Source organism: Engystomops pustulosus, chromosome 4 (genome assembly GCF_040894005.1).
Source record: "Engystomops pustulosus chromosome 4, aEngPut4.maternal, whole genome shotgun sequence".
Taxonomy (NCBI): Eukaryota; Metazoa; Chordata; class Amphibia; order Anura; family Leptodactylidae; genus Engystomops; species Engystomops pustulosus.
The window spans coordinates 39231372-39341213 of NC_092414.1; the positions used below are offsets into that span (position 1 = coordinate 39231372).

Here is a 109842-nt window from a genome sequence, read left to right on the forward strand (position 1 = left end):
CTAAAAGGTTTGCCATCACTGATCTACAGTATCCTATAGTTGATGAAGTATGTACCTCTCAACTTTCGTAACGGAGAAAGAGGTAGAAATTGTGTTTGCTCCAAGCCACGCAGCAGCTCCCCCTCTCTTATTTTGTCTCCCCCTTTTATTGTACCTGCAACACCCCTGCAAATGTATAGGCAAGGGAGTAGTTGCGAATAAGGCCCTCTCCCCGTCCGGATCCATCTAGTGAGTCTGATCAACTCACAGAAGGGATAATGCAGGGAGATCTCAGGTAAAAAAAAAAACGTACCTGCGCTGACTACGGGAAAATATTGCATTAGATCTTAGGTGCAAGGAACCCTGTACTATCCAGTCTATACACTGGTCTGTGTGTTGGCGTACACGGTGCTGTACTAACCTGTATGGGTAGCACCTTCTATTTACGAGGAGGATGTCCAAGCGATCTCCTATAGGTCACCAAACGTATGAAGACAAATGGAAACGGCGATGCAACTCCTGTTGTGGGTAAAAATTTGCGTTGTATAACGCTCTTGCTCCTTGTAGGTCCACATGCTGACAGAGCAGTTCAGAAGCTGTAGATCTTGCCTGAACAGGCAATGGTTCAGTGGGTGTAAGTTATCCAATTATGTGGCTCTATTGTAAACTGGAGTGTGATTGGAGAGGTGCTACCACCTGACCGGGGGGAATATAAAACCTCTGGCAGGGAGGAACACAAGGTCTTTACCACCAGCTCTCTTAAAGAGCACATCCTCTAGACCACAAGGTCTGTGTACAGAGACAGGGTGAACAGAGATAGACAGTGTCAGTACACCTTCAGTACTGACACTTAATCCCAGGACCAGAGTCAGGAGACTCCAATCCAGAGCTGCAGCTTTCACAGTTTGGACAACTCCATCCCAGCCTGCATCTACTATCAGGCTGGTGCACTATTCCTGAGGACCCTCTCCATGACCGCTCCAGTACCAGAATCTGCTGTTAACCGTTTAGGCCTGTTGCCTCCTACCTGTTCAATAAAGAACTATGTGTTGATTTGCACAACGTTGCCTCCGTCTGATCCCTGGATACGGCTGTCTACCACCACTGGCTCCCCATCCATTACCCAGGGACTTATCTTACACACAATTAGGGGTTGCACCAGGAAGAACCAGTACTTCAGACTCTCCCTCCATATTTCTTGCACACACCACCTGCTGGAGACCTGCCAGGCTGTAGGAAAGCCCTCCAGTCCCCATACCAAGCACCACGACATCAGCGTGCCTAAGCCGCAACCGCCAGCCACTCTGGTACTCTGAGCCCCGGCTGCCTGCTGGCCCGAAGAAAAGGCAGGTGGGGAATGTTGCATACCCCCTTTTAGGGTGCTCCCCCAGCGGCTCTACTATTCGTTCCACTGCTTCTGGTGTATATTGCTTTAAAACCAACATAAGACACACACAGAGCTGATGTAGTTCATGTATCGGCACGTACCTCCCACCAGGTGGAAGAGCAAGATAGAGCCCGGATGTTTGGGAGATATGTATGATGGGATAGTGGTGTTATATATATAGAAGTCATCGTTTAATGAAAGGGAGGAGATAAATGGTGACATAATCTATTGTCAGTTCACTACCTTGCTACCGTCCCGCATCCAGTGGGATGGTCCCAGATTTCCAGCTCTGACCCGCTGGCTATGCCGGTAGGAGGTATGTCCCGGGACAGACCCTGACAGAATTGAAGACATTAAATGGGTATTCCCATCTGGGCATTTACATTTAAATTAATTCATTTGCCATATGTAAACATTTCTTCAATTGTATGTTATTAAAAAAAAGTTCCTGTGTGAAGATAATTACTCATAAATGTAGCCATGCTGTCCCTTAGAAACGAGATGGCTTCCTCGGATACGACCACCTCACATTTTGGCAGTAATGGCCAGACCTGCGCTATTGAGTCTTGCCTGAGCACTTGGATTCAGCGATCATTACTACAGGACGGCTGTTCGACATGCAGTAACTCCCGGACATTTCATATACAAACACCCTTTGTGTCTTTGTGCACTCAATCCATCAGAGGTGGTCATATCCGAGGAAGCTATCTCTTTTCTAAGGGACCATATCACTACATTTATGAGAAATTATCTTCACACAGGTAAATTTTTTTTCATAACATCTAATTGAAGAAATGTTTATATATGGCAAATTAATGAAACTGAATGTGAATGCCCAGACAAGAATACCCCTTTAATAACGCAGAGAGCCGCTCAGCATTATCACCATCCCCTATGTGCAGGTTACTTGCAGACACAATGAAATGACATCATCCTGCCTTCTGGCTTTATTGCTACTGGCTTTATTGCTACAGCAGGAGAGGAGAGTTGCTGCAAGAGAATGGGTAGAGGTAAGTGCAACATCCCCCACCGGGGCCTAGCCCTTGAGGTGAGGCCTGGAGACAGCCGGGGCCAGCGGTACCGGAGTGGCTGGCGGTTGCGGCCTAAGCACGCTATGGTCACGGTGCTTGGTACGGGGGAACCGGAGGGCTGTCCTACAGCCTGGCAGGTCTCCAGCAGGGAGGTGTTGGCAAGAAATGATGAGGGAGAGGCGGCTATAGCGGATCTCCCTGGGGCAACCCCTTAATGTCCCGAGTGTGAGTCTCTGGGTGATGGACAGGGTGCCGGTGAAGAAGGCAGCCGTATTAGCAGGACCAGACGGAGACAGAAGTTGAAGAAAACAACTTACAGTTCTTTATTTAAACCGGCAGGAACCGCAGCAACGTGGTAGATGGAGTGCTGAGATGCAAGTTGGAGGGAGCCTCAGGAGATAGTTCACCAGCCTGGATATAGAGGGCAGGCTGGGAGGCAGCTGTGTCCTGGTAGGAAGCTTCAGCTTGTCCTGTAGTGCTTCAGGTATCACCTTTAAAGGTAAGATGATACCCCTTTTCCTCACTATACTAACTCTAGTCTTAGACTCCACTCTTCAGAGGCAGGGGCTAGGCTCTTCCTGCTCTGGTATGGGCTAGACAGAGATACTCACTCACTCCCTAGATAGACATACTAGAATAAACATCTCCAGAACATTCCTGGCCAGGGGGTTTTATTACCTCCCTTTGGTCAGGTGGTGGCTGCTCCTCCAATCACATCTCAGCTTACAAAGTACAGGATGTAACACAGATCATTGGATGATAGAATCTTACATCATACAAAATTAACTTCTGCCTTGCCAGGCAGGATTCACCACTGCAATACCCCTATGTCCTATCAGGACCATGTAGTGTGATGTGATTACATGCAGGTGGGACGTATTCGCAAACACTCCCTCGCCATTGCATCGGCGAGGGTGTTGCATAAGTACCTGGTGTCACTTCAAACAAAACCACCAACGATACCGTGTACTGGCGTTAGGAATCCTTCATGAGGTGTTTCTCTATAGCATTTCAAAGCTGCAACATGCCTCAAAAATGTACTTTAATTCCTCAATAAGAGGCAGTCAAGGAGGTGGTGGCAGCTTATCAAAAACAAGTCTTGAAGACATCCAAATACCAGGAAAAGGTAGTGTTGGTTTTATGAGAGTTAATGAAGTGACAGGTTCCCTTCCAGCAGCAACCAGGAGTGCACAGTATGAGGGGGCCACAATATGTGATGGACTGGAGCACAGTATGAGGGGGCTACAATGTAAGGGGGAGCTGGGAGCACAGTATGAGGGAGTCTTTGGGCCCTGGGAGGAGGAGGCACAATGTGAGCTGTAGAGAGCATCAAACGGTAATTAGCCCCTCCCCTCCTCCACATCACAGTCAGAGGGCTGGAAAAGTGAGACTGCATGGGGGGAATTAGGGAAGCTAATTAACACGTTTTTTTTTGTTTAATTACCTGTAGCAGGGGACAGGAGGCCACAATAAGAGGAGGCTAAAGAACAGGAGGCCACAGGTAAAGGAGGTTACACTGGAGGACAGAAGGCTACAAGGAGGAGGCTGGAGGAAAGGAGGCTACAAGTAGGAGGTTGGAGGATAAGAGGCTGCAGGAGGAGGCCGGTGTACAGAATGCTGCAGGAGGAGGCTGGAGGACAGAAGACCACAGGAGGAGGCTGGAAGACAGGACGCCGCAGGAGCATCCAGGAGGACAGGAGGCCGTAGGAGGAGGCTGGAGGACAGGAGCACTCAGGAGGAGTCTGCAGGACAGGAGGCACAATAAGAGTAAGCTGCAGGAGGAGGCTGAAGGACAGGAGGCTAGAGGACAGTAGGCCACAATAAGGGGAGGCTGGAGGACAGAAGGCTGCAGGAGGAGGCTGGAGGATAGGGGGCTGTAGGAGGAGGCTAAAGGACAAGGGGGTCACAGGAGGATGCTGGAGGACAGGGGGCCACAGGTATAGGAGGCCACACTGGAGGACAGGAGGCTACAAGGAGGAGGATGGAAGACAGGAGGCCACAGGAGGATGCTGAAGGACAGGGGGCCACAGGAGGAGGGTGGAGGATAGGAGGAAACAGGAGGAGGCTGGAGGACATGAGGCTACAGTAGGATTATGGTTGTCCACAGTAAGGGGGCCTAATACTATGTGGGGGACATTAAGGTTGATATTATAGTATGCTTGCGGGTGGGACAAGAGGGGTGGTTTCGAAAAAAAGGGGAAGAGAGCGCAAGCAAGGTCACCACTAGGAAGTTTGGAAACCCTGGCAAATTTTGTGGGCCCCCCCACATGGCAAGAATGATGATCCCTCCCTGTGTGCACAGTGAGTTCCCTGCACCTGGGAAGGGAGGAAGGTTTTCTGTGACTTGGGGCCACTTCCCTTCCTCAGGGCCCCCTGAACACAGTCACACTAAACTCCCCTGATGGCTACCCTGGGTGCGAGTGACGATGTGCAGAGCTCCGGAAACCGTCAGATTCAACTTTGCTGTAAGCAAGTAGGCAGGGACAGCAGAATGGCGTGTAATAGCCTCTGCTTCTGCTCCCTGGAGAGGCTACTCTACGCCCCAGTAGCCTCTCTAGAAAATTAACCTATTAGATAGATAAACTGTTGATTGGGTTAGAAATCGTTATAGGGAAAAATAGTATAGGATTTAGGATATTAATGTGAACCTACCATGAGATCTACCTTAAGGATGGAAGGTTTCCTTTAAGCTCACTGCAGGAAGCCAGCACCATAGTGCTGTGGGTCAGAGGTGGGAGGATCGAGGATGACGAACTTTGGGCCAACAGTGACCCAATAGCCCTCCTAAACCTGGAAGTTCTTTTCTTCCTATCAGAGTTTTTTTGAGTAACAGCATCGTAACAATGATTTAGAACAGTGGGAGGGCACTAACATGACAGCGATACATTGCATATTGGGGCAGGATGACACCAATAGCACTAGAAAATGAGACAACATTCTGTAGAACGAGATACCAAATTGTGTTTTTATGACATCAGATAGGTAAAGAATAGAAAGTGGAGAGAAAGGGTTTGCTAGAGAGTAAGCACAAAGGAGGACATAAGAAGGGGGACATAAGAAGGGGGAGATAAGAAGGGGGACATAAGAAGGGGGAACATAAGAAGGGGGACATAAGAAGGGGGGACATAAGAAGGGGGAACATAAGAAGGGGGACATAAGAAGGGGGAACATAAGAAGGAGTAACATAAAAAGGGGGAACATAAGAAGGGGGTTGGAAGTTATTTTCTAATCATCCTTACACTCTCAATATTTATGCTCTTCAATGTGACACCAAGACCAGTTTGCCTTCTTTAGTGTATAGCTATCATCAGCTTATACATTTCTCACTGACTGGTATTGCTCAGTAAGAGGAGTGAACCTTATAAAAACACAGCGGCTCATGACTTTCATGGTGCATTTTAGAAATACTATTACGCAATATGAGAGTCTCAAAAGGAAGTCTGTTCTCCTTTGCCAGAGGTTTTTGGTGTGTCTGTTCAACGTACTAGAAGGCGGAGAGACAAAATGCAGCGCCTCACTCCCAGCACAGGAAAGGAGAACATAATCTGAGTCTCTGACAACGAGGACTGAAAGTAAGTACATTCCATAGATTTATGAGACGCTTCATGTTGTACTGAGTAGCCGGTCCACCTCCTTGTGTTACAGAACTGACAGGGCAAATATCTTCTCCAGAGGATGTGGAGGAATCTTATTCTTACTTATAAGATGACAATTAGAAGAATTACAGAACATTTCCCTTCTGGTAACCTATAACTGAGAAATGGTTGGGGACTAAAAATGTGCAACAGAATTAATCAAAACAAGAACTTTTAACCCCTTATCCTCTGTACCATTTTCCATGTTAAAGCCCAGGCGATTTTTCATTTTTTTTTTCTTTAATGTCTTCCACAAACTACAACTTTTTCTTAGTTTCCTGTCACTGTAATTTTATGTTTTACATTTGGAGGTAATTAAGATTTTCAATCACATTTCATATAATTTTTTGTGTGTTGGTTAATTAAAAAATGTCAATATGGGCATTGTTTTTTACTTCTTCTCTTTAAAGTTTTTTGCCGTACCGGATAAATACTTATATGGATTTTTAGCCTGGGTTGGTACGGGTGCGGAAGTATAAAATAGTGATTTCACATTTTTCGTTTTAAAGGGGAGGGCAATGTTTGTGCATTGGTGGTCCTTTTACATAAATTAAAAAAAAATAAAATAAAGTTTATTAAAAACAGAAAAGTACTTTGCGCCTCAAGGGGGCACTAACAGGAGGTCACTTTATCTCTGCACTGCAATACCTACAGTCGGTACGGAAAGTATTCAGACCCCTTTACATTTTTCACCCTGTTTAATTGTAGCCAATTGGTTAGATCAAAAAAAGATCTTTTTTTGCTCATTAATGTACACCTAGATGTATTTTTGCTAATTTATGTATTAAACAAGAAAAACTGAAATATCACATGGTCATAAGCATGCAGACCCTTCGCTCAATATTGAGTAGAAGCCATGAGTCTTCTTGAGAACGATGCAACAAGTTTTTCACACCTGGATTTCCGGATCCTCTGCCATTCTTCCTTGCAAAAGTCTCTTCAAAAATGCTCAATTGGGTTGACGTCAGGGCTTTGGCTGGACCAGTCAAGAATAGTCACAGAGTTGTTCTGAATCCTCGGCTTTGTTATATTAGCTGTGTACTGAGGGTCATTGGGGGGGATTTATAAAGGCGCCACAAATCTGGTGGTTTTTGCACAAAAAACACTGTCTAAAATGCCTTGCACCATAGTTATCAAGGCTTTTAGACTTTTTTTTGGCACTTTCCCGACTTGTCTGATTAAGGGATCGTGGCCTTGCGGAAAAGGGTGTGGCTTGGTAAAATCATCCGTGCGCCGCAGGTAGGAACTGACAGTCTAATACTGCACCAGAATTCATTATGACAGTGATAAATCTGGCGCAGCAAAAAACTTGTGTTTTTCAGATAGAGACTGGTGGAACCTGAGACACATTGTTAAATCCCCCCCCCCCCCATTGTCTTGTTGAAAGGTGAACCATCAGCCCAGTCTGAGGTCCAGAGCACCCTGGAAGAGGTTTTCATCCAGGATATCTCTGTACTTGTCCGCATTCATCTTTACTTCAATTACAAGCAGTTGTCCTGTCCCTGCTCCTGACCCCCCCCCCCAATAGCATAATGCTGCCACCAACATGAGTCACTGTTGAAGTTCTATCTTCATCTCATCGGAGAATCTTATTTCTTATAGTCTGGGAGTCCTTTATGTGTTTTTTTGCACAATGTGCGCCAGTTTTCTGGTGGACTTTGTACATTCTTTGCACATGTATTTAAGAAGGGTCCAGCCACATGTGTGTCGCACGGGACCCTTTTGTGTTGTGGTTGCACTATTCTACATGCAACACAAATTTCGTCACTGAAGTAGGCGTTCATCACCGAAGGAGGATTAATATAGTTAAATCTCAGCCGGTTTTTCAACCTGATTCTTCTTTGCAACTAAACAAACACCTCAAGACCAGGAACTTGAGCAATAGTGTAAACTCCAAATCTTGGTCCAGATAAAAATGGAAAAGCGGGCTGGCGGAAGAATCTTGTGATTATGCACGCTTAAATGTTGTCAGTGATGATAAGTATTACAGAGGTTATTGCTATTTAGCTAATATGGCTGGAAAAACTGGATTGTTCAAATTATTTCCTTTTGAAAATATATCCATAATTTTATTTCTATGGAGCCCTAAATTTAAAACTTAAAATATAAAAAGGCTTTATAATATAAAAGGCTGTAATATTGTTTATAGTACGGTCTTGTACTTTAGACAGGTTGCAGAAGCCCATCACACCAGCAGTGCAAATATGTCTTTCTGCTTTCCCTGACCATTTGCATTACAATATATTTGTGTGTATACTTACCTTACCTTGCACCCTAACAGAATTCTCTGCTTAGCCCCAGGGTTTGGCTTTGGTTTGGATGCAGTTCAAAAAACAACACGTGAATGATCTGTGATGCAAACTCCTCAGCTCTCAGCCCCCACCTTTGTGCTCCTGTACAGCAACCCCTCCAGTTATCTCCTACCAGCTTTTCAGCTCTGCTTAACTTGCTGCTGTTGATGTTAGAGCTCAAATAAAGAACGTGAGTTGATTTGCACAATGTGCCTCTGTGTGATCCCTGGATCAGGCTGCTTCACCATCACGGGTTCTCTATCCTCCATCACCCAGGGATTCCCATATATACCTCAGGGGTTGCCCCAGATAGAAACCTCCTTCATCAGCCTTTTTCCCTCTACTTTTTTTGCACACACCACCTGTGCCTGTCTACTGGGGGCAAGCCCTGTGATTACTGGGACTTCTGTCTACAAGGGGCAGGTGTGGTGACTAATGGTGGCAGGTTCTGTGTTTGCTGGCTACTGGGGGTAGGCTCAGTGTTCACTAGCTACTTGGGGCAAGAACTGAGAATACTGGGGGCAGGCACTGTGCCTACTGGATAGAGGGGACAGGCTCTGTGACTAATGGGACTTCTGGCTACAGGGGGTCAGTGCTGTTACTTCTGGTGGCAGGCTCTGTGTTTGCTGGCTACTGGGGGCAGGTTCAGTGTTCACTAGCTATTGGGGCAAGTATTGTGACTACTGATTACTAGGGGCAGGTGCTATGACTACTGGGAGCATGCGCTGTGACTACTGGCTATTTAGGGCATCACTGTGACCACTGGCGCACTGTAAATGCTAGGGACGTGCAATGTGATGACAGCTGGTAAGAATTCAGACTGCTGGGTTCAGGCAATGGGGATACTAGGGCAAGCACTGTTTACTGGTGGCAGGCACTGTGTTTACTGGCTACTGGGGACAAGCTCTGTTTTTACTGGCTATAGGAGACATCACTGTGACTGCTGGTTATTGGGCTCAGACACAATGACTACTGGGTGTTAGCACTGGGAATACTGGCTACTAGGGGCACTGGGACTTTTGGCTAGTGTGGGGCTGTTGCATTGAATACTGGCTCCTGTTGATAGCTGTGATTGATTATTGGTTACTGTCTAGGGGCAATGTGAATAATGGATTCTGTGAGGGGGCACTGTGACTGTTGGGTACCATTTTCAAGCACTGTGACTATATTGGCTACTGTGTGAGGATACTGTTACTATAATGGCAACTATGAGGCGAATGTTACCATATTGGTTCCTGTGGGGACAAATTAATGATTTCTAGGTAAACAATATTATGTGTGTTGCTACATTTGCCACAAATTTGTGTATCATAGTATCATAGTATATAAGGCCGGAAAAAGACGCAAGTCCATCAAGTCCAACCTTCAAGAATTAAATAAATGTTTTATCCCCATAACCCGTGATATTTTTTCTCTCCAGAAAGTCATCCAGGCCTCTCTTGAACATGTACATAGAGTCGGCCATAACAACCTCCTGCGGCAGAGAGTTCCATAGTCTCACAGCTCGTACAGTAAAGAACCTTTGTCTATGGTGATGGTAGAATCGCCTCTCCTCTAGGCGTAGAGGATGCCCCCTTGTCCTGGTCACAGGCCTAGGTATAAAAAGATCTTTGGAGAGACCATTTAGGTATTTGTACATTGCAATCTAAACTAAATAATCCCAAATTTTGTTTATTTTACTGACCAGGGATATGTATAAGGGCAAAACTATGTCTTTATCATGAGAATCTATTCCTCTCTTGATACATCCCATAATTTTATTTGCTTTCGCAGCAGCCGCCTGGCTCTGGTCACTATAATTAAGTTTACCATCCACCAATACCCCCAAGTCCTTTTCAGCTCCAGTTTTACCAAGTAATTGACCGTTTAGAACATAATTATACTTTTTGTTTCCTTGGCCCAAGTGCATAACTTTACATTTATCTACATGAAACCTCATCAACCATCAAACTATGTTAATGAAATAATTTTAGATACAAAAAGGTTGATTTAAATAGTATATTAATACAAAAGTGTATTTTAAATATTGTAATTGTTGATTAGAGTAGGTATCATAATTTTTTCTCACAACGCAGGGAGACAAGGGACAAGCTTCTCGTTCCCAAAGTAGAGAGCCTGTTTAAAATTGGAATCCCAATTATCATATTTTTATCATATTTTTTCATTGTTTTTATAATATTTTTTCATTAATTATGTTAATATTTGTGTTAATATTTCTCCTACAGATGAAGACAAAGATCTACTCTACAATTATATTCATTCTTCTGTTTGCTCAGAAGGTTCGCAAGACAGAGGGAGGCTGTTCATATGATAGAAACCTCAGACAATGCTTCTGTGTACTCGATGACTTTGTCCAGATTTCAACCATCATTTCATGTGTCCAAGCCTCAAGCATTGAATTTAATGGAGGCACATTTATTGACTCTCAAGTATTTGATCACCTGGACATCAATTTTGTACTGAACATGATAACTGTTCCTTTGACTAAAATCAGTTTTGTCAATGTGGTACTGTCTGAGGAGTTTTTGGCTGCTTTTATCAATTTAATATCCCAGGTCCCTGTTAACCTTCTGTCATTTGAAAACACAACTTTTGTTGGACAATCTGTTGAAATGACAATGACATCACCTCCTCGTATATTATCTCTTCAGTTCATCAATACTTCTTCAAACCCATTAATCCAGACAGATTCTACCTTTTATAGGTTTGGAAACTGGATGTCCATTCTGATAAGCCTGACTGTGAAGAAGTCACAATTAAAGGGTGTTCCTTGTGATGTCGGTTCACTCTTTAAGTCCTTGTCAACTTTAGAGTTATCAGAAAACCTTCTGACAGATAACAATATCTCCTCCATGTTTTGTAAAGACGCTTTCCCTAATCTCCAAACCTTAAATCTAAGCAGCAATAATTTTAGTCATTATGACACTATATGCCAAGCAGTAAGCAGGTACAACCAACTGAGACACTTAGATTTGAGTCTTAATGACTTTTCTGAAAAATCATATTCTTCATGTGAGTGGCAGCCATCTTTAAGTCACCTAAATCTATCTTTTACAGGTTTGGAACAATTGGCCATCAAGCTGCCACCACTTTGTGAAGTATTAGATCTAAGTCACAACAAGATTGAATTTCTAAATATTTCTCTGCCCAAACTTATAGAGTTGTATATGTCCTACAATAGACTTTCTACTCTTTCATTCATGGACCAGATCCCTCTATTAGAAACTTTAGCTATAGATGGGAATCCATTGAGGCTTTCACAAGTCAGTCAAATAAAAACATTTCAGCATCTAAGGAGTTTTAAAGGCGATGGAATCCTATACACATGTTCTTGCTCTTTGACAAAAGAAATGAAGGAATTGTCAAATTCTGGTCTGGAAATTCAGGGGTGGCCAGATGGGTACACATGTAACTCTCCTGAATCTTTCAAAGGTAAACTGATCGATAATGTCAACCTCTCATTGTTTGAATGCCACACACAACTCTTCACTACTATCATATGTATCATAACTATATTATTGTGTATGTCTATAATATTCTGCTTTGTCAAAATTTGCCAAAGTAATAAAACAAGATCTCAATGCATGGAGGCAGGAAACTCAAATTGCGTATAAATGGAAATAAAACGGTAGAATCTAGAAACTATTTTATAATGTAAAAAAAAAAAACATATTTACCAGTAGACTATTTTATTAATTATATATTGCTTCTAATGTGTTTCAGTATGCTGGGTTAGTCACATAATAACTTTCACTATTTTATCATGTTACTTTAAAGGAAACCTACCATGAGGTTTCCCCCACCAGGGGTGTAACTTGAGGGGGGTTCAGAGGTTGCGGTCGCACCCGGGCCCAAGAGGTTTAGGGAGCCCTTATGGAGTCACTTTCCCATATGAGAAGACTATTACTATAAACCATACATATAGTATCGGGGGCCCGGCACAGACTTTGCACTGGGGCCCATCAGCTTCTAGTTACGCCACTGAGGAGCAATCTACCATCAGAAGTAGATCTGATGGCAGATTCCTCATGTCCGTCTCTGCTCTAATCTGTAATTAAATAATCCTAGAACCTAATCTAACTTGTTAAAAACTTTATTTTAGAGATATGTAAATTATCTGCAGTTGATTTACCTATTACTAAAATAAAGTTTTTTTTAAATAAATTAGGATATGTTCTAGGATTATTCAATTACAGATTAGAGCAGAGGCAGACAGGAGGAATCTACCATCAGATCTACTTCTGATATTAGATTCCTCATTGTAGTTGTCCTTTAATGCTGGGTCCTAGTGCCATGGGGAATGACAATTTCTTGCACTATTATTTGCAGTTTTTTTCATATTTAATATTTGCATTGACTGAATGTATGTTTACTGCACAAATGTAATTATTTATTAAAATAGATTTTATAAGTACCGTTAATAAATATCTGCTTATTCCACTAAATCTTTTCCACATATTCTGCCATTTTTGTTAAGTTCAGATCCCTAATGTAGAAGGTAAAGTTGGTTAGGGACACATAGGGGCTCATTTACTAAGGGTCCGCAAACCGCATTTTCGCCAGGTTTCCCGACGAATTCTGTTTTGCAACGCATTTAACAGGGGTTTTTGGCGCATCATAGATTGGAAAGGTTGCAAAAAGATACAAGTCCATCAAATCTAACCCATAAGATTCAAAAAAATGTCGTTTTTTTCCCATAACATGTGATATTTTTTCAGATGAAAGGCATCCAGGCCTCTCATGCACCAGCCAGTCAAATATCAGCCATCACCAGGGCCACATCTGCCATGAAAGGGGATGAACGCGGACCCTTTTAGGGGCGGCGGATCGCCGGCGGTAGTATGGACTTGCCAAACACTGACTAGTCTGTACTGCCTAAAAAATCTATTATATTGTAAAGTGCCAAAGTAATTGATAGGCAGAGCGGTGCAGTACAGTATACAGGACACAGGCCAGCGTGCATGATGACGTCATCACGCATGCTGGTCTGTGTCACTAGTCACAATGCGGCTGCAGGTGGGAGAAGAGGACTAGGAACTGTATGGAAGCGCTGTTGCTGGAGGTAAGTATAAGCTTTATTATTTTTATGGGTGTATATATTACTATTGGAGGCTGTGTATACTGGGAAGGCAGGGTGTGTATACTGGGGGGGGAGGCTGTGTACACTGGGGAGCAGGCAGTGTATACAGGGGGACAGGCTGTTTATACTGTGGAGCAGGTTGTGTATACTGGGGGGTGCAGGCTGTGTATACAGGGGGACAGACTGTGTATACTGAGAGGGCAGGCTGTGTATACAGGGGGTACAGGCTGTGTATACTGGGAGGGCAGGCTGTATATACAGGGGGTACAGGCTGTGTATACTGGGAGGGCAGGCTGTTTATACTGGAGGGCAGGCTTAGCTCTATATATGGTCTATGTGGGATCTTTATATTATTTAATTAAACTGCGTGGCCTTTTATGGAGTACTGTATATGATTTAATTTGCCAGTATGTTGTAAATAAATTGAGGAAACTGTATATTAATCAGGGTTGTATATAAATTAGCAGGGGGCTGTAATTCAGGGGGTGTGGAATACGGGCAGTCCCATACTTAAGAAGACTTGACTTACATACGACCCCTAGTTACAAACGGACCTCTTGATTTGGTAATTTACTGTACTTTAGCCCTAGGCTACAATAAACAGCTATAACAGTTATTATAGGTGTCTGCAAAACAGCTTTATTGTTAATCCTGGTTCTTATAACAATCCAACATTTTTAAAACCCGGTTGTCACAGAGACCAAAAATATTTGTCTGGAGCTACAATTATAAAATATACAGTTCTGACTTACATACAAATTCAACTTAAGAACAAACCTATATATAATAAATTGTGGGTGCTGTAGATAGTATAATTTATTAGGGGGAAAATATAAAGGATGTTTTATCTGGGGAAAAATGTGTTCAGTCGTGTTGTGTATTTAGGAACATACTTCATTATAAATATGCTGCATGGAGCTATAGACTTTTGACTGTAAATTCGGCAGAAATAAACCATGGCTGGGAGAACTCGTAAAGAAGTCCTCTTCCTGATGGAGCAGATTGGCACCTGTAATGTACTAGATACTAGATGTCATTAATGTGTCTAATGACAGACTTGTGTGTGAGGTAGCATCATCAGGCGCCAAGGGCAGCATTTTCAATTTTCGCCTCGGGCAGCAGAAATGCTAAAATCAGCCCTGGCCATCACCATATCATAGGGCAGAGAGTTCCATAGTTTTACTGCTCTCACAGTAAAGAACCTTTGTCTATGGCGACGGTAGAATCGTCTCACCTCTAGGAGCAGAGGATTCCCCTTTGTCCTGGTCACAGGCCTAGGTATAAAAGGATCTTTGGAAAACCCCCTGCACTGCCCATTTAAACTTTGTAATAAGTTCTCCCCTTTTTTCTAAGATGAATAACCCCAAAATTTAGAAATCTAATCCCTAATAATGTTGGCTGCTCTCCTCTGCACCCATTCCAGCTCTACTATGTCCTTATTATACACTGGTGCCCAAAACTGTACATAATATTCTATGAGTGGTCTACTCCTCTTTTGATACATGTCATAATTTAGCAGCTGCCTGACTCTGAGTACCACAATTAAGTTTACCATCCACCATTGAAATATTTAATTTTTAACATAACTATGGTTCACACCCTATTAGTTTGGATGGCACCTTGGACCAGTTGACGCAATGGGCCACATGCTCACATCATAAAATTCCTAGGGACTTGAGTGTGATATTGTTCTTCATTGCTTTTATTGTTATTCCACATGTATGCTCAATGTGCTTCATCCTTTACACAGACATAATACAAGTGGATCAGATCCACCATCGAACTGTGCATTCTCTGTACTGTATGTGTGTGTATGATGTGATTTGTGCATCCTCTGTACTGTATGTGCAGTGTATGATGTGATGTGTGTATCCTCTGTACAGTATGTGTGGTGTGTGCATCCTCTGTAGTGTATGTGTATGTATAATGTGATTTATGCATCCCCTGTACAGTACAGAGGATGCACACATCACACACACACACACACACACACACACATACAGTACAGAGGATGCACACATCACATCATACACACATACAGTACAGATGATGCACATATCACATCATACACACACATACAGAGGATGCACACATCACATCATACACACACATACAGAGGATGCACACATCACATCATACACACACATACAGTACAGAGGATTCACACATCACATCATACACACACATACAGTACAGATGATGCACATATCACATCATACACACACATGCAGTACAGAGGATGCACACATCACATCATACACACACATGCAGTACAGAGGATGCACACATCACATCATACACACACATACAGTACAGAGGATACACACATCACATCATACACACACATGCAGTACAGAGGATGCACACATCACATCATACACACACACATACAGTACAGATGATGCACATATCACATCATACACACACATACAGTACAGAGGATGCACACATCACATCATACACACACATACAGTACAGAGGATGCACATATCACATCATACACACACATACAGTACAGAGGATGCACACATCACATCATACACACACATACAGTACAGATGATGAATACATCACATCATACACACACATACAGTACAGAGGGTGCACACATCACATCATACACACACATACAGTACAGAGGATGCACACATCACATCATACACACACATACAGTACAGATGATGCACATATCACATCATACACACATACAGTACAGATGATGCACACATCACATCATACACGCTCACACAATGCAGATGATTTGCCAGTCTCGTTATAGAAACACAGTACGTAGGATAAACACATGGCAATGTTATCACTCACACCTACCGTACAACACTACTCTGAATAACTATTGTATTTCTGCAGTTTAGTCCCTCCCACTTTTTCCATTGAGAGGTCATGTGACACCCTGACATCCCCGCCCTCCCAAAGCTCCTTGCAGAGCATGTGAGCGCTGTCTGTCCCCTGTCTTGAACTTCTTAAACATGGCGGCGCCCATGGAGGTAAGCACGAGAACGGGTTCCACACGGTGTCGGGGGTTGCTGGGCTGGTGAAGCGAGCTCTTCTGTCCCTGTGTGAGCTTGGCCTTATGTGCACAAGTGTGCACGGAGCTTTACGGAAAAAACGCACTCTGCGGCCAGTTTATTCTTTTACATTATTAATGTTCCGTGTGCTCAACTCTCTAAAGCATTTAACGTGCTGCTCAGTTTTTGCTTTTCTTCCTCATCACTAAATTAATGGTAATGTTGACCATTTGTAAGCACCCCTTACATGGGGATCGGCCGTATGTTTACTAGAAATTAGTAGACCCGATATGTCATGTCATATCACATCACAAACCACTAACAGTATCTTATAGACTAATAACCCTTGTGCTTTAGGATTTTTATAGTATACATGTGCTGAAGCATTTCTCCAAAAATGGCTCTTATTCTCTTATTGATGCCCGGTCTTTCCTGAGATCCAGTCAAGGAGGCGGGGAGCTCAAGCATGCAGTCAAGCTGCCCCGCCTGCTCCCAGTCATTTACACTCTTAACCCTGCCCCTTTCTTGTACTTGTCTGTCCTCCTTGGCTTGATCCTTCTGCAGGCAGTGTGCCTGTTAGTTTGGCGCGTACCTGGCCAAAGGATGGTGCATTCATGGTGCGCCCTGGATGCTGGCCGGTGCTAACTGGGTATGTGGAGGGTCAGCGCCAAAATTACAGACACAGAGTGCCTGCGCGAGGATCAAGCTGAGAAGGACAGTAATAGAGAGCAGTGTTAGGCGTCTAAATGGTTGGGAGCAGCCAGGGTATTTTGAATGCATGGTTGAGCTCCCCCGCCTACTTGACTAGATCTCAGGAAAGACATTAATAAAAGTAATTTTGGAGCAATGCATTAGCCAATCGGGCAGATTTACACCCTAGTCACTAGGCATGGAGGTGATTGGCCAATTACAGCTGTGCCTAGTTGCAGTGGCGTAACTAGGAAAGGCTGGGCTCCATAGCAGTCTTCTGAACCACAATATATGTCATCTACCTAACTGTTAAAAATGTACCTGCTTAGAAACTAATCTTCTGCCCCGCCCCCTTATACCTGACATGGTGCTGGAAAACCTTAAAAGTTACATTTTCCATTTTGTAGGATTTTCTTTTAAATATGTGATGTGAGAAACTGTCACACAGCCAATCGGCTTTGCTACGCACAGGCCAGAGGCAGAAGCAAACCATGGTGGAAGTAATAAAAAAAAAAGTGTAAAAAAAAAATCTTATTCAATAAAAAATAAATTAATGAAAATGCTCATAAGTCCCATAACATATAAAGAGACATAAAATGCGCAAAAATTACGAACCCCAGAATAAAAGTAACTAATGATTGAACCGCGCGACGAACGTCGTAAAAAGTGACTATTGTCCGGCAGCTGCTAATAAAATTATGGGGTGTATCAAGAGAGGAAACATAGTTTTGAATAAATTTGGGATTATTCAGTTTAGAAAAAAGACGACTGAGGGGAGACCTCATTACAATGTACAAATACCTGAACGGACAGTACAAAGATCTTTTTATACCTCGGCCTGTGACCAGGGGGCATCCTCTACGCCTAGAGGAGAGGCGATTCTACCATCACCATAGACAAAGGTTCTTTACTGTACGAGCAGTGAGACTGTGGAACTCTCTGCCGCAGGAGGTTGTTATGGCGGACTCTATGTACATGTTCAAGAGAGGCCTGGATGACTTTCTGGAGAGCAAGAATATCACGCGTTATAGGGAAAAACATTTGTTGAATCTTATGGGTTGGACTTGATGGACATCTGCCTCTTTCCCAATGTTCTCTATTATGATACTGTATTAATGTCATATCTGTCCTATTTGTGATCTACATGAGGAGACTTCACATACTTAACATATTTTTTAAATCTTAATCAAAATTCCATAAAAAAATATGTTTAAAGGGGTATTCCCACAAAGACAAGTTTATTATATGTACTGAGGATAACAAGATAACACATTCTCTAATTTAATGTTATAAACAAAAATAAAGCATTTCACAGATATAATTCCAACCGGTCTCTATCGGTCCTGGTGTATGCGATTTCATTTTCTCCAGTTCCGACCATGAATCTTCTGACTTTAGGGTCGGCAGCCATCCTGCCTGATTCTGTGGAGCTAAGCCGTTCTCACCTCTCTGCTCCCTGCTGCGGCCCATCCCCCACTACATTCCAGGACGAGCTCACACTGATACACAGACACTCACTTTCTGCCGGCAAACAGCAGCAACGAGAGGAAAGCTACTTGCAGATAAATTCTTTATCTGGGGGAGGAAGGCAGAGTAGATGTGATAGTGTGTAGTGGCAGATCAGAGATGTAGCAGCGCTGACAGTAGCATTGTGTTTAATATGCATCTCATGAATCTCATATCTTATCTGTCTTATCTCTCTTTCTATTTGTCAGATACTAGTACAATGTTCAGAAGGTAAATGAAAGTGTATATAAACCTGGATCCTGATAATCTAACCACATCTGACAGCACACAGCATCTCATAGCACTACAGGGTTCATAAAGTGTCTGCTTAGAGAGTCCCCAGCCACACCCTGGAATCTTACACTGACCATCACTTAGTGATAGGAGCTAAATTCGCAATAAAACTGAGTAAAATTGTAAAGTAAGGCGTTAAAATGATCTTTATTGCGTAAACTTCACTACGGGATAGAAATATGAGAATTTTCTTTCGTTGGCAAACCTCTTTAAAACCTGATTAAAGCATAGGTATTTCTCTGGTAATGCCTTCCCTTTTAGGAAATCTATACAATAACCCTTTATCTCTTAATCACTGTATTCATAGTATCTTTTTTCTTCCCCCATTTTTTTTGTAGACTGCTCCACTGAGTAAAGACCTGGATACAAACCATGAAGAAGGCGAGCAGGTCAGAATCATAAACAAAAAAACGGTTGATTTGATGGAAACATTTAATGTATTGTTTCCCATCTGTTCATAAGGGTGAAAAGTAATATTGCCTTTCCCCTGCAGTAAAATCTACTAGATATAATGCATCTGGAGGTTAGTCTATGTTGCTCGTGTACACCATCACATTTTGATAAGGCGGCATGACTGGCCCATATGCATTTCATTATCACTATGGTTGGGATCAGTTTGATCTTAAATTCATTCTTATACTTGAGCTCTTACCTTTGTTTTGTTTTGGTTGATTTCCCGCTATAGCTGGGGCTCTTGCAGATGCCCCAGTTACAGGTGAAAACCAGAATTTAAAAAAGAAAAAAGAAAAGATGTGAAAATGTCCCCCAGGAGTCTTTTATGACCTCATGGGGCACATGTAGAGCACACACTCATATATATTACATATAAATACATTTTATAAATATGTTTCTGATCCTGTAATATAAATATCAGTAAGCTATAAAGAATGATCATTTTAGGTGCAGTGACTTTTGCTTTTGATGCACTTTCTTTTTAACCAAATGTCTGTGTGCTATGTACTTTTCCAGCTGGAGTCTGAAGAGCTTGATGATACCCCAGGCCCTGCAGAACCCCGGGTGAGGGACACTCCGATGGACATGTCATTTGAGGCTGGTGTGAACACCATTGCATTTCACCCCAGTCGGGACATCCTGGCTGCTGGAGATGTGGATGGAGACGTGTTTGTGTAAGTTATTATTCTCTCCATTGCAGAGTGATTCGGCATTTCTTCTCATTGGGTATAATTATAACATATTTTGCCACTGATCATTACCCCTAAATCTAACATGTGTCTCTTAAAGGGGTATTCCCATCTGGGCATTTACATTTAATTGGATCCATTTGCCATATGTAAACATTTCTTCAATTAGATGTTATTAAAAATTTTTTTCCTGTGTGAAGATAATTTCTCATAAATGTAGTGATATGGTCCCTTAGAAACGAGATGGCTTTCTCGGATACGACCACCTCTCCTGGAGGGATTGCACAAAGAAACAAAAGGTTTTTGTATGTGAAATGTCTGGGAGTTACTACAGATCCGGCAGCCGTCCTGTGTTAATGAATTCTGAATCCAGGAGGTCAGGCAGAACTCAATAGCGCATGTCTGACCACTGCTGCCAGAGTTTAGGGTGGTCATATCCGAGGAAGCTATCTTGTTTCTAAGTGACAGAATGGCTACATTTATGAGAAATTATCTTCACACAGGAACATTTTTTTTAATAACATCCAATGAAATGTTTACATATGGAAGATGAATTCAATTAAATGTAAATGCCCAGATGGGAATACCCCTTTAAAGAACCTCAAAAGGAATTACTAGATTAAAGGGGTTTTCCCACTAACTAAATTTAGGCCCTATCCTGTGATCAGTTGGGCTCTCTGGGCTGAGATCCCCACAGATCGTGAGAACGAGGGGTCCATCAGTGCTCTGTCAGATTAATGGAGCAGACGGCCGGGCATGACCGTTCTGCTCCATTAATCTCTATGAAGCTGACGGAAATTGCTGCAGTCCTAGATTTCTGTCCGCTCCATAGAGATTAACGGCGCAGAACGGTCAAGCGCGTCCATCTGCTCCATTAATCTGATGGACCTCTCTTTCTCGTGATCTGTGGGGGTCTCTGCACTGAGACCCCCACTGATCAGCAAGTGAGGCCCTATCCTGTGGATAGGGCCTAACTTTAGTTCATGGGAAAACCCCTTTAAAAAACCCAGTCATCCAGATATGGGAATATTAAACCACAGGCCCTCGCTGACCGATGGTTTAGTGTCCCAAATTTCTCTACTTGTCCGCTTAACTAATATAGTGCCTTAATCTTTAACTTAGTTTAATATTCACATCCCCAATATCATAATGTCCAAGGACACCATCATTGCTGAAATTGTGTGATTGTGTTTTTTTTTTTTTTTTGTTACAGGTATTCATATTCTTGTGTAGAGTATGAGAACAAAGAACTTTGGTCTTCTGGACATCACCTGAAGTCGTGTCGAGATGTTGCTTTTTCCAGTGATGGCCAGCGTAAGAAACTGCATTTGTTGAGGGAAATTCTAAATGCCATTATATAAGATCATGCAAAGTTATTAAAAAGCCTCAACGGTCACTGTCTGCCTTATCCATACATGCTCTGCTCCGACAACCTCCAGTCACCGGCTACAGTATTGAATCTAATGCTGTGCCCGACATGTCAGTGCCCTGCCTTTGTAAATAAACAGACGCGTGGCACTAGAGATGGCACAGGACGGGAGCCCCGGTGTAGGTAGGTGTAAGAAGATTTATGGATGTATCCAGGGACAACCAAAATTGTAAACACCAGGATCGATAAACGGGTTGGAATTATATCTGTGAAATGCTATATTTTTGTTAACACATTCTCTAATTGACTGTTATTATTTTGTTATGCTGAGAATATTTAACAAATCAACAACCAGGTAATTTTTGTTTTTTTGCATTTTCATTTTTCACTCCCCACCTTCAAAAATCTAACTTTTATTTTTCCATGTAAAAAGCTGTATGAGGCTTGTTTTCTATGTAACAAAGTGCACTTCATAGTGATAGTATTTAATATCACATGCTGTGTACTGGGAAGTGATAAAAAAAAATTCCAAATGCAGTGAAATTTGTGAAAATGGGCATTTGCGCCATTTTCTTGTGGGGTTGGATTTTAGCTTTCACTGTGGGCCCCAAATAAGAGGTCTTCTTTATTCTTTGTGTCGGTACGGTCACGGGGATAACAAATTTGTATAGGTTTTAAAATGTTTTCATACATTTACAAAAATTTAAATCTACAAAAAAATAAATTCTTCATTTTGCCATGTTCTGGCGCTAATAACTTTTTAATACTTCAGCCTTCGGAGCTGTGGGTGGTGTAATATTGTTCAAGATGAGATTACCAATGCTACAATTTTGAGGACTGCACGGCCTTATGAGTTCTAGGGAATGTGGGGATATGAATTTTTATGTTTTCACCCTAGGGTACTTTAACCCTAGTTTATCTCACGGATCCTACCAGATGCTGCCATACTACAGTGTGGTAGTATATAGGGATTTTACTGATCATGCATTACAATGTGCCACTGGAACATTGTAACAAATGATCGGATGCTATACAGCCTCGGTTCTTACATAGCAACAGATTGTTGTTCCCAATGAAGTCATGCCGGAGGGTTGGTTGGTATTGAAGCCAAGATAGCGGCACCTGCGATTGGTGCTACCGATGGGTCTTTGATGCGAAACACTCAGCGTTTATGGATAGGGCTCATCTCGTGAGCCCTCTCTGAACACCCGCAGATGTTAAGGGGTTCAGAATCTTGTCCTCGTGGGAATACCCCTCTAAAAGCTCTGTTGATGTGGCTGGACTACAAGAGAGCGGGAACAGAGCTACAGCAGCTAGATCTCCGCTCATCAGCCCTGACAACAGATCAGATGTAGAATGAAGACTGCAAGTCACATAATGAGAAAGTCACATTTTTTTCTGTATTCATTTATTCCGGGGCCATTTCATGTGATATTTCACTATTGCTTCTATATTTTATCATATTGCTTCTATATTTTATCTTTCAGAGCTTTTTACAGTATCCAAAGACAAGTCTATTCACATCCTTAATGTGGAGGAGGGAAAACTAGTGAAACGAATCACCAAAGCCCATGAGTAAGGATAAAAGTGTCTAAAATAAAAGGTTTTGTCTGCATAAAACTGTTTAATTCTGTAAAGGTAACTTATACCTATACTGTTCCAGTAACTAAGGGGGTTATTTATCAAACACCGGCACACATGCCCCGCCGCTGCTCCAACGCAGTTGGATACATCAATGGCTCTGGCCCCTTGATGTATCCGGCGGGGTCCTGTGCAGCGTCTATATCTATGCCAGGCCCTGCCAGGTATACAAATAAACACAGCTGTGAAAATTTGTCAGCTGCAGCCAGTGCACATTTGCGGGGTGTATATAACCCATGCATGCCTGTCTGTTAGCGATAAAGAACTACAGTGTATGCATTGTTATAGTACCAAGTCACTAGTGTGCATGAGTTATGAGCTGGCAGATCATTGTTGGCTATTGATGACCTATTCTTGGGGTACGTCGTCATTATCAAAATGGTGTGAGGTCTGACATCCCCCACACCCACAGCTTCTCACAGCAGCTGTAGTTATTCGATCTAAACGTGAAGTTCCAGGTCTGCTCTTTGTGCTGGATATACAACAAAGAAGACTTTTTTTTTTATTTTAATAAATGTTCCTTCTATTTTCAGATCTGCCCTGAATAGACTGCTCTTGATAGATGAGAACCTCTTTGCCACTGGTGATGACAGTGGGATGTTGAAAGTGTGGGACCTTCGAAGAGGCACAGCTTTCATGGAGATGAAGAATCACGAAGAATACATAAGTGACATGGTCATTGACCAAAACAAAAAGATGCTCCTTACAGCCAGGTACTTGCTGTTTCCTACTCGGGAGCACTGACGTGGGTTATTAATGGGACATTTTCTGACATTTTCTATTTTCTTTAGTGGAGATGGAACCATGGGTGTTTTCAACATAAAGAGACGGAAGTTTGAGTTGCTTTCAGAATACCAAAACGGAGATCTGACATCTATATCTATAATGAAGGTGGGCCATGCACAGTTTTTTTTTCCAGACACCTCGAAGGAAATCGGTCATCAGGATTTTACACTTTCATCTAATGACAGAGCCTTTTTTTTTTTTTAAGTTTTTTACAAAGCTTTTTTTGTATTAATTGGCTCCCTGCCAGCAAACTGCTTTGAGCTTATGTTGGAAGGTTGCAAGTCCCGAGTGTTTATTATCTTATCACAGCTTTTCTTCCTCCCTTATTCCCATGTGAGCTGACCATGATTTGCTTGCAGCACGGGGCTGGTTCACATCGGCAAAGTTTTTTCTTTATCCCATGATGCAATACATATATTTATTGTATCTTGTTCCAAATGCTACATGGCAATAGTGCACCTCATGCTGTGAAAATGGGGAGAAACTAGTAATAACATCATTTATTTTACTTTTCCAGCAAGTGTACGGTAATATATATAGTATATATTAAATGGTTGCAATTGTATAATAAAATATGTAAGGCTTAAAAGAAATTTTAAAGTCACCTGACCTCTTGTGACATAGACCAGTGATGGCGAACCTATGGCACTAGTGCCAGAGGTGGCACTCAGAGCCCTTTCTGTGGGCACTCAGGCCATCAGCCCAGGACTGAGTTCACCAAACAGGAACAAATCCAGTAAATCTTCCTGCAGTCCTAGGCAATTTATGAGATGCTGTGCTCAGCAATATTTTACAGCAACACTTCATTTGGAACTGCTTGAAAATTGAGAAGGTGTTGAAAGAACTGCATTATCTTTGGAGGTCCTCCTGCTGGACCAACCATTCTTCCTAAACAAAGAGACCCTGGAGAGAAGCTACAATGAGAGTCTGAATTTGCCCACCTTCTTTCAACTGTATTGGTGGCCTCAGGCAGCCGATACAATTAAAGAAGTGGAAGAACAGGTAGCAATAAGTTACTGCTTAAAATGGCACATCAGGGTAAATAAGTGGGTTTTGGTTGTAGTTTGGGCACTTGGTCTATAAAAGGTTCGCCATCACTGACATAGACCCTAGTGCAGTGTTGGCGAACCTTTTAGGCACTGAGTGCCAAAACTACAAGCAAAAGCCACATATTTTTCACAGAGTGCCAAATGCCAATTTAAAGTAATTCACAGGTTTCAAATGTATTGGCGCCCTGATGACACTAATACAAGAGATAGAAGGAGAAATTTGGATTGTTATTATAGTTTCCCTCTAAAGTCCCCTTAACAGGATGAATCATGGGTCCGGAGAAGAGGCTACCTTTTGCTGGGCAATGGCCTGGGTGCCCAAAGAGAGGGCTCTGAGTGCCACCTCTGGCACCCGTGCCAAAGGTTCGCCACCACTGCCCTAGTGTATGGAATCCAGGATATTAGATTGAGGCACAATGATGACAGAAAATGATGTAAGTGATTAGAACTGGTGTATGTTGCTTAATCATCATCATCCAATGTGTACGCAAGTGGTGAGGTGAAGAAACATAGATGTTATTTTACATCTAATTAATCTTTCACTTTCTTTAGAGGGGCAGAAAGGTGGCGTGTGGCTCAAGTGAGGGGACAATATATCTGTTCAACTGGAATGGATTTGGGGCAACAAGTGATCGTTTTGCCATCAAGGCTGAGTCCATTGACTGTATGCTACCAATCACTGATAGCATAGTGTGCACAGGGTCCATGGACGGCATTATCAGGTCAGTGGTTAAGGTTTTAATATTCCGTTTACCTATTCTCTGTTTCACACTGGTGGTTAAGTGATAGTATCCTATTATGTTAAAGACTCACATGTCATAAAAAAATTAAGTAAAAATTGTGGTGAAAGACATCAGAACTGCAAAAAATTTAACTGGCACCAATTTCGGGTACCAATGACCCTGTTCATGAAAGGGTTAAAGGGGTTCTCCTGAGGTTGGAAACAATGACAGTTTTATTCCAAAAAAAGCTCCACACCTGACCATGGGTAGTGTGTAGTGGTGTAAGCTCCATTAATTTCTATGCATTCTATATGAGCTGCAATACCTGCACAAACCATGGTCAGGTGTGGCACAGTTTTTAGAAGAAAGCAGCCATGTTTTTCAACCTAATGAAATTGAACAAAAAATGGATAGTAACCTTCAATGGAGAGCTTTGTTCTACTTCAGGTTTCTGTGTAAGACTGTGAATGCAATTTGTTTCTGTTCTGAAGAATTAAAAAAACATGATGCTTAATAACCTTTCATTTTATAGGGCCGTAAGCATTTTGCCCAATAGAGTCATTGGTACAGTGGGTCAGCATCCTGGAGAACCCATAGAACAATTGGCAAAGTCCAGAGATGGCAGATTCTTGGCCAGCTGTGCCCATGACCAAAAAGTCAAGTTCTGGGATGCGTCAAACATTGGCTCTATTGTAGTGGATGTCTACCGGAAGCGGAAGAAGAACCGGCAGCTTACAGCGTTGAGTAAGAAAGCATTTGGAGGAGCTGATGACTTTTTTGCGGATTTAAAGGAAGACCGAGAAGAAAGTAAGGAAAAAGAGGTGGAGCAAGAAGATGAAGAGGACAGTGACAGTGATGACTCTGACAGCGATTAAATGGAATCAAAACAAAATTTGTTTTATAAACCCAGCTTGAGGACAAATGGTTGGAACTTATCATGACTGGCGCATGTCGCCTCAGTCTTAATCTATTGCCCAGCTGAATTGTTGAGAGGCTCAGACATCTTACTATATCTTGGGCATTTTTAGAGGCACCAATATGGCCCCCGGTACAACTTGGTCAAATCTGTCAGGCCGTCCCTGCGTTGCCTTGTGTTCATGGTGGTCCTATAGTGGGGTATATATTGTATCCTGCATGTTAAACATGTAAACAATTAAATCTACTCCACTATTGTTTTATTACTTGTCTTTTATCTTGTTTTCTTCTGGACTCTCTTGCTCTGCTTCGCAGTTATTTCATATGCTTTGAGTAAAAGAAAGGTTGTACCTGTAATACAGGACCAACCAATGAAAGGGAATTTGTAAAAATTCCCATAGAAGTAATCTTTATTGAATACAAAAAGTAAAAGAATTCATATATCATTAACCCCTTTCCACCACAGCCCTTTTTCGAAAAGTCCAACACTTTTTAATGGACTGGCCGTGTACTGAGGAGCTGGAAAAAAAAATGTAAAAATAAAGTGAAGTGAAATGTGCGTCCCAAATAACCTTTCCCTTTAGGGTTAGTCACGGGGATACCAAATTTTTATAGGCTTTATTTATATTTTAATGCATTTTTAAAAATTGAAACCTGTGAAGAACACATTGCAGATGTATTTAAACATCTGCAATTTGTTCTTCACACACATATATATTGTTCTTCACATGCTATTTTGGGCGCACCGTTCCGCGCGTATCTCCCGACAAGTAAGCAGATGTGCCGAACATCTGTAATCTATTCTGCACTGTGTTCTGCACTGTGTTTTTCTCTTAAATGATCCTGTGTTCACTGTGTTCACTGTTTTTATTCTATTCTTCACTGTTCTTCACATCTGCTAACTTGTCGGGAGATAATATACACGGGGAACAGTGAAGAATAGATCGCAGATGTTTGCAACTTATCAGAAGACATTATTTTTCAATTAAATAACCCATTTTAATCCAAAACCATGGTCCCTTTGAAAAATGCTCGATTCTCCCATTGACTCGTGCGTGAAAAATGCGCCGAAAACGCAAAAAAACCGCTAACAACACCGCGTGAAAAACGCAAAAACGCTAATTACTCCAAGGAAAAATGGAACAAAAACGCAGCCAAAAACGTCAGTTTTTCACGCATTGCACCCTGACGTGAAACGCAACGCTAGTGTGGAAGAGGCCTTACAATAGTAGTTGCATCATTCAGACGCAAGTACCATTGTTGACAGCGCCGTGCAGGACGTCCTGTGCGGCGCTGCTTTGACATAGGAAGCGCTTACTAGCGCTTTCTGTGTCACTAGTGCAGAGGCAGCCCGGAGGAGCCAGGGGAAGGAGGAGGAGCGGGAGAGCCACATTCAAACTTGTGGCTGCTCTCCCTGGAGGTGCAGGCCCGGGCAGAGCTGACAGGAGAAGCCCCGCCCACCAGCCCAGCCCGGCCAGCTGCACAGAGGAGACAGCTCCATCCACTGCCATGATGTATCCCCTGCCTGACCTGGACCTGCTGCTGGATATCAGGTAAGTGTAATGTGTATATGTGTGTGTCTTCCCTGTGTGTATATATGTGTGTGTGTCTTGTCATGTGTATATATGTGTGTGTGCCCCCTGTTTATATGTGTTTTGTCATGTGTATATGTGTGTAAAACATGTCATGTGTGTGTATATAGAGGTGTCATGTGTGTGTATATAGAGGTGTCATGTGTGTGTATATAGAGGTATGACATGTAATAGCTTTATATATAGGTGTCATGTGTATGTATATAGAGGTATGACATGTAATAGCTGTATATATAGGTGTCATGTGTGTGTGTATATAGAGGTATGACATGTAATAGCTGTATATATATAGGTGTCATGTGTGTGTATATAGAGGTATGACATGTAATAGCTGTATATATAGGTGTCATGTGTGTGTATATAGAGGTGTGACATGTAATAGCTGTATATATAGGTGTAATGTGTGTGTATATAGAGGTATGACTTGTAATACCTGTATATATAGGTGTAATGTGTATGACTTGTAATAGCTGTATATATAGGTGTAATGTATTATATATGTGTGTATATAGTGGTATAACATGTAATAGGTGTGTATATATAGGTGCCATGTATGTGTATATGCAGGTATACCATGTAAAGGGTGTAGATATAGGTGTAATGCGTGTATACTGTATATACAGGTATAACATGAAATAGGTTTGTGTATATATATATATATATATATATATATATATATATATATAATGTGTGTGTGAAATTTGTGATGTGTGTGTGATATATATGTATACAGTGATTGCTTGCTTTGGGGGAGCTGTATACAGTCATTGCTGGCTTGGGGGGGGGGTATACTACTGTTCCCTGTCTGGACTACATTCAATGGGGGCCCTGGCTGTATATGTTTTCTGCTAAATGACAGTATTCTATGAATTTTATACTACATGGCTGTACACTGTATCTATCTTGTATTACATGGTGGTACGCTGTATGCATTTTATACTACATGGCGGTACTCTGTATGTATTTTGCATTGATTTATTTTCACACCAAACCAATATAATGGATCTGGTCTGACACTCCCTTATATATTACATAAATGGCGGGGGGCGTCTCTCTATGGCTCGCCTCAGGCAGCAGACAGGCTTGGTACACCCCTGCCTGTGGGTGTTCTCTACAGCTAAGAGTAGCAAAAGTGACCCCTCCCTTTATGGACCCCTGCACCGACATAAGTTATCTGTGTGGAAAACCAACTTGTTTTATTCATCTCCTGGTATGCAGTATGTGTAATATGGATTCAGTGATAACTAAATCTGGAATAACTGTGCAACACCCTCGCCGATGCAATGGCGAGGTAGTGCTTGCGAATACGTCCCACCTGTAGGTAACACCAAATTACACTACATGGTCCTTATAGGATCAAGGGGAAATTGCAGTGGTTAATCCTGCCTGGCAAGGCAGAGGTTAAGTATTTTGTATAATGCAAGATGCTATTGACCAATGTCTGTGTTACATCCTGTGATTGTGCACTGAGAGGTAATTGGAGGAGCAGCCACCACCTGACCTAAGGGAGGTAATAAAACCCGCTAGCCAAGAATGTTCTAGAGGAGAAAGGGAGAAGTCTCTCCCCAGAGGAGAAAGAGAGAAATCTCTCTCAGGAGAGAGACCGGTCCTAGTCAGGCCCTCTGGGTCTGTAGGACACAAGCAGAGAGTAGTTAGCTGAGCAGCAGCTCAGAGTCTCTAGCATACCAGACCAGTGCAGGAAGAGCCTAGCCCCTGCCTGAAGTGGAGTATAAGACTAGAGTTAGTGTAGTGAGGAAAAGGGGTATCATTCCTACCTTCAAGGGTGATGCCTGAAGAGATCCAGGACCGAGCTGAAGCATCCTCTAAGGACACAGCTGCCTCCCAGCCTGCCCTATACATCCAGGCTGGTGAAATATCTCCTGTGGCTCCCTCCAAATACCTCTCCAGTACTCCACCTGTTAAAGGCACGTTTTCTGCAGTTCCTGCCGGTTGCAATAAACGAACTGTAAGTTGTTTTCTTCAACTTCTGCCTCTGTCTGGTCCCTGCTACTACCCCTGCCTACCTCACCGGCACCCTGTCCATCACCCAGAGACTCACACTCGGGACATTAAGGGGTTGCCCCAGGGAGATCCGCTACAGCAGCCTCTCCCTCATCATTTCTTGCCAACACCACCCTGCTGGAGACCTGCCAGGCTGTAGGACAGCCCTCCGGTTCCCCCGTACCAAGCACCGTGACAATAGCGTGCTTAGGCCGCAACCGCCAGCCACTCCGGTACCGCGGGCCCCGGCTGTCTCCAGGCCTCACCTCAAAGGGCTAGGCCCCGGTGGGGGATGTTGCAACTGCTTGCTGGAATGTCTATATTTTTATTTTGAGCTTCTACATGCGTTTTTTTTAAGCCAAAACCAGGTGTGAATCAGAAGGCATTCCTCTATTTTTATCCACTCCTAGTTTTAAGTTTCAAAAACTGCAGCAAAACCATTTAAATTGAAACCTACTCTCCAGCTTCTTTTTCTCTGATCAAGTTTAAAGTAACCTGAACTCAACATCCGACATCGGTAGAAATGAGAAACGTTAAATTATTCAGGGTAATTATAAACAGGTCCTCTGGCAGCTCACTCTCACTGCAAGATGGACATCGGACAGGTAGGAGCTCTCACCAGTGTGTATTGTTAGGGAGTGTATAGAAAATGATCAAACACACACACATATATATATATATATATATATATATATATATATATTATTTATTTATCAATAGGTTAATGAATATAATTTATTTCTGCTATAAGGGTCTTCCCACAAAACAAGTTAGGCCCTAGGATTTGGCCACATGATAGGGCCTAACTTGCTGATCGGTGGGACCCCCTCACATCAAGAGAACGGGGGTCTATTGGAGTCTGAGGTACCTCCTTCTAACCCTTCATAGCTCTGCAATCTCCGTCAGCTCCATAGAGATGAATGCCATCTGCTCCACTCAACTGGGAGAGTGACGAGGGGTCTGACGGAGGTACCTCAGACCCCATCGGACACCCCCCCCCCCCCGTTCTCATGGGCTGTGGGGGTCTCATCGCCACCAATCAATAAGTTAAGTTCTATCCTGTGAATAGGTGTTTCCTGGCAAGAACCCTTTAAGGACAGAAAGTGGAACTAACAAAACTGGTTGTGCATTTCAGGAGCAGTTATCTTTTGGCACACTCCATAAATATTTTTAACCAGCCCTTAAAAAGACCATAATGGTCTTATACTTACCTGGTCCCTGCGTGATCCCTGATCCGGAATGTCCAACGAGGATGAATTGTTGCAGGATGAATTGTGCAACACAATTTTAAATGTTAAATCCTGCACGTAGTCCGAATCCATCGGATCGTCCAACGGCCTGCCTCCCGATTTGTGTTGCGTGAAAATCGTCATGATTGCGACACAAAACGATCACATGCGACGCAATCCCCAACGCTATCCCCGAAAACTTGGGACCTTAGTAAATAAGCCCCGTTGTCTTTTATTGACCTCCATGACAAGACGGTTTGGTCAAACGTTCAGAAGACCTGCTCCCATTGTTTGCTGCAAGTTCTGTTCCGGATTATTCGTCATTTTTTGTGTATCTGCACTGGAATAACTCTTAAGGCTTAAAACCCACAAGTGAGTCTGATGCGACTAACTGGGATCAATTTTGCTTGCTGGAATGTCTGGCTCAATTGTTGACCAATTTCGTTTGGAAGTGACTTTTAGAGGTTTATTATTCACAAAAATGTCCAATGATCTACCTTACTGAAACGCTTAGTCTAAAACGTAACCTTTATTATATTATATATAAAAAATGTGTAACGCCTAACTATCGATCCGATTTAAAAATGTAAAGTTCTAATGACAGTATCTATTTCATATTTTGCTTAATTCATCGCACCTTTATTGTAAATATCCACCAGAGGTCGCTTGTGCTCTACTAAAGGAAAAGTAGCACTTGTGAAGCAAAGTAATACTTTTCTGTAAACAGTAAAAGTTATGTGCCAGTAGCTGCATTCACATGTACGTGTGATTTCTCCAGTCCAGTATAAGCCTGTATATGTGTAATTTTTCATCCCTTTACAGCACGTATGCAGCCTAAGGCTATATTCACACGAACGTATGGGGGGACGTATATACAGCGTATAGACGGCAATGGGAGCACGGCGCCGTAGGGGAGCTGTACAGTACCGTTCGGTAGGCAGGAGAAATATAGGACATGTCCTATCTTTCCCCGGAATACGGCGCCGTGCACCATACAGTGCTATGGAGAGGTGCAGTGCTCACCCCCTCTTCCCGGCACCGACGTGTGCCCACCGTACCACCTTACGCGGGCACACATCGTGTGAATGTAGTCTTAGACGGTACTGCTTCTGTCACACAATGTGAAGTACTAGTAATAATCTCTATGAGCAATCAGAATTCGTTCTCCTCTCTATGGTGGTTTTCATTGCACAATTCTCCCTAACAGCACTGCATATAATCAGCTATAACAATTGACCAATATAGTAAATGAGCTGCTAAATAAAAAAAAATAAAAATAAACAAACTAAAACAAACTTTGTGCAAGTCCATACACAAAGGCCGACAGTAGTTATTGATGGATATTTATCATTAAAGGAAACCTACCATTTCAAATGGTAGGTGTAAGCTGTAAACACCGAGCACCAGCTCAGGGTGAGCTGGTGCCGGTGCTTAGTTTCGTTGTTGTTAAAACCGCGGTATCACGGTTTTAACACTTTTTAAACTTTATAGCAGAAACTGCTTCGGCGCTGCGCGCGCACGATCGTGCGAGCGCCTACATAGGAAATGCCGCAGGCGTTGCGTGCGCACGGTCGCGCGCAGCGATGAAGCAGCTTCTGCTATAAAGTTTAAAAAGTGTTAAAACCGTGATACTGCGGTTTTAACACTAACGAAACTAAGCACCGGCACCAGCTCACCCTGAGCTGGTGCTCGGTGTTTACAGCTTACCCCTACCATTTGAAATGGTAGGTTTCCTTTAATCAGAGTAACTCGCTGGATAGTGATTATATAACAGAAACCATAGGAAACCGCAGAAAATGATATACACAATCATTGTATTGCAACTCATGATCCTAGTGGAAACTTTCATATGGAAAGAAGACTTCTTTATGTTTTATTACCTCAAAACAAATAATATGGAAAGTCTTATTAGCGTATAATCATTTCATAGCTGCCAATGTGAAGCCTGCATTTAGTCCATTAGAACTCAAGCAGTCCAGACGATCAATCCAATTGAAACAAACATCCTTTGTGAGGGCCTGATTTTATTTTATCAATTGCCCAAAACTTTAGATGTTTCATGTGGCCCCTGTGTACCAGCACCACATGCTTGGCCAGTGAGGTCAGTTCATCCCAACTGTACTAAGATGTGTAGCATTTCTCCTTCTTAGTTCTTGGATCCTCTTGCCCAAGATAATTTTAGAGCAGGCACATAGGCGACATAAATCACAATAAAGGTGCTATTATCAAGGTGTTATATAACACATCCACACACTGCATTAAGGCATAACTGTAAAGCTATAGTGATTTTACTAAATTATTATATGTAATTGCCCCTTTGAAAACAAGCAGAATGATTCCTACTTTGTGCTGCTCTGCCTTTTCTTTCCAAAGTTATGGAATTTCTGTTCTGAAAATGTTTGACAAAAATCTTTCTCACTTGAGGTGAAGTGGGCGGATATTAATGTCCGTCAGTACTGATGGGAATTTCAGCTATTCAGCTGGGTCATTAGGCTCCACTCACTAAGAAGAGCCGGCTCTTCTGGCTCCTGAATGGCTCCCTATTAAATATATAATATGGAGCTGCAGGCCAGCTAGTCCCCCCACACCACTCCACTTTTAACCCGATTTTTACCTGCGTCCCTCCGTGTTCCTGAGTTACCAGAGTCCCTTCGTGTTCCTGTGTTACCAGAATTCCTCCATGTTGCTGTGTCCCGTGTGCCTGTGCTCCCGTTCTCATCTGCCTGGACTTGCTGACCCCGGATTTGGACTTGACCTTGCATCTCTGCTGCCTGGACCTGACCGTGAGACTGTACCCTGCTAGGGTACCTCGACCTCGGCTGCCACCGCGAGCTAGTTGCACTTGTGGAACAATCTGGTGGTACCCTGCAGCAGCAAGTCCATCCTGCTTTGCGGCGGGCATCCAGAATTCTCACAGTAAGACCATGGATTCCGCCGAGGAATATGACGGGGATCCCAAACTGTGCAGGGGCTTCATCACTCAGTACTCCCTGCATATTGAACTTATGCCTTCACAGTTTGTCTCTGAGCAGTCGTCTAAGGTGGCATTTATTATCAGTCTTCTGTCCTGGAAGGCCCTGGCATGGGCGACACCCCTCTGGGACAAGAAGAATCCTATTACGGCTATCATCACTTCCTTCTTCACAGAGTTCCAGTCAGTCTATGAGGAACCTGCCCGTGCATCATCAGTGGAGACGGCACTGTTGAATATGACGCAAGGAGACACATCTGTGGATGACTATGCTGTCCGTTTTCACACCCTGGCCTCTGAGTTATCCTGGAACAGAGGCTTTGATGGCGTCCTTTTAAAAAGGACTTTCTGGTCACATTAAGGACGCTCTGTCTGCTCGGGGCTAGCCGTCTACTCTGAGTGGTCTCATCTCACTGGCCACTTGGCTAGATATCCATTTTTCAGAGCGTTCTGAGGAACTACGCTTGGAACAGGCCCAACCTCGGGTCCAATGCTTATATCGCTTGGCCCTGTTTTTGAAAGACCTGCTCAGTTTCCGGTCTTCCCTGCTGCTAAGGAACCCAGGCAAGTGGATAGATCCCGGCTTTCTCTGCAAGAATGTTCCCGGGGGCAGCTAAAGAACCTCTGCCTATATCGTGCCTCTCCTGGACATCTTCTCAAAACGTGTCCCGTTCGTCCCCAGCATCCGGGAGGACGTTTTCACCTAGGCTTAATGGGAGATGCGTCCCTAGGTGAGAGAGAGGCTTCTCCAAGATTGAACATTCCCATGCTGCTCGGCTCTGGTTCTGGTGACCGGGTTTCCAGGTTTCTGCTTTCCTGGATTCGGGCTCTACAGCAAACTTTGTGGATGCTGCCTTGGTCTCCCAGCATCACTTCCCGGCGGTTCGTCTCGAGAAACCATTTTCCTTTGCCTCGGTCAGCGTACCCATCTGGTTCCGCACAGAACCCCTACTCCTGCAAGTTTGTGCTCTACACTTCGTTTGTGCTACCCCAATGCACTTCCGCTCTCCTGCTGGGTCTCCCCTGGTTGCAGCATCATGCCCCTGTGCTGGGCTGGTCCTCTGGGGAGATTCTCTGTTGGGGTCCGGATTGTTCCTCACACTGTGTGGAGAATCCTCGTCCGCTACCTGTCAGGACTTCTCTGAAGGGGCTTCCCGCTCCATACTTGGACTTTGTGGATGTGTTCTCCTAGAAACAGGCTGAGACTCTTCCTCCACATCATCCCTACGATTGCCCCATCGACCTGCTCCCCGGCTCCTATCCTCCACGGGGTCGGGTGTACCCGCTCTCGGTTCCTGAGACTGCCGCTATGTCTGAGTACGTCAAAGAGAATCTGCAAAGGGGCTTCATAGGCAGACCCTCGTCTCCAGCTGGCGCAGGGTTCTTTTTTTGTCACCAAGAAGGATGGTTCTCTACGCCCCTGTATTGACTATCGCGGTCTTAACAAGGTCACCATTAAGAATCGCTATCCTCTGCCGCTGATCACAGTTGTGTCGTGGTATACCTGGATGACATTGTTTTGTATTCTGCAGATCTCGAGTACCATCAGTCCCACGTACGGCAAGTGCTCAGTTTTCATCCATTCCTCGGCTTCATAATCTCTGATAAAGGCTTGCAGATTGATCCTGCCAAGTTATCTTTGGTTCCTCAGTGGCCATGTCCAGTGGGACTGCGTGCCATTCAAAGATTTCTGGGCTTCGCAAACTATTATAGACAGTTTATCCCAAATTTCTTGTCTCTGGTAGCCCCGATGGTGGCACTTACAAAGAAAGGTGTCAATTCTCGTTTCTGGCCTCCAGCGGCTTAGGAGGTCTTCACAAGATTAAAGACTGCCTTTTCCTCTGTATCAGTTGTTACCCGACCTGATACCAAAAAGCCTTTCCTTGTGGAAATTGATGCTTCCTCCATGGGAGCTGGGGTGGTCCTTACCCAGAAAGGGCCTAAGGGACGAACTCTCACCTGAGGCTTCTTCTCAAAAACTTTCTCTTCTGCACAGAGAAACGATTCTATTGGAGATCGTCAGCTTCTGGCTATCTCCTGGAGGGGGCCCGATTTCCATTTAGTATTTACACAGACCACAAGAACCTTCAATATCTTAAGACGGCTCAGCGACTGAATCCGCGTCAAGCCTGGTGGTCTCTCTACTTTTCCTGCTTTGACTTCCCGATCCATTTTCGTCCAGCTGAGAAAAACCTCAAAGCTGTTGCTTTGTCCTGTGCTTCCGATGTTATGGGGGAGGACTCTGCTCTGAGACATATCATTCCTCCAGAGAAACTTGTGCTGGCAGCACCGGTGGAACTCCGGCAACTACCTCCCGGCAAGCTTATGTGCGACCTGGTCTCTGAAAGCGGATCCTGAACTGGGGACATTCTTCTCATGTGGCTGGGCACCCTGGAGTGCAGCGTTCTGTGGTCCTCATTTTGCAATTCTTGGTCAAGGACGTGGCCTGACTTGGTCAAGGACGTTCAGGATTTTGTGGGTTCCTATGCCTCTTGTGCCCGCAATAAGCCCTCACGATAAAAACCTGCTGGTCTTCTGTTACCGTTACCACTGCCTACCTGCCCATGGTCTCGTGTAGCTATGGAATTTATTACGGATCTGCCGCCATCATCTGGCAACAACGTCATCTGGGTGGTGACTGACCGCTTTTCCAAAATGTCCCATTTTATCCCTTTGCCAGGTTTGCCTTCTGCTCAACGTCTTGCCAGTCTCTTTTTCCAGCACATCTTCTGGTTTCATGGCCTTCCCCGGCACATCATTTCGGACCAAGGTGTTCAGTTCGTCTCCAAGTTCTGGAGGTCTCTGTGTAACCAGCTGCAGGGGAAATTGGACTTTTCCTCCGCCTATCATCCTCAGTCTAACGACCAAGTGGAGAGAGTGAATCAGACGTTGGGTTGCTACCTCCGTCACTTTGTGTCCGCCCGTCATAACGACTGGGCTTCTCTTCTTTCATGGGCGGAATTCTCCTATAATTCCCTGGATTCCACTTCTGCCGGTTCTGCTCCCTTCTTTATTAATTATGGACTTCATCCACGGCCCCCTATTCCGTTACCCGTGTCTGCTGATGTTCCTGCTGTGGAGGACTTGGTACGGGATCTAAAAGCTATTTGAGAACAAGTCCGTACCTCATTGGTCCAAGCTTCTATTCAGACCAAGCATCAAGCGGACAAAAGACGCAGACCCACTCTTGTCTTCGCTCCCGGTGACAAGGTATGGTTATTCTACAGATACGACTGGCTGAAGATCCCTGGCTACAAATTGGGATCCCGATTCTTGGGTCCATTTGAGGTCCTCAGTCCCATCAACCCAGTAGCCTACAAATTATGACTGCCTCCTATCATGCGCATACCCAACTCCTTCCACATTTCTCTCCTCAAGCCAGTCATCTTGAACCACTTCGCCTGGCAAGTTCCTGCTCCTCCAGCACCTCAGGCTGATTCCACCGATGTCTTTGAGGTGAAGGAGATCGGTGAGAGGTAGGCCATTCTTTCTTGTAGACTGGAAGGGATTTGGTCCTGAGGAGACATTGTGGGATCCAGAAGATAATGTCCAGGACAAGAGCCTGCTCCAGCGATCTCTAAAGCTCAAGAAGAGGGTAAGGCCGAAGGGGGGGTACTGTCAGATTGCGGACGCACCCGTGTCCCTCTGTGTGCCCCAGCTCCTGCTCCCCAGCGGAATGCCAAGCGCGCACAAGCACGTACCCACCTCCTAGGGCACGCACAAGATGGCTGTAGGAAATTTAAAGGGGCAGCGCACCCCTTATAATTCGGCACCTCCCTTCCTGCCTCGCCGGATCTCTGTGTGCCTATGCCATTGTGAAAGCTGCCTGCGATATTCCTGCGTTCCTGTGTATTCCTGCATTCCTGTGTTAACAGAGTCCCCCCGTGTTCCTGTGTTAACAGAGTCCCCCCGTGTTCCTGTGTTAACAGAGTCCCCCCGTGTTCCTGTGTTAACAGAGTCCCCCCGTGTTCCTGTGTTAACAGAGTCCCCCCGTGTTCCTGTGTTAACAGAGTCCCCCCGTGTTCCTGTGTTAACAGAGTCCCCCCGTGTTCCTGTGTTAACAGAGTCCCCCCGTGTTCCTGTGTTAACAGAGTCCCCCCGTGTTCCTGTGTTAACAGAGTCCCCCCGTGTTCCTGTGTTCCTGCGTTGCTGTGTCCATGTGTCCAGCGTGCCTGTTCTCCCGTTCCCATCTGCCTGGACTTCCTGTTGCTGACCCTGAATTTGGACTTGACCCTGCATCTCTGCCACCTGCCCTGACCTGCTGCCTGGACCTGACCACGAGACTGTCTCCTGCTAAGGTACCTCGACGTTGGCTGCCACCGCGGGATAGCTAGCTTCCAGAAGTACTGGAACTTCCAAGGGAACAGCAAATGTTTTATTTCCATCTCTTGAAACTCCAGGAAAGTTCCCCTCTGGCCTGCCTGCATCGATGTAGCACTAAAGCATTATACAGTGCCATCTGCATGATATATCCAAAATACATGTGGTCATAATTGTTAGGCAGCATGACAATTCAATATGTGTAGAATAGCATAAACTTATAAGGCATATATATGTTTTGTGGACATTTTGGTCCAACCGACATTTTGCAGCACTGGAGTGTGGATGGAAGGAATGCCGAAAACAAGCAAAAAAAAAAAAAAACGCTGAGTTGACAATCGCATAACACACTGGGTAGTGCCACTATTTCTTTGTATGATTGTGCTACTGTAGTCCAAAATTTACTGAGCAGTGCAGTTTTACAGTTGAAATATTGCTTTTTCAGTCTCTAAACAGCATGAATTTTCTTACAGATTGGACAAGAAGTATGTGTGAAGGCTGTTGTAGGACTCTGGCAGACAGAAGGTAATCCACATCCCTAAACTTTAACACAAATGACACTGGGATAATCAAAAGGGACAAATGTCCACTATCAACTTTTCTTTACCATCCACATTCAGAGCAACAGGTCTTTTCATGTCATATGAAACTATATATACAGTCTTTAAGACACACATGCCATTGACACACAGTGCGACAGGGCTGGGAGACTTCCCCTGTGTGTTTTGCAGTTTGACCCAAGAGATGATATTGCGCTGCCGCATTTCCTTCCACATACATACTTACTGCATCTGCAGCAGTGAGAAGACAAGTAGATGACGTGGGTGCCAGCTTAGGTGAGTTTTTTTTTTTTTTTTTAAAAGACCACTAGAGTTCAGAGGCAAATATAGGGAAAAGGTGCCCTGTTTCTACATACTAAAGGCTACATGGGGCCCTATGGCTATTGGCTAAATAGGAGCCTGTGGCAATTCAGGGACAAATATAGGGGGGGTCCTGTGACTATTGGGTACAGAGGGGCCATACGACTTCTGGATACAGAGAGGCCCTTCAAATTCTGGCTAAAGACGGGCTCTGGGACTACTGGCAAAAGAGGGGCCCGGTGACTACTGGCTACAGAGGGGTACCGTGACTATATTGGCTACTGTGGGGGCCCTGTTACTATATTGGATACCGTGGGGGCATAAAAGTGATCTCTAGCAGAGCAAGAGAACAATATTGAGTTTGTAATTAGAAGGTGAAGGAGATGTTGATGGAGTGAGGAACCTAAAATTTGTTTGTTGTTAAATTTATAAAGAGTCATGGCTGGAAGAAGCAGACATGACGGTGAGGTAAAAGAGGGAAATAAAAGAGATTACTCGGATCAAAGATATTATCTATCAGTCACAATATTAACAGTAAGTCTGCTATTACCCATGAGCTCCCAATTCTGCAGCATCGCCTATATGCCGTAACAGTCTGTTATCTTCATCTTTGAAGGCGTCCTACATGGAGACAATCATATACTACCTCGGATTTATAATCCAGACACTGTGAAAAATCTGCTGTAGTATCAGGCTGTCTGTCTAACTCTTCTTCAGTTCAAGCCCTGCATCTAGTAATCTTGGCTGTACTCCTCTATCTATGTAGTAAGCTGCTTGATTCTGCTCTCTATGCAGTTATCTTGGTTCTGGTAACATTTCTATGTAGTAATATTGGTTCCAGTGCTGTATCAATGTATTAAGGTTGGTTCTGATAAAGTAACTATGTAGTGAATCTGAAATAAGCTTGGTTCTGCTGCTTTATGAAGTATATGTATATTACCTGCAGTCCCCGGGTTATGTACAAGATAGGGACTGGAGGCTTGTACTTAAGTTGAATTTGTATGTAAGTCGGAACTAGTATATTTTGTAGATGTACAGTAACTCCAGACATTTTTTTTTGTTTTGTATGGCAGAGGATACTGTGCCCAATGAGAAGGCAACATTAAATATTGCTGTACAGTACTTAAAACAAGCCACAGTGATGCCGGGGATCGCATAAGGGTTGCCAATCTATGCAGTAAGTACGGGAAGTAGTTACCTGCAAGCTCCGGCTGTGGACTGCCTAGAAGCCCTCCGCCCACTGACTTGTAACTAAGGAAGCGTGAGATCGCATCCTTAGTTACCTGATCCGCCGAGAGTCCCATTCATATAAACGGGTTGTACGTATCTCGGAACATCGTAAGTCGGGGACTGCCTGTAGTTACGTTGGATTAAAACCCACAAGCTAGTCTGATGTGACTAACTTGTATGAAACTCATATTGTGTACTTGCCGGAATGTCTGGCCTGAACGCGAAGAGACCGGAACTGAACAATGTCTGTTTACCTCTGGTCCCTTATAGTTCGCGCTGGATATTCTGGCAAGTACATAATGCCAGTTTGATGTGAGTTAGTTGCTTCAGTCTCGTTCGTGGGTTTTAGGCCTTGTAGTTTCTTTGTTGTTTTAGGCCTTCTAGTTTCTTTGCAGCAAGTCTAGTTATATATTTACACACTAAACAACATATCACCTAAAAACTTATGTATGTGATGTGGAGTAGCAGTGTAAGATGAGAAACAGGGATACAATCTAAAGGGAGGGGAGGTATTACTTTATTTTTTTATTTTATTGCCTGCAAATGCCTGAAAATTCCTATATCCCAGGTTTCACTGTGCATCGACTTCTGAACTTGTTTGTTTCAGTTGCAGAACAAGAAAAAACTATATGTGTTAATGAAGACCACAAGAGCTTAATTTTCAGAGATAAAACTGACAGTGAAACTAAGGTAAAACCTTCCTGAACAGAATTTATTGAATTATTTTTGTCAAAAAAAATTTCTATCAGTAGAAATATTGCATATTTCAAGGAAATTTAAATTAAAAAATACCTCCTGACTCCTGAATAAGTCTGACCACAAGGTTGTTTTCCGATTCTTTTCTATAGCATACACAGAGAATGAATCAACGTAGTATAATAGATGAAAGAAAGCGGCACTCACCAGGTAAATCTTCTTTTATTAAACAACCATGGGCAGGGAGGTATGACAAGGCATCACTCACGGCGACGGGCCCTTTCGCGCAGTCCTGCGCTACCTCTAGCCGTGTGAGAGACGCCGGCAGCTGTAACAAGTTAAATACCCAGCCGCCGACGTCATACGTTACACAGTGACTAGGGTGTGTGTGTGTATGTGATGTCGCGGGTCCGAGTCAATCTTGGATGGAGAGACCCGCCTCCCCAAAGGCTCGGATTTCATGCGATCGCCGCATACACACAAAGTAAGTAATACAATCTAAAAAATACAGACACATTATACATACACTGTAATGAACAGTGTATGTTTAATGTGTCTGCGCAAAATGGCCCGTCGCTGTGAGTGATGCCTTGTCATACCTCCCTACCCATGGTTGTTTAATAAAAGAAGATTTACCTGGTGAGTGCTGCTTTCTTTCATCTATTATACTACGTTGATGCATGACTCTTGCAGCCAGCTGAGCACCGCCGCGGTATCTCAATCACACCCAGTCTTGGGTTATATGTGCCCTTGCCTTACTACCTTTCAGATACGGGACTGGTAGTGCCGGCGTCTTCCTGGGAAGGTAATAATACCATCCCAATTTTTCTGTTGAGACAGAGAATTAATCCACCTTTCCTCTGTGTTCAGACAAAAAAAATGTTAGGAAGCACCTAAAAGGTTTTTATCAGTGAGTTTTGAATTGTTCTAGAATTTGCATTTGCATAAACTACAATTAATGGCATATATCACATTACAATATTTGCATGTCATACAATTTTTAATGTCACGTTGCTCAGTTGCATAAAAAACAGTTGTCTTATAGCGGATAGATTCACACCTATAGAACCCATTGGGATCAATCTATTAAATCCCATGAAGACAAGATTCTTAAATATACTCAGGATAACAGAATAACACATTCTCACTGTTATTAACTTAACAAAAATACAGCATTTCACAGTTATAACTGTTACAACCTGTCTCTATCAATCCTGGTGTATACAATTTTGGCTTTTCCTGGATCCAACCGTAAATCTTCTGAATATAGCAAGATTCTTATCATGAATAGCTTCTCTTGTCTGTACACTGCAGTGGTCTCTGTCTACTGCCCCTCCCTCCAGGCAGCATTTGTAGAGTTTACTTTACAAGCTACCAACAAGAAAAGGTATGGGGAGGGGGAGGCATAGCACAACTGATTGTGTTATAGGTAAGATAGCAGACCTTTGAGTGTCATTGTGTCTTATATCCATGACTCCTATCTATGTTATCTCTCTTTTTCTATGTGTCAGATACTAATAGACTGTTCAGAAGCTAAATAAAAATTTAGATAAACCCTGTGCCTTAATAATCTAAGCACATTGTCAGCACACAGCTTCTCATAGCATAGAGGAATCAAGAAGTGTCTGCTTAGAGAGTCCCCGCCCACACTTTTTAGACTTACCCTGGTATGGTAAGTTATAGAAGCTAAGACAGCAATAAAATTGTTAATTAAGGGGTCAAAATGATCTTTATTGTTTAAAAATCATTTCATGGGCAAACCCCTTTAATTTTGCACTAGATTAAAAATTGTGTTTCATGTGGGGTGATTAATCTGGTGCAGTATAAGACTGAAGGTACAATTTATACAGCCATATACCTGCAGTGTGCTGGAGAGGAGGTGACCCCTCCACAGAGAGCAGTGGCACACGGCTGCAAACACTGGGAAAGATAAAGCATGCTCTATCTTTTCCCCGTGTATGGCGAGGGACAGTGCTACACGTCTGGCACACATCCCCCCCCTAGACGGCCGTGTGAATGTACCATGGGTTTTAATTTTTGTAAATGTATCAAAACATTATAAAACCTATACAAATTTGGTATCCCCTGTCATTTGGGGCGTACAGTAAAATCTGTAAAATCCAAGTCCACAAGAAAACGTCGCAAATGCTTTTTTTATCCAATTTTATTGCATTTGGAATTTTTTTCCGGCTTCCCAGTACACAGCATGGAATATTAAATATCACCATTTTGAAGTGCAATTTGTTACACAGAAAACAAGCCGCCACACAGCTCTGTGCATGGAAAAATAAAAAAGTTATAGATTTTTGAAGGTGGAAAGTGAAAAATGAAAATGCAAATACGAAAAAGTGTTGCGGTCGGAAGGGGTTAATGCAACATGACATATTATTATGTCACACGTCAGTTGTGGGCCAAGTTGCCTTCGATCGTTGCTCCCCGTTGTTTTATTCTATCTTTTACAATGTGCGATTTACACTGTAATAGATGATGTGAAAAATCTCCATATAATGCATGCAGTAGTATGGTAGAATCAATAAGACAAACTAGAGTTAAAGTACCCTGGGGGGTCTGAAAAATAGTAAAAAAAATGAATGTTAAAAATTCAGAGCACTGCAGTGTGCAGACAAGAGAAGCTATTCATGAAAAGAATCCAGCCATAGTCAGAAGATTTACGGTCGGTTCCAGGAACAACCAAAATTGTGTACAGCAGGACCGATCTATTAAAATATAATAACGGTTATTCCCGGCGTTGGACTCCATGATGGAAAATAGTGCCCAAAGTCGAAAATGCCATTTTTGCTATTTTGCTAAATATTAAAAAATTAATCACACGGCTCTGTACACAGAACATGGAAAAATGAAGAATTATATTTTTGTACAGGAGGTTTTTATTCTTGTAAATGGATGAAAACATTGTAAAACCTATATAAATTTGGTAACCCAGGATTGCACCAACTCAAAGAATAAATGGGGCCCTGTCACTCCTAGTTACGCCATTGCCACCGACATAGCCAAACCACTTCCCTAAACTGTACTGGTGATGAGATCCAAAAAAAACCAACCTGTCTACGGTCAAGGATGTATTCCTTTTGGGAAAAGACATATTGGTCTGATTCATATCCCAAGTCATGTTACAAGGCTTCTTCAAAGTTTCATATTGATATAGATGGAACACTGAGGAGCTTAGAATAGCTCTGAAGCAGAAATCTCCTTTTTCCATCTAGGAAAACCTATTTGCATATTCCTTTACGAATAATGAATGCTTCATTACATTCTAATCCATGTATGAGAAAACACTTATAACACTTTTATTTCCAATGTTTTCAGGAATATCACTTTACTTTTGATGGCGTCTTCAGTTTTAAGAGTGGGCAGGTAATAACAAGATGAACGTTGATTGACAATAGATTTGCTGTGTTCTTTTATAATAGCACATACTAAGCTGAAAACATTTGCTATTTAGTCTCATTTAAAATTGCAGTGGTTTTATTACTTTATCCAGATGCAAGTAAATTACTAATGTCTTACAAGGTAGCTATAGAAGCAAAGTTTACCTTATCCTACCCTGAAAAACGTATTTACATATTTGCTTATTTTTCTGATATAACACTCATTTTGACTCTTTTACAGTCGGAATGAAGTTATGGAGACTTATTATACTCACATCTATTTTGGGCTCACTGTCAATTACACTGCAGCAGATAGCCATGTGATCACAATGAGAAGCCATTACTGTGGTCACCATAAGCCCATTACTGTGGTACCATAAGCCCTGTAGAAAATAAGTGAGAGAGGATAATAGACTACATTAAAACAATAACATTTAGTTAGGCTGTGCTCACATTTAGTTTTTTGGACACGTTTATTGTGTACACCAGGAATGTGCCTAGCATTCTCGTTGAGCATATCCATAGAAATATACTGTCAGACAGAGGCCTCCTTTTGGCCCTTGTCTCCTCAAAAAACATCGCATTCAGCAGGAAACAAAGGATGAAAAAGCATAGTAGACTATACTTTTATAGCCTGCCTCATGCTGTAAGAAAGCATACATTCACCAGAGGCCATTATAGCTTATGTAGGATGGATTCCACTGTACGGCATCCATCCCCAGCCTCCACTGTACGTATACCTTCCCTCATTATATGACTGTCCATATATGGACAATTATGTCACCAGGACGTAACACACTAAATGAATGTTTCTCCTCCACTTTGAGGGGAAGGTGACAGAATTGCTTATACATGCTTATGCAGTATATGCTCATACAATGGGATATGTTTCGGGATATGTTGTTATTATACACCGGGAGTCCTTTCCACATATTCTTTCAACAGAGGGCAAAACTGTGATGTGACCTTAGCCTTAAGTGGAAAAAATTTGGCCACTGCTTTTCTTTATTAAAATATATACTAAAGTGAAATATCATAGAATCATAGATATAAATAACAAACAATAGCCACTTTATAAAGTATAGAACTATTAAACTCTGTGCTCAATAAGCCTAATCAAGCCATGACAAGAAAATAAACATAGAATAGTAGGACAAAGGAGCAGGGACTTCACACAACTGCTCCTGAGGGATGGTTCAGGTAAAATTGACTACCCCTTCCCCCCCTCAGAGCCGTTGCTAAAGCGAAGGAATGTGATTTTTAGCTGGTGACAGGATTCAAAAGCCTATGCTATGCTGATTTGAAAAATGCCTTTGTTGGAATTCTGATTAATTTGGGTACTTGATATATATTATCTGGTTCCCTGCCAGTAGCATGTGGTGAGTCCCAGGAGAGGGGCAGCTACAGCCTGTGTGTACCTACTCAATGTACATGACAGGAAGAGGGGAGAGAGCTGAATTAATGCGGAAAGGAGACTGACACAGGCACAGAAATGCAGAAGCTGCTCCCTTCCCCCGGGACTAACCACATGCCGCTGGCAGGGAGCCAGGTAATGTAAATTAATCTCATATAAACTACTGAAATGATTCAGAATGCTAAAAAAGACATTTTTAAATCAACACAGCACAACTATTGGAAACTGGCAATAGCTAAAAATCACATATCTTTAACTAATAAATCATTGCAACTTCGAAATTGCAAGTATCCATTTAAGACCTACAGCTTGCCAAATGTTCAGAACACCCATCCCCAGTGCTGACCTGGTAGGATTCCGGACTATTAGTTGGGATCTACATGGGGGTATGTGGACAATCAGGTTACATTTTAATGGTTTAACAAAGCTGTCTCTAAGCGACAAGCCCTGATATTCCAAATTTTCTGGCCCAATCAAAGGCTGCCACTAAACTGATGGGATTGTATCAAAAGTTTAACCCTTAAAACATGACCTGATTGGGCCCATACCCCCAAGTGGCATCCCAGTCAGAACTTTACACCCAGAGGGAACATCCCACTGCACATGGTGGGTACCGTTTTATTAAGAAATTTCTATGATCTTTTGCCTTCACTTTCTCTTGAAGATCTTTGTGTCTTAAGGTAAAGAGACGGCTTTAAGGTTTTGGAATTTTGGTTTTGGAATGTTGTGACATATAATAATGTTACTTATTTATTTTAAAGGACAAGTTCTTTTCTGAACTCATTCAGTCCATGTTGAACACAGTATCATCAGGATATAACACATCTATCTTGCTACATGGATGTCACAACCATGATATGGACGTCTTGCATGGGAATAATCAGAATCAATTTGGATTCATTTATCAGGTACTTATTGTCGCTTATCAAATATTTTTTCCAGCATTTCATCATGCTGTAGTCAGTCTAAAAATATAAACCTTAAAGGAAATATATTGCCAAAACATTTATTTTTCACATTAAAGCCAGAATGAGAAATATGATTTACATGAAGTACAGTTTACACCTTATTTCAATACTTTTTTCATCAGTTATTGTGAGCCAAAGCCAAGCATGGTCAACCTCAACTCCTGGTTCTGGTTCACAATAACCGATACAAGATACTAATGTGAAATTGGGATGTATTTGTAGCTTTTTTTGTGAAATATTTTCTGGACTTGATTATGGGGACAGCTCTATCATATGCTTTATAGCAGCTTCATAAACATAGGCACCAATAGACTTCCCATGCAACCTGCAGATGACATCATCAAATTTCACTTAGCAGCCTCAATGGTGGAGCAGAATTTTCAATCTCTTATTAGACTTTGTGACTTAAGTGAAAATTGCAGGATAACGTGTGTTAAAAATCTTTATCTAGGTTCAAACAGCCCTTCTACAATGGTAAGGTGATTATTATACATCTTTGTTCCCAGCGCTGGGATAACGGGCACAGAACAGACACTTGGTCATAAGCTGTACTCAAATCCCTGCGTTTATTTCAATGTCGGCAGTCGTGTATATCAGAACAAAAAAAATTGCAGGTTAAAGTGTCTATTACCAAATATTGTATTATGGAATTATTCAGTACATCACCCCAACCTAGGAGAACCTGATGCAGTAACCCCCCACCCCCCGCCCCAACAAAAGTTGCACAGGGGATGCTTACGGGGCGGAGTACAGGTGAACCAGGAGCTCCATAGGGTGGCCCCTCTCTGCATAGCGCATTCAAGGGTGATGAGACTATTGTATTATTGTTTCACCCAATAATCTTAATTAAAATTTGGCCATGTAGCTTTTGGAAGGGACCATGATATACACAAGGACCTGCAAACGCACATATGGAAGTTTGGATAGTATGAACATCTTGATGAGGCTTGTTCTGATGGGCAAGGACATAAACAACTTGGACCTGGACTGGGTCTTACAATGGGTCAAACAAAGAAGTGGGGCTGAGTTCAAGGAGAAGTAGTGTTCGCCAACTTTCACCCCATGATAAGCAAATTTGCCAGAGACACACAGGGCTTGACTTGCAGCTAATGCATTGGGCACAGGGTGGTCAAGTGGCAGAAGATTTAGACCAGTTAATGTGGAGGCCAGAGTAGAACCTCAACTCAGTAATCACCTGCAACGCATGTATCAATGACTTAGCAGCTCAAATATAGCAGCTTATCATTAGCATACAAGCTAATGGTCTAATTTACCCCACCTGTAGCCAACCCCCAATTACCTGGTCAGTGCAGAAACTTCCCTGGCAGAGGCTCAACAGCAATACAGACAGTCCCCGGGTTACATACAAGATATGGTCTGTAGGTTTGTTCTTAAGTTGAATTTGTATGTAAGTCGGAACTGTATATTTTATAATTGTAACCCCAGCCAAATTTTTTGTTGGTCTCTGTGACAATTGGATTTTAAAAATGTTGGATTGTCATAAGAACCAGGATTAACACTAAAGCTTCATTACAGACAACTGTAATAACTGTTATAGCTGTTTATTGTAGCTTAGGACTAAAGTACAGAAAATTACCAATTACCAGAGGTCCGTTTGTAACTAGGGGTCATCTGTAAGTCGGGTGTTCTTACTGGACGATTGCCTGGCCAAAGCAGGAATGTCCGAGACAAGAAGATGTTCACCAAGATCAAGGCCATAAGATTACATTACAGGAGTGATACCCATTTATTAAATGTACTCAAAATTGTCCAGCACTATCCATGTTTTGTGCCATCAACCTAGTCTAAGAACCTACATAATCATGAACTGTTTAGGTTTTTAGGAAATGGCGTCTCAAATTGTAGGAGGATGACTTACTGCATCAACCCGTCTTGCAATGACATACACCAGAATTTTGCCGTTGACTGGGAATAGTCCTTCCTCGGCTTTGGGGTGACTGTAATATGGTCCTCTGTCATGGAGTAGAGGAGACTGTCAAATGCCATAACTCTAGAAAGAAAAATATGTGAAACCCAACATGGGCAACAATTTGTTTGCTATGAAAGATCACTCGGTCATTAAAAACCTAATTTCTACTTGGGAAAAACCTAAAAACTTCTTGCCCTTGGGTGTCTGGAAAAATGTATAATGAATTAGTGAAATGCATCATCTTCCAATCCTGTAATGTATGTTATGTGTATAAGAAATAATTATGCCTTAATATTTTACATTTTTTTTTCTATTAGCTTCTGGAACAAGTCTTTCAGGGAGTTGATTCAGTTGGCAGCGAGGAATGTCTCATTACAGCAGCATTCATGCAGGTATGTAAAAAGTGTGGGCTTAGATACAGTGACAGAGAGGAGCTGTATAACTATGGACATATGCACAATGAATTCAGTCCAGAAAGCAACAGTCCAGAAAGATTTAATAGAAAAAAAAAACCCAACAGCAAAAAAAAGAAGGGTGTAACTAGCCTCTTCTTCCGCCTGTTATTTCAGCTTTTATCTAACCATTATGTTAGTCAGTAATTAACCACATGATCACTGCAGCGAATCACTGGCTACATCAGTCATGTGTAGCAGTTGACACAGTCACCAGATTTTACCCCAATAAACTACTGCCCCCTCAGGGCGGGTATAATATCCCTTTTATAGAATTACCACTTTTATGTGAATTCTTTCCCATTTACCAATAAAAATCCCTTCCAGAGTCATACGCAGATGTGCAGAGAAGACTCATATTTTGTCTGAGATGAGTCAAGTTTAGAGGCTGCAAGTGGAGTGTCACTTCAGACGCCCCCATTCATTCATTCGTTCATTCATTCAGTAGTACCTTTTGGTGTCATATTTTTAAACTTTTTTTAATTTTTAAAACTATGCGAATGAGTCAGTAGGGCTCTGAGGGCCGTTTCCAGAGCTCCTGCATACTTTGACTTGACAGGCTGTTTCATTGTCTCCTCGTCCCCCTGCATCCTAAGAACATTCCCCTCCATGTGGTTGATGTAATCTCAATGCAGCAGAGGAAGTTTCAGCACACAGTTGGAGGGGGGAAGTGGTCCATACACACTGTAACAGCCCGTGAATTTGCACCATGGAGGGGCTCTGGTAACACCCCCATTAGCATAATTTTGAAAGCTGATTTTAGAAGGATGAAGGCCATGGATAACAAATATAAGATTACCACTGTCACTTAACTTGGATCTATGAGTAAGGGTCCCATATAAAGTATAGTTTAACAAATATGCTAATTAGCCTAAGGGGCTCCTCAGAGTTTTACCAGAGCCCCTCCAAGCCACTGCTTCACATACCATTATGCACACAGCATCTCCTCCCTACCACCACCTTCACTGTGTGCTAAAACGTCCTCTGCTGAATTGAAATTACATCTGGCAGAGGCAGGGGAAAGAGGAGACAGTCTAACTGTGACGCTTTAGCATGGAGGGGCTCTGGTAACACTCCCACATTCACTCCATCCCTTCATTAGCATAATTTTAAAAGTTGATTTTAGAAGGAAAGAGACCATGGATAACAAATATAAGGAGATTATCTCAGTCACGGGTCCTGGATCTATGAGTATATGCCCTTGGTTTCTGATACTTGAATTCTGGATCTCCAGGAGCCTGATATTTAATATCATACCAAAAGCGTGTTTCTAGGTACTAAAGAACTAAAGGTACCGAAGAGACATTTACCTTTACAGCCTCTAAATTTGGCTCATTTAAGGCAATATTTGACTCTTCTCTGCTTTTTATTTTTACATGACGTTGGGGGTGATTATTTTTATATTTAACCAGATGCAATATTACATTAAAAGGGAATTCTAGAATGCACATTTCATACCCGACCTAAGGTTGCTAGTAGTTTAATAGGATAAAAATGGTGACAGAGTTACTTTAAGTCTTTGCTGCAACAACAGTATATCTGCAACAATATTGTACATGGGTTTTGTCATAGGCATTTAGGAAGAATGCCCAAGTATACCTTTTCTATACAACCCAAGCACTGGCTGTTTTTTAGACAAATGACTGGTGAAAATGAGCCTCCTAATGTAAGGTTTTGTAAGATTCAACCTTTAAAGGAAACCTACCATCAGGATTCTACATATTAAGGTAGATCTAATGGTAGCTTTAATAACCTGAACTATGCGTGTCCAACCTAATCTAGAGTCCATCCATTTTAGTTTAGGGTTTAGGTGATTAAAGGGCACCTGCCATCAAATCTACCTTAATAAGTAGATAGCTGATGGTAGGTTAGTTATTCCTGCTTCTGATATGGAAGAAGTATATGTAAACATTTTTTTATTGCTATTAAGTTTAACCCTGACGGAAAAGCACTGGATTTATTGAACCCCTGCAAGCAAGATCTATCGGTTGTCTACGTATCTGCACTTGGAGCGTGAGTTCTACTTAAATGTTTTATTTTATGTTTGTTTTTGCCATGTATTCTCCTTAACCCCTTAATGAGCGCCCTATCGGCTTTTTACGTCGTTCATTAAGGGTACTTCTTCTGAGGCGATTTTGGGACATTGGGTTTAGCTGGTGCCGGTGTCGGGCTGTGATGTCACAGCCCAGACCTGGCACTAACACCCGGGATCAGAAAAACTCTGATCCCGGGTGTTTAACCCCTTACAAACCGTGGTCAAGCATGTGCAAGTGTAAGTATGCCCGCCATGGATCGGACCTTCCCGTTGAGCTTACTGGGGGATCCAATCCCTCCTGATGCAGCCCTGGGGTCCGGCAAGTGCCCCAAGGCTGACAGCTTTTCTCCCCGCCGGGTTCCGCCTCCTGGCAGGACCCGGATGTAAGTAACTGAGCATGCACAGAACTGCAATACAAGTGTATTGTAGTGTAAAGGCTTGAACAACGCTTGTTCAAGCCCAAGTATGGAATTTGTAAAAATGTAAAAAAAAAAAAAAAAAAGTAAAAATCATGTTATCATAATAATTAAATAAAATAAAAGTCCCATAATCTTCCCAGTTACACATAAAATGCAAATAAAGTATATAAATCACAAAAAAGCACAAAAAACCTACATTTGGTATCACTGCATCCATATTAAACTGTGCAATAAATCCTAATCAATATTGAATAAGTGATCAAAAAAAGTTATGCGCTTTAATATGGTACGACTGAAAAGAACAATTCTTTTAGCAAAGCCCTCAACCAGATCTGACAACAGAAAAATACAGAAGTTATGGCCCTGAAAAGTTGTCAATAGTAAAAACAATGTGATTTTCTAAAATATTGGTTTTGCTTAGTAAAACTGAGCAAAGATAAGAAAACCTATATAAATGAAGTATCGCTGTAATCGTAGTGAAACAGAGAATAAAGATAAAATATTATTTTTAAAGTTACGGTGAGCGGGGGAAAAACCTTGTAGAGCATTTCATCATTTTATTCATCATGAAACTGTCAATTTTGGCTTAAATGAATGTATTTTCCCCAAAAATTCTAAAGTTTCTAAATCGCAGGTTCATATTGTTTTAACCCATGTGAAACACTTAAAGGGTTAATTAGACTCAATAGAAGTTGTTTTACATACGTTGAGGGGTGAAGTTTCTATAGTGGGGTAATTTATGGGGTTTTACTATTATTTAGGCCTTTCAAAGTCACTTGAAAGCTGAGTTGTCCCTCAAAATGTGAGTTTTGGCGATTTTCATGAAATCCTGACATCCTAGAAAAATGAGAGGACGCATAAAATATCATCTCAACATAAAGCAGACATTCCGTAAATGTTAATTATCAAGCTTTTTGGGTAGTTTTACTTCCTGTCTGGAGCGAAACGCAAAACTTATGACTTAAACTTTACAACTAACATGAAGTACAATGGGGCTCATTTACTTACCCGGTCCTGTTGCGATCCAGCAGCGCGTTCTCCGACGAGGATTCGGGTCTTCGGGCGATTCACTAAGGCCGTGTGCCCGATGTCCACCAGGTGTCGCTGCTGCGCCGAGGTCCGCCGGAGTTCACCATTGCTGGTGCACTATTCCAGGTGCATGAAAGTGTGTGTCAAGCGAAACTTTTAATTTTTTTTTCACGATTTTTCCGAATCTGTTTTCCGACGGCCACGCCCCCCGTTTTTCGTTGCATGTAAGCCGGCGCCGATGCGACACAATCCTATCGCGTGCGTCAAAAACACAGGGCAATTCGGCGCAAAACGGTAAAATTCAGAAAACCCTGCGTAAAAACGTGTGTTTTCGTTGTTTTTTTTGTTTGTTTGTTTATGCATTGTTTGTTTACCTCTTGTTTCACTTGATCTGACATTATTTCATGCAAAGATCTGTATCAAATCCACATCATGATGAGGATTTGATGCAGATTTTCACTCTCTCATAGACTTCAATGTAAAAAAATGCATGCAGGAAAAAAAGTAACAAGATCATTATTTTATTTTCTGCATTGAGCAACAATTTTCACGCAGAAGAAAAAAAATAGTCTCATTTTTTTCCAAATCACATTCACTTTAATGCTACTGTATTACACACCAAAATCTGCACAGAATCTGCAATATGTGCAAATACCCTAAAGGTTTCCCTGTTATCTTCCTCTCCAGGGCTGTTGATGGGGCTAGTGAGATGATTATTACCAGTCCAGAAGATGCCTATTGTTTATACCGCTGTGGTAAAGAGCAATTGGAGGACCAAAATTATACGTATGTCAAAAAACACTTTACAGTGCTCAAACTAATTTTTATGAAACTAATTTACTCTATGCTTTTAAATAGTTTAAATATAAATTCAGTTTTTGGCCTGAAGCACTGGACTCCATAGCTCTATTATACAAACTACTCTAAATGTGATGCAAGTTTGTCAAATTCAGCTTCATTAGTATAATTGAGGTATATGAAGCATTTCATGTTTTTTTTTATCTTGGGAGAGCGCTAGTTAGAGTTTACCATATTTGTCAGTTTCTTCATTACTTAGAATAGTTTATAGTCCTCAAGAATAATTAATGGCCATCTACCACCAGGATGAATGATTGTAAACCAAGCACACTGAAATAATGGTGTGTGCCCCCTCTGACAGGATCTGCTCTTCTTTTAGCTTCTTATGCCCTGATTTTTACACAAAAAGGATTATGCAAATGAGCATAAGGGGCTCTGGACTCAATAGGTTTTAATGGGGTCTGGAGCCCTTCAGGCTCATTTGAATAATTTTAATGTCTTATTCTTAAAAACAAGGGCATAAGCAGCTTAAAGAAAAGTGGATCCTGAAGGGAGATGTCCTTTAAGGAGGACTTGTCACCCCTCTCCCCAGCTCCTTTATATTTGTTCAATTTTTATTAAAATTTTTGTGTGCAAAGTTTATTTTAATCGATCCGACCTCTTACCAAATAAGAGGTCGGATCCTCGTACAGTTCCCCTAGCCGTCTTAATGACGGGGCTGGCCGACACACCCCTCCACGCCCCTGTCAGTCGGGGATATGTAAGGTCACTGTCTTTGGAAGAAAGCTGCTATGATGTTCAACCGCAGGACAACCTCCTTAAGGATACATTATTTACATCAGATCAGTAGATTTCAGGATTCTGTATAGTTTCCAACTCAAGTCACTGGAGCTGATCACATTCAGACTCTTTTAGAGTTGGTTTTATGTCACAAGGGTGAGCAGTAGGTAGTAGGTATTAGGTTAGTAAGTGGACAAAGTGTAGTCTCCTTTAATTTGAGTTAGTCCCTGACAAAAAAAAATGTTTTAGGCATGTATGGTGAACCCCTTTCTGTTCAGGAGGAGGACACACTTTAGTGATTGTGAGAAACAAATAGCAAAGATTTAATGCCAAAAGGGAATAACACACACCATCTCAGCTTGTGGCTTAACAACCACCTATTTTTTTCCAGCATTGCTACTAGAGTACCCAGGTAACCAAAAGCTTTGGTCTGTGAAGAGCAGGGTGGTGAAGTACTAAATTACATGGATTACTACTAGGTGACACTTCTTTTTACAGCAGTGGGTCTGCTCTGCGGTACTAGTATGTAAATAATCCACTATACTTTTACCATGCCGAAAATTATACTAATTCTGCATCAAGGAAGTGATGATGGTAGATATATCCTGCAAACCATGTATAATAAATATATCTTCTAATATCAGATTTTCTTATTTACAGCACACTATTTAAGCTTACAGTGGAGAGAAGTGAAAAGGGAAGCAATACGCAGTCACTGTATGTACGATCCATGGTCAAGATTTTTGAGCTTAGTGAGAAGTCTTTACAAGCCAGCGAAATTATGTACGTATCTTCAATTTCACCAAAAACAAACAATATCCTCTAAATATACTTTTTTTGTCACAGTGTTACACATTCAATTTAGTCTTTGAATAGTTACACCGCATTAACCCTTTTTTCCCTAAACCATCAATCACTACCAATAAAGAAGTTGTTATATTGCAGAATAAATAGAGGTAGTTGCTGAGGAATTGTTGCTGTACCCAGGGCCGATTCTAGCATATTTGCTGCCTGAGGCGAATATTAAAATGCTGCCCCCCCCCACTCCCTGTTAAGTAAATCCTTAAACTTTACTAACAATTAACAACCCTACAGACAGCTCCCTGACACTGTGTGACTGACTACAGGATCTGGGAGTCATTAGTGGCATCTAGTACCTTATAGATGACAATCTCTTCCATCAGGAGGACTTTATTCCGGGTTCTCCAATCCATGACGTATCGCGGCTGAGTTCACGGCCAGATATCTTCAGCTCCGTGCAGCATCTCCACCCGGCGTCCCTAAAAATACCACAGTCACTTACAGTATAAAGTCTCCTGGAAAACAACACTGCGCTCCTAAATAATATATACCCCTCACAACACAAATGACCGCACGCTACCCCACATATAACACATCCCTTCATTATATAGGGATAAAATCTATATACATATAATATACTGTATCCCATATACAGCCCCTGCAGCTAAGTAATATACTGTACCCGATATACAGCCCCCCCCAGCATAGTAATATACTGTATCCCATATACAACCCCCCAGCTTAGTGATATAGTGATATATAATATATACAGCACCCCCCAGTATAAAATGATTCTGGCCCCATATAATATATACTGAATCCCCCCCAGTATAAAATAATTATAGCCCCAAATAATATCTATAGCATCACCCCCCCAGTATAAAATAATTATAGCCCCAAATAATATCTATAGCATCCCCCCCAGTATAAAATAATTATAGACCCAAATAATATCTATAGCATCACCCCAGTATAAAATAATTATAGCCCCAAATAATATATATAGCATCACCCCCCCAGTATAAAATAATTATAGCCCCAAATAATATATATAGCATCACCCCCCCAGTATAAAATAATTATAGCCCCAAATAATATCTATAGCATCACCCCCAGTATAAAATAATTATAGCCCCAAATAATATATATAGCATCACCCCAGTATAAAATAATTATAGCCCCAAATAATATCTATAGCATCACCCCAGTATAAAATAATTAGACCCAAATAATATATATAGCGCCCCCCCAGTATAAAATAATTATAGCCCCAAATAATATCTATAGCATCACCCCCAGTATAAAATAATTATAGCCCCAAATAATATATATAGCACCCCCCCAGTATAAAATAATTATAGCCCCAAATAATATCTATAGCATCCCCCCCCCAGTATAAAATAATTATAGCCCCAAATAATATCTATAGCATCACCCCCACTATAAAATAATTATAGCCCCAAATAATATATATAGCATCCCCCCCCCAGTATAAAATAATTATAGCCCCAAATAATATCTATAGCACCCCCCCAGTATAAAATAATTATAGCCCCAAATAATATATATAGCACCCCCCCCCAGTATAAAATAATTATAGCCCCAAATAATATCTATAGCATCACCCCCCCAGTATAAAATAATTATAGCTCCAAATCCCCAAATAAAATATACAGAACCCCCCCGCCCCTAGTATAAAATAATTCTGGCCCCATATAATATATACAGCACCTCCCCCCCCCCTAGTATAAAATAATTCTGGCCCCATATAATATCTATAGCATCCCCCTAGTATTAAACAATCATAGCCCCAAATAATATATATATATAGCATTCCCCCCAGTATAAAATAATTACGGTATAGCCCCAAATAATATAAATATATATTGCATCCCCCCCAGTAATAAAGAAATAATTATAGCCCCAAATAAAATAGCATTCCATGATACCTCCCCCCCCCCCCCCCATTTTAAAATAATTCTGGCCCCATATGATATATATAGCCCCCCCCCCCCGCAGTATTAATTATTAGCCACAATTAATTAAATACATGAAAAATAATAAAATCCTACTCACCTGCAGGCAGCTGCTCCCTCGCCGCGGCTCCGCACAGTGACACAGGCGCCGCGCCATGACGTCATGGCGCCTGTGTCACTGCTTAGAACGGAGCGACGCAGCTGCCGGAAAGGCGCTGCGTCGCTCCGCATATAAATCGCGCCTGTGTCTTAAAGAGACAGGCGCGATTTATTTAGCTGGTGGGCGATTCGGGCGTTAATGGACGCCCGAATCGCCCACTTTAGAGCGGCGAATTTTGCCGCCCTTTACAGGGACCCGCATTCTGCCGCCTGAAGCGAGATTTTCATCTCGCCTCATGGCAGATGCGGCCCTGGCTGTACCCAGGCACTGGGACTGGCCTGTACATCATTTTGTTGATGAAAGAAGAGACAATATTGTTATGATGTGTCATGGGTGACCCTTCTGCCTCACTTACCTCGCCGAGTTCCAGCGGTGTCTCCCGCGGCTCAGCCCGCCTCCTAGGGTGTGCGCACATCGGCTCTGTAAAATTTAAAGGGCCAGTGCGCTGCTAATTGGTGCTGGCCGTCTGCCAATTCTGTTAAATAGCCAACCCCTTTCTGTGTCCCCTTCTGGGTTTTTGTGCCTCATAGCCTTAGAGAAAGCTTTTGTCCTATGCCTTGCAACTGTTTGCTGAATTAGCGTTGTGACCCCAGTTCCGTTCCTTACTCCGCTCCTATGTTGCCCGCCTTGACCTTTTGCCTTGCTCCTGACTCTGATCCTGTGCTGCCTGTCCCCAACCACGATACTGTCTCACCATTCTGTACTCCGCCGTGGCTGCCACCGCAGACAAAGTGGCGCCTGTGGAGCGACCTGGTGGTATCACACTGCAGCAAGTCCAACCTGCTTTGCGGGGGGGCTCTGGTGAAAACCGGGTACCAGTTACACTCTGCTCCCAGGTGTTGACTGGATCCACTACCACTTATCCCAACATGATGTTTTGGATGTATAGGCAATCTATTCAGCTGCTATGGAGTTTATAAATGAGCACAGACTTATCTCTTAATACTTTAAAGAAAATCTACCACCAGGATGAAGAGTTGTAAACCAATTGTGCAACAGCTATGGAGCACAAAGCCCCTCAGGCACATTTGCAATATTTTTTTTTTTGCATAAACACCAGCATGTAAGTGTGCTTTAGTTACCATTCTTTATCCTGGTTGTAGACTTCCTTTAACTGCAGGGTATCAAGAAAATGAGAGAGTAACCTGCAAGAATTGTATATCAGCAACGAGCTGGGTCCTACTCTCTATGATCGGTTTGTCGGTTTAAACCATCTACCAATGTGTTTTTATATGTTAAATTGTGCTTTATTTTTTGTTATCCATGTGGTGACTTCTATTTGCTCTCTCTAGTAGCACATCGCCTTTACTACAAATCTTAGAAAAAACTGAAAGAAATGAGAAATTACTTCCGATACTTTTAAAAGAAGCCTTAGATGGAAACAGTTTGACTATTTTATTGACCTGCTTGAATGTGGAAGGTAAATTTATGCCAAATATAAGTGTCATGACTCGCAAATTGTACTGATGAGATCAGGTTTCAGGCTTCTTGCTGGGAAACTACACCCAGAGCTGCCTGTTATTGACAGCTGCATTTCTGATCCTGGGAAAGCTGGGTGTGCCTCTGAACTCGTTTTGGCTGCAGCTGCGGTTTGAGTAATGGACGGCTGAGCCAGTCAGAGCTGGAGGCAGTGTCCATTACTGCCTTATATTCTGCTCAGCTCCTTCATTTGGTGCTGGTTATTGCAGTCTATCTGTGTATCTAGTGCTCTGGCTATTCTGTGTACTGACTTCTGCTTTGCCTACTGACCATTCTATTTGCTATACGAATCTGTACCTGTCCGCTCCACCATCCAGCAGCTGCCTGACAAAGTAGGTTTTCCCTGTCATCTTGTAGGGTCACTATCTGCTTTAGGCAGGGCCTTAGTCCGCAGGGACGTCGCAGGGTGAGTTCGCCACCACCTACCTAGTCTGACAGCTAGCGCCAAGCCTGGTTGTGGTTGCGTGGTTGCTAGACAGGTGCTGACAATAAGTTAAAAAAAAATTAGAATGTTACGTGGAACATGAGGTTTCCACTCGTGACTGGTCATGTGTATATAGTTGTATACTTTGCTAATGACCTACATCATCCAAGGAGCTACCTAAAATATTTCTTATATTTTCCCTTACACCTTCTGTCTTTTCCCATTTCCTTGTATTACCAGTGCAGCATTGTGTATTAATATATGTTTTATATATAATTATTGCAGAACTTTCTGGGAAGGAGATCCTTTCTGTTCTATCAGTAGCTGATCGTGTAAGAGGAATATCAAAAAAAGTTTCAGCAACACATTGGGACCCTGAGGAAACCGCACGTAAACTTAGAGAACAAATTAAAAGTCTTCGATCCCAACTTCTCTCTGACAGTACACTGGAAGAAAGTGCAGTCAGACAACTGGCAGAAGCAGTGAAAGAGCTGCAGGTCAGTGACAAGATGCAATGTTCACCATTGTCACTACATACATACATACTGTACAGTGCCAAACATAGCTGCTAGGTGGAGGTAATGAGGTTCTGGAGGTTCTAGAACCAAATTGGTGGATGGGATAGTTTTCTCCAGTCTTTGTTCTGAATGCACTACAAATGTAAAATGGAACCTACATCTCACGGGTGGGACAAAGGTGAGGGTGACACGTGCAGATCATCTATCTCATATAAGCTTCACAAAACTAGAAATTGACATATTTAACAGCTAAATGTCCTCAGAGGTGGCCTTATCCTTTTAGACAGCATCATTATTGCATTAAGAAAATGCAATCTTATTGATGTTTGGATATTTTTTACCCATTTTATTGCCTGGTTAAACTAATACATAATTTTTAGATTTTTTTTCTGAAATATATTGTGATGAGGATTAGAAATCTTTGGATTGATCTGCTGAGTCTACTTGATCTGATGAGATCCCTTAGAGGGACATTATTTCCAGACAAAGGTCACATAGATGGATCTCCATGGCAACTTGTTTCAGAAGAAAAGAAAATGATTTTCAAGTATTTCTTGAGATCTTAGATCCAACCCACTTGCTGAAGTTAGGCAATCTCTATGTATAACACAGCCTCTCAGCTCTTCAGGGTTCTGGATTCTAATTGTACTGAGGCCTTGGCTTCCCGCTAAGTATATTACAGTGTATGCCAAAAATACGGAAAAACAAGACATTGCATCTCAATTTAAAAAATTTCAATTTTCAGGCATTATGTAGAGAATAAAGGGATATATATATATAATATGTAATTTCTTTATTTACAACTCTGCTGATTCTGGAATTAGAACAATAACAACACATGTTGCAGAAAATACATCAGCAGAACACTGGATCTGTACAGTAAAAAACTATTACAGGGTTTACAGGGTACATAAAGGCACCAATCATGCAGCAGGAATTTGCGTGAAAGAGACCCCCTGCTGCTCATACACACCCACAATCAGTCATCCACCCACCCCGCCATTCCCCGCAACCCCCCAGAAGCAAAAATACAAAATAGGTGAGGCATGACACACAGGCACATACTTGTTCACCAACTGAGGTCAATGTATGAGTGGAGACCCTGTCTATATCTTTCCAAGCCATGATTACAATTTTCCAGATACAAAATGAAACAAATTAGAAGAAAATATAATCATAATGACTGTGTATCATGTCATTTATAACTCCCACTAGGCAAACCTTATGAGATAATGGGGCACATTTACTTACCTGTCCTGTCGCGATCCCCACGGTTCGTTGTCCGACATGGATTGGGGTCTGTCGCTTTCCCCACCGTGGTCCGCTGGAGTGAAGCTTCTTCCCGTTGCATGTAAATGCTGATCTTGTGACACAATTTGCTTCGGTTTGTCTGAATCAGTCGGGTTGTCCATCGTCCACCCACACCAACCCCCCCCCCCCGCCCCCCCGATTTGTGTCGCTTGCAAGCCGGCGCCGATGCGACACAATCCGTTCGCGTGCGCCAAAAACTCGGGGCAATTCAGGGCGAAGCGAAAAAAACCCGCAAAACATGACGAAAATGCGGCGTTCGGACCCTTAGTAAATGTACCCCAATATGCTTGGAAATTCAAAGTGGAACCCCACACATTCATCAACCTCTGACCAGTATCTGCTTGACTGTAGAAAGAGATGGCAATTTTATGGATTCTTGCAAGATGAACTTCATTTTTAGTGTGGTTTAACAGAACAATCCTTTTTAATGGGTAGCCGTTTTTTTCCCAGAAAGAGACTCCTACTTGTTGCTCTTGGCTGAACCTGGTATTGCAGCTATTTTGATGTGAATCAGGCTTTGGACTTATTTACACAACCACGTACTCATCCAAAGTACCCCTTGCCTGTTATAGAAGGTGGGGAAGGTGCGGGCCTGACAGGAGGAGCAGGACTCATTTACTCATTGTACTCCGTGACCTTGAGTCATACTGCTCCCTTCAGGCGCTGCAGAAGGTATAATTCAATGATCAGCTTTGACTGGAGTGTTCCTTTAAAATAAAAATGCCCTGCCCAACTCTCTTGACACGTCTGTTGCAGTACAGTTTATCCTCTTTTGCACTGCTGTCTTCCTACGTTCTTTCTTAATATCTATGAATAACTCGATAACCATTCTCTTTGTTAGAGCTCTGAGATTGTGAAAACTAATTGTCAGTGCCAGGCTATATAAGGACAAACAAATCTTAAATTTATTCAGAGTAAGGACCGTAGCGTCGGCGTGCACATGTCAGCGCACTGTAGAGCTCACCCCTCCCCTCTCCATAGGAAACAGCACTGCACGGCCGTTCTTGGGCCGAAGATAGAGCAGGCTTTTTGTGTCATTGGCACGGTACGGTGAGCACACGTTGTGCTTACCTTAGCTACCACACCATAGGTGTCTGTGGAGATGTGTATCCGATGTAAGGCCCCTCAACAGTCGTCTGAATGCAGCCTAACAGAGAAACAATGAAGAGTTCTAAAAATGTACTCAAGAATTGAGAACGGACCTGACCTGTCATTCTTAATAAATATCATGGACATTATTTTCTGTCATTAAACTCTATATCAGTTTATGTACCTTGTTCTCAGTCAAGCAGCAGCTATAAAATGTAAAATAACATACAATCTGTTAACTTCCACACAGATGGTCAAGAGGCAAACTTGGAAAGAAAAGAGAGAAGTATCAAAACAACTTGGAGAAAAGAAAAAATGCCATCATGAGGTAAGAAGACGACTTGTTCCATATTTTAGAGGTAGTACTTTTTGATTGAATAGGCTTCAAAATATTATCCAGAAGGGTTTGCAAGGATGGGACACACCCATGTTATTATAAATACATATTAAAAGGAAACCTGTCATCAGAAATTAGCGTAATAAACCACTACCAGTATGTTGACAAGGTTCTACATCATGTTTCTTTAATGGTCTAGTGTGTTTGCATCATCCAGAAAATCAACATTGATGTGAGATGTAAGTTGGATATATTAAGTCAGGGAGGCAGAGAGTTTAACACTGAACTCAAGCTTCCCATGTGATTGACATCATGCATGAGACTTCAGGAGATCTGATGGACATAGGACCATCAATTACAGTAAAGGGTACGTTTTAAGCCAGGGAAAGCTTGACTTCAGTGTTAAACTCTCCGCCTCCTTGACTTCATAACACAAATATACATCTCACGTCTAATTTGATTTTCTAGATGATGCCACCACACCAGGCCATGAAAGAATCATGATGTAGAAGATGCTCAACTCCTTGACAACATGCTGGTAGTGGTTTAATAGGCCAATTTATGATGACAGGTTTCCTGTTGAGGCTACATTCAAAACACACAGGTTTTGATGGAGGCTTTCCATACTGGGCAACAAAGGCTTGGGGATGTTGAGTTTAAATGACCTATTTTTTTTTGTTCTGATGAGCTACTGCAAGACTGGGCATGCTCGAGACCTATCTACTGAGGGGCATGTGCATATCGCATGGCTTAGAATTACATTTTAAAATATGTGGTGTTTATGGTATGGAGGGTCAAGAGGAATAACTCAGTGCTTGTTATAAGTCTTCCTTGGAGCTTGCTAGAGTTTTTGATGACTTCCTTACCTTTTGATCTTCTGACCCTTGCTTATCTTCTATCTGGTTGCCTCTTGATTCTGTACTGTATTGTCTCTTGGTTTTACCTGTATTTGTCCAATCATTATTCTGCATTTTTTTGTCCTGCCTAGGGTAGGATCTGCAAGTAGGTAAGAACTGCTGGGTGGGTCTAGCATCAGGGTCCACTGTCGATGTCAGTTTTTTCCATCTTATTGTCTGTTCCCAAACAGCAACATTACAACCTGTTTTTTATATTCATGGTTTAGGAATGCCAGAACTGTCAGTGTTATCAATTATCAGATCTGTCAGAAGCTGTCACTGCTGACTTATCCCCCCACCAGCGACTTATAAATCTCATTAACCAGAGTAGACAACAACAACTCAATGAGGACTATGAAACAAGGGACAAAGGTAAATATGACTCTAGATCAGACGGCTGATATTTTCAATAGTAATAAGTACTCAGGAGTGCATATACATGCTGCAATGCATAAGATTGAATAGATGAAGGGTTTTACTATCTTATCAGGTTGACATCTTTTAAGGTTTCTAATATAATGCGGAAAATGTTGCTGTTTCTGTTGATTTAGATGGTAGAAAGAAAAACATTAACAAAATGATTTTAGAAAGTAAATGACCTGCTTTCTCATTTAGTCATTAGCAAGTGCATTTTTTAGAATTGGTGTTTCTTGTGGATGAACTGCCAGAAAGGTCAGCATAAAATGCAATTAGCCTTAGACCTCCTGATGTATCTGCCGGCCGTGCTGTGCTGGCAGCCGACCTGAAGTAGTTTTGTGTAAAAACCATGAACATTCATGCCTGAATGTTCGCTGTCGATGGGCAGGAGCATCCTTTGTTGGCCAACTCCGCCAGTGGCCGTGCCACCTACACGCCCCTTCCACTCCAAAATGGTTTGGAGGTGGCATAGTTGCAGGGTTAATAGAAATGCAGCATGCAACAAATTGCAATTATTTTAGTGCTTCTATGCCAGAACTGATAAATCTGCCCTCCAGAATCTATAAATGGGAAAACTTTGCTTCAAAGTACCATCAGATAGACTCAGGTAGACTCCTAAATGTACTTAATCATTGCAATATCTTCTTTTTAAAAGTGTTTTTATCATCTCCTTGAACAGGGCGATTCTGCAGAAAAAAAGTGTTTTACATAATATGCTAATAAGTCAGTGGCTCTCAGGCTTACATCACCTAAGCCACACCTGGCTCCGGGAGCCCTCCCATGCGCAAGATTTTCAGACTGACTAATGACATTATATGACATTATAGTATATCTGATGAAAAATGCCCTTGAATGTTAATTATCGGTGATGCAGTAGATTAATAATAATCATCATCATCATCATCATTTGTCAACAAAGGTGAAACATACTTAAAACAATCATCTGAGAACTGTGACCTGACCCTTGATGACCATACTAAATACAATTCAAGGGATGATTATATGCAGGAAACCACATCTAATAAGGTAGGTAGGTCTTGAGGAAAGTGTACTTTTAAGAATCCTAATAAATTAAGGTTTTCTACAATTAAAAGTATAGTTTTCAATAAATGGAAAATATTCTAGATACCTTTATCTAGTGTATTGTTCATTTATTGAAAAATATGCTTTGTTATATTTCTTCAAGTAAAGTGCTTTATATATTTATAAATCTCTTTTATTCCTAACCTATATACCACACATTTTATAACAGAATTGTTTGTTTCCATTTCGTCACCATGACGGCCCCACTGGAGGTTGCTTCCCCTTCCTCTGTAGGGACAGGAAATTGAGAGCATTAAATAGCCCCTCCCTCAACCTCCCACCAGTGTTTTTCCTGTCCCTACAGGGAAAGGTTGAGAGTAAACTTCTCTCTCCTCTCGGGGGGGGGGAGGTAGAACCTCGTACCTCTCGTGGGTGCTTGTTTCCCCGGGGCTTCCCTCGTCCGGCCTCCTCGTGAGTCCTACTTGGGGTCTCCAGGTCCCGGATTGCCAAAATGGGATCTCCTGCGGCGTGCAGGAGGCAGCGGGCAGTACTGGCAGCTTTTTACGGCCCTCTCGGGGGTCCGCGGCTGCCGGCACATAGCGCATTTTCAAGCGCTCGGTCACTTCCGGGTTACGGAGCGCGAACCGGAAGTGACGTCAGAGACCTCAGCGTCTCGGCCTAGGAGACAGGCCATTAAAGATGACGTCAGACGCCGGAAGGTGAGTAAGGAGAAGCTTCCACCAAGTCTGCAGGTCTGCTGAGGTCTATGTGGAGCAGCGAATATCCCAGCATGGATGAGGCTGAATTCTGTTCCTTAACCCTGGGCTCTGTAAGTAGGACATTTGCTGAACGCCAATAGGTTTTGGCACTATATGCTGTGGGGAGTCAGCTTCTAATAAGCAATACTCCTTTTTTCTTTTTCTAAAAACAACAGGAGAAGGATATCCCTGTAAAAGAAAAAGAAAAAACCAAAGTGTGTGATAAAGAAAAACCTAAGAAGGCACCATCCAAACGTTGCCACATTTGTAATACAAAATTGGATATTAATTATAAGAAAAGTTTATGCAAAGATTGTTTGGATAAAGTGTTAAAAGAGGAAAAGTCATCATTCTTGGATGAATTGCGTGTTGTTATGCGTGAAGAGATTAGGGCATCAAAAAGCCCACCGCATAAAAAAGTCAGGCAGAACCCTATATGTCTGGATTCAGATGATGAACAGCCCTCTTGTTCTTATGAGCTAGACATGGAAGAACAGGATATGGTGACGCCTCAATCAATACCAAATGACCCCAAATATTTATTTCCTAATGAGGATTTGGATGGGCTGATAAAAGCATTAAGGGATACCTTAAATATTGAAGACACCATAGAAGAAAGGTCGGTAGTAGATGAATTATTTGGTGGATTAAGAAGAAGGAAAGTTAGAGTTTTCCCCGTTATTGAAAACTTGAAGGATCTTATCCAGGATGAATGGAAAGAACCGGAGAAGCGTATAACAATGCCTAAGGAATTAAAAAACCGTATGTTATTTGATCCAGAAGAAACAAAGGTCTGGGATAGTGTTCCAAAAGTTGACATCCCTATAGCCAAAGTAGTTAAAAAAAACGATTTACCCTTTGAAGATACCACCCAACTAAAAGATGCCATGGACCGTAAATCAGATTGTTTGCTCAAAAAAGCTTGGGAAGCTTCCATGGCAATCCTAAAAACAAATATTACCACTACCTCTGTATCACGTACTCTGTTTTTTTGGCTAGGACAGCTGGAGGATCATCTTAGAGAAGGCACGTCCAGAGAAGAAATGCTTGACTCCATTCCGCTATTAAGATCAGCAGCAGCTTTTCTGGCAGATGCCTCAGCCGAAACCATCCGTTTTTCAGCAAGAGAAGCTGCATTATCTAATGCAACCAGAAGAGCCCTTTGGTTAAGGCAATGGTCTGGAGATGTGCGTTCAAAAGCCAAACTGTGTAGCCTGCCTTTTTCGGGTGATTTTTTATTTGGACCAGAATTGGATGAAATCCTAGCTAAAGCAGCGGATAAAAAGAAAGGGTTTCCGGAAGCCAAACAACAACCCAAGAAACAATTTTTTCGGAGCTTTCGCCCCACTAAAGAACAACCAAGATTCAGGAGCAAGCAGACCTGGAAACAGGGGTACTGGAATACAGCCAAAGGAGGAAAGAACAAATCCTTTCTTTTTGGTGCCTCAAGTAAACAAGAGAAGAAACAATGACGCCAGAGTGGGGGGAAGATTGAAAAATTTTCTCCCCCATTGGAAAAATATAACATCCAACAGGTGGGTACTCTCTATAATAGAAGATGGCTATTTTATAGATTTTGTGTCACCTCCTCCTCACCGGTTTATCCTATCCAGGCAACCATCGAACAGACTAACATGTCACCTTTGGAAGGAAGTTTCCGACCTGCTAAAATTGAATGTCATCTGTCCAGTCCGTCCAGAAGAAAGAGGTACGGGTCATTACTCACCTTTGTTTTTGATAAAAAAGCCAAATGGGACTTTCAGATTAATTACAAACTTGAAATATTTGAACAAATGGGTAACCTATATCAAATTCAAAATGGAATCAATCAAATCCACTACGCCCTTGATACCTTACAAAGCTTGTTTATGTACCTTGGATCTCAAGGATGCCTATTATCACGTACCTATCCATACGAAATCACAAAAATACTTAAGATTTGCCGTATTATCTCCCTCTGGGGAAGAATTTCATTTTCAATTTACTGCATTACCCTTTGGTCTCTCCTCAGCCCCCCGGGTTTTCACCAAGGTCATGGCAGAAGCAGTAAAATATCTCCGAACGGAAGAAATCAGCGTGATTCCGTACTTAGACGACTTCCTAATAATAGGAGACTCAGTAAGTCATTTAGAAAACCAAAAGGATACAACAATAGAAGTTTTACAAACTCTGGGATGGATCATAAATTTAGACAAATCAGACTTAATTCCGAGTCACATAAAAGAATTTTTAGGAGTGTCTTTAAATTCTCTAACCCAGACCTCGTATCTTCCACAGGAAAAGAGGGAAAATCTTCTTGGGAAAATAAAGAAATTCGAGAAGAGGAAGTCTGTCTCAGTAAGGACAGCTATGAGTCTTCTGGGGACCATGACATCATGCATCCAGAGTGTGGCCTGGTGCCAAAATCACTCAAGAACACTACAGTCATGGATTCTTACAAAATGGGACAGAAATCATCATCATCTTCATTTACCATTGATAATCCCCTCAAAAGTGAAGGAATCACTAAGATGGTGGAAGAATCCCGGGAATCTACGGAAAGGCGTAAATTGGGTCCAATGGCCGTTAACCCAGATCCAAACAGACGCCAGCAGCTCCGGATGGGGGGCTCTCCTTCCAGGCAAATATATCCAGGGTTGTTGGACCCGGGAAACGGCACATACCTCGTCGAACGAGAGAGAGCTAAGAGCGGTCCTGAACACTCTAAAATCCTGTACCAGCGAGCTGAAAGGTCACCATGTGAAAATTATGTCGGACAACACTACCACGGTTGCCTATCTAAGGAGACAAGGAGGTACCAGATCAAAAAGGCTACTGAAAATATCACAACAAATATTTTCCTGGGCAGAAGAAAATATCCAGTCGATCTCGGCCATCCATCTGAGGGGCTCAGAAAATATAGTAGCAGATTACCTCAGCCGGTCCCAAATCCTTCCCCACGAATGGAGCCTGAACGAGGAAGTCTTCCAAGAGATTGTTCTAAGATGGGGACTGCCGGACATCGACTTGTTTGCCTCCAGGAAGAATTCCAAAGTGGAAAAGTTCTTCTCCTTGAACCCAAAAGAAGTCCCCTGGGGACTAGATGCTTTCTCACAGACCTGGAATCAGGACCTAGTATATGCTTTCCCTCCGATTCCATTGATAAGCAAGGTGTTGCAAAAACTACTAGTCAGTCCAACCAAGCTCATCTTAGTAGCACCCCTTTGGCCAAAGAAAAATTGGTTCCCAAGTCTACAAAAGTTGGCGATAGACCTTCCGTTTATCCTACCCAGGAGGCCGGACCTTCTACATCAGGGACCAGTCCTTCATCAGAACCCAGGGTTCCTAAACCTAGCAGCCTGGATCCTGAAAGCACCTTCTTAAGATCAAAAGGTTTATCATATAAGGTAATAAAAACCTTAAAGAATAGTAGAAAACCTGTAACCCATGCCATATACTTTAAAATATGGAAAAAGTTTTGTTTCTGGTCAAAAGATATGCCTAACCAGGGTTCCCCAAATATCTGTCAGATTCTTGATTTTCTGCAGGAGGGGTTCGAGAAGGGACTACGACCTAGCACCTTGAGAGTCCAGGTCTCAGCCTTGAGCGCCTACTTCGACACAGCGCTAGCAGAACACAGGTGGGTAAAGAGGTTCTTTCAGGCCTGCTCACGCTTACGTCCTACTGTCAAAGATTCATCCCCTCAGTGGGATCTATCTCTAGTCCTAGACGCTTTAACTATGGGGCCTTTCGAGCCAATCGACCCGAGCCAAATGCGTTTTTTGACACAAAAAACTGCCTTTTTAATCGCCATTACATCTGCTAGAAGACTGGGCGAGTTACAGGCCTTGTCCATCTGTGAACCCTATTTATCTGTGTCAGAAGATAGGATCACGCTCAGACTTGACAGAAATTTTTTACCAAAAATTGTCTCAAATTTCCATAGGAACCAGGAAATAATCTTACCCACGTTTTGCCATCATCCAAAAAATCCTGTGGAAGAGAAGTGGCATCTACTGGATGTAAGACGTACTGTTCTTAAATATCTTGAAGCATCCAATCCTTGGAGGAAAGATTTAAATTTATTTGTTCAATTTGCAGGAAGAAATAAAGGCAAGAAAGCTTCAAAAGCCACTATTGGACGCTGGATTACAGATACCATTAAGGAATGTTATAAAATCAAAGGTGTTCCACTACCTCTCTCCGTCAAAGCCCATTCCACTAGGGCCTTGTCTACATCTTGGGCTGAGAGAGGAGGAGCATCCATTGAAGAAATCTGCAAAGCCGCTACATGGAGTACAAATGTCACATTTGCAAAGCACTATAGGCTAAATGTCTTAGCCGCCAAAGATCTGGCATTTGGCCGAAAAGTGCTTCAGGCTGTAGTCCCTCCCTAAACTGGGCATAAATTTGGTATGTCTCCAGTGGGGCCGTCATGGTGACGAAATGGAAAAAAGGAATTAGGCCTTACCGGTAATTCAATTTCCATAAGTCCACCATGACGGCCCTGTTATTTCCCTCCCATATATATATAAAAGTATTTTCTTTTGGATCTTTGCCTATGTATGTGAAACTTAACATACTAAATAAAATTATGTTGCAACCTATACTGGTGTAGTTATTTGATAAACACTGGTGGGAGGTTGAGGGAGGGGCTATTTAATGCTCTCAATTTCCTGTCCCTACAGAGGAAGGGGAAGCAACCTCCAGTGGGGCCGTCATGGTGGACTTATGGAAATTGAATTACCGGTAAGGCCTAATTCCTTTTTTTCATGTCTTACTTTCAGCTTTATAAGGAAAAACAGGCTGAGCAGGAATTGATAGGATCTTCTATTAGAAGATAATGCTAATAGAAGACTATAGCCAGGGCTGTGTAATCAAACACAGGGAGAGTAGATCTAAGCCTGTAGTCGGCCATAGACACATATTATACAGTTTGGAATATGGATCTCCTTATCAACAAAAAGATAAAAGCTGTCACTAAAGTTGTCAGCAGCCTGTTTATTTACAAACTAAGGCCCCACTCACATGAATTGGAGGGGAAGGGGGGGGGGGGGGGCTTTGATCCATCCGCATGGGTGGCTTTCAATGGAGAAGGGAGGGATGAGAAGCGCTCACCTTTCCTCTCTCCTGCACCAGGCTGTATACATTTGTGTGCATGAGGCCTAAGCTGAATTTTTTACATTTATTTGTAAAATGTTCAAAACACTCCTGTTTGAGATCATTTTTAATATTGTCGGGAGGAGTGTTTTGAACATTTTACTAATAAATTTAAAGTCATTCTTTAAAGCTATAGAATAAGCAACTGCTTAGTCAAATTACTTGTATAAAGAATTTTAGACAGAGTTGGAGTTACTTTACTTCAATTCATAAACTGTAAATTCTAATAGCACCTTAAACCACTGCAATCTCAGCACACCCTTTGTCCCTCTTCCTTGGTGGCTTTAGTTGATAGTAGAAGCAGTGTGATGCATCATAACAAAAGATGAGTGGACCCAAACATTAGGTTTGATGTCTTCCGTTCTGCAGTTCCGCCTAACCCAGACATGTTGCATGATGGGTTTCAGAGCACCCAACTAGGCATGGCTATGATTGGACAGGTTGAAACAACCTAAAGTTCAGGTCCACTCATCTCTAATCATAACATATTTATTTATTTATTGATTGTGAACTGTTTTGACAGAGGATATTATCAGATTGTCTGGGCATGGAGATGGAGTTTTTAATGGCACAAGCAAGAAGGGAATGGCTGAAGGAACAACACAAAGCCTTGATCCATATGGAAATTATTGGGCTGGAGCAAGACAAGGACAAACAAGCGGTTTGTCATTTATCTGTTTGTCATTAAATTTTTATCATAAAATTTCTGGATAGATTTGAAAACTCTGTTTCACAGCAAGTGCTTTAAAGAGAACCTGTCACCCTCAAAAACTGCACTAGTGCTAAACCAAACGCAGCAGTGTTGCAATGCTAGTGTTATCGGAAACCTCCAATAACGCTAACGAACACTGCTCCGCTGTACACTGGAAACGCCGGACTGCTCTCAAAGTGGACCGGCGTATTCATGAGGGGGTGGTCCGAGGCGCTGCCTCTCCCCCAGACTGCCCCCCCTCTCCATAGGCAAGAGGTCTTAAAGGTAAGGATTTACAATTTTTACCTAATACAGAACCAGCATCTATCTGGCAATATTACCTGATAATATGATTCTACCCTTAAAATGGCTCTGCTGCTCGGTAAAGGGTGAATACAGGGTGAATACAGATTATTGGAAGCTCTGCTCATGTAGTTTGGTTAAAAATTTACTTTATTTTTTGTTTAAATGAAGTGGAAGGGATTTGGGGGTATCACCAGAGCCCCTCTTGTCTCTGGAGCCCTGGTTTTCTCCCCTGCTCCCTGTCTACTGTAATCTAACCAGAAGCACTAAGGATCTCTGATGAAGCTCCCAGAACACTTACACTTCATTTACATTTAGGTTAAAGTTAATTTTTAATGAAACTACAGGAGCAGAGCTTCTAATAAACTTACAGCTGGATGCATCATTATAGGGGACCCGTAGGGTGATTTGGGACACTAAACCACCCACAGGTCCCTATGTGCCCACTACTAAAATAAAAAACCTTTATACTTGCCTCATTCCGGTGCTTCCCAGTGCTGAGCAGACATAGAGTGAAGCTGGTAAACTATATTCCAGCATTACTACGTGGGTGCGGGGGCAGGGGGTCTAATGCACCCCATCTCTAGGAAAGTATAAAGCTTTTTTTTATAGCACCAAAGAAGGGACTTGCTAAAGGGGGATTTGGGACACTAAACTACCATTAGGTGGTTTAGTGTTGCAAATCGCCCTGACAGATCCTCTTTTAAGGAAGTCTACCACCAGGATCAAGGATTGTAAACCAAACACACTTACATGCTGGTATTTTCACCTCTGGCAGGATCCTCTCTTCTTTTAGGATCTTATGTCCAGGTTTTTTTTTTTTTAAAAAGGCTTTAGAAATTATGCAAATAATTCTGAGGGGCTCTGGACTCCATTAACCACTATGGAGCCTAAAGCCCTTCAGGCTCATTTGCATATTTTTTAAAGCATAAGGACCAGAGTCCTATTCTTAGCAGGTTGCTATAGACAAAGTACTGCATATGCAAAATATGTTACAAAATGTCTGTGTTTTATGGTTCTTGAAATAAAGTAAGGCAAACTTTACACGGCTCCCATAGATGAAAATTACAAATGACAACTTTGGTCTGCTCTCTAATATATTCACTGCTCTGCTGAACCCTGCCCCCTTCCTTCACTTACTCTGCTTGCAGTGAAATACTGGAGGGAAAGATAGTCATAGGGAAAGATATCATCGGGGGGCAGGGCTGGAGCCAGAAGTGACCAGCAGATTTTGAATTTTGTATTTTAAAGCAGGCAGAAGTTGTCATTTGAAATTTTCCTCTATGGGACTCGGGCTGAAACATTTGGCAGGGAGCCTGGTAAAGTTTCACATACCTTATTTCAAACACCATATAACACAGACATTTTTTAAAAACACATTTGGCATATACAGTATTGGAGCAGTCTGGTGACAGGTCCCCTTTAAGTGTGAATACAGCTATAAGAGAGTGGCTTCTTAGGCCCAGTTTACACTTCTGTTAGTGGTTTCCGTCTTCTAATGTTAACATTTTTTTAGATTAACACGGTGGAACAAGAAGTTCAGCATCTGCATAAAGAGAAATCGGTCATGGTTTTGCAGCTAGAGGCTCTGAGGAGGGAAAGAAATGAAGCAGAAAAGGACCTGGATTTACTCTGTCACTTTTACAAGGAAGAAGCGCAAGCTCATAAACAACATATTTTACAGGTACATGCTCAAGGGTAACATTTCCCAGGCATCTGAGACAAATAAGTTTAAAAAATGATTGATTTTTATGGCCGTGAAAAATCATTTTGTTTGCTATGTAACAAGTACATACCACACTTCCATAAAGACCAAAATTAGGACTCTCTGAAGTATAAACATCAGACTGTCCCATCAACGATAATCCTAGTAATTTTCATCACATAATCTTTACAGATATTCGTTTTTTTCAATTGATCCTGCTGGTTTCATTTTATAGGGAGTCAAATCTGCTTTTTCGAAGATACCAATAATTAATTTTAGACATTCATGACAGTCTGTTACTGTGACTTGTAGACAAGAACCCAGAAGGTTTGAAAATGTGTACAATAGCTATAATATTTCAATCTTCATGACCATGCCCCCCCCCCCCTACACCGCATACCATAGTGATATATCATGTTATTATTTGGTAAGAGGGAGGTCCATGCAATGCCTCACACCCATGTTGCTATCAGATGTGAAGAGGCACACCAGGCACAGCAATTCTGACTGAAAAGAAAAGTTGGGGATTATATCAGCAAGTTTCCTCCTTGTTGTGTTTCTCTGTGATCAGATTCAGCACGTGAAGGATATAGTGGGTAACCCCATACCTCCAAACTTAAAGTGACCACGCTCCTTTCCTCACCCAGTATAGTTTCCCCCTCAGTGCCACCCCATATCCCCTTCCTATTGTGGTTCCCACATTTTAAGCCCCCCCCCCCTCATACTGTCGCTCCGCCAACAGCTCCCTATCATAGTGTATCCCCCAGCTGTTCCCCGTTATAGTCTGCCCCCCTCAAGCAGCTCCCCATGACAGTGTGCCCCCCAGCAGTTTCTCTTCTTAGTGTGCCCCCCTCCAGCAGCTCCCCTTCATAGTAAGCCCCCCAGCAGCTCCCCATAATAATTCTTTATTTATATAGCACCTACAGATTAAGCAATGCTGTACAAAGCTTTCCAAATCGGTTCCTGTCCCCAATGGGGTTCACAATCTAATCAACCTACCAGTATGTTTTGGAGTGTGGGAGGAAACCCATCATAATGTGCCCTCCTCCAGCAGCTCCCCATGACAATGTGCCCCCTCCAGTAGCTCCCCATCATAATGCCCCCCCCCAATCAGCTCCCATGACTGTGTACCCCTGCCCCCCCCACCCCCAGCAGCTCCACATCATAATGTACACACATGGTAGGCTTATGAGGCAGTAATAGAGAGACTTCCCAGCACATTTCAGTAGCATCATAACTACTAGGTAAGTTGCTATACAGCCCTTTACAGCCATTTTGTATTTAGCATTAAAGGGGGCATAGGAAATAGTGTAAGTAAATATGTAGCAAGCTTTTCATATTGATGGCTGGAAGTAAAATTAGCATTAGCCTTCTCCCGCTCCTTTCAATCATGACACAGACATGTAAATGACTCTTCTCGGAGTTTTCATAAGATCGTAATAATGGACTTAAAACATATTTTCAATTTAAACCTGGTGATGTACAATCACATTAAAGGTAAAGTAAGGCATAAAGAAATGTATCCAGAATTGGGACTTGGTACAATTGCATATTTTGGCCAATAATTTGCATCACTATTCAAAATTAAAACCAAAACATGCTTATGTGGATAAGGCCTTAGACTTGGATGAGCAGGAGGAGCCTCTCCAGAGATGATGATGTATATGTGTAAATGACTTTTTATATTTAGCTTAATGCAGATTAATATTTGATGTGATTAGATATTCCATGCGTATCGAGGTTTACTAGAAGAGCAGATGGATGCCCAGGAACATCGCTACAGAAAACTTTTAGAAGAAACTATCCAGGATGCAGTTCAACTTTCTGCTAGAAATCAAGAGCTGGAAACTGAGAACAAGCATCTACAGAACAGTAAGACAATCCAAGTGAAAGCTGAAGACGCATTAGTGGCACACCTTCCATAAAAGCAGGGCTGCCAGCTTGTGCAACCTTTCTTATGACATTGTCAATTCAAGTGTCCCCACTAAGGGGACTTTACTGTATTCACATGTATACAGATTAAGGCCCCACTCACATGGCGCAGACTGCTATTGCGACCTGGTGGCGGTATGGTGCCACACACATGTGGCACTAAACCTTTCTGTACACAAGTGAAAGATAGAGAATTCTCTTTCTTTCCCCACATTTACGGCAGTGCAGCACTATTTCCTATGGAGAGGGGAGGGGTAGCAGCGCTCTCCCCTCCTCCTATACAGTGTGGACGCATGCTCGCCCAGGCTACGGCCGGGTGAGCATACGTCCATGTGAATGCAACCCAACACTACAAACAATATTTATCTATCCAGAGAACTAGTGTAAAAACTCTTAAGTTAAATGGGCACATTATGAATCCATAAGGTATTATTTTCCAGTGATAGTAGCATGCAGACAAAATTACGTCATTTTTCAAATCAGACAAACTGAGCTTCCATATGCAGAAACATTATAAAGCTACTAAGTACAGTCCTTGTGCGGAAGGGCACCATTTAGGGGCTGTGTGTTATTGTCAGCATAGCCATCTTCTATCTACCTTCTTTAGACAGAACACATTGATCCTTCTAATGCATGGATGTTACAAGAAAAGGGAAATGGAACAATAGTAGGACTATGTTAAATGTGTATGAAAAAGTGATTATTGACTTAAAGGAAATCTACCATCAAAATCAATCATGATAAACTAGGGACACTTACTCATAGATCCAGACTCATAGATGCGAAGACTCTTAGATGTGGCAGTCTTCTTATATTTGGTATCCATGGCCTTTTTTCTTCTAAAATCAACTTTTAAAATTATGCTAATTTGCTGGAGAGGCTACTCCCTAACCTCTCTGTCATCTGGCTTTACAGACTTTCTCACCCTCCTCTGATACCTCAGCACTTGTGCAATGAGTGCTTTATAATATGAATAATTATGAGAAATATACAAATACATTTTCCAGGATGGGATATGGAAAACATTTCCTCCTTGTAAGCCAGCCCCCTTAACATCAAGTATGGCTTTCAGGAAGCCCAATGATAATGCAGGATTAAAGGGAATCTGTCACCAGAGGGCTCTTTTTCACTGGTGACAGGTTCCAACAGAGATCGAACAGAGAATAGCAAACATGCTTTTATCTAGTCTGTTCAGTATTTAGTTTTAGAATTATGCTCTTTTAAACATTACCAGGCTCAATGGCAGCTCGCACTTACAAGTCCCAGGGGTTGCACTTTAAAAATGGTAACGGGCGCCTGCTCGTTTGAATCCATGAGAGGCTCGCCCCCCCGCTCACTGTTATTCAGCCCAAACCCCCTCCCATATCCTTCTTCTATTCACCCTCCCTCTAATGAAGTAGACTCCCACTAACAACATAGACGTTGTAATCCTGACATGCGCAGAGAGCAGTAAGGTGGCTCGCTGCACCATGCTAATCACTGCGCATGCGTCTCTTCGCTACTCTGTCTTACTAGGAGATGTGCTGGTACGCAAACTCACTATGCAATTTGTAACAAACAGGTGAGAAACCTAGTGTTGAGACATTTTTTTCCTATCCTGCTATATACACGAAAAACGAATTTCCCAAGGGACATAAAACAGCCTGATTTCTGCTAGCTTCTGATTTTTCGTTATACTGGGGCTCATAAGTTCTTCAGATTTCAGCAGTGTGTGTATGGGTTATTGAGAAATCTCATACACCACACTGCTACACTTCAAATTTTCACATGTAATATGCATTACCTGCAAAGACTGGTTATTAAAAATACTGTATTGCAATACAAAACTCTTTGTTATTTGAGTAAAAATGGCAAGCATGTATATGTTTGTATTACTGCATTGTCTTTTTTTGCTGCTTGAGGCGCAAATTTAAATGCTGCCCCCTTGAACTTACTTCTTATCGTCTGCTACATTGGTTCACTGAATTTATAGATAAGCATCTACAACCTGATGTAAGAATTCTGGCAAATTACTAGCAATTGATTACATCCTCACACAGCAGCACAGGCTAATAATCAGAAGACTCCCTGGCCCCCAGTAGCTGACAATACACAGGCTGATGCTGTCCACACACTAGTATCAGTCAGTGCAGTGCCGCATCTGTCATGAGGCAGGATGAAAATCTTGCATCAGGCGGCAGATATCAGAGGCAGCAAAATGGCAGTCTGGATGATTTAGGGTGTAGCTCGTGACCTGATCTATGATCCAGCAGAAGTTCCTGCTGGCTGCTCTCTGCTCCCCCTGCACAGGTCATATACTATTTAATTAGGATCCTTTTAGCGATCAGCCAATTAACCCCTCAAGCCATCATGACGTTCCCCAATGTTATAGGCAGCAGTGCATAGAGACACCATGACGTTGTAGAATGTCATGATTTCTGTCTGTCAATCTGACAAAACACAGTTTTTGAGTTTCTGAGAGCCAAGGCTCTGAGCAACATGTGGGGGTGGGGGGTAGAGAATTGAAGATCCCATGCCATTTTCCCTGTCAGCTACTAGCCCATTGCAATGGAACCTTGGTTTCCTCCCCTGCCATAGAAAATTTGTACATGCCTACTGAAGTTTTGTTACGTCTGTGTGGCACAGTAAATGGTTTGGAGGGTATAGGAGCCTAGACATACACATCTTCTTTAATAAATGTTTTCTTCCCAGCAGAGACAGAGGTAGGTTATGCTATTATGGAAAAGAGGGGGGGGGGATAATTCAGCCTATAGACATATTCCAGGGTGTAGCCCAACTTAATGTCTAAGTATGTAGTTTATGTAGTTCTTACTGGGATAACCCCTATGTTAATGGGTTCTGGATTCATTGAAGTAGGGCTTCGAATAGCAGGATCGCACTCTTTTGTCTATTCAGCTTGAAACACAAATAGCACCCAAACCGTTCTAATAAAGCCAGCAACTGGGGGAGGTCTGTCATAAACAAGGCCAAGTCATTTGGGAATAATTCTGTGCAGTGACTCTTAGTTCCCACTGTGATACACTCGGACCCTATTCCCAAATCTAGTAATTGCAAGTGGGGAAGTGCAAACCAGTAAGTGCAAATAAAGAGAAATGTCGACAGTGGGCAGCCTGGCGCGTTCCCTTGTACAGCTATTGGGAACCCTTTGTTCTGGCTTTTAGAGCAGAGTCCTTATTGGGGAACCCATGTTATCCATATGCCCCAATATTCCACAAAAATGTCTGCTTATGGTAAATCTAATAGATCAGAACCTTATAACCCTGAAAATTGGTCACAATTCTATCACATAGTACGAAAGACTATATTACTAATATGGTATTGTCTTCTTTATGCCTTCCTACTATGATATTGTATACTGAATATCTTATTTCAGGCTTAACAGAGCTAAGGAGAAAAGACCTGAAGAAGTCCTAGGTGACTACTGATCGATGTAATGGACACACACAGAGGTATATTGCAGCTTCATACTCAAATCTATATTAATATGCTTGTACATAAATTGTTGCCGTTCTCTTTAGCTTTTGTGTGTAAATATTTGTATTTCTATAATAAAAAAATGAATTCACAAACACCTAAATTTTACGATTCTGTTGCAGAATTCATTCAAACGTTTTTAATACTGGACAACTACTTTAAGGAAAAGGTCAGTGGCGTAACTAGGAGAGGCTGGGCCCCATAGCAGATTTCTGCATGGGGCCCCCCTTCCCCTTAAAAAAATATACATATGTAGGCTGCATTCACATAAACGTGTGCCCGCCCGGCTATAGCCTGACAGGCACAAGTCTGGCGCGCTGGAGAGGCGATAGCGGCTCACCCCTCCCCTCTCCATAGAGAATAGAGCCACATGGTCGTTTTTATGGCCATAGATAGAGCACGCACTCTCTCTGTTGCGGCCACAGCACGAAACAGTGAGTACTCGTTGTGCTCACTGTACCGAGCCCAGGCACTATAGACGGCTATGGTGGAAGTATATCCGGCAGCAAATTGGCAGTCAGATATACGACCCTCATATGTTCTTGTGAATGTACCCTTATACAGACATGTTTATACAATTACACAAATGTATACACTGATATATACACACCTTAATATACTTATATACACATAAAGTTCTACACTCGTATACTATATTCAGTATATAGAGCATATACATACATACTATAAGCACAGTGTATACAAAAACACAGTATATACATATATACACAGTATACACATATATACACAGTATACACAGTATATACATATATACATAGTATTTACATATTCACACAATATACACAGTATATACTGTGGGGAATTGCTCTGGTAGTTGACAGGTAGCAGTGCAAGAAGCAGTGACACACGCAGGTTTAAAAGTCCAACTTAAGTGTTTATTCACACTTGCAAAACAGAACACAAATTCAGCCTTGGCTTAGGCACATGCAAAAACATTATAAAAGTAATTCCTGCCCGGCTAGGCGCTGTCTAATACATTTTTGAGGACCCTAGCTATCCGGGTACCAGGCTGCCTGGCACACGCTCTTGGCCAGCAGCAAGACAGGAGACCCTCAGTTACCTTTGCTGTGAGAATGCAATCTCACTTTCAGCTCTCCAGGTAGGGCCTCTCCTACTGCTTCTGGCCTGCAGACTAAATCAGACCCTAACGAGGCCTGTGACCTGCACCTGTGGGCTATACAAAAGCCCAGGACCGAAGCCCGGGTGGAGTAGGAGTCCCACTCCCAGCCTACCCCTACTCCATAATAAGCAGGCCCAGTACGGACATTACAAATGTGTCTGTGTTAGCTAGGCCAACACAGACAAAACAGACTATTCCTGCTTATCATGTCTGCATTAACCCTTGGGTTACTGCAGACAAACCCAGGGCTTTTACCACCAGCATTTCATCTGCCTGTAGGACAGATAGCGGTTTTCCCACACAACACCTCTCACTTTCTCACATACCCTCCCCCTCAGTTCAGACCCACCGGGGCGAACTCCTGACATTAAGCAATGCGTTCGGGACAAGGCATCCGCATTGCCCTGTAGCTTCCCGGCTCTGTGCTCCACCATGAAACTGAAATTTTGGAGGGACAAGAACCACCTAGTGACCCTGGCATTCTTCTCCTTAGTTCTACTCATCCACGTGAGAGGAGAGTGGTCAGTTATGAGACGGAACTGTCGTCCCAGCAAGTAGTACCGTAGGGACTCTAATGCCCACTTTATCGCCAGACATTCCTTCTCTACGATACTGTAATTTTTTTCAGCTGGCGTGAGCTTCCTGCTCAGGTAGGTAATGGGGTGTTCCTCGCCATTCACCTCCTGAGAGAGGACAGCTCCCAGCCCTACATCTGACGCATCCGTCTGCACAATAAACTCTCTCTTGAAGTTTGGCGCAATGAGGACGGGAGATCCACACAACGCAGACTTCAAGGCCTGAAAAGCACCTTCTGCTTGTTCATTCCACCGCACCATGACAGGCCTTTTACCCTTCAGCAGGTCTGTCAGGGGAGCGGACATGGTGGCAAAGTTTGGTATAAACCGTCTGTAGTACCCTACAATGCCCAGGAATGCCCTGACTTGCTTTGTGCTCACTGGTTGAGGCCAACCCTGTATAGCGTCAATCTTGTTGACCTGAGGTTTAATTATACCTCGACCGATCACATACCCCAAATAGTGTGTCTCCTCCATTCCCAGCGCACACTTCTTGGGGTTTGCAGTCAGGCCCGCTGCCCTTAGAGAGTTCACTACGGCCTGTACCTTGGCCAAGTGACTCGCCCCGGCCTTGGCTGTAGATGATAATGTCATCTAGATAGGCGGAGGCGTATCTCCTATGTGGCTTTAACACTATGTCCATTAACCGTTGAAAGGTAGCGGGGGCCCCATGAAGCCCAAACGGTAATACAACATAGTGAAAAAGGCCCTCAGGGGTGATATAGGCTGTCTTTTCTTTAGCCCTATCTGTCAGGGGTACCTGCCAATATCCTTTAGTTAGATCCAGGGTGGTGAAGTACCGAGCACCCCCTAGTCTCTCAATAAGCTCGTCCACCCGGGGCATGGGATAGGCATCAAACTTAGACACCTCATTCAATTTTCTAAAATCGTTGCAAAATCGCAACGTCCCATCCGGTTTGGGAATTAGAACAATTGGACTGGCCCACTCACTTTTGGACTCCTCAATAACCCCTAGCTTCAGCATCTTCTGAACTTCTTCTGATATGGCTTGTCTACGAGCTTCGGGGACTCGGTACGGCCTTAATCTTACCCTTACCCCTGGCTCAGTGACAATATCATGTTTAATTACAGATGTGTAGCCAGGCAACTCTGAGAACACATCTGTATTTCTTGCTACAAACTCTCGAGCCTCTCGCTGTTGCTCTTTGGTAAGGGTATCGGCTATTCGCACTTCTGCCTCCGGCACAGGCTTATCTGCAGCCTGTGAGGGTAGCGCAGGAGGTGGACTGGCCAGGACCATCTCTGTATGCAGACTCTCTCTGTCTTTCCAGGCCTTCAACAGATTTACATGATAAGTCTGCTCGGGTTTTCTCCGTCCGGGCTGACGTATCCTGTAGTTCACCTCTCCTATTTTCTCTATAACCTCATACGGTCCTTGCCATTTAGCGAGAAACTTACTTTCTACAGTGGGGACTAGCACCAACACACGATCACCGGGACTAAAGCTCCTTACTTTTGCTGACCTGTTATAAACCCGGCTTTGAGTTCTTTGTGCCTCCTCCATATGCTCTTTGACAATGGGCATGACGGCTGCCACCCTGTCCTGCATATCTGCGATATGGTCTATTACACTTTTGTGGGGGGTGGGCTCTTGTTCCCATGTCTCCTTGGCTATGTCCAGGAGACCCCTGGGATGTCTGCCATACACTAACTCAAACGGTGAGAACCCAGTAGAGGCTTGTGGGACCTCTCGGATGGCGAACATTAAATATGGCAATAGTACATCCCAGTCCTTCCCATCCTTGTTTACCACTTTTTTTAGCATACTCTTTAAAGTTTTGTTGAACCGTTCTACCAATCCATCCGTCTGAGGATGGTACACAGAGGTGCGTAACTGTTTAATATTAAAGAGCCGACATAGCTCCTTGGTGACTTTTGACATAAAAGGAGTCCCCTGATCTGTGAGGATCTCCTTGGGAAGTCCCACCCGACAGAACATGGCAAACAACTCTTTAGCAATTAGTTTCGCAGAGGTGTGCCGCAGTGGGATGGCCTCAGGATATCGGGTAGCATAGTCCATGACTACCAGGATATGCTGATGCCCCCGAGCAGATTTAACTAAAGGACCGACCAAATCCATGGCGACCCTTTCAAAAGGTACCTCAATAATGGGCAGAGGTACCAACGGACTTCGAAAGTGTACCATGGGAGCATGCAATTGACAATCAGGGCAAGTTTCACAATACCTTTTTACCCTATCATATACTCCTGGCCAGTAAAAACGCTGCAAGATGCGTTCCAGAGTTTTTGTGGTACCTAGGTGCCCTCCCATCACATGCTTATGTGCAAGGTCTAACACCATCTGACGATATGGCTGAGGCACCATTAACTGCTCCCGGGTTTCACCGTGGACCTTATCAATGCGGTACAACAACTCCTGATTTACCACCACACGAGGGAACAACTTATCCGCACCTGGGTGCTGAGGTACGCCATTAATTTCTACCACATTTTCTCTGGCGCGGACCAGAGTGGGGTCCTGGAGTTGGGCAGTACCAAAGTTGTCACGGGATACCTCCAAATCAGACAACTGCGGTCCTGTCACTACCTCCTCAGTTTCGCCTGCCATAACATCTAGGGGAAACATTACACTTCCATCTTCTGTGGCGGTCACCCCTACGGCAGGAACTCCAGAGTCTGGGTCATCAGGCTCGGCTTCAGAGATCTGACCAGACAACACAGGAGAACAACCCCCCAACTCTTGGTTTCCCCGCCATAGAGTCCAGAACATGGGGAAGTCCCGTCCCAAGATAAGGTCATGGGGCAAGTTCTTGACAACCGCTGCCTCATGCAGTGTCTCTCCACAAGAGGTCTGGAAGTTAATAACTGTGGTGGGGTAGTCCTTTACGTCCCCATGGATGCACAGGACTCCAATTGTGCGCCCTGTGACTGCCTTGGGGTCTGTGAGGGACCCATTAATCAAGGTCACCCGACTGCCTGAGTCCAGCAGGGCCAACGCTGGATGCCCTGCCACAGTCACCCGGCACAGGTGGCGCTCATCAGCAGAGTCGGGGCTAGTAGCTGTGTAGACAGGGGCAGCATAGAGAGAAACCCTTCTGGCGGAACTGCAGTCCATGGGCTCTGAGGAATTGGGGCAATGGGCTGCAATATGACCTGGCTCATGGCAGGTCCAACAGGTGGGAGCCTCCCCCCTCCTCCTCCCCTGGGGTACTTCCCGGACATTGGGCGTTGTCCTGCCCCGGGAATTTGTGGGTGACAAGACCTTCCGTGCCTTAAGGCCTGTCTTGGTATAAGGGGCTTTCTTTGTTAGGGCCTGAGTGGCACAAAACCTCTCCACCAACCCCACCAGCGCATCGGCATCAGACGGGTCCCCGTGTCCCACCCATTGTTGGATCTCACCCGGCAAGGCCCTCAGGAAACGGTCCAAAACAACCTTCTCGACCATCTGGGCTGGGGTTGATGTCTCCGGCTGAAGCCACTTGCGGACCAAGTGAACAAGTTGGTGCATCTGCCCCCTCGGTGGTAGCGCCTCCTGGTATCTCCAGCTATTCACTCTTTGAGCGCGTAGATGCTGATCCACTCCTAGTCGGGCCAAGATCTCTGCCTTTACCTTGGAGTAGTCCCGGGCATACTCCTCGCTCAGGTCGTAGTATGCCTGCTGGGGATCAGCGACGAGGAAGGGGGCCAACACCTCTGCCCAGTGTTGCTGTGGCAACCTCTCTCGGGTGGCCACCCTCTCAAAGCCTGTCAGATAGGCCTCCACATCATCCTCGGCGGTCATCTTGGTCATAGCTTTGCGGACCTCTTTCCTGGCGTCCTTCACTGTCATTGCTGGGACAGTCCTTTGCTGAGCAGCGGTCAGGGCTGTTATCTGCTGGAGCAGCAATCTGTTTGTCTCTTGCTGCTGCACGTTGGACTGGACAAGCTGCTTGATTAACTCCTCCATGGCTGTGGCTTGCAGCTTCAGTGCTGTCAACTTCCAGGACATGCACTAGTGTATACTTCACTGCACTTTGCCCGCTCCAATCCACCATATGTGGGGAATTGCTCTGGTAGTTGACAGGTAGCAGTGCAAGAAGCAGTGACACACGCAGGTTTAAAAGTCCAACTTAAGTGTTTATTCACACTTGCAAAACAGAACACAAATTCAGCCTTGGCTTAGGCACATGCAAAAACATTATAAAAGTAATTCCTGCCCGGCTAGGCGCTGTCTAATACATTTTTGAGGACCCTAGCTATCCGGGTACCAGGCTGCCTGGCACCCGCTCTTGGCCAGCAGCAAGACAGGAGACCCTCAGTTACCTTTGCTGTGAGAATGCAATCTCGCTTTCAGCTCTCCAGGTAGGGCCTATCCTACTGCTTCTGGCCTGCAGACTAAATCAGACCCTAACGAGACCTGTGACCTGCACCTGTGGGCTATACAAAAGCCCAGGACCGAAGCCCGGGTGGAGTAGGAGTCCCACTCCCAGCCTACCCCTACTCCATAATAAGCAGGCCCAGTACGGACATTACAAATGTGTCTGTGTTAGCTAGGCCAACACAGACAAAACAGACTATTCCTGCTTATCATGTCTGCATTAACCCTTGGGTTACTGCAGACAAACCCAGGGCTTTTACCACCAGCATTTCATCTGCCTGTAGGACAGATAGCGGTTTTCCCACACAACACCTCTCACTTTCTCACAATACATATTCACACAATATACACAGTATATACATATATACACAATATACACAGTATATACACAATATACACAGTATATACATATATACACAATATACACAGTATATACACAATATACACAGCATATACATATATACACAGCATATACATATATACACAGCATATACATATATACATACACAGTATACACATATATACACAATATACACAGTATATACACAATATACACAGTATATACATATATACACAGCATATACATATATACACAGTATACACATATATACATATATATACATATATACATATATACACTATATACATATATACACATATATACATATATACACAATATATACATATATACACAGTATATACATATATACACAATATACACAGCGGGTGAAGGGGGTTCGTTTCCCGGGCGGGAGGGGAAGAGGGGCTGTTCACCGGGCGGGAGGATGGGGGGCGTGGTCGGGTGGTTGTCAACTGTGCCGTGAGTAATCGGCCAGCTGTGCAGCTATGCAGGGGGTAGGCGGGCCGCGGTCACGTGTGCCGGCGGACAGGTAAGGGAGGTGGGAGGCGGCTGGTGGGACGCAGGCGGGCGGGTCAGGGAGGTGGCAAATGGGAGTTTCAGGTCAGTGATCCATGAGGGGTGGGTGGGCCAGGAGACAGGTGGGCGGAAGCCGGGACCGAGAGGAGGGGCCCGGGGACACATCTGCCAGGCACCCAGCAGTGTATTCACGGACCACTTGGCAAAGCACTGCACACAGGGTCCGTGCATCCCCGGGCCCCTGAACCTCAAGGGCCCCGTAGCAGCTGCTACGGCTGCTACGGCGGTAGTTACGCCACTGGAAAAGGTTATGTTCTGTATCTTTAATAAATAGTTAGGAGTATTCAATACCATTTATACATCAGGCAGAGGGCTCTGATATCTGGACATGTTACACATGAAGGGCAGTGTATAAAATGTATCCTGTGCATGTTACAGCTGGAACATTGCTGCGTGAGGTGAAATAAATTCTCATTTTTATTGAGAAATTATGGCATAGTTAAAAATAAAAATATATAGATAATATATTTAGATGCACCAACAGGGGCCAAAACACTTTTTTGACTTCTCATCGGGTGAATGGAAGCTTATAGATCCAAGTGACGTATACTTTAGGCACATTCAAGAATGTAAACCTAGAATAATGGCTCCAAAAATGACACGGTATGAAAAAAATGGACTCTGATGAAGAAACCCAATTAAAAGAGTGCAACCTCAGGACTGAGTACCAGCCATGTGTGTAAAAAAAGTTCTGTTTTTAGCAACTAGCCTACTTTTTGACAGTTTCAGATCCAAGCTGGATGAGATAAATCTGCAGGTTCAGCCAATGGATACAAATCCTAAATCATAGGTTGTATTCACACGCTGTGGCCCAGTCTGCTAACAAGTAATAATGATCTTTATTTATATAGCGCCATCAAATTGCGTAGCGCTTTACAAATCAAGTACAAGCAAAATGTATTTTGCAGGTAAACGATGCAAGACACGTGGTCCTTATTGCCTGTCGCATGAGTTTCAGCCAACCACCTCCCCAATTTGCATTCAATTATGTTTGAATGTGGGCATTGCATCACATATGACCTTTATATACTTTCCAGAGGATCCCCAGCATTTGGCTGATTGATAGCTTCCTGATCTACAAAAACAGCTTCACATCAGCAACCCCCCACCCCCCATCATTATTATTATGGGTTGCTGATTGGTTGCATTGACCCGTGTCTACCAAGAGGCTGTTATTGAAGATCTGTATATTCACAATATATAGCAATACATTTGTATCACAGTATGTTGCATAATAGATCAGACCCCTGATTAATGAAGTTTAAATCAAAAATAGTATTTGTAGCTCTCACATATTCTGATTTTCACTCTGTACTGCACCTAGAAAGATCAACATGCAGAATAGTGACAAACTGAATCAACAATGACAAACTGCTATTCTGAAAATCAACAGCATGATCAAGATAGCATTCAATATGATCAAGATTTAATAGCGTTTAATAGCCAAACATAACGCCTGCCAATAATAAGCAAAGCACCGTTACACCTAGTGACATAACGCATATGTATTGTAATGAACGTGTGATTTGTACACCTATACTTGATGAATAATGAAGTAATTAAACAATCAAGCCAAGTATAAATATCTTGCAACAGCGGAATAAAATATGATTTTTAACCAGATCCAGTCTGAGTTCTTTGCATCATTTGCTTGAGCATCTCTTTAATATTTCTCAATTAGAAATCCCTTCAATATGCCAGGTCCGTTTGAGACAGATAACACACACCCCATAGTGTTCAAACACCCGTAGGGACATAAAAAAGTCCATAGAACACAGAAAAATAATAAATGAAGTAAATAAAGTAAAAAAACAAAACAGTGAAACCCTGTAAATGGAAATGCCACTTTTTCTGCTATTTTATAATACATAAAATTTTGAATAAAAGTTAACAAAAAGAATTCATATTGGTGCAAAGATTCACTATCTCTAGAAGCGTTTAGCGTGCTTCCCCAAAAATGTCATATTAATCTTTGCTCTTTAAGAGGCCCTAGAAATTAAAAAAAAGTCGTACAGTCCCCCAAATGGTAGCAATGAAAATGTCAGCATGACCCGCAAAAATGGTCACCTTACACTGTACACAAGTGTACACAAGTGTGGAAAATTTATTAGCCTTTTTGTATCTCTGTGGTTGTACAGACCTAAAGAATAAAAGGGAGTTATTATTTGAAGTGCACATAAAATGTGTCCACCAAAAATTGCGCAAATGGGGTTTTCCTGCAATTTCATCATATTGGGATTTTTTTTCCGCTTCCCAGTACAAGGCATGGAGTATAAGATGCTGTCGTAAGGAAGTACAATTTGTTTCACAGAAAAAACAACCCTCATACAGCTCTGTACACTGTAAAAAAAGGCAGATTTGATAAAGACAGGGAGTGAAAAATGGAAACACAAGAAATGAAAATGACCTGATTCACAGGATAGGGCCTAACTTGCTGATCAGTGAGGGTCTCAGTAATGAGACCCCCACAAATGAAGAGAGCGGGGGTTCCCTCGTTCACTTTCCAAGATAAGTGGGGAAAATGTTTACTCTGCTACAGTGCTTGGCAATCTCTGTTAGCTCCATAGAGATTAATAGAGCAGAAAGGACACGCTTGGCAATGTCGGACCGACTGAGGTACCTCGTGACCCTTTGTTCCATTTATCAGCAACTTCGGCCCTATCCTGTAGATAGGGCCTAACTTGTTTGGTCAGAAAACCCTGGTGAACCCTATTGCACAGCAATATTTACATTTTCCCTTGCGTCCCCCATAACAGCCCCACCTGGAGGAAGACCCCTTGACCTCTGTGGGGACACGAAGCAGAGAAGTTAAAATGCCCCACCCCTGCATCTGTACTACCCAAAGAAGCAGCCCTTTCAGGATTATAAGGACAAGAAAAATGCCTACAGAGGGAAAGGTAAACAAGGTCGTTGGAGCTATCTGAAAGGAGGAAGAGGTAGAGCTTTCCTCCTTAGTTCCAGTAACTCTGTTTCCTTTATAAAGCAATGACGCCAGAGTGGGAGGAAGGTTACCAAGATTCTAAGCAGAAAAAAATTGTGTTGCAGTATCTGGAAAAAGGGAGGCAAATACTGGAGGAGCAACTAAGTTGGCACACTCCCAAATTAGCCAGAAAAACACACATAAAAAAACAATGTTAGTGCTCTAACTCCACAATAAAATGTTAAGATTGAGAGTTCCACAGAACGGTCTCACCCAGTTCCTTATAGATCGGAGATTGAAGAAATTTCCTCAGTAATTCCTCCTTTCACAATGTTCACTTCTCTATACTGGATCCTGTGGGAGACCACGCTACACTCTTGTGCATGCGATCACAGCACCGGTCCTGTATCAGGAAGAATTTGGACAGATGGTGCAAATCACCAAGGATAAAAGTAAAAACAATTTTATTCCTTCATACTCACAAACAGAATATTAAAAGCGTGCATATCACAATGGTTAAAAATGCCAGCGGACCTCATGCCCGACCTAGGTTTCGTCCTTTCAGCTTCATCTGGGGCCAAGATTCTATGCCCAGTGGACCAGCTTAACATCCAATCCACGGATTCTGGACATAATAGGACAAGGTTACAAGCTAGAACTAACCTCCCTCCTCCTTGCAAATTGACCCTCTTGCCTAATATTCCAGTTAGTTCAAAAACTACTCCAGATGGATGTAATTTCACCTGTACCCAAGGGAAAACGGACACTTCTCCCCTCTATTCCTCATCCAGAAACCCAATGGGACCCACAGGATGAGTTGCAATCTCAAGGAACTAGACCATCATCATCTTGAACTTTTTGTACAGGAGGAGTCAGTAAAATCAGCAGCAACTTTGATCCATCCAGGAGCATATATGTGCACAATAGATTTAAAGGATGCGTATTACCATGTTGCAATTTACCTTCCATCACAGAAATTCCTGAAATTTGCAATAGTCTCACAAGAAGGAGAACACCTATGCTTCCAATATAAAGCACTACCTTTACAGATTTTATCAGGCCCAAGAGTGTTTTCGAAGATAATAATAGAAGTTGTAGCCTTCTTGAGAACCCAACAAGTACTAGTAATTCCTAATCTAGACAATCTGCTCATAATTGCCAGAACTCAGGAAGAACTCATTCTACCGATCAGTCCAAATATTTTACAGATCTTGAATTTCTTGAAAGGCGGATTTGACAAAGGTCTAAAAACAAGTACCCTTAAAGTACGGATTGCAGTTCTGAGTGCCTTCTTTGGCCATAAATGGATCAAGAGTTTTGTGAAAGCTACTAGCAGAATTAGACCGTCAATAAAAACTCTCCGTGGCCCCCTGGGACATATCTTTAGTATTAAAATTTCTTACTGGGCCTCAATTTGAACCACTTAAGTCAGTAAGCATTAGGAATTTAACTCTCAAGACAGCCTTCCTAATAGCAATTACTACGGCTAAGGGTTGGGGAGATCCACGCTGTCAATAATTGAACCGTCTTGTTTAATTTCTGATGACAGGATCACGCTAACACTTGACCCAAACTTCATCCCCAAGGTCTGCACATCCTCCCACCGCAATCAGGAGATGGTCCTTCCTTCATTCTGCCAAAACCCAAGATCTCCCAAAGAAGTTGTCCGGCATTCTTTAGAGGTAAGGAGATCAGTACCCAGGTACATAGAAAGAACCGGCTTAAGGACTCTAATATTCTTCTTCAGTTTTAAGGGAAGAACAAAGGAAAAAAAAGCCTCAATATCCAGATGGGTTAAGACTCTAATCCGACAAGCTTACGAGTCCCTCCCTTGACAAGACATCTATGGAAGCTTGGAGAGCATATTCTACCAGAGCTATGGTAGCATCTTGGGCTGAAAGAAGAGGGGCTTCGATAGAGCCAACATGTAATTGGACATTCCAAATAGTTTGGACTTTCTCTTCAGAAGGAAAATATAGTCCCTGTTGTCCCTCCCTAGAGGGGTACGCAATAGAAAAAGTGAATGTAGTACCAGTAATTCCATTTCCTTTAGTCCACCATGACGGCCCATATATTTTTCTTTCCCCAAGTATTGTTCTGCTTGATTTATCTAAAAATCTTTGATTCTCTTGTTTGTGAACAGTATCGGGCAATAAAGCTGGTTGCATCCACGCCGGTGTAGTTATATGGTAGACACTGGAGTACGGATGCCAGGGTGGGCATTTTAACTTCTCTGCTTCCTGTCCACACAGAGGTCAAGGGGTCATCCTCCAGGTGGGGTCGTCATGGGGGACTAAAGATAATGGAATTACCGATAAGACCAATTCACTTTTTTGTTGTAACTTAAGTGGCAGATAAAATGAGATTTGCTGGCTGTGAAATAAAACTTTGGTTCACGTGAAAAAAAAAAAAACTATATAGATATTACACACATTTAAGGAGAATGACAAAGGCTTGAGTACTATTTTGGCCAAAGACAAAATTTTTATTAACAAAAAAATGTTAAAAGAAAAAAAATATAATTTCATTTATCAATATTGCAACATAACAAGCAAATTCCTTTATTCACTTGTATAAGTTTGGCATAAAAACTTTACCAGCGACTCTCCAGACCATCTAAAGGCATAAAAGACCAAACAGTTAAAAAGCTCTGTATACCTTTGACATACGATACTTTATACAGGTGGATTGTTAAAGAGGTTTGCAGCGTGGATAATATTAATGCCTTTTGAAATATTTATTTCCAGAGCCAGGGCTGGAAGCAGACACTGTATTGCTTCAATCATGAGGATAAATCATCAATATACAAAATGATCAACAGCCCAAAAACAATTATACATTTTCCCACAATTTATGTTGTTTTTATTTGAAGCGTCATAGACAACTCCCTTCAATTTACCTACATACAACCAAGAGGTTAAAAGCATATTCTCATCCTTTCAAGATTCATGGTGCAGTAGAGGCAAGAACCTACATGATAAGTGGCGATCAAGAGACATCCCCTTTAATGAGAATTCTACAGTGGTCCTACTTTTACGATTGTTCATCGCACTTCTGCCGAAGGTCCATTTGACATATGACAGGTGCGGTCAGTACAAGTCTTTCCATCCCACCTTATCTTTGTATAGTGACAAGAAAGACTCGTTCCTGTTCTGCATGTTGGACCACACCTGGTTTTGGCTCACAGTGACGTGAACTGAGACGCTGTCTTCTGTATGCCAACTATTTGATTATTTTGTGCATTGCCATAAAAAGAATTATACTAGAGACTTTAAAATCCTTTTTTGGGAAGTAGTCAAATAAGAATCATATAGTTCCCTAAGTTGGCACGCTGGTTTGTTTTATAACCTTCACTACAACCAGGATCAAGGATTTATTTACATGCTGGCAGGATTCACTTTTTGTTTTAGCTGCTTATGTCCTTGTGTTTCCAAAAAAAACAGACAATAGAGCCCCTTGCGGTCATTTTCATACTAATAAAAGCTCTCTTTTTGGAAAAACTGAAACATAAGGAGCTAAAAGAAGAGCAAATCCTACCAGATTGGGCACACACCAGCACCCAAGTGCACTTTTACAATCTTTGATACTGGTTGTAGATTTCGTTTTAAATTGGTTACACAATTTTATTTAGTTATTGTATGTGTGGAATGGTCAATGTACATATTTTTTCCTGTTTTTTTTTTAATCCGAATGAAAAAGCACGACTCTCTCAAAACCAAGGTAACATTTATTTTTTTAGACCCACTTTGTATTACATTTGTAAATAATTCTAAACTATAGAATGTGAAATTATCTTGAATGCTGACCTCTCAAGTTGCAGATTTTTTAACAGTTGCAAAACCTCGCCATAAAAGAATGACAAAGGAGCAGGTTCACAAAGAAATAAGATAAATTGTTTCTTGGGTCAATAACTAAAAATAAAATAAAAACATGCCAGCCGCTTGGCCCCCATGTTCATTTGGAAGTAGCCTGTTGCTACTACCACTTTACCAGAAAAGATTATTACTCTTAATTATCCTGGCTTGGTAAAATGCCTTAGATATTCATCAGAGGCTAGCTTCCCACGTTCAGATGAGGTTTTTGATGTTCAAACCAGGAGTGGAGTCAAAAAAGGGAGGAGTAGAATCTCTCAACTATAATCCGCCCCTGCTTTTGGCTTCAAAAACAGCATCTGAAAAACTAAAAGCAAGAAAGCACCATGACAGACCTGCATTTATACACTGCACTGCTTTGGAGTAATGTTTCTGGTTGACTGTCAGATGACTTGCATGTACTATAGGTTTGTATGGATTCTGTGTGGTGTCCTTGAGACAACTTCTGAGTAAACACATCTGGCAATGTCAATTCAGTTTGAGAAAGGTGGCCATGGGCACACATGCTAGTGCGTGGAGAGGAAAGAAAAAAAATTAAGAAATGGAGAAATTCTGAGTTAACATGTAAATGAAAAAACACCTTATTGCTAACAAATATATTAGAACAATGGTGACACGAGCGTGAGTAAAGTGGTGTCAGAAATAATTTGTTGTAACATGATTTATGGAGCACGTCTACACAGCCACATGGCTTGTAATATGCGACTATTATCACCATAGCAGATGTGCTGGGAATTTTGCACATGTGAATGCCGCCTTATTTTGGGACAATATCTGCCGCTGGCTCAATATATTGTTCTGAAAGCAGTATAGAGAGTGATCATTCAGACAAAAAACACTTTTGCTCTTAATATTTTATCAGATGCCATAGAACAAGTAGACAGCAAAGCCAATAAGAACAGCAGCCACGAAAAACAAGAGAGTCAGCTGGATCTGGAGCAGCAGGTAAGACAATAGTCCGTTCACAAGCATGGAGAAGGATATGATGAAGAGTCTGGTCAGGTTACTGCTGTGTTTCATTACGGCAGACATAATCAAGCCATTGAGAGCCTGGCTTATGATGATAACCAAAACCCACAAGGAGAAGCCATCCAGAAAACCACTGCTGGGACTGCCTGTTACGTGGACCACAAAGTTGACAATGATACCAAAAGAATACAAAAAAATATTCTGTAGGTTCAGTGGGATTTTCTGAGTCTTCAGCGTCACCTCTGTGTAAACAGCAGACAGTCCTGAGATGAAGCAGTAGATAACCATGAGGAGGAGGCCTTGTAGACTGATGTAAAGGTCCGTGTTAGTAGATGGTTCCTCTAGATCATGGATGCCACCATAGCTGTAAAACACGCCCGCCACCATAAGCAAGGACAAAGCCAGCCACTTCCGCGTGGAAAGATTTTGCCGCAAGCAGAAGCTGTACATCAGGGCAGTACTAACAATCTTTAGGTTACTTAAAACTTGAAAGCTACTTGGGTCCATAAAGTGCTGCATGTGGACCACTAAATTATTATTGGTACCATACAGGATAGCAGGCAAAGCATAAGGAACAGCCAATTGCCACGTGACTTGTAATTTTACAGATTTGCAATCCCAGAGCAGGAGCATCACCGATGACATCACCAACTTACAAAATTCAATCAGGAGGACAACTGAAGAAGAACTGAAGGGAATTTGTCCTTCCACCCTACACAAAGATATGAGAGGGGCATGAGACCCGTATATGAGCACAGATACCATAAGCATGAGTCCCCATAGAGCACCTCGGAGCATCTCACTAGTGGAGGGGTGAGATATCTCCTCTGGTCCCATATTATTAACAACAAACATCCTTACTGGAGCAGGGCAATTATGCAGAGGTTTCCATCAATGGCGGCACTTTTCATTTATTTATATAGGTATTAAAATGTGTTTGTGCAACTTAAAGACATACAAGTAAAGCCTTCGACAAATACATATCAGGACGAAATGAAAACTCTATGATTTATACGTGGAAGAGGACCCAAGGAAGTAAATGTACAAGTGTTCAGGAGCAGACGCAGCAGAGTTGCAGCCCAGGTTTCTATGTTCCAATTGTTGGGGTTTTCACTGCGGCTTTGTAACTTTTATCCAAGATAAAATTTGCATTATATAAAAGGGAAAATGAAGGAAAGCAAATAGCAGCACGATATATCTGCTGAGTTAACCTATAATACCGACTGCAGATCCAGTTGAGACAACTGCACACGTTGTTACAGTCTGCAATTATCAAGAACCCAGTACTGAGAAGAGATCCAATAAAGCACTTAAAGCATTGAGGGAGCGATAACGGAGTGTCAGCACCACTCATTTCCAGTCTAATCAGGCCCTTTCCTTAAAGAACTCAGGTAGTCCTTGATCGTCTTCTCCACATTGGGTACTGCATAGGCTTGGGCGGCGTAAATTCCTGTGCAAGTTCCTACCACAAAACCAAGAAAAGCAGAAGCCCTGAGTTTGGATACGATATAGCCAGCTAGGAATCCCTTGAGAAATGGAGAGCTCAGAAGAGTGCCTTCCTAGAAGAGACAATAAAGATGGCTTTAGTAAAAGATTACATATTATTCTTTGCTGAACCTAGACAGAGCTGCCCTGGAATATTCATCAAATCTGATTTATGAAGTGAAAAACATCATAGGGCTAGATTTATCATTAAGTTTCTGAGTTAAAACTGTTGTAGTTGCCAATGGCAACCAATCAGAGCTTTAATTTTATAAATAGCTGTTGGAAAATTAAAGCTGAGCTCTGATTGGTTTGCATGACCAACTAGAATAGTTCTGTTCTCAGACTCTTTTCAAAATAATAATCTTTATTTATATAGCCCCATCAAATTTTGTAGCGCTTTACAAATTATTCTGATAAATCTCTACATTAATTAGTTGGAATGATAAAAAAAAAACAAGACTACATGGTCAGCCAGGCCTAACAAAGGAGCCACAGAGATGATTTAGTGCTTGTGCAGTGCCATGTGCATATGGGTGTTAAGGATAAACATCACCGTGGCCTTTCCTGTTCTCGCTCTCAAAAAGGGAGAGCCCCAGAGGGTCATAAAGTGATTGCATACCAGTAATATGTCACAGATATAAAGCGACAGACAGTCCACTGGAAAAAGTACAAAAGATGAACATGGCAGAATAAGCAGAAGTAGAAATTTGCCATCAAAGTCAAGCATGATAAACCAGCATCACTCAGATCCAACCACCACTGTGGTAAAAGTTGATTATAGAAAGGAGTGCACGTAAACTGCTATAGGTGGTGTTACCAGAACCCCCCATGCAGCTCTATAAGCGGAATCTGAGCGGGTGCCCTTGGTATATCAAGCTTGATTTTGATGGTAGATTTCCTTTAAGAGTAGACAATGTATATAGAGTAACAATACAATCAACCTTTCCATGAATCATTCATTGAGCTTCCTAACACTACTCAGATCACTCGCCTTGTGAACACTTTGTACGTTGTCAGTAGAAAAGCAGAGATGATTAATTACCTGAGATACTCCAGCATGTACTTCTTTCTCCAGTTTGCGTTGCAAACCTTCTAACTGATCTTTGAGAAACGCCAGATCCTTTAGTTTTGGGGAGCCCTAGAAGAAACAGAAGGAAATGTTTTAATATAAACAAGAAAAAAGGTTTGATCTGATTATCCATCCTTAGGATGAATCATTTACATCAGATTGTAAAATTCTGTAGGTTACACCAAGTTGGCAACTTGCCAAACCACTGCTGTTATTTATCTTAAAAACATATAAGAAAAAAAGCAAAAAAGCAAGACTTGCCTTTAATTGTGAATGCAATTAACCACTAAACAGAGAATTAACCAGAGGCAAAGTTATACATAAATTCCTGAAAACGCTTTACCAATAAACATGGATGCCCCAATTCTTTCCGTAGTGACAAGCAATCGCAATTTGCCAAGAAAAATAATTTAGGAAAAAAAAAAATAAAAATCAAGAATAATACATTAGGGACACTTAACCATAGATCCAGGCACTGTAACTGTGGTAGTCTTTTTATATTTGTTATCCATGACCTCCTTCCTTTTAAAATCAACTTTTAAAATTAAGCTTATAGCTCAGAAGAGTGGGATGTGTTGCCCCTCAGTGCTGTAGCTTCAAAGGTTGTAACACTGTCTTCCTCTTCCCCTCGCTCATTCAGCACCTTCCCCTCCCCTTACATTTTCTCATACAGGAGGGTGGAGTGCTCCTGCACAGTGCAACAGCCTGTGAAGCTACAGGACACAGGGGCTGTGGCAAGGTGCCTGTGGCTCATTAGCATCATATTAAACATTGATTTTAGAAGGAAGGAGGCCATGGATTTTAATTATTGATTTAAGCATCAAGCACATTCACTGAGAATCTGCTGTGTAAATGGCTCTTTACTACTTTATGAAGAATTGTTTATTTGACTACATTGACATTGATGCAACTACTTATTTAAAGGGGACCCCCACATGCAGGCAACATGTTACAGAGCAGGAGGAGCTGAACAGATAGCCCCTCCTGATTGGGAGGCCGCGTTGGCCGTGTTGACCCACGACAAACAATCCACTTTCCAGGAAACTCTGACCCCTTTAGGCTTATCTTTGGGGTCATCTGTAGGCAATGGTGATGTGAAGATACAAGATGTGTAGCACCTAAAACAGCGGATACTGGAAGCCTGCGCTAGTATTTCTTCTGTGGTGTTGCTATCCGTGCGTCAGGAGTGGGAGAAGAGGGTTGCATTAACAATCCAACACAATGGGCAGCACTTTGAACATATTTTGTGGTGAAAAACTTTTAAATAACTCATGAAAGAATTAAGTTACATTAAAACAAAAAAAGGATGACTTCAAAATGGCTGCAGTGGTCAACCACCATCTTGAGAAGTTTCCCCCTCACATATCATAATGTGCCACAAACCGGAAGTTGATATCACCAACCGTTCCCATTTTATTTAGGTGTATCCGTATAAATAACCCACCGTGTGTGTGGAAGGTAAAGGAAACCTGTCAACTTTAAACTATTTTTTTTTTTTTTTTTAAAAAGCCTTAAAGCAGACTGTTTAGGTGTGTCAGTGTTTCTACTGCTGTTCATGTACGTTGGTGCTGTGGTGTAGAAACAATTTTTAATCCAGTCAAGGAGAGGTGAGAGCTCTCTCCTCGTGGAGGCTCTGCTTCAGAACCCCTTCCCTCTTCTTCACATCACTACACAGTAGTTTAAGACTCCTGTGCATGCGCGGTGCACCTGTCAGTTCAACACTGGACTGCATGTCCACAGGTTCACTGCCCAAGCCCCAGTAATGTGCATGTTCCCAGTGTGAGACAGAGCTAGTCAACTGTGCACATCAAAGCAGCCAGCTGAACACTGAAGCATGTGCATTACACCTGTGGAGCCCGTCATGTACGAACAGGCCAGCGCCGAACTGACAGGCGTACCATGCCTGCGCAGGAATTTCTAACTACTGTGTGCTGAGGTTGGTGATGGGGACAGAGGAGCTTGACTGATACCCGCCTCCCTGAGTGCGTATCTGAAAGAAGAAAGATAAAAACTTGTTTTTACACCACAGAACCAAAGTATGTGAACAGCAGTAGAAACATTGGGGCACCTTTACAGTCCGCTCTGTTTTCCTATAAGGTGGTCCTAACAAAGATTGACAGGCTCCACTATATTTACATAGAATACATATACATATGTACACATACATATGAATACATAAAAGGACAAGTTACCCTAAATATATTCCCAAACTACCGTATATAAATATGCAGTGAAAAAACATGTCTACAAATTATGCTACATTCTCCAAGGCCTTTGCCACAGTTAGACCCTATTCACAGAGGCCTAACTTGCTGATCGGTGGGGGATTCTGATGGGACCCTCACAGATCACGAGAACAGGGGTTCATTGTACCCCAGTTGCGCTCCAACATGACCAGAGCAGACAGATGTGCATTCATCATTATAGAGCTGACAGATAAGTTCGGCCCTCATCTAACTCAGTCAGAATAAACTGTAAATTTGTGTATTGAAGACCCTAAATGCCAGCTTTTAAGCGAAATGGATAGTTACATGTATAACCCACAGGTCTGTACCGTGGCACAGGAACGATTTATCTGAAATCACTTTAATCCCAGATTGGTGCCTGCAGCAAAGTGGTTACATTTACAGCAGATTATTAAAGCCCCATCAAACAGCTTATGTATTATCCCTTTGCGAAGCAAAGCAGATGGGAAAATCAATTTGTACCACGTGACATCATTTGAGAAGATTGAATTAAGTCCACACTCCAAGAGCTGCTATATAAGTACTAATATATCAGAATATCTATGTGTGTAGCTTATTCGGCTTTCCTCTGGATATAACAAGATACACTACAAGTGACTATAACAGGAGACAGTGTGCGCCTCGGTATCAGATATGGATAACCTCAATATAAAATTTCTGGCTGAAAGATAGAGAATGGCACAGATTTTTCATTCACAAAAATCTGCCATTCACCAAATAAATTTACCACAAAATATATTTATTGTCACATACAGGAGTCTCCGACAGTTGTTCATGATCATCCAAAGATTGTTCAAGTAGCACTGATTGTATAATGCCATTTAACAGTTCATGGGGAACTATGTAAAACTATTAGATCACACTTGGCTACAATCAAGATGAAGGGGGGTCCGCCCAAAAAGCAGGTCCGTGCACGAAACAAGTGAACCGTGTATTATATATAAAAGAACATTGTACCCGAAATTGGCTTCTCTCATGAGTGCTGCATTTTAAAAATGTAGGGGAAAGACATTGATCCTCTCACGACTACCATACATCCTGTTTGTACGTGCCCCTTGCAGATAGAGTGCACACACATTATATAATCACACATTTACATCACACATGTCATGACAGTGTCAAGTTTTAAATGGTCATCTCTCCAGAACTTTGGCAACTAGAAACACAATTCTGGTGTCCTATTAAAGGAAACCTACCATTTAGAATGGCAGGGGTAAGCTGTAAGTACCGAGCACCAGCTCAGGGTGAGCTGGTGCCGGTACTTACTTTCGTTAGTGTTATAAACCGCGGTATCACGGTTTTAACACTTTTTAAACTCTAGAACAGGCTTCGGCGCTGCGTGCGCACGATTGTGCGCGCCTACATAGGAAATAGCGGAGATGCGACCGTGCGCCTCTTCTGCTCTAAAGTTTAAAAAGTGTTAAAACCGCGATACCGCGGTTTACAACACTAACGAAAGTAAGTACCGGCACCGCTCACCCTGAGCTGGTGCTCGGTACTTACAGCTTACCCCTGCCATTCTAAATGGTAGGTTTCCTTTAAAAAGGAGAATTGTGTTTGTAAACAGAAAAAGAGATATATTTCATCCATGGGGGGGGGGGGGGGGGAAGGTGTTGGTCAGCTGATATGTATGGAGCAGAACGGTCTTGCGCCGCCGTCTGCTGCTCCATTACTCTCCGACGGGGGGTCCCAGGTAGCTCAATCGGACACCTTGTGCTCTGTGGGGTTAATATCAGTGAGATCCCCAATGATCAGCAAGTTAGGATAGGGCCTAAATTTGTTCATGGGACAACTCCTTTATGAACAACCAGAGGGGGGGAACCCCCACTTTCACATGGAAAACATGTATCTACTAAAACAAACATATATACGTCATTGCTGGTGAATACTGGAGTACTGTTTTATTTCGGATTTCAGGAGGTAGATCGCCTCTGTGTGCAAAAGGTCTCATACCTTTGCAGGTTTAAGTACATATGGCCACTAAGGCATCACATGCGATGTCCTACACTGGTCCTGGGCAAAAACAAACAACCAAATCAGTTTTCCCAGGAGGAGAACAATGTAAAGGGTGAGGGTCAGATGCCTGGGAAAGGGGATCCCATTCTCACCAATTGATAGAGCGTGAATTATAAATATTGATTTATACATTTTTCAAAAACATTTCCATGTCACAATCGATATGTCCAGGGTGATTTTTAACATGTCCCATGTTAAAGCACAGCAGCAAGCACTTTATATCAACCACTGCACGACTCCCATTAACCACCTTAAGACACCTTCATCTCCCATCTGAATTGTGTATGGATGTTTCACAGAACTAGAGACGTCCACCATTAAAGTTGTAGTTAAAATAAATGTGATTTTTATATACAGATCTCTATTTCCAAGATGTCCTGGTTCTGTGAAGCATCCATGCTTCCTAGACTAAATCTTTGCTTAAGGAGCTTCTTTGTATATCATGCTAAGCTAAGACCAATGAAAAGATCATTGTTACTTTTACACTATTTGGAGTATTTTCATTAAAATGACATTTTAAGGAAATCCGCCATAAAAAAAACCCCAGGAATGATAACCCAGGGGCACTAACTCTTGGATCCAGACACTGCGACTGTGGTAGTCTTCTTATATTGGTTATTCATGGCCTCCTTCCTTCTAAAATGATGCTAATAACCGCAAAGAGCTCCTTGGGGTGTTACCAGAGCCCCTCGGTGGTGCAACTTCTTTCCATGTTGTTCCTCTTAAGCCCACTCATTGTAAGAACACCCCATGACACATGTATAATCAGCATGTAATGCCAGCTAGTGGTGCCATGGTACTGTACTGGGCACAAGCCTGACCTCCTCTCTGAGTCACCCTGGACGAGGGCACACCAGTCACACAGTGCCCTGTATAAGACCCAGCGCGGAGCTAAAGTGTCACAAAGTCAACAAACTGCTGAACTAGTCCAATTTCTCAGAAACTTCAACAAAGACATTTCGGATAACGATCTAACAGAGAACATCATAAGAAAAATACTAAATTTCCAGAATTCCCCTGCACTTATACCGCTCTTTAACACTCACCTTGTCATCCGCCATCTTGTCCAGCCTGCGCACGCGCACTGGCGGTCACACTGCTGGGAAATCGATGTGCTCGGGGGATCCGTCCACGTGGTCCGATCCATGGCTCTGCTGTCGTTTGATTTTCCTAGGGGATTGAAACACGTGACTGGACATGCTGAGATCTGTGCAGCGCTGATGTGATCCGTGCTGGCGGGAAAGTCTTACAATAAGAGTTACAGTCTTACATTAGAGTGGACGAGGTTGAACAGATTTAGTGAAAGTGAATACTTTATTGTTTGTACATAATATAGCGTCGCAGATTGTGTGAGGTATTGAGCTCACCACCACGTATTGCAGTGGGATTGAAATGTAATACTGGTGACAATATCAGCTGTGGCAATGCCTGAGCTGGAAACAGTACTACAAGGCTGTCAGCCAACATTTACCACTAAATGAAGTACAACATGTGGCGAAAAACAATCTCAGAATCGTTTTTAACAGAGTTTGAAAGTTATAACCATATAAAGTGACGCAAGTCATAATCCAAAAAATGGGACTGAACCTTAAGCTATAAAATGGCTGCGTCCTTAAGGGGTTAAAATATAAGCTAATATGTAATTATTTGTTATTTAAAATGCTGCTCCCCTTAGCAGAAAATGCTGTTGACATGCACTGTACTGAAGAATTAAAATGTTACTGGCCCTTTAATCAGTCCGTTAATTTCCTCGGCGCGGAGCAGACACAGGACAGAAGATGGCCGCTGGTCACATGTCCACATGTCTTGTACCTGTCCGGGCAGGTCATGTGATCACCGCTATATTTGGTTGTAGTCGGTTGGTTGAAGTGCATCCAGTTTGGCCATTGTTGTGGTGATGTGCAGGGATGGCAGATACACATCATTACTAGGTGGTAACACAGCAGGACAGTCTGTTATATCATCACTGGGGGCAGAGCATAAGGCTGGTGCCACACGGACCGCTTTGTCTGCGTTTGAAAACGCAGACAAAGCTGCACCCACTTGTGCGGGCCGCGGCCCGATCGCATCAGCGTTTCTATGGAACCACCTGCGATCCGGAACGAGCCACCGGTGTTTTGCGTTGGGTGTGGCTTTGTCTGCGTTTGTAAACGCAGACAAAGCGGTGTGTGTGGCACCAGCCTAAGAGGGAGGAGGAGTTACTGAGAACTAAATGATCTTGGGACTTGTAGTTTCCAGTGGCGGCCATCTTGGTGATAACTTTAGAGAGGCCATAAAATTTTGTGAATCATAAAATCAAACGATTTAAGCTCCACATTGAGTATTGTTACATTCATTTATTTAAAGCATCATGGGTTTTGTATCAGACGTTCATATTGCCGGAATACCCCTTTAACATTTACAATATAATGTTAACATGTGTTTACAATGTGTTAACACTCCTAACATTGTGTTTATTAAACACTACTGTAAACATATGTGTTAACATCACATTAACTTATTATTTTGTATTGTAATCATAGATGTTAAATAAAATGTGATTAGGGAAATCTCACCAGCTGTTGTATTGTTTCAAAAAGCAGCCTCCTGAATGCCACATGTAAACTCAGCCCCAGGGTACATACACACAGTGTATGCATACTGCTGTGCGCTGGATAGGAGGAGGAGATGCATCTGCATAGGCTGACACTGCTAATACCCTGCAATACATGATTATTGCAGGATATTATCATGAACAAGCAATCAGATGATTGCTTGTTCATGTCCCATGGTGGAAGTAGTAAAAAAGTAAAAATAAAATGTTTTTCAATAAAAAAAATAAAGTACCGTATATACTTGTGTATAAGCCGAGTTTTTCAGCACATAAAATGTGCTGAAAAATGTCCCCTCGGGTTATACACGAGTCAATACACGAGTCAATGGACTTAAAAAATAATAAACTTATATACTCACCCTCCGGTGGCCCCGATGTCACCGCGGCTCCTCTTCTGGCTTCCCGGCTCCTCTTCTTGCTTCAGCGCCCGTCTTCTGTAACATCGTGCTGGGCGCGCAGCACGATGTTACAGAAGACAGAAGACGGGCGCTGAAGCAAGAAGAGGAGCCGGGAAGCCAGAAGAGGAGCCGCGGTGACATCGGGGGAGCAGCGTGCGCATAACTATAAATTATAACCATAATTTATAAACATAAATTATTGAACCAGCACGATGAACGCCGTTAAAAAAAACTGTTAAAACCTGCCAAAAATTATGATTTTTACATATTGAATCCCACAAAAAATGCAATAAAAAGTGTTCAAAAAACATATGTACTCTAGAATGATACTGTTGCAAAGTACAACATGTCCCGCAAAAAACAAGCCATCAACCAGCTCCATAGCCAAAAAAATAAAAATGTTATGCCACTTGGAAGACGGCAAAATGATAGATTTTTCCCCACATTACAGTTTTATTTGGCAAATTTAGTAAAACGTAAGAAAAAATATACATGTCTGGTATCCCCGTAATCGTATCGACCCATAGAATAAAGATAACATGATTATTAGGCTAAACGGTGAACACAAAAAAAAAAAGTAAAAAATCCAGTACAGAATAGATTATTTTTTACTCCTGCCCTCAAAAAAAAGTTCTACATTTTCAACAGTATGAGATACCAACCCCAAAATGGTAACACTTGAAAAAGCATCTCATCCCACAAAAAATTTCCATCACATGGCCCCAATAACGAAAAAGCGAAAATTTTATACCCTACAAAAGGGGCCAATGAGAAAACTAAAATCCTGGCAGTTGCAGGGCGCTCCTTCCCTTCTGCGTCTCACTGTGTACCCATAAAACAAGTAGTTGGGGGTCTCTGTACTCGGGAGAAATTGCAGAACAAATTTTATGGTGGATTTTCTCTTTTTATCTTTTGGAAATGTGTAAATTTTAGGGCTAAATGAACGTATAACCGACAAAATTTGACAATTCTAAATTTCACCTCCATTTTGATTTGATTACTTTGAAGATCTCAAGGGGTTAACAATCTTCCTAAAATCTGTTTCTGATAGTTTGAGGGGTGCAGATTTGAAAATGGGTTGGTTATATAGGGGTTTTTTGATGCTAAATATGTAAAATTTCATTCAAAACTGTATTTATCCCCAAAATGGTCAATTCTGAAAATACGGAAAATCAATGTTCGATTTGTAAGCCGCGTGACATCAAAATAAATTACCCAGACATTTCAAAAATTATGAAAATGTAAAGTAGACATATGTGAAATGTTATTCAGAAACGTATTTAGGTGGTAAATCTATCTGCCTGAAAACGCAATGATTTCGAATTTCGACAATGGCAAATTTTTCAAAAAAATCATCATTTTTTCTTTTCTTTTTGTAAATAAACGCAAAACTTATCAGCCAAAATTTACCACTAAAATGAAGTACAACATGTGAGGAAAAAACAAAGAATCGTTTTGATAAGTAACAGTGTTCAAAAGTTATAACCATATAAAGAGACGCAGGTCAGAATCCAAAAAATAGGGCTGAGCCTTAAGCTACAAAATGGCTGCATCCTTAAAGGACACCTGTCATCAGGTCTCTGCCATTAGTCCTGCCACCTCTTCCTGTTGGAGCAGCTCACAAGGATCCATCCCAGCCTTTATCTAGTCATGGTCAGAGGCAGTGATGTCACCCCTGTTCCCCCTCCCCTCTCCTCCCCTTGCTCATGTCTGTGTGTAATGTATAGTAAAGCATTGCTAGTGTGTGTGCTGCATCTGCTGACATGCTGCATCCTCCTAATATACAGGTGAGAGACACAGACAGCAGCTACACATGAATCTGACATGTTCTGCTGTATCATGGCTGCCTGGAGCTGTTGTATCTCTCCTAAACACACACACAGGCTGCAGGGGGCGTGGCCACCAGCACCAGGAAGCACATCATTATACAGCCTCACATCATTATACAGGCTGTCAGTCAAGCACTGGGGGTGTGGCTGTACCTCCCACTCATGAATAAGCCGGACAGCTTGAATATGCTAATGCTTCATTGGACATTTCACAGGTCATTTGCATACAGCTTTAGGACCTCATTGCTTAGGTTTACAGGCATGTAGAGGGACAATGAAGGGATAGAGGCAATGCTCTCTAATGGCAGTTTATGAAAATATATTTAGTTTAGGAGGATTATTTTGCATGACGGGTTCTCTTTAAGGAGTTAAATATAAGAAATTTGGAACAACCACAACTATTCCTCAACCTCTATGCCAGTGATGGCAAACCTTTTAGAGGCCGAGTGCCCAAACTACAACAAAGACCCGCTTATTTATCACAAAGTGCCAACACAGAAATTTTATTTGTGATTTATACTCCCTTCTCTGTCACAGTTTTCATTGATAGCAGCCCCTGAGGACACCAATAAAGCAGAAAATAGTCCCAAGTGGAGCTGTCACTTTAAAAATACCTCTGCACAGCAAGTCCTGGGATGTCTGGGACTGCAGGAAGATACCGGGAGTCATCACTGGTGAAGGCCTGAGTGCCCACAGAAAGGGCTCTGAGTGCCACCTCTGGCACCAGTGCCATAGGTTAGCCATCACTGCTCTATGCAGTAGGGAGATGGTGGAAAGTTCTACAAAGTCAACGGTCATTGCAGCCTTCCACCAGTTAGTGCTTTATGGCAGAGTGTGCCGACAGAAGCCTCTCCTCAGAGCAAGACATATTAAAGCCGCATACAGCTTGCAAAAAATACATGAAACTATGAGAAATAAGATTCTCTGATGAAATAAAGATTTAACTTTTTAGTGTTAATTCTAAGCTGTTGGATAAAGATGTGTGGATAAAAAAAGGCTCTGCGCATCACTTGCCAAATACAATCCCAACAGTGACACATGGTGGCGGCAGCATCATGCTATGGGGGCGCTGCAACTGAAGTAACGATGAATTCGGCCAACTACAGAGATATCCTGGATGAAAACTTCTTCCAGAGTGCTCTGGACCTCAGACTGGGCTGAAGGTTCACCTTCCAACAAGACAATGAAGCTAGGCACACAGCTAAAATAACAAAGCAGTGGCTTCAGAACAACTCTGTGACCATTCTTGACTGGCCCAGATTGAAGGGGGACTGGAGAGAATCTGCAATTGTGAAAACCTTGTTGCATGATTCCCAAGAAGACTCATGGCTGCACTAGCTTGAAAGGTGCATCTACTCAATACTGAGCAAAGGTCTGAATACTTTATGACCATGTGTTCTTGTCTACCCCCTTAAGGACGCAGCCATTTTGTAGCTTAAGGCTCAGTCCCATTTTTTGTTTTCTGACTTGTGTCTCTTTATATGGTTATAACTTTTGAACACTATTACTTATTAAAGCGATTCTGAGATTGTTTGTTTGTTTTTTCCCCACATGTTGTTCTTCATTTTAGTGGTAAATTTTGGCTTATAAGTTTTGCGTTTATATACAAAAAAAAGAAAAAATGAATTCAAAAGCATTACGTTTTCAGGCAGATAAATTTACAACCTAAATAACTTGCTGAATAACATTTCCCATTTGTCTACTTTACATTTTCATAATTTTTGAAATGTCTGGATAATTTATTTTGATGTCACGCAGCTTACAAATAGATTATCGATTTTCCGTATTTTTAGTATTTTGGTGATAAATTCAGTTTCAGTTTTTCAAATCTGCACCCCTCAAACTATCAGAAACAGTTTTTATGAAGATTGTTAACCCCTTGAGGTCTTCATAGTAATTGAATCAAAATGGAGTTTTAGAATGGTCAAATTTTGTCAGTTATACGTTCATTTAGCCCTAAAAATTACACATTTCCAAAAGATAAAAAGAGAAAACCCATCTTAAAATTTGTTATGAAATTTCTTCCGATTACAGAGACCCCCCACACGTGGCTGTGACTTGTTTAATGGGCGCACGGCGAGGCGCAGAAGGGACGGAGTGCCCTGCAGCTACCAGGATTTTAGTTTCCTCATTGGCCCATTTTGCAGGCAATAAAATTTTCGCTTTTTCGTTATTGGGGCCATGTGAAGGCATTTTTTTTGCGGAACGAGATGCTTTTTCCCTTTTACCATTTTGGGGTTGATATCCCCTATTGTTGAAAATTTTGGAAATTTTTTTGAGGTTACGAGTAAAAAAGCATCAATTCTGTACTGGATTTTTTACTTTTTTTTTCATGTTCACCGTATAGCACAATAATCATGTTATATTTATTTTGTGGGTCGATACGATTACGGGGATACCAGACATGAATATTTTTTCTTATGTTTTACTAAATTTGCCAAATAAAACCCTAATTTTTGCATCGCCACCTTCCAAGTGGCATAACATTTTTACTTTTTTAGCTACAGAGCTGGTTGATGGCTTGTTTTTTTTGCGGGACATGTACTTTGCACCAGTATCATTCTGGAGTACATATGTTTTGTTAATCACTGTTTATTGCATTTCTTTGTGGGATTCAAGGTAAAAATCATAATTTTTGTCAGGTTTTTAAAGTTTTTTTTTACAGCGTTCATCGTACGGGTTCAATAGTTATTTAATTTTATTCTACAGATTGTTACGGACGCGGTGATACTATATATGTGGGGTTTTTGTCATGATTTAGACTTTTTTTTTTTTACTTGTTCCACCATGGGACATGGACAAGCAATTATCTGATTGCTTGTTCATGATAATATCCTGCAATGCTGATGTATTGCAGGGTATTAGCAGTGACAGACTATGCACATGCCTTTAAGATGACATCACAGACATCCATCTTAAAGGCACTGCCTTCAGGCATCTCTGGGGACCCCAGAGATGCCATAGCAACGATCAGTGCCCCCGAAAATTGCGCAGGGGGGGGGGGGGATTGTGGGGGAAAGACCCGCAGCATTTAACAGGTTAAACACCCGCGATCGGAGCTCACTCCGGCCACGGGTGTTACCCAGGGATGTCAGTGGTAGATTACCGCTGACATCCCGCACCCCCGATGCCGGCTCGGCTCCTGTGCAGAGCTGAACCAGCATTGTTTCTGCGCCGTAGCACTACTGCACTGAGCGCTATTCGCAGGACTCAGCGCAATACAGCTACGGCGCGGAGCGCTAAGGGGTTAATAAATTATTAAAAACATCTACACTAGTTTTTTTTCTGACAAGATGGGGTGCAGAGTGTATATTAATGAGCAAAAAATTGGCTGCAATGAAACAAACAGTTAAATATTCAAAAGGTTCTGAATACTTTCTTTACCCACTGTAGCTAGACTAACAATTAATCATTATAACTAATAGTTTTCATAGACAAAGTCTCTCTGTGAATCGGTGTACGAAAAAGTCCCTCTTACCATATGAAGTGCTTGTCACAGCCGAATCAGGCAGGGTACGTCTAATATGTTGTTGGTATACAGTGTAAGCACAGGTAAGACAATCTGCTCGCAAGAGCTTACACAGTATGATGGAGAATTAGTAACACAAAAGGTGAAAGTGCTTGTACAATGCTGCTGCCATTCTTTATAAGCTATCGGAATAAATAAATAGAAAATCCGTCACCATTCTCTATAAGTACAAAATCCATGATAACCATTTCAGGTTGGTCCAACCTCTGCCACCTAATAAGTGGTGCAACCTCTTCATTACAAAGCATAGTGCCATACGTTCAGTAGTGGCTGTGCCTGGTACTGCATACAGGTTTCTTAGATATACTTGAAAGCTATAGATAATACAGCTTTATATACGTAGTGCTATCATATTCTGCAGTGCTGTAAAGATCATAGGGTAGATGTAGAAATAAAACAAGGCATTACAGAGTAATGGGAATGAGGGCCCTGCCTGCAGGAGCTTACAGTCTATAGAGCTGCAGTCCACAAAGATCCTACATAATGTACTGCATTGAGTAGTGTGACTTCTTCTAATAGCTGACCAGTAAGTGATAGTAAAGTCCCCAAAATCTTTGTTATTGATGTTTTAGGCAGTTTATTTACTTTTGCTACTATAGTGCTACTATTACTCTTCTGCTTTGCATCACATCCTCCTTCAATGTACTAAATATGTGGACTTTTTTTTGGCCCACCTTATACCAAAAAATGTGTGTTTAGCAGAAGGAGGTTGATATAACATGTACTACGGTAAGATGATGGATGACCCTTTTAGGCATCTGTTTGTCTATGTGTTTACATGTAATTTTTGAATCAATATAAAATACTAAATTGATATAAAATACAATTTTCTCCC

At 42.3% G+C, this 109842-nt stretch overlaps 6 protein-coding genes across 7 annotated transcripts; 4 read left to right on the top strand and 2 right to left on the bottom strand.

Moving 5' to 3' along the window:
* The first annotated feature begins 5619 nt into the window (after nucleotides 1-5619).
* Nucleotides 5620-12768, top strand: CD14 (CD14 molecule). The gene is made up of 2 exons (XM_072150620.1): nucleotides 5620-5969; nucleotides 10549-12768. The coding sequence occupies exon 2, from the start codon at nucleotides 10549-10551 to the stop codon at nucleotides 11935-11937; it is 1389 nt and encodes a 462-aa protein (XP_072006721.1). The 5' UTR covers nucleotides 5620-5969; the 3' UTR covers nucleotides 11938-12768.
* Nucleotides 12769-16304: 3536 nt separating this feature from the next.
* WDR55 (WD repeat domain 55) lies at nucleotides 16305-26809 on the top strand. Of its 2 annotated transcripts, none has more exons than XM_072145760.1 (9): nucleotides 16305-16408; nucleotides 19258-19308; nucleotides 19889-20046; nucleotides 21275-21375; nucleotides 22918-23005; nucleotides 23605-23784; nucleotides 23863-23962; nucleotides 25459-25628; nucleotides 26161-26809. In XM_072145760.1, the coding sequence occupies exons 1-9, from the start codon at nucleotides 16391-16393 to the stop codon at nucleotides 26501-26503; spliced, it is 1209 nt and encodes a 402-aa protein (XP_072001861.1). In that variant the 5' UTR covers nucleotides 16305-16390; the 3' UTR covers nucleotides 26504-26809. The 2 variants fall into 2 exon arrangements, with proteins under 2 accessions (XP_072001861.1, XP_072001862.1); XM_072145761.1 differs by lacking the exon at nucleotides 16305-16408 and adding an exon at nucleotides 16457-16480.
* Nucleotides 26810-35048: 8239 nt separating this feature from the next.
* LOC140128445 (uncharacterized) lies at nucleotides 35049-86606 on the top strand. The gene is made up of 24 exons (XM_072150150.1): nucleotides 35049-35067; nucleotides 35869-36009; nucleotides 36519-36653; nucleotides 37476-37546; nucleotides 37715-37805; nucleotides 37876-37931; nucleotides 39130-39181; nucleotides 41354-41436; nucleotides 44770-44817; nucleotides 47007-47153; nucleotides 49461-49535; nucleotides 51526-51608; nucleotides 53766-53864; nucleotides 55317-55439; nucleotides 58886-59013; nucleotides 59782-59993; nucleotides 62665-62742; nucleotides 63875-64019; nucleotides 64984-65090; nucleotides 71508-71645; nucleotides 73495-73662; nucleotides 75405-75555; nucleotides 78989-79258; nucleotides 86329-86606. The coding sequence occupies exons 1-23, from the start codon at nucleotides 35049-35051 to the stop codon at nucleotides 79027-79029; spliced, it is 2391 nt and encodes a 796-aa protein (XP_072006251.1). The 3' UTR covers nucleotides 79030-79258; nucleotides 86329-86606.
* On the top strand, nucleotides 66972-70668 carry LOC140125838 (uncharacterized). The gene is made up of 5 exons (XM_072144712.1): nucleotides 66972-67553; nucleotides 67857-69231; nucleotides 69373-69464; nucleotides 69771-69846; nucleotides 70612-70668. The coding sequence occupies exons 1-5, from the start codon at nucleotides 67480-67482 to the stop codon at nucleotides 70666-70668; spliced, it is 1674 nt and encodes a 557-aa protein (XP_072000813.1). The 5' UTR covers nucleotides 66972-67479.
* A 7103-nt stretch (nucleotides 86607-93709) lies between the features above and the next one.
* On the bottom strand, nucleotides 93710-94697 carry SLC35A4 (solute carrier family 35 member A4). Its single transcript, XM_072145762.1, has one exon. The coding sequence runs from the start codon at nucleotides 94695-94697 to the stop codon at nucleotides 93732-93734; it is 966 nt and encodes a 321-aa protein (XP_072001863.1). The 3' UTR covers nucleotides 93710-93731.
* Nucleotides 94698-94735: 38 nt separating this feature from the next.
* On the bottom strand, nucleotides 94736-101847 carry LOC140126370 (SLC35A4 upstream open reading frame protein). Its single transcript, XM_072145763.1, has 3 exons — nucleotides 101705-101847; nucleotides 96370-96465; nucleotides 94736-95401 (listed from the first exon to the last, which is right to left on the bottom strand). Exons 1-3 carry the CDS (start codon nucleotides 101717-101719, stop codon nucleotides 95204-95206), a joined length of 309 nt encoding a protein of 102 aa, XP_072001864.1. The 5' UTR covers nucleotides 101720-101847; the 3' UTR covers nucleotides 94736-95203.
* Between the last annotated feature and the right edge of the window lie 7995 nt (nucleotides 101848-109842).

Coding starts and splice junctions, on each gene's coding strand:
- CD14 (XM_072150620.1), top strand. CDS start 10,549: ATGAAGACAAAGATCTACTCTACAATTATATTCATTCTTCTGTTTGCT.
- WDR55 (XM_072145760.1), top strand. Junction 23,006..23,604: donor CGAATCACCAAAGCCCATGA/GTAAGGATAAAA, acceptor TTCTATTTTCAG/ATCTGCCCTGAATAGACTGC. Junction 25,629..26,160: donor TCCATGGACGGCATTATCAG/GTCAGTGGTTAA, acceptor TTCATTTTATAG/GGCCGTAAGCATTTTGCCCA.
- LOC140128445 (XM_072150150.1), top strand. Junction 37,932..39,129: donor CTCTAAAGCTCAAGAAGAGG/GTAAGGCCGAAG, acceptor ATTTTCTTACAG/ATTGGACAAGAAGTATGTGT. Junction 59,994..62,664: donor AAGCAGTGAAAGAGCTGCAG/GTCAGTGACAAG, acceptor ACTTCCACACAG/ATGGTCAAGAGGCAAACTTG.
- LOC140125838 (XM_072144712.1), top strand. CDS start 67,480: ATGTCACCTTTGGAAGGAAGTTTCCGACCTGCTAAAATTGAATGTCAT. Junction 67,554..67,856: donor AGTCCGTCCAGAAGAAAGAG/GTACGGGTCATT, acceptor GTCTCTCCTCAG/CCCCCCGGGTTTTCACCAAG. Junction 69,465..69,770: donor ACAGCGCTAGCAGAACACAG/GTGGGTAAAGAG, acceptor AAATTTCCATAG/GAACCAGGAAATAATCTTAC.
- SLC35A4 (XM_072145762.1), bottom strand. CDS start 94,697: ATGTTTGTTGTTAATAATATGGGACCAGAGGAGATATCTCACCCCTCC.
- LOC140126370 (XM_072145763.1), bottom strand. Junction 95,402..96,369: donor TACATGCTGGAGTATCTCAG/GTAATTAATCAT, acceptor TGTCTCTTCTAG/GAAGGCACTCTTCTGAGCTC.